The sequence below is a fragment of the Pelecanus crispus genome, chromosome 12 (assembly GCF_030463565.1).
Source record: "Pelecanus crispus isolate bPelCri1 chromosome 12, bPelCri1.pri, whole genome shotgun sequence".
Lineage (NCBI taxonomy): Eukaryota > Metazoa > Chordata > Aves > Pelecaniformes > Pelecanidae > Pelecanus > Pelecanus crispus.
The window spans coordinates 26,278,026-26,418,745 of record NC_134654.1 but is presented as its reverse complement, the minus strand read 5'-3'; the positions used below and the strand labels follow the sequence as shown (position 1 = coordinate 26,418,745).

Sequence of the window (140,720 nt, the reverse complement as noted above, 5' to 3'; positions counted from 1 at the left end):
CCATCATTCCCAGGAAACCATCATTCCCAGCAAGCCATTGCCCCCAGCAAACCATCATTCCCAGGAAACCATTGCTCCCAGCAAACCATCATTCCCAGGAAACCATCGTTCCCAGGAAACCATTGCTCCCAGCAAACCATCATTCGCAGGAAACCATCATTCCCAGGAAACCATTGCTCCATCATTCCCAGGAAACCATCATTCCCAGCAAGCCATTGCCCCCAGCAAACCATCATTCCCAGGAAACCATTGCTCCCAGCAAACCATCATTCCCAGGAAACCATCGTTCCCAGGAAACCATTGCTCCCAGCAAACCATCATTCGCAGGAAACCATCATTCCCAGGAAACCATTGCTCCATCATTCCCAGGAAACCATCATTCCCAGGAAACCATCATTCCCAGCAAGCCATCATTCCCAGCAAACCATCATTCCCAGGAAACCATTGCTCCCAGCAAACCATCATTCCCAGGAAACCATCGTTCCCAGGAAACCATTGCTCCCAGCAAACCATCATTCGCAGGAAACCATCATTCCCAGGAAACCATTGCTCCATCATTCCCAGGAAACCATCATTCCCAGGAAACCATCATTCCCAGCAAGCCATTGCCCCCTGCAAACCATCATTCCCAAGAAACCATTGCTCCCAGCAAACCATTGTTCCCAGCAAACCATGATTCCCAGGAAACCATTGCTCCCAGCAAACCATTGTTCCCAGCAAACCATCACTCCTAGCAAACCATCATTCCCAGCAAACCATCATTTCCAGGAAACCATTGCTCCGTGCAACCCATCATTCCCAGCAACCCATCATTCCCAGCAAACCACCGGTCCCCCCCGGTGCCATGTGTGCAGGAGAAGAGGGTTAATCCCGAGGAGCACAGCGGAGCGCGCTGGCCACATCCCATCCGCTTCCCTGCTTTATCTCACGGTTCAGCAGCGGGTTCCGTAAATACGAAGCAAATACCAAAACCCTGATGGACGCAGAAAGCAAATCCAAGATCCCCGCTGGGAGCTGGCTCGTGGTGCTCGCAGGAGGGTGGACTTGAAAAGCAAAATCAAGCTTTATCTGTGGGACTGCTATTAAAGCCACTTTTTTTTTTTTTTTTTTCTTTTGGTTCTGCAAAAATCTCGTGCAAATCTGAGAAAAACGCGTCGCCATACTGCTTGTCCTGCTAACCGCGTGCTTTGGGCTGAGAGGAGCTGTCAGCAGCTCCTTTTGTAGGGGCAGAGCCGCGGGGCACGCACGGGCTGCCCCGCTCCAACATCGCTAACAGGCACGTTCCCTGCCGAGGAGCTGGGAGAAGGAGCGCGTCGTTCCGCCTCCATCCAGCAAGATAAATAAAGTGGATACAGCGAGGTCCGGGCCCCCGGGATGGTTTGTTGCCCGCGCTGGCGTACCTTCTGCGACGGGAAGGCAGCGCGCCGTGCCGGGCACCGCGGGCTGCCGCGTGAGCGGGCAAGCCCCAGCATCGCCTCGACGGCACAGCCCTGCCAGCGCGCGGGAAGGCACGCCAGGCTGCCTGCACAGGCGTCGTCACCTGTAATCCCAGACTTACGAACAGAGCGTTTCTCCTAGCTAAGACGACTCTTGGCTAAGCCAAAAGCCCTTTTTACCCCAGCACCCCAAGCCCAGCCTTGGTGCGGCACCCAGCCGTCTCCGGCTGTCCTCCTCCGGGATGATGCTCCCATGGGTCCGCACGACGCCCGCTCTGAGCCTTTCCGCCCCCCACTTCCCTGTTTGAGCTCCGAGGTGGTGGGACCTGCTGGCAGGAGGGGACGTCCCCGGGGCGGGGCGGCTCTGCCTTACCTTGTGCCCCACGTCCGAGCGCCCAAAGAGAACCGGGGACACGTCCAAGCCGTCAAAGCGCCTGTTCGCGGGAAGCGCCGCCCCAGCCAGGGCCACCAGCGTAGGGAAGATGTCCAGCGTGCTGGGGAAAGAGGTGGCTTTTGTCAGAGCAAGGAGCGAAGACCCCCGGAGGGTCCCCCCAGCCCCATGTGCACCCCGCAGCCCCTCGCCTGGGTGCGCTGACAGCAGGGGAGCGCTTTGGTGGTGGTGGGGGGGGGGTTGGCCGCTTCCCAGCACCCATCCCAACAGCTCAGCTCTACAGAAAAGGTTAAAACCGGTTTCAAGCAGCGACTCGGCCCCAGCAAGCCCTCGCTCCGTACGCCTCCCACCCCCGGCACCGGCTGCTCGCCAGGCGCTGCGGGTTCAGCCAGGATCTGCCGCTCCCGCGCCCGGCAAACCCCGCAGCCCTGGGGCAGGGGCACGGCGGGGAGCGGGGCAGCCCCCTCCCGCCCTCCTGTCCCCCCCTGGGGACACACGGGAAGGCAGCAGGTCACCCTCCGGAGAAAGTGCTAGCACAGGGACTTTTTACGCCAATGACAGCAGATCCCGTCGCCCCAGGAAAATGTGGTCTCGCTTTTGCATGGCGCAGCAGGAGCCGGCGCAGCCAGAATGGAAAATGAGAGCGGTGCTATTTTGTGCACTCCCACCAAAACGCCCGTCAGCATTTCCACCGTAAACCTCTCGGGTTTTTCAGGGGCCTCAGCCGCAAAAGAGCGCTCGGGGCTCGTCCTTGGTTGCTTCCCGGTGTGGAGGGATGCAGGGAAGGAGCGGGTGACCCGGGGTCCCTGCGGGGACATCCCCCGTGGGGGTCCCGGGAGGGACGGTCTCTGCTTTCCCGTTGCTACCTGCAGCCCCAGGGCCAGAGCTGGGCCCCGGCGATTCCCCACCCGCCGGCACGTCCCCGCGGCGCGGCGGGGCCACGGGGCGAGCAAAGCCGTTGCTGGGGTGGGACGGGGATCCGCCGGCCCGGCTGCCAGCCCCTTGCAGAGCCTGGGCAGGGGCTTCCCCCGCCACCGGCCACGTTGCCCGGCGGGGTCCGGGCTGGACTCCAGCGGGACGGGGACAGCCCGCTCGCAGCCCCCGCGCCTCACCCTCACCCCCCACATCCCGCTCCCGCCAGGCACGAGCGTCCCGTCCCCCTCGCCACCGCCGAGAGCATCCCTCCCTCTCGCAGACGTGGTTGCGGGACGACCCCACACCTCTAAAAGGAGCCACCCTGCACCGGGGGTGTCCCACGGCCCCCGGGGGACAGCGGGACGTCAGTGCGGCCAAGTGACACATCCCAGCGCTGCCGTCCCCGGGGACGAGGCCGTGGCACGGGAGCTGATGAGCCAGCAGAGCCACCGGTGCCAGGCAGCCGGCGGGGACTCAGCTCGCATCCCTCCGGCTGCAAAGCTCTCGTGCCGGCAGCTCGGGGGGGTCAGCTGGGGCAAGGAAATTGCTGGGGGAGGCAAAAACACCAGGTCCCCAACTGGGGGGCACCCAGGGTGCCGCCGCGCTCCTGCCACCGCGGTCCTGCCACCGAGTTTCTCCTGCCCGGTGCGCGATGGCGGCTGCGTGAGCGGAGAGAGGAAAGAGCCCGGGGCTTAAGGGCCCCCGGTCCTCCCATTCAATGAGTTTTAATTTAGCTGCTAAGAGACGGAGAGAACAAATAAGAACAAACACTGCTGAGAGGCAGCCCCGGTACGGCGCGCTCGCGGAGACGGCCCCAGCGGCCAGGAGAGCCGGGAGGCGCCAAAAAAAATTCTGGCTCCCTGCTGCGCCCAAGGCAGGGCACATCCCTGCAAGCACCTCGCTGGGGTCAGCCGGGGTCCAGCCGAAATGGCAGCCCAGGGCAGGCCCCGGCCAGTGCTCCTGGTCCCGTGGGTGCTCAGCACCCTCAGGATCTGGGCCCCAGCACGGTGCATGCGGGTGCTTGCGGGACCGCACCAAGTGGTCCCGACCCAGCAGATGGGACCGGCGGAAACCGTCACCGGGGTGGGAGGACGACGTGACTGAGCGCAGAGGTGGTCAAAGATCCCCGTGCCCACCGGCAGATGTAACCCATGGAAAAAAGCATGAAAAAAATAGGATTTTGGTCAAAGTTGGCATCAAAGCAAAGGCCCCGCCAGCAGGCACGTCTCGGAAGCCAAGCTGGGGAAGCCGTGTTGGAGGGAAAGGGGAAGCCACGCTGCCAAGCCCAGCCCTGGCCAAGGGAGATTTAATAAATAAAGTCACTCCGGAGTCCTGCTGCCGCCCCGAACGCCGAGGGAAGGGGGCTGGCAGCGCCCAGGGACAGGCAGCTCCCTGCCTGCTGCCCGAGGGGCAGAGCTGCCCGGGGCTCTGCGCTGGCGGGGAGCATCCTGGGCACGACGGCAGCAAGGAGCGCTGCCCGGCCCCGGCGATGGCATGCTGCAGGCAGCTGCAGGCAGCTGCAGGCAGCTGAACCAGCTCTCCCCACACCCCAACCGGCTTGCCCAACCTGCCCAGCCCCACGCCGCCGGCGCAGCCAGGGTGTTGCAATTTGTTTCTTCACCACCTCACTGACCTATTTCTTCTGTGCCCTACTTTGGGTTGGGGCAAGGAAGGGCAGAAGCACGGCAGGTGGCTCTGACAAATATAATTAAGAAAAGCCGACAAGGCAGTTTTCTGCAGAAACCAGCATGCGGGTGCAGGTCTGCAGCGATGCATCAGCATTTCGCTGCTGGCTTCAGCTTCCTCGGCCCCCCGGCACGCTCACCCTCGCTCACCTCTCCACTCCCTGCGCCGGGGAGGATGCGAAGCTGAGCGATGCCGGGGAGAGGCGAGGCGCAGTCCTGGGCAGGAGCAGATGGCAAAGGCTGTCAGCGTTTTCATAACCTCGGGGGCAGAAGGCGGCTCATGCAGGCAGCTAACGCCTGCCCTTGCCCAGCCCCTGCCCTTCCCGGGGGATCCCACCAGCCAGCGGTCCCACCTCGCGCGCAGAGGTCTCCCAGCCGCATCTGCGCACAGATTTCATCCCCTCCCCAGCTTCTTGGTCTTCCCCATCGGCTGAAGGGACAAGCCTTCAAGCACCCTATTTCACATGCTCGTCCTTTGGGGGATGTCCCCAAGGGTGACTCTGGCTGCAGAGCAAAGCCACCTGCCCCGACACACTGCGAGCACCAAGCAGTCCCTGCCGCCCGCATCCCTCCACATCCCCTGACCGAGGGCTCAGGCTGTGGCCAGGATCACAGGTGACACCTTTCTGAGCACGAGCCATCGCTCGCGTCCCCCAGGCTGGCTCTGTGCTGCCTCCCAGACCGGGGGTTGCCTCTTCCCGACGCCAGGGCATCACCCTGCACAGCTGGGCATCACCCTGCGCCAGCCCAGCACGGCCCCGTGGCAATGCCAGGCTGCGCTGGGGAGGACGCTGAGTGCGCTGTGACTCCTGGGGAGCTACAGAGACGCTTTCCGAGCGTTCCATGTTCAGCACAGCCTGTGCTGCCGCCGGCTTTCCAGATCCAACCTGCTGGACTGGAGCTAGGAAATGCAGGAGATAAGGTCTTCGAGGAGATAAACGGAATGCCTGGGCTTGGCGGCAGGGCTGCAGCGTGCGCAGGGGGACGAGGAGGGCGGTGGGACAGGGGGATGGGGACGGGCGCTGAGCCTGCACCGCGCTGCCCCGGCCGCCGGAGCGGGCACGGGTCGGCAGCTCTGCCCCATGTCCCAGCGGTCGGTCCATCAGCCTACCATGGAGGGGAAGGGGTGGGAGGTGACACCCAAAGGGTGCTGCGTGCGCCCCATCCCCTCTGCCAAACTCAGTGACCCAGCTTATGTCTTGAATCTTCCCCCGCTTGCAAAAATCCAGCTCCCAGAGCTGCCCTCAAGCTATGTAAGGAGCAAGCAGTTCCAGCTTATCTCATGGACCTTAGAAACACCCAACCGCCTCCCCGGGTCCCACCCGTCAGGACCTGCTTCCAGCAGCTGGGACACCCTTTCCCAACACCCAGCAACTCCCTGCCCCCCGGCTCCACCACCCTCACCTCCACCATCTTGTGCTTCAAGGGACAAAAGGGGACGGGGCATCCCACCACGCTGCCCCCAGCGCAGGCCGTGCCCCCCGCGCTGCATTTGCTGCACAGGCGAGCTGCAAGGAGAGGTGCAATTGCTGCATGCAGAGGTGCAAGTGCTGCATGGCGAGGTGTAATGGCTGCAAGGAGAGGTGCAAGTGCTGCATGGCGAGGTGCAAGTGCTGCAAGGAGAGATGCAAGTGCTGCAAGGAGAGATGCAAGTGCTGCATGGCGAGGTGCAAGTGCTGCATGGCGAGGTGCAAGTGCTGCATGGCGAGGTGCAAGTGCTGCAAGGAGAGATGCAAGTGCTGCATGGCGAGGTGCAAGTGCTGCGCAGCGAGGTGCAAGTGCTGCACGGTGAGGTGCAATATTGCTGCAACAAGGACCCCTCCACGCCACCCTCCACAGCGCAGCGCTCCCCGGCGAGGCGAGGAGCAGGAGGCAGCAGCCCTTCCCCTGCGCTCTTGCCGGAAACGGCAAAAGTCGCTCGCTACCTCCCAGCCCGGCCGCATCCTGCGCTGATTGCAAGCGCCATCTCTCCGGCCAGCTTTTCCCACAACCGCACCCTCCTCCACATAAAGCCATTCACAAACCACAAAGCCTAAGCCTGCTTCTTGGTGGAGAGAGAGAACATCGTCATCTTTTAATTATCGGGAGGCACTCAGCCACCGCGGCCAGGAGGCACACGGAGCCCGGCGGCTGCTAACGCCAATCCACCAGCCTCACAAAAAGCCCTTTCAACTCCTCTCTGCTGAAGCATTAAGTCTTACAGGCTTGGGAGAGGACAAAAGTACAGAGGCTGGCACAAGGCAGGCAACAACCAGCACGGGCAGCTCCTGCTGCCAAAATCCAGATCATCACCTGGGTCCCAGCGCAGGGACAGCGGGTCCTTCCTAAACGGGGGCAAAGGGGCTGCCCTGCTCCCCAATGCAATCCGGCCGGGCTCCTACCTGAGCAGAGCGTGGCTCGTCCGCTTGGCAGGGATGCGGCCGGGCCAGTACGCCAGCGCCGGCACCCGGTGCCCTCCTTCCCAGGTTGTTTGCTTCGCCGAGCTCCCACCTGCAAGAGAAAAAGGGCAGCGCTCAGCATCCCGCTGCCCAGGAGCTTTGCATTGATAGGAAAAAATCCTGACGCCGGAGTTTCCCTGGGAAAGGAACTACTCAGAGGCAGAGATGGAGTAAATGACCCCACAGGAGGATGACTTTGCTGGACAGGGAGCTGGGTCAGGAAGTGAGAAGAGTTACAGGAGTTTTTAAAAGAAAGAGGGAAAGAGAAAAGAAAGGGGGCTCAGTTTGGCACTGCCCTGTGTTTCTCCTCTGCTTCAGCGAGCAATGAGAAACGCAGCCGGCCGCTGGAGCTGCCACATTTCCATCCACTTTTGATGTCGGGCGAGAATATGGAGCAGGCAGGAAATGCAGGAATTTATGCCAGGGGCTGCGAGTGGCCTCGTGCAGGCGGCTGCTGACCTCCACGTGGTAAAGCACCGACAGCCCCCCAGCCTGCTGGAAACCCGCTTCATTAAAAATGCCATCCTGCTGACAACCCTCGTGTCGGCTAATTAACCTGTTCGGTCGTTGCCCTGACCACCCAAAATGTCCACGCTCTGCCCTTGGGGTTGAGATGCACGGCGTGGGGAAGCTACCCGGTCCCTTCCTCCACCTGGGATGCTGAGCAACAAAATGGGGGTTCTGAGCAACAGAATGGGGGTGCTGAGCAGCAAAACAGGGGTCCTGAGCAACAAAATGGGGGTTCTGAGCAGCAAAACAGGGGTTCTGAGCAACAAAATGGGGGTGCTGAGCAACAAAACAGGGGTTCTGAGCAACAAAATGGGAGTGCTGAGCAACAAAACGGGGGTTCTGAGCAATAAAATGGGGGTTCTGAGCAATAAAATGGGGGTTCTGAGCAAGAAAACGGGGGTTCTGAGCGACAAAATGGGGGTTCTGAGTGACAAAATGGGGGTGCTGAGCAACAAAACGGGAGTTCTGAGCAACAAAATGGGGGTGCTGAGCAACAAAACGGGGGTTCTGAGCAACAAAATGGGAGTTCTGAGCAACAAAATGGGAGTTCTGAGCAACAAAACGGGGGTTCTGAGCAACAAAATGGGGGTTCTGAGCAAGAAAACAGGGGTGCTGAGCAACAAATTGGGCGTGCTGAGCCTTGAAACGGGTGGCAGGGCGTTAGACAGCCTCTGCTTTGGCTGTAGCCCAAAGGGCCGCAGGCAGCTGGGGGGGGAAGGGGCTGGGAATGGGGCAAAGAGAAATTCCCAACCCGATTCAGCGAGCAAACTTCCCAGGCGCAGCCTTTGTCCGCCCGCCTTTCAGCGTGCGCATGGCAACGGCGCTCGCCCAAAGCCATTTCCTCCGGGCAGAGCCAAGAGAGAGGCGAGGTCCCCGCCACGGCACAGCCGCCCCGCGCTCCTCTGCGTCCCCGCACCCGTCCCCATCCCAGCCTGGCCTCTCCGGGAGTCACCGCCCGACGCTACGGGCATCTGGGCTGATAGAATCATCCAATCGTTGAGGTTGGAAAAGCCCTTTAAGATGATCCAGTCCAACCATTAACCCAACACTACCAAGTCCACCACCAAACCAATGAAGGTCCTGCACTCCCAAGCGATGCTGCGGTACCCACGCCGCCGCAGCGGAGCAGGACACGTGGAACAGATGTCACGGCGCCGGCGGCACGAGGAATAGCCCAGGGAAAAGGTTTCTGACCCCGCTGCCCGTCCTGCCGGCACGGACCAGGCACATCCCTCATCTCTCCCGCTCCACACCCAAACTTTTGGTGTTTCCCCGCAAGGAACGTCTCTTTGGGGCCTGAAGCGGTGGGACACAGCCGGCACCGGTGTCTCTTGTGGCTGTTGGAAACGTAGCAGCGCTTCTGGCACGCTTCCCGTACGGCTTAAGCAGGGTGCCTCCCCTGCCTTCAGATGCCCTAGGAAACTATAGCAATTACAGCAATTAATATCAATCCCCATCTTGGCACGTATATTAAATAACTCGCCCTCCCGGTAAGGCAGCTGCGTTCCAAGGGCTCTTTCCACGCATGGTCGGGGGGTCTCCAGGAGGACATCGGGTGGATATTTCCCTCCAGCTACCCAAGTACCTCTGGCTGGATGCCGGAGCTGCCCGTGAATGAGCTCACGTTAACACTTCGGGCAGCAAACGGGGCTGAAACACCCCAAACCCGCCCAGGGATTTTTCTCCAGAGCAGGGATGACGCAGCCCTGCTGCTGTGGGGACCGTGGAGGCCGCGGCTTTCCAGGAAAACTGAACTGAGCGTTCCCGTGCCGGGATGAAACCCCCAGTCCCCCTCCTGCCACGCACAGCAGGTCCTCAGCATGGGGACGTGGGGTCCGGAGCCTCCCAAACCTGCCTCAAAACACGGCCAGCATCACATCCCCGAAACGCGCATCTCCATCCCGGCGCCCCTTGCCGGGCTCTCGGCCCCGAGGTGGGAGACGCGTTTTCGGGGCGGGCTGGGGGCTTCAGGAAGCTCCCCACCCGGAGAAGGGGGCAGCACGCAGGGATGCGCTGCTCTCTCCCAGCGAGGAGCAGCTCCAGGGACCACCGGAAATCAGTGGAAAACATCCCTGGAATTTGGGATGGATCCTAAGAGGAAACGCCAAGCTGTGTGAAACGTATAGAGCCCCGAGCCCTCCCGCCCCGCAAAGGGCTTTTCCCCGCCGGGGGATGATACCCCGGGGTGGGATGATACCCCAGGGTGGGATGATACCCCGGGGTGGGATGGCTGCGCATCCCACCCACCCAGCACCCACGCCGGCGGGCGTTTGCAGCGTTAGACCAGCCGACGGCGGACAGTAACACCGGGCTGGCTTTCAAAACATCCGCGCAACAACCAGCCAAGGGATTTCAGCAGCCATCCCTCCCAGCCGGTATTTACAGCCCGCTCCCAGAGCCCTGCCAGCCTGACCTCCTCCCCAGCCTCCCGCGATAGCCGGGGGCTCGGGGTGTTTTCGCAGGGCAGCGAGAGGCTGGAAAGGGGCCGTGTTTTCCTAGCTTTGTTCCCGAACGCCGGACTGCCTGTACCATCTGCTCCGGCTTGTGACCGTTGGTTGCTCAAGAGCAACCCAGGTCGTCAGCAGGGTTTGTTTACTAAAAAAAAAAAAAAAAAAAAAAAAAATAAATTAAGGTTACGATTTCATCCCGGGGCCAGCTGAAGGAAGGGCTTTGGGAACGGGAAAGCGAGCCAACCCGGCGGCAGCGTTTGCCCAGGGAAGCGGCCACGGTTGCATCGCCTGGGTGTCAGGAAGCGGAGGAGGAAAGAGGCGCTGCCGCCCGCGGCCCCTCCGCCGCCGCTCCCTCCCCGCTGACCCGAGCAAAGAGGGGAACCGAGCCCAGCGCGCGTTTACACTGCGTAATACAAGCAGAAGTGGGAAACGCCTGACTCATGCATGCTTCTGGCCGTTCCGGCTGAAATAAACCCACCGAGCAGATGGCTTGGCCGGAAAAGGAGGAAAGGCAGAAAAAAAGAAAAAAAAAAAAAAAAAAAAAACCACCCAAACAACAAAACGGTGGAGGGAAAGAAAAGCAAAGTCTCACGGCGATGGGAGGGCTGCTGGGTGCTCTTCTCCAGCGGGGCTTGGGTGGTGAGAGCATCCCGTCTCCAAAACCAGCAGCCACTCACCTCAAGCTCCAGGGTAACAGGGACTGGGGGGCCCCAGCCCCCCCAGCAGGGGTTTTAGGGGAGAACTTGACTGCTTGAAAGCAAAAAAATTATTCTGGGGTGTCTTCAAGGCAACTCAGCCCCGGGCAGCAGCCAGCAGAAAGGCTGGGGGGTGAAACGCTCCCCAGGTCCCCCTCGATGGGCAACGAAGGGCTTTGTGGAGCAGCCCCCCCTGCACCCCCGGGGACAGGGAACCCCCCGTTACCTCGCTGCCTCTGCCAGGCCCCCACGAAGGGCCCCAGGCGTCCGGCCAGCTCGCACTTCTGCGCCCAGGGACCGTTGTCACCTGCCAGAGAAAGAAACGTCCCCATGAGCGACGCCAGGACCAGGGGACCCCCCTGCAATGGGGGGCGAGCAAGGACAAGTGACCCCTCCACCCCTCCTTCCCACCCCTGTGATGCTTTCCCACACTAGCAAGAGCAGCGGGTTTATTTATTTTCATTTCTAAAAGTTTATCTTCAAGGGCCAGGGCTGCCCGAGTCCCCGGTGAGGGGCTGGAGCGGAGCTGGGGCGCGGGGCGGGGACGGCTGCCACCAGCTTTGGGCGTTAATGAGCGGCGGAGCGGTTCCTGTCGTCAGGAGTAAGACATCCTCATTAGGGAGGCTGCTCAGCGAGAGCGGATTTGGGCTTCTTAATGAATGAGGATTTGCGGTTTAATCAGGCACGGCCCTGCCGGTTCAGCACCGCGGCCGAAGGGGGGTGGTGGGGTGAGCACCCGGCTGAGCGGCCGCAGCAGCCCGGGACCCCCGTGATGTGACGACCCCAGGCAGCTCGGCCATGGCTGCCGATCGCTCCCCACACGCAGAGCAGCCGGGAGCATCGAGGGCAGGGGACAAAACCGGGTCCTGCCCCCCACCACCCACCCCCACCCCGGGCTGGTGCCGGTGCAGCCGCCGGCGTCGCCCCCAGCCACCGCAGCCGGTTTTCCTGCTGTACCTGCGAACCACAGGAGCGTGTTGCCCTTTCCGTGGCCGTCGGCGACCCGCTTTATCTGTCCTACCAGGGCATCCATCTCGCTCAGGGAGGCTCCGTAGATGCCCTTGCCCGAGGCGGGGGGCAGTGGCGGGGGGACCCCCAGCGGGACGTGCATATGGGCCAGCGCCAGGTAGAGGAAGAAGGGGCGTCCGCTGTCGCTGCGCAGGGAAGAGGGGGAGCGTTCAGCCGGGTCGGGGAAGGGGAAGGTGGCGGCAGGAGGTCACCGGGGTGGTGGCACTGCTGAGCTTGGGGACACAGACCGGCGGCCCTTCCTCCCGGGAGCCCTGCAGCCACCCCCGCTTCTGCCGCAGCTCCCAGGGGAAAAACCGCGCGGTGCGCATCGGCTGGCTGCAAGCCCCCCGCGCACCCGCTCCCCTTGCAGGGGGGATGCTTGGCCCAGCGCGAGCCGCTTCGCCCCTGCTCCCGCTTAAACCTCTCCCCGTTGTCCGCTGCCCTCCCGTTTGGGTCGGACTCGCCCCTTCCTCCATCTCCAGCAGCGTGCAGCCAAACACCCGGCGTCGGTGCACCCCGGGCACCCACCCGCCTCCATCCCCTCTCTCACGGGACCCATTTTGGCCCGTTCTCCCCCACCCCAGCAAGCGCTCGGCCCCCGCCGGTGATTTTAGCAGAGGATGAGCAGCGGAAGGACACCCACGCCGACCCTGAGCGCGGCCTCGGCGCTGCCGAGCAGCCCCGGACAGGGAGCGCGGCACGTTCGCTCGCCGCGCGTTGCCCCGCTGCCTGTTTGCTTTTAAATCATCAGAGGACACGTCCTGTTTTCTTGTTTATGGCTAAATTTATCTCCTCCAACGAGGCCCGCTCTTCCTCAGGGACCTCGGAGGGGAAGGGTGGGATGGCGAGCAGCGGGGAGGGGCCGGATCCCGGGGACGTGCCCCAGCCCGCACACGCGCCCGGCTCCGGCCACCCCATCACTGCTTCCAGAGAGCTTTCGGGGCCCCTCCGACGTGCGTTTCAGCACTTCCTTCCTCTACCCATCACCCACCTGGGGATGGAAAATGAGTAAATCCCATCCCGGAGCTGCCGCATCCTTCCCCAGCGGCGCTGGAGCCCCGTGAAGGGCTGCGTCCCCCCGGCACCCTGCCCGGCCCCCGCAAAAGGCTGGGGGCCAGGGGGTGCTGATGCACCCCTGGCAAATCGCCGCTGCAAAAGGCTACGCGGCACCATCGGCACCTTTCCCTGTGGGATACCAGAGACCCTGGCGCAGGGAAAGCTGCCTCCCCCTGCTCGCATCCCCCCCGGGAGCTCCAGGTGGACGCCAGCATCCAGACGGACTCATGACCGTAGCGTTCCCACTTGCTTTTCGCATCGACGTTTCAGAGTTCTCCCGAAAATTGAGCCAACGTTTAATCAATAACTTAAGACGAACGTCCCTGACTTTTGCTCCCATGTTCACCATGCTCTAAGTGTCCCGAACGGAGCCAAGTCTCACTGCCACGAATTGCTCAACCTTGACACGACTTGTTAAAAAAACACCGAGATGACAAATCCGGTATTCTTTTGTTGCCCCATAATGAATGAGTCAGGCAGAGGAAAACTGGAATAAGCCATCAAAGAGGAGAGAAAAGGCAGGCACCTGCTTAATCCTGTTCTCCGTGAACGCAGATAACCCCAAAATACTATTGGGAGTTTAAAGGTTTTTTCTATTAACCCGGAGCTCAGCTGCTTGGTTTCACAGCCCAACAGCATCCTCGCAGCCCAGAGGGGTGGGCGTTTGCACAGGAGGAGGGCCCGCTGCTGCCCTCCAGCCCCGTGCCCCGGTACCCTCCAGCCCCGTTACGGGCACGCATCCTGACCGCACGGCCGGGCCACGCTGCGGCCGGTGCTTGGTACCCAAAGGGGATAAACTCTAGGCATTGTGCGAGCAAAATGCTCCCCAGGCTCATAGGGAGCCATTTCCCCGCAGGCTGCTCCCTCGCTTGCCCCCGTTACACAAACCTTTCCCCAAGCACGCCTGCAGGACCCCCCCACCCGTGGCCCTTCTCCGGGTCTGTGTTATCCCTGGATGCAGGTGTGGGACGGGCTCCGGCACGGCTGCCCGGCAGCGCTTCCCCTCCTCACACTGCAGGGAGGCATTTTGCGAAGTCACAGCTCATAATCCGCCAATAATAGGGATTAAAATTACACAACCCGTCAGCAGGGCTCCGGGGCTGTCGTCTCGGAGGAGCCGCTTTGCTCCCTGGGGAAGAGCGTGCCCAGGCTCCTCGTGTCCCTGTGCAGCTGGGGAAGGCAGGCCCGGAAGCCCAGGGATCCTGGAGCGCTTTATCCTCAAAATGGATTAAACCCCACGGGCAGGGCGGGTTTGAACACCTCTGGGTGCTGTTCTGGTCCCGCCGCCGTGGGCACCCTTTCAGCGCCCGCTTCCACGCCTCCGCCAGCACCCCCACCCACCGAGGCAGCTCCGCCGCCCCGCAGAGCCGCCCCGCTGCCACCTCACCCCGTGCCACCGCAAAGACGGAGGGATGGGGCACAGGGGATGCCAACGTTTCCCTCCCTCCCTCCCATTCCTGCTAGCCGGGATCTCGCGGCACCTCACCCCCAGGAAGGAGGCGCAGCCCAGCTCCAAGGCTTTGACCTTCCTTGGAAATGGTGGCTTTAGACACACACGATGCCTTTGGAGGAGACGCACCAAAAGGCTGCCAGCGCGAGCCCTGCAGGACACCGGTGACAGCCTCGGTGGCTTCTCCCTCCACCAGCAGGCTGGGAAGCGGAGCCACAGAAACCCCAGATCTGCTCCCCAAGAACTGCGCGGCAACACCCGTCCCCCCGGGCATCGCACCAACGCCAACCTCCCCGGGCACGTGCAGGGCTCCCAGCCGGAGCTGCTCGGCTTTATCTGCCCTGCAGCACCCGCTGCGGGATGGGCACGGCCTGAGCCTTGCAGACCCAGATCCAGCAGCCAGCTCCTGCTCCCACACGTGGCAGAGCTCAAGGGAAAACCAGCTGTGGTGGGGAGCAGCCGCGAAACCCCTCGGGCTCTGCAGCCCAGGAGAAGCAGCCCTGAAGATACCGCGCAGCACGAGCAGAAGACGCTTGCGGTGACCCACGAGCTCTCCCGGCGAAGGGGACGGGGGACAGCAGGTGGCATCTCACCTCGCCCGCCGGATGAACCGTGCCGCCTCCTCCGCGTAGCGCGCTGCCAGGCTGCTGAGGTTGACGGGCTGTTGGACAATGGTGACGTTCTCGAAGAGAGGAAGGGCCACCTCCGTGTAACAGTCCTTTCTCGCCACCCTGCCGGGAAGAAGCCACCCCAATGCTCGTCACTGGAGCGGGGACCGGCGTGGCAGCAGGCACCGAGCCTGGCTGCTCTCCTGGCTTAGGAGAAAGGCGCAGCTGAGGAGGGGAGCGGAAAGGGGACGGTGCTCGGGGTCCAGCCCACCTCCCCCACCTGCACCCTGCTGTGGGGTGCACAAGGGTTAAAAACGGGCGCACAGAGCATAAGGGGAGGCGACCGCAGCAAAGGGCAGCGCTTGGGGCTGGGGACACCAGTGCAAATACCACAGAATCATAGAATCATTTAGGTTGGAAAAGCCCTTTAAGATCATCCAGTCCAACCATTAACCTAACACTACCAAGTTCACCACTAAACCAATTAAGGGTAGAGTAGCAATTTCATGTTTCCTGGCTTGGTGGCTGGATTATCTTTTAATGAAAGTAAAAACTAGGAATCACTAAGGTTGGAAATGATCTCTAAGATCATCAGCCCAACCATCAACCCAACACCACCATGCCCACTAAACCATGTCCCAAAGTGCCACCTCTGCCCATTTTTTGAACACTTCCAGGGATGGGGACTCAGCCACCTCTCTGGGCAGCCCGTTCCAATGCTTGACCACTCTTTCCATGAAGAAATTTTTCCTAATATCCAACCTAAACCTCCCCTGGCACAACTTGAGCCCATTTCCTCTCGTCCTATCACTTGTTACTTGGGAGAAGAGACCAACACCCCCCTCACTGCACCCTCCTGTCAGGCAGTTGTAGAAAGCGGTAAGGTCTCCCCTCAGCCTCCTCTTCTCCAGGCTAAACAACCCCAGCTCCCTCAGCCACTCCTCATAAGACCTGTGCTCAGCCTCCCAGTGCCAGCACTTGAACCCCCCACGTGCCCCCCCGTACCTGGCAGCCGTGCCGTGCCGCGGGCAGGGCGGGCAGGGCGGCAGGTTGTAGCCGGGGGTGTCTGTGCAGCCCATGTCGTGGCTGTAGGGGATCCCAAAGTAATAGTCGAAGCCTGGGGGGCAAGCGAGCATGTTGGCGGGGACAAGGCAGCCGCGGGGTGCTCGGCTCATCCCCACCGGCACAGCCCTTACCGCGGAAGCTGGGGTGATGGCGGCCGTGGTGTCCCAGGTGCCACTTGCCTGCGTGGAAGCCACAGAACATCATTTCAGAGGTTAACGCAACTACGGTCGCCGCCAGCCGTCACCCCCGAGGTGCCCACAGTGCTGGGGACTTTCATCTAGCAACTAAGAAAGGCTACTTGTTTGTGCTGGCTGCATTTCCAGAATGCCTTTTTTTTGCAGAAACTCAGAAAAAATGCATAGGGTATCTCATGCCTGTGCAAATCGACTGTCTCCAGCCTTAAAAGGCTCTTTCATGCGGTTGTGTTCGGAGGAGACAACTTTCTGACCCCTCCCAAACAAGCAGCATCACCCTCTGACCTCCGACACATGCTTGCTCCCACCAAATGCGCCGATCCGAGAGGGAGAACTGCAAAAACTAAGGGGGAAAGGAGAAACTGAGGGCTTTTCTGCCAGCAAGCAACAGGAGCTGCAGGTGCAAAGGGCTGGCTACCAGCAGGCGAGGGGACCCACGGTGACAGGAGGGTGCCCAAAGCCACAGGGCCAGCGGCACTGGCCATGCCGGCACAAAAAAAGCTGCAAAAAAAAAAGCAAAGCTGCCGTGCGCAGTCGTGTTTGCTAAGGAAAACCCGGTGCGTTCCTTGTGAGGTGAAGCAATTAGAGCTTAAAAGGAGAACTGGGGAGGGCCTGAATTCCAGGCAATGTCATATGTTTGAAAATGGAGATTTTAAGCTTGGGATTGCAAAATCCAAGGGGGAAGTGCAAAACCTGTCCCACATGATCCTTTCTTTTAATTGCCAGCGTTTCACCTAACTACCTGCGGTACCTCTTCCGCAAGGGACGGACACGGGCGTCTTCACCCCCCTCACCACCACCTCCCCGCCCCGGGTGCCCCCTCGGCACGGCGGGCGTTACCTATAGCCCCCGTGCTGTACCCAGCCTCCCGCAGGACCTCGGCAAGGGTGGTCTCGTTCAGGGGGAGGCCGCCGACCGACGTGACGGCGAAGTTGTGGGTCACCCCGTTGCGTGCGCCGAGACGCCCCGTGAGCAGAGAGGCGCGGGACGGCGAGCAAGTGGAGGCAGCCGAGTGGAAATCCACAAATCTAGAAAATGAAAGGACCCTTCGCTCGCAAGGGCGAAGACCCCACCCCTGCATGGTCTAATGCTGCCCCCATCCCTCCCTGCTCCCTTGGACGCGTCCTCTTCTGCCCCAGGGATGAGGGTCTGGAGCAGGGGATGAAGCTCACAGGTTCCAGCGGGGATGGATGGACCCGCACCCCGAGGTACCGGGCTCTGGCCGCCCTCCCCGTGCACCCAAAACCATGTCAGTGAAACCCCCCTTTGCCTGCCAGTCACCACGGTAGGGAAACCCCCTTTGCCGCGGGACAGAGCGACCAGGGATGCCCGGAGAGGGCCAGGGATGCCCGGAGAGGTCCAGGGAGCGGGGCCAGACGTTACCTCATCCCTTCGGCTGCCAACTCGTCCAAATGCGGGGTCTCCTTCGTCTCTGCCCAGTTGGCCCCAAGATCCCCCCAGCCCACATCATCTGCCAGGATGACGATGAAGTTGGGCTGCCCGTACGCTGCTCGGGCAGCCGAGAGCCCCGCCAGCGCCACGGCGAGCACCAGCACCGCCCGCGGGGAGGGGGTCCCCATGGTGCCACACGTCCCCTCCCACCCACGCCGGGGCACAGGCGGCTCCGTCCTCCCCGGACTCGCCCCGCTGCGTCCCCGCGGGTGCGGCTGAGCTCTCCACGGGCCCTTGCAGCGATGCAAACGTCCCCGCCTCGGCCGCTCCTGCGAGGCCGGGCTGGGGGCTGGGAGGTCTGGGTTTGCTCCCTTGGCTACCGACCGAGCTGCAGCGTCTCCTCCGTCTTTCACACCCAGGCACAGCTGATATTTCTGAAATCAGCGCCGGCAAAGGTGTTATTCTTACAAGTCAAATACACCCTTTGAAGTCACTGTCACCCTATTTTTAACTTTCCTTCCTTCCTGGTAAATATCTAATTAGACACCAAACCAAAGCGGTATTTTTCCCTCCAGAAGCGTGCTCGATCTGCGGCAGCGGCTCCTCTCCCCTCACCGCAGCCGGGGGTTCTTGGTGTCCGACAAACGGCTCTGTCCCTGCAGACCGCGCCCCTCGGCTCGCCCAAAGCTCTGGCCGGCCTTACTTGGGGCGGATAAACAACTGCCGTGGCTCTGCCGGTGACTGTCCGTCCGTCCTTCACCTCGCGTAGCTACAGCATCCCCTGCGCAAGAGAAACAAGACACGATCAGGACCCGCCGGAGCCCTCCCGCCCCCCGGCCCAGGGCAGAACGCCTTATCCAGACGCCGAGACTTTGCCTTTCAAGTTGTATTTTTTGCTGCCTGGCTCATGACGACTCAACTGGAAAGGGCTGGGAGCAGCGAGCGCCTTTCCCGCACCCATCGCTCCGGCTGGGATGGTTTCCCGCGGTGCTCTCATCCCCGGGGAGCCGTGTGCTCCTCCCGGCCCTCGCCCCCCGTCCTGCACGCTGCGGGGTGCACAGCACTCGTGGGGTGGGGGGAATGTGCAGGGCCTTGCCTTCCTTTGTAAAAACGGAGAAGTTTCTAAAGCTCGTTTTTTAAATTTAGTTCTGCTCACGCTGCCCCACTGCTGCTGGCGGGCTGGAGCAGGCGGTGCAGCCCCGCTGCCGGCCATCGGGCACCGGGAGGGAGCCGCTCCCGGAGGTAAGAATGCAGGAATTCAGGCAAACCCAGAAGGCAATAAACCCCGGAAATATCCGAGCTTACAGGATTAAGCACATACGGCTGCTTAGGGCAGGATTTGGCCTCCAGTGGTGGAGAGGTTCAAGGACAAACACCCAAAGACCGATGGCAGAGGTGGAGCTGTGAAACACATCTTCAGCACAAAGTTATGGCCAAAGGGAGATGAAGCGGCAGAGATTTGCCAAAACCCCACCGAGCCCTGCGTGAGGAGCTTGGCGCCGGCCGTGGGGATGGTGCGGGGACCTGCGCCCGGGTGGGCACGGCCAGGGGCCAGCAGGACGCAGCTGGGACCGGCGCTGTGGCAGATGTCCCCATTGGCATTGTCCATGTCCCCATCCCCATTGGCACCAGCAACCTTGGGGGAGCAACATGTCGTGGGGGATGCTGCTCCCGTGGGATGGTCAACACAGCCAAGCAGGACAACCATGCATGAAGACAAACCGGGAGGGCGAGGAGAGAAGGCAATACTGGAAAACAGAAGAGGAGAAGGCGACAGGAGGAGGCAGGAGAAGGAATACAATGAGCCCCTTCTGTAGGCCAAGAGGTTTGTAGCTGGCAAAGCAAATTATTCCCAGGTTTCACTGTTCACATCTTAAAAGCTTTGGGCTGTCGCTCAGATCAGCAGCTACAGGACCGTCGGCGTAGCACTGCGGCAATCAGGGATGTGACTCCATTCATAATTCATAGCCCAGAGCATCAATTTATAAACTTCCACCCAAGGGCCTCGACGCTCTCGGTACATTAGTTAATGCGGGCAGGATGCGGTGGGGCGGGGGGCTGAGCCGCGGGAGGGGGGCGAGCTGCGGGAGAGGCTGCGCAGCCCTGCCCGAACAAAGCGCAGGAGCCCAGCTCCCGTTCTGCACCCTACCTGCAAACCCACAGCTCGTCCCTCCTGCCCTGAACTGCCAAACAGCAAAAAGAACCGAGATCAGGCATGTGGACATGTTTGATGGCGGCTAAGTCGCCGTTATATTCCTATATTGCCCAGGGAGGCAGTGGAGGCCCCATCCCTGGAAACATTGCAGGTCCGGTTGGACGGGGCTCTGAGCACCCTGGTCTGGTTAAAGCTGTCCCTGTCATTGCAGGGGTTGGGCTGGATGGGCTCTGAAGGTCCCTTCCAACCCAAAGCTTTCCACGATTCTATAAAAAACTCCCTTTGCAATTTCTTTGGAAAGCCCTTGGGGTTTCTTCGGGGAGCAGCTCTGCTTTGGTCCAACACCCCTGCTCAGGGGCTGAGCCCAGTTGGACCATGGAAAGCACAGGATTGAGCCACCAGCTCTGAAGGAACAGCATGGATTCACCCGGGCATGGCCCAGGGTGACCTCAGCCCCATCTCAGCCCTCTGGCCGGGGCTCTCCGCAGGGCGATGGAGCAGGATATCACCCAGCACTGGAATTGGTTTTGATGGAAAAATAAAGCAGCAAAGTTCAGCTGAGCCCCATGTAACCATCCCAGCTGAGCCGTGCCTAAGGGCGGTGGTGCTCACCTTTCCAGGAAGCCATAATCACATACCCCTACCCTCCGGCACCTTCGCTGGCGGCCAGCAGCTCCCGGGCCCCTTTGCCAGGCTGAGCGTGGTCTCCGTGCCAAGCCCCAACCTCTCCGAGCATCCTGCGTGCAGCACCATGCCAGACCCCGGGGGGTGGCCCTGCACCATGCAACGTGCATTGGGGACCCCCCCGTCAGCACCTGCAGCCACCCAGAAAAACCAAGCAAAACCCAAGGGAGCGGAACCCAAGTTCACCCACAAACCGCTCTCCTTTCCATTTACTTTGGGACGCTGGGATGACACGGCTAACAAAAACAATCAAAACCATTTTCAAAGGACACTCTCTTCTCTCTAAATTACAGGGGAAAGTCATCCAGGGCTGAAATTTATGCGCTAGCATCAGATGAAACTTCTTGATCTCTGATGCTCAGAGGCCACTGCAAGGAGAGGTGGAACGCGGCCCGTGGAAGGTGGGACACGCCGGCGCGGCTCAGTGCCAGGCTCCTGCAGAACCATCCTCATCCACAGCTGGTCCAAACCCCAGCAGAGCATGAGGCTGCCCCTTGGCATCAACTCCAGCGTGCTCTCCTCCGAGCTCCTTGGCAGAGGCGTCTCTCTGACCCCTTTCATCTCCAATTCCTGGGCGAGTCCGGGCTCTGCCGGCTCTGCCCCGCGGCACGCTGCGCACATCCTCTGGCAGCGCCAGGGCGGTCGCGGGGAGCTTCCCTGGGACGAGCCCCGGTCACCACCGCACCAGGACCTGTGCTTCAGCAGCATCCCTGTTCTCCTACAGCTTTGCTAGAACTGGACGCATGCAGAGCTGAAGGACCAACTTTTAGCTATTTTTGCAAAAAAAAAAGACTGCCAAGAGCTTGCCCCAGACTTGGCTATGGTGGGAAGATGGTTGTTGCAGCACCTCGCTTTGCGCCAAGCAGGAAATACTGCACTGGGGATTACAGCCCGATGCGCTACCTGGGCAGAATCACACCCAGGAACCACCAAGGCCTCCAGATAACCGGCACTGGCACCGCGCTCCTCGCTGCGCGGCGCTGGGCTGAGAGCGCTGGCATCGCTTGGACTGGACACCGTGCACCCGGGCTTCACTGCACGCACCACGTCCCGAGGAAGAATTCAACAAAATAAAGTGCATTTTTGCAAGCCAGAGAAGGCAGTTCACAGAAAGACGAGGGATAAGTCGAAACCAGATAAACCAGTTTAGAAAAGCCCCAAAGCCTCTCCAACCAGGGCTGCTCAGGACACCCTGGGGCTGGCTGCAGGGCAGGGGAGGGGAGATGCCTCCTCGGCTTGGGGATGCCACCGCCAGCCGTCCCAGCACAGAGGCCACGGTCGCCTGCCCAGCGCTGGGAGTATCTGTCATGTATTTATTACACATTAACCAGAAGTTTACAAATCTTGGGGCCAACACGATCATTTTCACATTTTTCACATTCTTTCACATTTTCACGCCTGCCTGGAGAGCAAAGCAGCAGCCGGAGCCCAGAAAAACCTGCCGCTCTTTGAAGCGTGCCCGGCTGTGCCAAGCCGTCCCCCGCCAGCACCCAGGGCTCGCACCCCGCCCGGGGCGTCAGAGCTCCCATCTCCGGCCCAAGCCCGCGCCGGCGGCCCTGCTCTCCTGCCAAAATCCCCGGCAGGCATCCCCATCCCGGCTGCGAGGAGCGGGGAGATAAGGACACAGCAGGGAATGAGAAATTCAAACCGGGGCAGGCACCCGCTGTTACACCAGGACCACCCCGGGGGGCTCCCAGCGTCGCCCCTCATGCCAGCCGGGGGTCGGGGAAACTGAGGCAGGCAAGCAGAAGCGATGGCCCGAGCTGCGTGCTGGCCGAGCGCGCAGGATGGGGACGAGCCCCCACGGCGTGGCTCACGGCCCTGACCCCCACCCCACCGGGGATGCCCAGCCGCAGCCTGGAGGGGATGGACGGCAGCGCATCCCGGCAGGGACAGCCAGGCTTTCAAGAGGGAGAAAAAAAAGAAAATCCTTTGGTTTTGTTTCCGAACTAACCATGCACCGGTTTGATTTTTGATTCGAGCGCAGCAAAGGGCAGCAGGTGCCTTGTGAGGGGTTTGTCCGTGGGGCAGAGGGTGCACGAGCTCCGCGTCTGCCCCATTAGGCCTCCTCGGTCCCGGCGTGTTTACCAGCAGAGCTGCGTTCCTGGTACAACTGTCCTGACAATGCTCCGAACAGAGTCAAGACTTTATTCCAGGAAAAGGTTTTCTACTGAATAGTTTATGCTAGTTCCCCTAACAGAATAAGCAGCACCGACAAAAACATACTTCTGCAGATTTACTAGGATTTCTGCCAGCTCCTGAGACAGGAGAATGTTTTTCACCATCTAACTGCTGGGTCTTTCAGAGAAAACATTACACATGCCGAGCAGGGCTGGGCGAACCCTGAGCAGAATAAATGAACTGGAAGTCCCTGACCCATCCGGCGGCAGAAAGCAGGGGCCCGCGCTCCCTTTCTGTTTGCAGCCCGCCTGTTTTCCAGCTCCTGACTGATTTATGCCCACTGACGGGACGCTTGCTCTCCTTCGCTATGGTTTGCAGAGCCCTCAAACACCGGCCACGCACCCAGGCTGGGAGCGGCGCAGAAGTCTCCGGGAAGACGCAGAAGCACGTCCCGGTGCAAGCCGCTGCTTGGCACGCGATGAACACGCAATGGATGTGCCGGGGCAAAGCATTCCGGCGAGGCACGGGCAAGCCCTCTCCGAGGCCAGGCTGCGGCAGGGCAGATCCCCCCAAAGCGGGCGAACAACAACGGGGGGAAAAAGCATTTCACGGCAGAGCTGCGAAGCCCTGGGCCGGAGAGGCTGCGGCCCCCGGCGATCAGCCCCATCCCTCCCACGGGGCCCCTCCAGCCCCCCTCGCTCCCCAAAGCCTTATTGCACTTGGAAAGCCCAAGGAAAGGAATGAGAAGGTGAAGCAGAGACAGATGCAAAGCACTGACAAGAAATACCAAGGAGTAAATCGCCTTTGTTTTTTCATGCCAAAGATATTTGCATTCTTATTTCTCCCTGGAGGCACAAACCTCTTTTGTTGTCCCATAACCACTTGCACTGTGGCTGCCAGGAAGAATTACAGCTTGGGGAGGGCGACCCATTCTCAAGGAAAAGCTTGTGTAATGGGAGACGGGCTTTTTGAGGCCAGACGAGGTGGTCGCCCTTTATCGTCCCCCTGAAAGGCGCAGCCCCTCGGAGGAAGGGGTTTGCTGCAGGACAGGGCGAGCCGGGGCTCCCCAAGGACACGCGGGGCGCAGTCCCCAGCGCTCCCCATGGCCCAGCGCCTGCATTTCAGCTCGTTTAGGACGGGACCGCGAGGGGTGAAGCTGCCGAAACCTCCCGGCGAGGAGCAGAGCAGCAGCGGCTTTGCTGGAGGCGGCAGCCGTTGGACCAGCATTGCCATGAGAAGTTAGCGGCGGCTTTCTCGAAGCTACCGAGCGAAAGCAATAGCTAGGTTTGCCTGGATCTCTCAGAAGTTTTCAGAGTTTTGTCCCCGCTGCCCGCTACCCTTACCTACACCGCCCCACTAGCAACTCCCATTGGGACAAAAAAAGGGAAAAGCAAGGGAAGGGACTCCTGCCACGTCGGACAGCAGTCCTTGCGGACGGGTGAGGCTCTGAAGGAACACTTTAACCTGGGTCGTTTTTCCAGGGGTACGAACCAGAATCGCCAGGTTCCGCTTTAACCCAGCAAACTACAGTGGGGTCGCGGGTCAGCGCGGGAGGGCAGGCGAGGAGGGGTCCGGTCACCGCCCCACCCTGAGCCTTCTGCTATTACCTGCGGGGAAAAGTCACTCGCCCATGAGCCCAGAGGAACGGTGCGAGGCTCTGAAACCTCCCTGGAAGCATCCGTCCGTGCCCAGCATGTCGAGGCCAGCACCGGGATGGAGCGGTAGCAGTGGCTGTGGCACAGTGAGCCAGGAAACGCAGCGCTCTCAGTGTTTTTCCTCTTTTTTATTGGTTTCAGGGAAATTTAGGGGAAACCCTAAGCGCTCGTCATTTTAGTTCCATCCCCCTTTGCTGGGCACTGCTGGGCGTGGGAAAGACCCTTGTCCCATGCTGTCCGTGCCCGATGTCTCGCCCCCGCCTGCTCCCTTCCTCCTCCATCCATGCAGGCAGTGAGTCCGCCTCGCCTGCCTCCGGTTTGACTCACAAATGGCTACTTTATAAGCTCCCAAACTAAGGGAGATGTTTTCCCCTAAAAAAGCAACATGTGCTGCCCGCAGCGCCGGAGCGAGGAAGGGACGGACGCGCGCCGGCGTCCTCAGAAACGGCGCGCAGGGCTTCGGCGTTGTGCTCGGCCCCGTCCCAGCTGCTCCCGTCCTGTTCCCAGTGCCTCGCTTGGCAAACGGGACGGCGGCTCCTCGCTCCGCTGCGAGCCCAAGCCCGGGATGCTCCTGCTCCGGGATGCTCCGGGCCCCGGGATGCTCCGGCCCCGCATCCCGCCGCTGCGGGGCGAGGAGGGAGGCAGGCGGCCGGACCCCGGCCATGCTGCCCAAAGGGGCTAAAGCACGCGGGGATACCCTTCGCTTGCACCCCAACTTGCACCACCTCGTCCCTTTCCCGTAAGGGGGTCGAGGCCTTTTCTGCAAACAAAGGGCTTGAAAACTTCGGCACCAAAGCGGAGCGGGCTCCGAGAGCCCCCGCCATGGGGGGGGGGGGGGACACGGACACCCAAACCCGCTCGCGGTGCCGCTCACCGAGGGCAGCGCCGGCAGCACCCCCCGCTCGGCCCCTTGCACCGGCAGGGTCTTTGCTGCCGCCGCTCTGCCCCCCTCCTCCGCCCGCCGACCCCCGGGGCAGCGGCGCCCACCCCGCAGCGCGGCCCCGGCCCCGGCTCGGCCCCACCGGCGGGGACCCGGCGCCGCTCCAGCCCCAGCCCCAGCCCCAGCCCCAGCCCCGGCCCCCAGCCCCAGCCCCGGCTCGGCCCCACCGGCGGGGACCCGGCGCCGCTCCAGCCCCAGCCCCAGCCCCCGGCCCCAGCCCCGGCCCCACCGGCGGGGACCCGGCGCCGCTCCAGCCCCAGCCCCCGGCCCCGGCTCGGCCCCACCGGCGGGGACCCGGCGCCGCTCCAGCCCCAGCCCCAGCCCAGCCCCCGGCCCCAGCCCCGGCCCCACCGGCGGGGACCCGGCGCCGCTCCAGCCCCAGCCCCAGCCCCAGCCCCGGCTCCCCCCGCCGCGGGGCTGCGGCGCGGCCGGGGGCGGAGGGCGGAGCCGGGCGCGGCCCAGCCCGCTCCGGCAGGTGCCGGCCCGGGGCCGGGGGGCGGGGGGGAGCCGGGAGCGGGCCGGGGCCGGGGGCCGCGCTCCCCCGCCGCCAGCACCGCCCCTCCGCCGCACACGCGGGGCCGGCGCCGGCGCTGGGGCGAGCCGGGCCCGGCGCACATGGCGCTGCGGAGCCGCCGGCGGAGACCGGCTCCAGCCGGTATATAAGGGCTGGGAGCGAGCGCAGAGCAGCCGCCGGCGCGGGCAGCGGGAGCAGCAGCGGCCGCAGGCGCGGCGGGCAGCGGGGCCGCCTCCTCTCGCCGCCCCGCCGAGGCTCGCCCGCCCTGCCCCGGCCATGGGCAGCCCCTAGCCCCGCCGCAGCACCCAGCGCCGCCCGGTGAGTGGGCTCCCGCCCGGGGGAGGGGGGGGGGAGGAGTGTGTGGTTGTGTGTGTTTTGTTCGCCTTTTTTTAAAATGGTATTTTATTTTTCCTGCCTTTTTGCTTCCCCCCCCCCCCGCCTCCCCTCCTCTTTTCCGCATCCCTTTATTTTTAGCCGGCGGCCCCGGCGCCCGCCGAGGAGCCGGTGCGGCGGTGGCGATGCAGAAATCAGGTCTGAAATGTTCGGAAAGTGATGCAGGGAAGGGGGGGGCGGCCACGCCGGGCCCCTGAGCTCTGACATTTTAATTTTTAATTTTTTTTTCCCCCATCGTAATTTCTTTTCATTCTTAAATGTACATAATGTACACCAAGGTTTGTGGTTTTTTCTTCCTTTTTTTTTTTTTTTTTTTTTTTTTTTGCATCTAAATAGCACGCTTCCTTCTAATCGAATCTCCCCCATTCCTTGTGCAGTGACACAGGAATTCACTGCAGACCCGGTGCCCCTCTCTCGGGGGGGGGGCTCTCCAGGCACTTCCCACAAACTTTGGGCAGAGGCTCAACTCCCGCCTGGGCACACGGTGGTGGTCCTGCCAGCGTCCCCCCGCCGGCTGCGGCAGAGCCTGGGCGCAGGCACCAGCGGAGGGATGCTGGAGCCCGCACCTCGCTCCATCCCTCGGCAGAAAAGCCCCCAAGGGAGCCCAGCACCGGCCTTGACCCGCCGTGCAGCACCGCAGAGGGGTCAACGGGGTGCTGAGCACCCCCCTGCCCTGCTCAGGGGACCCATGGGGGGGGCCCTGCATCCCTCACCCCAGCCAGGCTCCCGTGGGGCTGCTCACGGGTGCCCGGTGGGTGCTGCTGCCGGTGCCCGCAGGAACGCGCGTTCACTCGCCTGGTCCTCTGTGAGAAGTTCCCCAGTGGGATGGGGAAGCGTTGCCGGAGCCGCTCGGGCTTCCTCTGCCGAGAAAGTCGTGCCGATGATCTGGAGTATAAAATGGAGGAGGGAAATGCCTGGTGGCTGCTGGGGACGGCGGCGCAGGGAGGGAAACGTGCTGCCCGCAAGAGCTGCAGGTTCACGCTGTGCCTGGGACACCGCAGGCGTGGGGGGCCGGAGGTAGCCCGCGGGGCGGGGGGCCAGCAGCGCCCGGGGCAGTAGCCCACGGCCACCTCGCGGTCCCCTCCCTGGGTGGCCACTGGGAGCCAGGGCTTGACCCTGGGTCTGTCCCCCGCTCAATGCAGGTGTGGCCGTGCTCGGGTTCGGCGAGGAGCCCCGTGCAGGACAAAAACTGCCCCTGCGCATCCACAGCCCCCGGGTGACACGGAGCAGGGCTGAAAAGACCCCCCCGTGCCTTACGGGGTGACCCCCTCCAGCCCCCCGGCAGCACTTAGGGCTTCAGCCTCCCCCCGCCCTGGGGGGTGGCGGGGACCCCGAGGGCTGCAGGGCACAGCACAGCACGGGGGGGCTGGTGGCAGCGGGGGTGTCCTCACCCGCTGTTGCATTGTGGACAGCCGGGGGGGGGGGGCTTGGCAGCCCTGAAGCAGCCATTTTGGGGAACGGGCAGGTTCCCGAGGAGTTGCTGTCACCCCAAGTGCCAGCGGCGCTCGGTGGGTTTAGGACGCGGGCAGGGTGCGATGGTGGGCTGTACCGTTGAGCGACTCCGCAGCAAACGGGTGGCACCGAGGTGTCACCGGCCACCCCGGGCCAGGCAGGAGTGTGCAGCGGGGAGGACAAGTGCTCCCGGGGAGTTCCTGCGGCTCCACCAGCCCGCGCTGGGTCCCGCGGTGGATCTCTCACGAACTGCATCCGTCCACCCCCGCGCACCGAAATACAGATGACAGCTCCCGGGTGCGGGGTGTTGCTGATGGGAACAGCTCACCCGGGTGCTGAGCGGAGAGTTTCTGGTGCTGGGCTCTAAGGGCACCGGCAGAAACGAGCCCGGTGGGGTGACCAAGGCAGAAACTTCAGCCCAACTCCTGCATTTAATCCCTCGGCAGCACAAGGACCGGCTAGTGGTGCCTTAGTGATGTTACAGCTGCTAGGCCGTGCCTCTTTCAGCAAAATTCATCTTAAACTGATGCCTGGCTCTTTCTCCCTTCTTTTCCAGATATAAAAAAAAAAAAAATGACTGTCAAAGCTGTAAAAATGCCGTGCACCGCTCCAAATGTGTATACTAAAGTGCCTGACGGAGGATGGGGTTGGACAGTTGCTTTTGCTTTCTTCTTTGTGGAAGCTCTAACGTACGGCATTATAAAATCGTTTGGCGTCTTCTTCAATGACCTGATGGAAAGCTTTGATGAAACCAACAGCAGGATATCCTGGATAATATCCATATGTGTGTTTGTGCAGACCTTCACAGGTAAGAGGAACACGTCTTCAGTGCGAGGGGCAGTCGTACTGCTGACTCAGCACACGAGGACCTGGTACTTGGGATTTCTTTGTCCCTAATGGCTCCATTATAAATAACAGCCATAAAGCCGAGAGGCTGCGTGCTCCTGAAATGCCAAGAAATGTCTGTCTCGGCCCGGCAGCCCCTTTGAGCCCCATCTTGTGTCCTCCTGCGTGGAACAGGGATGTGGTCCGTGTCGCTGATCCTGGCCCGGCCCTTTAGCTCTCATCAGCAAGGGGTGAAAACAAGAGTTTTGAAACCTAATTCGTAGTGAAAAGGATTAGAAATAACTTGGCCCTCACTGAAATCCACTGCTGTCTGTGGATGTTGCTGCAGGCTTGTCCCACGCTGCCATGTAACCATCTTAGTCTCTTCTGATGATTTTTTTTTTTTTTAGCACATCCTAAATGCCATGAGCTTTGTAGTGCTCCAGGGATGGCTCCGGCGCAATGCTCTGCTGCGTGAGGCCAACTGGCAGGGGAGGTGGCATGTCACAGGGACCTGGGGGGGGTTATAAGAAGCGCCTCCGAAGGAGATGGCAGCTGGGCAAGCTGTTGACTTGGGTGTTGACCACAGCTCTCTTCCTCTCCCACCCATCCAGCTCCTCTGTCAACGGTCCTCAGCAATCGCTTTGGCCACCGCTTCGTGGTGATGGCCGGAGGGGTGCTGATCAGCACTGGCATGGTCACTGCCCTCCTTCGCCCCGCACTGTTGTGGACATGTATGTCACAATCGGCATCGTTTCTGGTGAGTCATCCTGTTCCCTTACCCGCTAAAACGCTTTGCTCGCTCCTGCGGCTTCCCGCAAGCGCGGCTCTGGCCACGGGGGTTTTTACTCTCCACGATCCTGAGGGTGCTTGAGAAGCGCTGCTGCCCCTTCTGAGCTGAGCTCCCCGTCCTGGCAGAGGTGACGAGCTGGGCTGAAGGCTTGGCCTTCTGCCCCGTGTCACCCTGGGGACCACCCTGGGACTTGGTCCTGCAGACCGCTGCGCTGCTGCAGCTGTACTGATTGCTTCTGATTGCCTGGGATCGCTGGGGACGTGAAAGCTGTTCATGGGGTCAAATCCTCTGACCTCCTCCTCTATCTTTTTTTTTTTTTTTTTTTTTTTTTCTCCTGATACCTTTCTCCCTCTCCAATCTGGCCTGGGTGTCCTGCTCACATCCGTGGCCAGGAGCTTGCCTTGCTTAGGGGAGCAATTCCTACAGGCTCAAACTCTTTAAGCAGATGAGGTCCTCAAAGTGGACCTCGCTGGCTGTTGGGGAACAGAAGGCATTATCTAGCAGGTTTGGGAGGTTGGGTCTCTTGTTTTGGTTTTCCTTTTTTTTTTTTTTTTTTTTTCTTGTCCCCCCTCCAATCTAAAGAAAAATAACATTCTGGTTTCCCCAATGATTTTCTTCCAGGGTGACTTGCTGAGTTGGCCGAAATGATACTGTAATCTCGCCACCGGGAAAGCTGACTTAACGTGTTCTCGCATCGGTGTTTCCCCCTCCCTTACTTGTTGTTATGGCAATTTTTGGCATTTAATTCACAGGCCTTGGATACTGCCTCTCTTTCCTCCCGACTGTCACCATTTTATCACAGTATTTTGACAAAAGACGTTCGCTGGTCACAGCAGTAGCATCTACAGGGGAATGTTTTGCTGTTTTCTCCTTTGCACCAGGTACAGTGCCCGAACGCTGCGAGTTCATACGTGCATGCCTAAAGCACAACGCTGCTCCAGTCCTTTTTCCCAAGCAAATGGGAGCCAAAGGCCATCAATACCCGGGTGCTTGTGGACCCTGCCACGAGCTGCTAAAGCCCCCGGGTGGTTGCTCATGTGCCCGTGGCACTCGTGCCCTGCAGGCAGGGTTACAAGTAATGCTGGAGATTGGTCCAACGATGCCGAGCTCTCCCCAGCATCGCCTGCCAGAGCAGGACATGCCTCACTGATACGCAGCCCGCCGGGTTCCCTATATAGATCTAGCAGGCTAAAAATAAGACCGAGAAATTTCAGCTATTTAAAACGCATGCGGTGTACATAACTGCTCCTAAAGGTTAATGGGCTTGTGCTTAGCATGGGGTGCCGAACCGCTCCAGCCTTTTGGGGACCTGTCCCCAGGCAGCGTGTCCCCGTCGCTGCCTGTCCTCTGCAGTTCAGGTGGTCTTCTGCTGCGCGTGCTTGCTTTCAGGTAATACCCGTTGCAAAGCAGCTTTGATTGCAAGTGAAGGCTTGTAATTAAGCAGCGACATGCACCTTGGAGTAGAGCTAAGACACTTCCTCTAGTAGCTGGTTTCAGGGTGGGGTCAGCTGAGAAAGGAAACCCGAATGTTGAGTTTGCTGTCACTCACTAAAAATAACACCACCTTCGTCCTTGCGCATCCCTCACTCGCTGGGACCTCAAAAGTGGCTACCCGGAGCCACTAGCCAATGTTTAAATGCAACTTCTGGCTCCTGTCTGCTGCAGCTGATGGGAAGAAGGTGGGTGCCAGACCCCTGGGGTGGGAGGGACCCCTGCTCAGCCTCTGCAAGGGCTGAGGTGCTTGGGACTCGCCAGTGAGGCAGCTTCAGTCACTTCCCTAGCTGTCAATTCAAATAGCGCCTTGGTGTAACTACGGGCTCTTTTAGTTATCCTTTCTTCTTCTGCCCTCTCCCCTCAGCAATTACTGCTCTGAAGGGAGCAGATTGGCTGGAGATACAGCCTCCTCTCTGTCGGGGTGCTACAGCTAAGCATCGTCATCTGCGGATCGCTGCTGCGACCCATTGTCATCAAAGAGCAAGAAGTAGTGAAAGCGCAGCCTCCGGAAGAGCCCACGGAGACAAAGTACATGCTTGAAAACGAGCAAACACGCACCTCAATAGAGTCCATAGACTCAGGAGTAGAAATAACTACCTCACCCAGCAATGTGCCTGGAAACACCAAAGCAGAGCCGAAAAGTGAAGAACCAAAGGAACACGTACAGATACTTGTTGACAATAACAGCACCCCTCCAGAACCAAAAACCAAACTACTGGACTTTTCTGTGATGAGAGACTATAGCTTTATCTGTTATGCATTCTTTGGCCTGTTCGCTACCCTGGGCTTCTTTGCTCCCTCCCTCTACATCATTCCCCTGAGTCTCAGCCTTGGCATCAGCAAAGACCACTCTGCATACATACTGTCCGCCATGGCAATCGCAGAGGTCTTTGGAAGAATTTCAGCTGGCTGGGTTCTCAACAAAAAGCCTATCCGCAAGATCTACATCGAACTCATCTGCGTCGTTCTGCTGTCTGTAGCGTTGTTTGCCTTCCCTTTTGCCTCTGAGTTCTGGGCTTGATGACATGTAGCATATTTTTTGGGTTCATGCTCGGAACGGTAGCGGGCACGCATATTCCCCTCCTGGCAGAAGACGACGTGGTTGGCATCGCAAAGATGTCTTCTGCGGCTGGAGTCTACGTCTTCATTCAAAGCTTAGCTGGGTTGGCCGGACCACCCCTTGCAGGTAACTCTAAAACTTTGGGGTGGTGGTTTGTTTGGTGGTTTTTTTTTTTTTTGTATGTTTGACAGCCGTTGGTGTTGATCTCTGTCTAGAAAGTGTTCTGGCAGCGCTAATCCTAGTAGTATCCTAAAAGCCCTGCAACTAGTATTAGGAGGCTCTCGGAGCCAGAAGACTGCTGCAATGCAGCTCTGCAGAGTCCCACCGATGAGGCAGTCTCTACTGAGGAACCTCAGAGAGAAGGAAAATACTGCAGTGCTACCCTGATCCTGTTAGAAACCTAAAACTGGCATCACTTCAGGCTCTAGCGAACGGTAGAAACAAATCGCTTTCACTGTGCACGTGTTCCCACCATACGCTGCAGAAAGGTGAAGTTTCTATCATAATAAATACATGCCCGATGCATCTTGGGCTGAGCGTCCCTGCAGTGCCCGAAGGGTTCTGACCTGCCTGAAGACAACGCTACGTACCCCTGCACACGTTTTTACTTTTTTTAAGTTAGCATCTGTTTGCCATTGAGTTATCTTTTGATTGCAAATAAAATGATGCCGTGGTACCTGGATTAAAAATCCTATAGGAGGGATGGATGGGCAAGGGAGAGTCGGCTGTGGCTAACTGCTGTAAATGTGTTTTTTTCGTAGGTGTCTTAGTGGATACAACACAGAACTACAGCTCAGCCTTTTACTCCTGTGCTGCTGGCATGGTCCTGGGTGCTGTGTTTCTGTCCCTGGTGAGACCATGCAAGGCTGGGCTGTGCCACCGCCAGCAGCAGTGCGCAGAGGAGAGCGCGGCGGCGGTGGTCGCACCAGATCTACCAGATGACTTTATTGAAATGGATATTGGAAAAGCAGAAACTTCAGGAAAAGGTGGTGATGGCACGGCATAAAAAAAAAAAAAACCCTGTTCCATCTCCATCTAATGTACTTGGTGTAAGACTGGGGAAAACGTCGCTCTGCTCCACGTTTTAAGCATCCATTCTAAAGGGAATGTGAAATTTTAAATGTGAACAGTTGCTACCGACAACTCTCTCTCTTTTTTTTTTTTTTTTATTATTAGAAAGAACTTTTTTAACCAACAATGGAAAGCTCCATAGGAGATACGGATAGCCACACAGTAACTTCTGTCTAGCATGAAGATGTGATGCACACTCCTGCTTTCCTGATTACAAGCATAGGTAAAGGTTTGACTGATCCCAGAAAAAAAACCCAAGAACAGCAACAGCAGAAGCAGCTCAGCCTCTGACTGTCCTCACCCATCCCCTACCGCAAATTCCAGGCAGGCAAGACACCGATGATACGAACTGGAGATGAGCACTTTGTACACCACCAGTAGCCAACTGAATCTTCTTCGGGAAGAATATGGACTCGTGTTTTAGATTTGAGGAGGAGGCTAGGCTAGATAGCTGACTTAAACCATTGCTAATGTTCTTCTAATTAACTTGAACGTCACAAATGCTGGGAAATCGGAGGCTCCGTATATCTTTATGGCCAGTTATTACTGCACAGGTTTCATGAGATCATTTTTCTTCTCCTGAGTGCTATCTGTAGAACTGTTTTCTTTTGATAGCCAGATCTGATGTACTGTTTCTAATTTAACTAGTATTTATTAATTTATTCTGAGATTGTTAAAGGAGGTTAGCTTAAATAACAGGAGAGGAAAAATCATCTTTTGCATAACAAAAGCTGGTTTTACATCAATCTCTTCAATACCTATCTTGTATTGCTAGCTTGTGAAATTGTAGGGAAACTTACTCTTACAGCATAGAGCGTAGCTGTTTTTAATAGGTAGGTCTTGGGTAACCCAGTTCTTATTTAAAAAGGAAAAGAAAAAAAAAAATTAAAAACTACACATCCAGCATCTCTTTCCATCAGGCCTCAGCTGGTGTCACCAGCCCACCCCGCAGGGAGGATTTGGCCCAGTATGTCTTTATGTACCCGAAACCTTCGCTTACAGGTGCACAAGGAAATCTTTGCCGCCTCACCAAACGAATGCGGAAACCCCTACGTGCCGCAGCCCCTCGCAGCCTGCTCCCGCACCTGCCAAGCCCGTAGGCACGGGGCGGCTGGTCTGAGCCGTACCCCCTTCGCGGCTCCCCCCCGCTCCCCCAAAGTCAGCAAGAGGCTTTTTTTGGTTTTTTTTGCTGCTGACTTCAGTGAGAAGTGAACTGGAGCCTGTGCACATTGAAGGCGTGAAGGGAAATAAGAGAGAACGTACTAGCTGTTCATTTAGTCTTAATGGGAGAGATTCCTACTCACGGTGACACAAGCTTGCTTACCCCACCTATATGCATCTTAACGCCTCTAGGCAACTCAGGGGGACAAATAAACCAAGTCTGGTTTGGTTTGGAAAAGAACCGAACCAACATTTCTGTGTATTTAAGTGGAAGTGGCATCATGCATTAACTGCTACACTGACCTGTCTGTATTTTACCAGCCATAGAAACATGGGACAATCTGTAAAAAAAAAAAATACAAAAAAAAAAAACCCCACAATAAACCCAAACAAACAAAAAAAACCCCACCACAAAAAAAACCCACGCAGCTCTTTTTGGGAAGGTGCTTGACTTGTTTTTTCTGTCTTAGATGTCCAAAAAAAAAAAAGATAGATACAGGCACTCTTGCAACCAAGGGACCAGAGCAATTCATCCTCACTGCCTGAGACCTGCCGTCTTGTGTCCTTCCTCTGCCTCAGCACTTTAGCACGGCCAGCAGAACCTCGCTGCGTTGCCCCCAGGACTGGAAAACCCCTTACAGAGAACTAGAGTTTTGTGAATCAGTGAGGAAATGAACAAATAACCATGTTGCATTAAGATGTACTTTTTATTTATTGTTAATTTATGATACTTCAAGCATTTTTGGTAAATGTTCTGTAGACTATAATTGTAAGATTATTGAAGTCTTTGTGATACGAGACCTCACTACAGCACTTTGCTATTACAACTCTGCTTGGAAGTGGAATAAGGCCTCCAGGTTTTGCGTGTGTGTGGAAGCTCCCTGTTCTGCAGATTTGCGAGGTTCTACTGTAATTTAATTTTTTTTTTTTTTTTGAAACAACAGTTTCCAATACAGATCAAATAATACGTTTGTCACTGACCTCACCGTACGTTTCTGTTCCTGTCTGTGTCGCGGCACGAGCAGGGGAGCGAGTGAGTATGTGTGTGTGCGGGCGCAGAAGACCCAGAAGCAGGCTTTAACGCGTTCAAAGCAGGATTTACTGACTTGTTTGTATGTACCTAGTGGACTCTGGAAATACTCTAAAACACTGAGTTTTGCAATAAACTTTTTCTTTTTTTTCTTCTTCTTCTTTTTTTTTTTTTTTTTTTTTAAATTAAATTTTCCTCCTCTCCCTCCTCCATCCCTAGGACAAGGCTGGGGTCAGCCTTCGCCCCGCGGGGTGGTGGCAGGGTCCAAGCCACCGCGTCCCCTCCCAAAGGGCTCTTGGCAGCAGGGCTGTCACATGCCGCTTCCTCAGCCTGAAGTAGCGTGTTTACCCTGCAAATTGGGCAATCCTCCCTCCTTTTAAACGAGTTGCTTGGAAGCCGGTAGATTAGTGCTGACCTCAAGGGTACTCTTGTAAACCCTTACCCCGGGGAGGCCCGATGAGAAGGAGCCTTTTCTTCTGAGTGGTAACTGAATTGGTGGCACTTGGGAACATTATCCTCGTGTCTTCAAGAAGCGTGCAATCGTGTAATTATTTTATCATCTCCCTGAATTGCAGAATACTTTCTCCGTGCCAGGCTAGGCAGCTCATGTATCAGAAATCAAGCTACTAAATAGCAGGATGGTCGCACTAAAAGGCAATTTTCTCTCCCTCAAACCTTATTTCTTTTTACACCAGCTGAGATACACCCTTCCCCGCTTAGCCCTTAACTCCTAGCATCACCGAACCCTACAAGGAGTAACGCTGCCACGCTGCTTAATTCCAAATATCAATGCATGTGTTAGATTTGCAGATGTTGAAGGAGTCATCACGCCACTGATAATCTGTATTAAACGCAATTTGTTTTCATTCTGGTTGCAGAAGTCCTAGAACAGAGGGTATCACGCATGCGAGCGGAACAGACTTAACGCAAAATACCAAAGTCCCTGGAAGCTAATCTGTCTCCAAATTTGACTCTGGCTCAATTACAGCAGTTGAACAAACATTATTTGCAACAGCTTCCTCAAAACAATCCCCCCCCCCCCCCCCCCCCCAAAAAAAAAAAGAAAGCATTACAAAGGCTGCACGCTGTTCACATAAATAAAAGCACATAAAACTGTAACACTATCAGATGTCTCCCTGCACAGAAACAATTTTGAGTAATTTTTCCCACCTGGTTTAAATTAATTGCCCACAACCTCCTCTGTTATCCTGGTATGAAGGCATTAAGGCCAGAACAAAATAGGATAAGAATACTTATTTTTTATTCAGTAGCACTGTACATCTACTTTGTCCCAGTAAATAAGAGGACAACGCAGGGCAAAACTCACTTCTGCAAGCCTCAGTATTCCTCTCAAAAGTGGCTGCATAAACTCTTGTAGTCAATGAGGCCAGTGCCAGCCAAATGTAAATAAAGGAAATTACACAAGGTCAGCTTGCAGAAGGACAACAAGCCCTCAGACCATAGGTACCTATCCCTTCTGAAGCGGAAAGGAAGCCGTACAGTGGGTTTGTTTGTTGTTTTGAGATTTAAAAAAAAAAAAAAAAAAAAAAAGACAAAACCTGTTTTCCATTTGAAACTCAAAGGAAGGGCAACCTCTTATTCTTTTTCACTTATTTTAGATAAGCTGACATCAGGTACGTAACGGGACAAATGAAACTTTAAAAATAGCTAAACTGGTTTTGGAAAAAAGTAAAGTAGGTGCTTACAAAACAGCTTGAATGTTTTAATGCTTCCCTTCAGATGTTACTTGTTAGCATCCGAGATCATCATTTTCCAGCTGCCCGTAGTAAACATGACCTGAATTTTCACAGCCATGCAAGCCCAGCAGCAGCCTTCCTCCCTCCCTCCCTCCCTCTTTAAAGCTCATCTTAAAGGTGCTTCACAGGTCGGGTTTGGGAAAACATCCCCTGAACTTCTGGCTCGGTTTGAAGGATGAGAGAGAAAGCACTGCTGCCCAGAGGAATTATTTTATACTTGATGTCCACACCACAAGACAGGAGCCCCAGTTCCCACCAGCGCACCGCACCAGCGACGCGTGGGAAAGGCTCCCGGGCATCCCACGATGCCGTCAGCCGGAGCGGCCAGTTTGCAGCCGCGATGCGTGCGTGCCTCCCGCCGATCCAGGAGACCTCTGGGGATCCTGGCAGCAAAACAGAGAGTTTTCCCCTCCCCGGTTTCACTCACATGGACTTTTACTTGCAGGATTTGCAAATTCGTGGCTGTGCTAGCATAAAGCTCGTGCTTGCAAATTGCAGCAAGTCATCTAATAAATCAAAGGCAAACCCCCACCCTCCTTCCTACTGCAGTTGTCAAGCTCCAGTTACAACAATTTGTGGTAAAATATTACTCACCAGCACTTTGGCCCTTGTGAGCAGCTCTGCCTCTGTAAAGACAGCCCCCTAAATCACTGCTTTGTCACAGAAGCCACAAGCATAACCAAAAGACTTATTACACGCAGACATTATGAGAATAAGGCCGAGGAGACAATAGTTTCCCTCGCTTCCTTTTTGTCAAAGCTTTCATTAATGTTGTGAACGTCTTTTTCTATTTTATCCGCTGCCGGCTGCTTGCCGCAGTCAGCCTGGCAGAGGAACGGCCCAAACCAGCCCCAAGGAGCCCGAGCGGCAGCGAGACCGAATCGGGCGACGGCAAACCGGGGCGCCGAGCATCACCCCGCGCTCCCGCTCCAGCAACCTGCTCTCCCCAGCGACGCCGGTACCCACCGTCCTGCCTCTGCTCCGCTAATTCGCTTTAACCTCCACCAGCGTGCGCTTGTGCTATAGGAAAATAGCAAAATTAGGCATTTTGAGCACTTCAAGCACATCGAGGCTGTTGCATTTTGCTGTTGATGTGGCTGGTCTTTTTTTTTTTTAAACGTTGCAAAGTGAGACAAAGACCCAAAACCACCGGTGAGGAGCAAAGGCCGTTTGTGAAGGTCGCGCTGGGGTTCAAGGACTGCAGGAGGTGGGCACGGAGGGCACAGGGCAGCCGCGCACCGCTGCCCATGCACAGCAAGAGGGTGATGCTCCTGCCTCAGCCAAGCAGCCTCCTAACCCCTGCCGAGCGTGCCCCGAGCCCCAGCTCAGCAGCCGTACACGTGCGCCTCCGCGCCGGGCGCGATGGCAGCGAAGGCTTCCTGCAGAGGGTATAAACTGACTGTAAATGAATAACTCAGTAACGCAGCGAGGGATGCACGGGTCGCCTGAAGGATATGAAGGTACGTGACAAGGCCCGATTCTGACGCTGCCGCTCCGACAAACCTGCTGCTGAAGCCTTTCATCTGCTCCCAGGCACGGCACTTGACCAAAGTTACCCAAACCCTTCCCCTCGCAGGTCTGCGTCCCTGCTTTTCTCTGCCGGCGGTGACCACGCAGCGGCTGCGCGTCCCGGCCGGAGCCGGCCCTGGCAGCCGGAGCACGGCGGGGATTTGAGGACACCTCGACACGCACGGCCGCTTCTCCTCGAGATTCAGCATCCGCAGGCAGGAGCTGGCGCAGCAATTACTACACCTTGACTTTCCCACATTGCATTCTCCTAGAGCCCGTACCGGGTGTAAAAGCAGGTTCTGGTTTGCGCAGAGAGGAGGGATTCTCCCGGAGAGCCCGTACCGGGTGTAAAAGCAGGTTCTGGTTTGCGCAGAGAGGAGGGAAGAGCGGGGCAGGGTGCCCTCCGCATCCCAGCGCCAGAAGCCAGCCTCGCCGCGGGACGGGACGCATCCCTGCGGATGCAGGAGAGGATGCGCCTCCGCTGCTCCTCCGAAAGCAGCGCTGGGGGACAAGCCAGCCTTCGCTGAATATTGCGACGCGCACGCCGGGAAACTTGAAATTGGAAAACGCGCGTGGAGCAACAGCCCGGGCCCTGCTTGGAGCTGAACCCGCAGAAGATCCAGCTCCTTCCCACACAGCGCAGGGCTCCCTGCCCGCCGTGAAATCCCTCCCTTCCCCTCCTCCTGCTGCAGCCCCAGGCCTCGGGTGCGAGCTGCGAGTTCGCCCTCGCCGTCCCAAGCAGGGGCCACCGAACGGCCCGCGCGCCCGTATCTCGCTCCCATCACGCGCCCCGCGCTGCAGCACCGACGGCTTATCGGCCTCGGCCACGCGCAGCCTTGCCCCCGCGCCCCGCCGCAGGGCAGCCCCGGGCGCTATCGGGTGCCGCAGGCCTCCCGCGCCGCCGGGATGGGCTCCTGCCAACTGGTGCCGCCAAGCGAAGGACGCCAGGCGGCTCGGCGCTGCCAGGGAAAGCCGGCGCGAAGACGGGTCCCCCCCCGGCCAGGAAAGCGCGAAGCAAAAGCCTGCGCACTCACGGTGCGGAGCTGCCTGCCATGTTCTAGTCCTCCCCGCCGCGGCGTGACCGCGGGAGCCCCGCTCCTCCCCGTCCCCGTCCCCGCCGAGGGGAGGAGCGCGGGCTGGGGAGCCCGGGCGAGGCGGCCACGCCGCTGCCCCGCAGCAAAGGGTCCCCCGGAGATGCCCCGTGGGCCAGAGCGGGCACGAGATGGGGCACGTCCCACCCCCCTCTGCTCGGTACCACCGGAGGAACCTGCTCCCCGGCAAGCCCTCGCACGGCTGACACGCAGGCGTTCCCTCGCTGCTCGCAACACACGGCCCTGTTCTGCTCGAACGTCGGCCACACGTAACGCGGCGAGGGGCTTCGCCTCTGCCGTCGCTTGAAAACTCCGAACGGCACCTTCAGCGATGCTCGTGCCCACCCTCGCCTGCGCAGGAACCCCGCCGGCCTTGCAGGGCTTCCCCTCCTCCGGTAACTCAGGCAATTCCCCACGCTCTGCCAGAAGCAAAACACATTAAATAAACCGTACCTGGAAAGGGGTCTGCAGGCATGAAGGCAGTTTTTCTGTTTCTCCTCCCTTTTGCTGGCTGTTCTCCTCCTGCCTCCCCCGGTGAGGAGCCAGAGCCCTTCACAGCTGCTCCCAATACCACAATCAAGAGCGATCAGGAACGCGACGGTGGAAACCCGCTCCCCCAACAGCAGTCAGAGCAAATCCCGATGCAAACAGATCACCCAAATATTTAAACACAAAACCACCTTCAAGCTTTCATAAAATGTTTTCATTGAGATCAACCCCTGTCCTTCCCAGACCTACACTCGTACCTTCACGTCGCAAGGATTTTTTTATTCAATCTCTTTTGCACAGCTTTGAATGAGACAGGAATTTCCACCTCAGTATTTGTCTTAAAGGACTAGACACTGATGTTGCAGCCCGACCCACGTGCTGGATTTCTCCTTGGTAAAAAGCACCTTCAGCGCAGGAGAGGGGGCCAACCCGGTCAGCTAACAGTGTAAAGTGGTAACTGGGCACAAACTATATATTTACGTCAAATTCAATTTTCATAAGCAGGGAAACAACAGCAGTAAATATCGGAATGTGTAAGTGATTCTATTTCAAAAGGGTAATTTTTAAAATATATATAGATGCACACTGGTGTGTACTTTTTCACTGTCAGAATAGCAGACAATTCACACACTTTGGAGAAATTAATTGCTCACAGTGTGTAAGACCAGGAAGGGAGCCCAAAAGTAGATTAGTGAACCAGAGAGCAAAAAATAATCCTGAAAATTGTGCACAGTGGGAACTCTCCCCCAGCAGCCTGATTTGGGGCCCTGGTACGAGGGAGCCCATTTACCAGCACAGAGGAGGAAGCATCCTACCTGGGTGTTGTAAAGAAAAATGGAAGTCTAACCAAATCCTCATCACACTCATTAAAAATAACATCCTGACACAGGAAATTAAACCTCTTGCACAAAGCGCCAATTAGATCTGTGAACCTGGTTAAAAAAAAAAAAAAAAAAAAAAAAAGAGAGAAACTATGTAAATAACCTGAATTAAAGTTCAAGGCATCTCCTGATCTTCATGCAAACTCTTAGATGCAACCGGACTTTGCTCCTCTCCTTGCAACCCACGCTATGGACAGGTCCTGGTGCTTGGAGACTGTTTTGGGATCGTGTGCCGAGTAGTGCCAGGACCCCAAGAGCCAGCCGCTCATTCATAGCCGCCCCTTTCACCCGCAAACACCCTTTTACTTCCACACAGGGACTCTCATCCCCGCAATTTTATTACGAGTCTTATCAAATACAAAGAATCAAACCGCCCAAGTCGCCCACAGCTGCGTGGGACAGAGCACACCCCAGACCCTATTTAGAAAAGAAGCGTTCAAGAGCGATGAAGACAAACATTCCTGGATACATGTGGCATCAGCGGAGACCAAATACTGTAGCATCACGTTAGCAACCAGCATCAGCCAAGAGATGATACAAACATTAGCTTTCCAGTGAAGAATTTTTAGTGCCCTGGTAGTTTCTTGTCAGACAGTAAATTTTAAAATAGGCCATAGTAAATGACAGAAAGTAACCCTTTAAATACGCAAGCCTTTTCTGCATATACTATACGCTCTGCTTATGTGCGTTAGTCCTGCAGCACATGCAAGGCGTTTCAATAACTCGCGGCTCCCCTTGAACGCTTGTAGGCGTTTGGGTGAACACATTTGGGTTCCTGCCACTGTTTCGCTATCGTCCTCATGCATTTCTTGATAGTAAGGTCTGCAAGATGTAACACATTAAATGAAAATGAAATAAGGAAGTTAAAAGATTTTAATCTCGATGTTGAAAGACCAAAGCAAAATCATTCTCTCTCCCCACTGCATTCTGCTTCTCGTATTTAAAAACAATACGGTTAATAGCGGCTAGAAGGTTTTTGACCCCCAACCCGTGTGAGCAACGCAACCCTTCTGCCTCTTTCCCCAAATACCCTGACTTTTCTGTAACACCTGCTTCTACTTAGCAAAACAAATAAACAGTTACTAACCACAAGTATAACCCTCTACCACTGACATTTCTTTGCATGTCTCAGACCACAGTTTCCTTTGGAAACCCTGAACTTCTGCGCTCCTTCAGTTTTTACGTCTGTAAGACCGTAGAAAGATGAGAAAAACAAGAAAACACGCACAGGCAGAAGCTACAGTATCTACAGCAACAGCTGAAACACAAACTAACATCGGGGTTGTGAAATTCATCCTGCGAGGAAGTTAAAAAGACGCGGCTGACTGATGCACACCACTGATGTTGTAACCCAACCCGAAGCGTGAGGCGATGGTTCCCAGGCAGAGCTCCCGGCGGCAGCGCCCAGGTACCCGCTCCCACCACGGGACGGGCACGTGTCCAGCCAGGCACAGGCTTCCCAGGGAAAAGGGCGGCCAGAAATCCGCCCAGAGCATCCGGATGATAACACATTGCTCCTGGACACCCTTGTCTCCAGGAGGCCGTGGGAACGGGTGACGATACCGCTTTGAAAGATGCGCTCCTCACATTCGTCAGCACTGGTTTCTGCGGGGCGGGGGGTGACTTTACTGGGAAGTGGTGGGCCGGTGGTGCCGGCATACGTGCCGCAGGTCCGGGCTCTTCCAGCTCTCCCGTGCCACCAGAACCAGCTCTGCCGGGGTCTGCCCTGCCAGGCGGGGTGGGCAGCGGCGCCCTGCGGAGGGGCGAGCAGCGGGAGGGCTCTGCGGTGGGTGCCGCCAGCACAGCGCGGCGGGACGGGAGGAAAGAAAAGGTTGGGTGCCAGCTTGCGTGACTGCCCGGTCTCCGTACCCTACATCTGTCTGTAATGTCAGAGCCTATGGCAGCCTGCGGCTCGCACAAGGAAATTGGGCAGAGGGGACGTCTGTCGTAGGATAGAATCATCGAATCGTTTAGGTTGGAGAAGACCTTTAAGATCATCCAGTCCAACCATTAACCTAACACTACCAAGTCCACACTAAACCAGTTAAGGGGAGAGTAGCAACCCCACGCCTCCTGGCTTGGTGGCTGGATCATTTGTAATGAAAGTAAAAACTGGGAATCATTAACATTGGAAAGGACCTCTAAGATCATCAGTCCAACCATCAACCCAACACCCCCATGCCCACTAAACCATGTCCCAAAGTGCCACGTCTACCCGTTTTTTGAACCCCTCCAGGGATGGGGACTCCACCACCTCTCTGGCCAGCCTGTTCCAATGCTTGACCACTCTTTCCATGAAGAAATTTTTCCTAATATCCAATCTAAACCTCCCCTGGCGCAGCTTGAGCCCATTTCCTCTTGTCCTATCGCTAGCTACTTGGGAGAAGAGACCAACACCCACCTCACTGCACCTTCCAGTCAGGGAGTTGCAGAGAGCGATCAGGTCTCCCCTCAGCCTCCTCTTCTCCAGGCTGAACACCCCCAGCTCCCTCAGCCGCTCCCCACCAGCCCTGTGCTCCAGACCCTTCCCCAGCTCCGTTGCCCTGCTCTGGACACGCTCCAGCACCCCAATGTCCTTCTTGTACTGAGGGGCCCAAAACTGGACACACTGCCCGATGCCTCCAGGTATCTGGAGCTCTGCATCACACCCTGCAGCCACGGGCAGCGATGGAGACTAAAAACCTGCCTGATTTCATGAGTCGGGGGCTGATAAACAGCCTGCGTTGGGCAAGTTGTTCCCACCTACGCTTCCTCATCTCCTTCCAGGCTGACCGCGGCAGGACGGGCCGTGCTCTCAGCCGGCGGGACCTGAGAAGCAGCAACTGGGAGCCCGCCGGTGCCTAACAGCCACCAAACCGGAGCACCCGGTGTGTGCCTGGGGGGGTGGCCGCTGTCCCCCCGTGGGCCCCCGCCGCCCCCCAGGCACAGCCGCAGGTCCCGCTGCCCCGGGAGGGAGGCCCGGGCGCTCCCAAAACGCTTCCTGGAGGATAGAGCCGCGATCCCTGCCCCTACCCACCCCTTCCCCCGTGGGTCCCCCCTGCTCCTACCCACCCCTTCCCCCGTGGGTCTCCCCCACCCATGGGTCCCCCCAAGCCCGTGGGTGCCCCCCCACCCCTACCCACCACTTCCCCCGTGGGTCCCCTCTGCCGCTACCCACCCCTTCCCCCGGGGTCCTCTCCTTCCCCGTGGGTGTCCCCCCCCACCCCTACCCCCTCTTTCCCCCGGGGTCCCATCGCCCGTGGGACCCCCCCGCCCATATCCACCCCTTCCCCCGGGTTACCCCCCTTCTCCCTTGGGTCGCCCCCTACCCAGCCCTTCCCTGGGGTCCCCCCCTCCTCCGGGTCCCCCCCCTCCCCCCGGGCCCCCCCCCGTGGGTCCCCCCCCGTTCCCCCAGGTCCCCCCCCATGGGTCCCCCTCCTTCCCCCGTGGGTCCCACCCCGTTCCCCCAGATCCCCCCCCATGGGTCCCCCTCCTTCCCCCGTGGGTCCCCCCCCTTCCCCCAGATCCCCCCCCCATGGGTCCCCCTCCTTCCCCCGTGGGTCCCACCCCGTTCCCCCAGATCCCCCCCCCATGGGTCCCCCTCCTTCCCCCGTGGGTCCCCCCCCTTCCCCCAGGTCCCCCCCCATGGGTCCCCCTCCTTCCCCCGTGGGTCCCCCCCCTTCCCCCAGATCCCCCCCCCATGGGTCCCCCTCCTTCCCCCGTGGGTCCCACCCCGTTCCCCCAGATCCCCCCCCCATGGGTCCCCCTCCTTCCCCCGTGGGCCCCCCCCCTTCCCCCGTGGATCCCCCTCTCCCCCCGGGTCCCCCCCCCGTGGGTACCCCCCTCTTCCCCCAGGTCCCCCCCCCGTGGGTCCCCCCCTTCCCCCCGGGTCCCCCCCCCGTGGGTCCCCCCCCGTTTCCCCAGATCCCCCCCCATGGGTCCCCCTCCTTCCCCCGTGGGTCCCCCCCTTCCCCCGGGTCCCCCCCGTGGGTCCCCCCCCGTGGGTCCCCCCCACCTTCCCCTGGGTCCCCCCCCGGGTTCCCCCCTTCCCCCGGGTCCCCCCCCCGTGGGTCCCCCCCCTTCCCCCGGGTCCCCCCCCGGGTCCCCCCCCTTCCCCCAGGTCCCCCCCGTGGGTCCCCCCCTCCCCCCGGGTCCCTCCCCCGTGGGTCCCCCCCCCCCCCCGGGTCCCTCCCCCGTGGGTCCCCCCCTCCCCCCGGGTCCCCCCCCGTGGGTCCCCCCCCGTTTCCCCAGATCCCCCCCCATGGGTCCCCCTCCTTCCCCCGTGGGTCCCCCCCTTCCCCCAGGTCCCCCCCATGGGTCCCCCTCCTTCCCCCGTGGGTCCCCCCCCTTCCCCCGTGGATCCCCCTCTCCCCCCGGGTCCCCCCCCCGTGGGTACCCCCCTCTTCCCCCAGGTCTCCCCCCCCGTGGGTCCCCCTCCTTCCCCCGTGGGTCCCCCCCTTCCCCCAGGTCCCCCCCCCCCGTGGGTCCCCCCCTTCCCCCGGGGTCCCCCCCCCTTCCCCCGGGTCCCCCCCGTGGGTCCCCCCCCGTGGGTCCCCCCCCACCTTCCCCTGGGTCCCCCCCCGGGTCCCCCCCTTCCCCCAGGTCCCCCCCCCGTGGGTCCCCCCCTCCCCCCGGGTCCCTCCCCCGTGGGTTCCCCCCTCCCCCCGGGTCCCCCCCCGTGGGTCCCCCCCCGTTTCCCCAGATCCCCCCCCATGGGTCCCCCTCCTTCCCCCGTGGGTCCCCCCCTTCCCCCGGGTCCCCCCCCCGTGGGTCCCCCCCCTCCCCCCGGGTCCCTCCCCCGTGGGTCCCCCCCCCCCCGGGTCCCTCCCCCCGTGGGTCCCCCCCTCCCCCCGGGTCCCCCCCCCCGTGGGTCCCCCCCCCTTCCCCCGGGTCCCTCCCCCCGTGGGTCCCCCCCTTCCCCCGGGTCCCCCCCCCCCGGGTCCCCCCTCCCCCCGGTTCCCCCCCCGTGGGTCCCCCCCCGGCACCGCCCCGGCTGCGCGGCCCTTTGGCGCCCCCTGCCGGCCGGCCCGCGGCGCCGCGCCGCTGCCGCCCGGCCACTCGGGACCGGTGTCACGGGGGGAGGGGGGGGGGGGCACCCGCGCCTAATGAATCCAGGCCCCCTCCCGCGCAGCCCTGAGGGTAAGCGCCCAGCCGCGATGCTCCGCTCCGGTTACAGCAGCGGGAACGCCGGTGGGATGCGAGTTTCCCACCCGTGGGTGCCGCAGCCCCCGTGCACGCCTGCGCCGCTCCGTCCCCACGCGCCGCTCCCACCCGTGACATACGGCAGGCAGCTCCCGGGAGATGCCAGCTGCCTGCGAGAGCCGAGAGAGCCGCCGTGGGCTACCACCGCGCAGCACGCGAGGCCCTGAGCCTGCCGGAACGCGGGCGACGCGCTGGAGAGCAGAGACACGTTAGCCACGCGTGGAGAAGATGAGCTTCAAGCCAGGCTGCAGCTGGGATGCTAAAGCTCACCAGCGCGAACCCCAGCCTCCGCCGTCACCCTTGCTTTTCCGCTTTTTCAAGCTTTATTTCTCGCTGAAGTCACGGCGGGGTTGCTGCCGTCCGTGCCCACCTACCCTCCTAGCCGAGCCTGCGCTGTCACCCCCGCCGCTACGCAAATCTTTTTAAGCGCGATGTCTTCAGGGAAGTCTAATACGTGACAGTTTTAATGAACGCAGCCGCCGTTTTGTGAGGGAACGACCGAAGGGCGTATTTAGAATACAGAATCCTGCTGCGACCAGGAGGCAAACTCGCGCTCTGAACGTGGCATGAGGTCGCTTAGGGGCTGGCTCTCCTTCCCCCACTATCTTTTCACACTCTTTGCCTTCAATTTACAGCAAAATAGGATCTTGCATCCAGTCATCCACATGCAACGATGATCTTCAGTATGTAAAAACAAGCCAGTACCCTTTTTTTTCCCCCCCTACAACAGAAAAGTTCACTTGCAAGCGACAGGCAGCCGGCATTTTGTTAGGAATTCCCCCTCCTTCATTTTATCTGCTTGAGAAACTTGGCAAAGGAAAGGGTGCCTAAGCAGCGCAGTGAGTCAATACTACCCGTGTCCCTGCCTTTTCCAAATGATCTAGAACTTGAGTCGGAAATTCATCAGTCTTCTAAAAATTGCATAAAGCAAACCGCTCGCTGAGCATCCCTGCTCGCCTTCCACCACACTTCAACAGCAAGTGTGATTTGGCGCTTTTCCTATTATTGAGCTGATTGTTCATATTTTGAAAGTCATTTTAGTTTTCGACACTTAAAAGTTGTGCTGCTTTTGTCAAAGCAGCTTGTCCAGCGATAAATTTCCAAGACTCATCAGGGTTATTCCCACAATACCAAAAGCATCTCGGCTTTTTCTTCTTTTTCTTCTTTCTTCTTCATCTCTTCTTTTTCTTCTTTTTCTTTTTTCTTCTAGATATTTCAAGAGGTCCACTGGAAAAAAAAAAAAAAAAAACCAAACCAAACCAAACCCAAACCAGCAACAAAAAGGCTATTTTCAGGAAACAAGCAGCAATATACAGAAAAGCTGTGGACTGTTTTTACACATGTAAGTGCACATTACTAAGCTGGGCAGCCTGAGCATTCAGGCACACTCGTATTCCAAAGAGAGACTTTCAAGACCAAGCTCTCTTTGCAGACTTAGGCCTCAGGACAAACCAGCCCAGATGGTTTTTTTTTCTGTTTCACGGATCATTGAAATATTACTTTACAAAAGCAGAAAGAAGATTAACAAACGTAGAGGCTTAAATCTGTTGTTGACTGCTTGTGGGAAAAATCTTCCTAGCCCTATGGACATTAAGTGGGCTCAGCAAAATTCCTAGTAGACCACATCAGATAAAAATCACCATTAAGAATGCCTGAACAGTAGATTTTATTACGAGACCCAACGAAAATTCGTCTTAAACAGGCTTGACAAGAGTTTGGTCTTTACTTTTGAAGCTAGAACCTAAATTCTATGTAATTATGCCCAACAAAAGGCAAAACCTCCAGCTGGCCACTGCATCAGTGTGGGGAATTTATTCCGCAGCCCCGACGGCTGGCAGAGCTCGGACTTTGCAGCTGTAACAGAGTGATTCAACCAGCTCCCGAGGCAGTGGCCCGCGGCTCTTGGATCATCCTGCCGGCTGCAACTTGTGCGAATAAAAATGAGAGAATCCAACAGCCGCGGGAGCTGGGGTTGGGGCTGGCGAGACAGGGAGCGTTGAGCGGCGCTCACAGCCCCTCTCTGCAGCACAAGGCCCTGGGAACCGTCTTCTAGCGGACGTCTCCACTCCAGCGAGCGACGAAGAGCCTCGAGTCCCCTCTGTTCATCAGGTCAACCGACTCGCTTCACGGCCTCGGAGCTGTAATATTCCCACTTACTTCGTTTCTTAATGAATTTCAAATTTCTATCAATTTCTCAGGAGAAAAATACAGGTACTTGCTGCCAAATGGCATTTATAACATGCCCCCACTATCCTTGTAACCTTTTACAATCCCTTACAACGCCAAGAATTTGTTGCATTGATATTTGCCATCTTAACCAATAAATAAAGGAAAACAACCACACAGCAGTGGTCCGAAATAATGCATATCAGCAATACAGATGTTTGCAGTAACTGCTGTACTGCTGAGTATCTTCTATTGCCACAGAACAAGGGCTTTGCTTACTGCCATCACATCCAAGGAAGGCAATACATGAGGCTAAAACCACACAAACACAATGTTACCCGCAACCCACAGCACCAAAAAAAATCATCAGCGTGGGACAAAACCACGACACTGAGCTGTAACTCAGCTTTCGGTTCAGAAAGGAGGTCCGCATCCCCAAAACAGCTGATCACATACGAGGAAAATAGGTGCGCCAGGACTTGCACGCTGCATTTGTTGCCGGTTGGTTTTTTTCCCAGCGTGTATTTACAACAGGATTGCAATTATTAATTTCAAATGTGTGCATAAGAGAGGCAGAGGATATTTTATTAATACAGCTAATTTGAAAGTTTTAGAAGACCTGCGTGAAAGCAGCAGCAAGTGAAGGAGATCTTTGCGGTCTTTGTAATTAGAGCATCGCCCTTTCTGGAGGAGAATTTGTGTAGAAATTGCAAAAATGGGGGGGAAAAAACCTCCGTGAGTAACGAGGCACGGTGACCACGCTCTCGTCATGGAGCTGAAACCCTTCAGGGGATTGCCTTCCTCCATGCGTGCAACCAGGAGACATTTTTTCTATGAAACACTATAGCAAGAGGTATTCCTGGGCTTACTGGTTTGTATAGGTGTGTCCTCTCTATTCCCCTGCCAGGAGCAGCATTTCCCCAACACACCTAATAGTTCTCTGGTGTTCGTATAAAACAAGCAAATAAACAAAAGCTCTACTATTTTACACTCGTGTGATGCTTCTTGTGTTCAGAAGCTTTTACAAACACTAGTGAGGCTTGCTGGAAGATACTATGTTCAGACAGAGGAAGAGTTTAGCCCATGGTTCCAAAATACATATATTCAGGTTCTACTTTTTCCCCCTGATAATTTCATTATTCTCTCAAGCACTTCAAAGAGACATAAAGCAGCGAAAAGACAGGGATCCTGGGATTCCCAGGAAGCATCGCTGATGTGGGGCTAGGGATTGAATTTCACGCCTCCCCTTAGGGTGATACGATTTCTCCCATAGCCTCATCCCAAAGCAGGACCCGAAGCCGCTGAGCGAGCACGGCTGCTATATTTAGTGCTCAGACGTTCCCGGAATCCAGTCCCGCGCTCAGATCACGGCAGTTCTCCCTCCGCCTCGCAGCTCCTCCGCGATGCTTTGGTTTGAAGCAAACAGAGACAGCTCAGATGTTTCCGACACTTTTCGGGGCACATATGTGGTGTAACGCTGGCATCACGCTGCATGCTTGCTTCAAAATGTTCCGGGGCTCCAAGAGAATTGCGTGCAGTGAATAATCTTGCCATTTAAGTCAAACAAACTAGCTGTGCGTTGCCGGTCTGCTGTTTCTCTTACTAATATTTTCAGCTCTGGCCTATTTTTCATAAGCATCACATTAGGAACTCTTCCCGGGCTGTCTACCCGTGCCGGGTGAGACATAAAGATGGGGTGACATTCGTGCCTGCACAAGCAGAAATCCTGTCTGACTGGAAGATGGAGGAAAAAAATCAGCCCGTGCTATAGAAAATGTGTGATCCAAAGAGCTCCAGCTGCAGAAGTGGGAATTTAAATGAGGATTTAGTTATTCTTTTGCTTTTAAGGAACTGTAAAACATGTGGGGTTATTTCCTACACCATTGCCAAGATCTGGAGCCACTTATTTGCGATGGCTTGTGACTGTTACAAGAGGGAATGTAGAGATCGGACCAGTGAAATCCTGCCACGAAGAGGTACTGGAGGACCCTGCTTTGAAACTAATCCTCAGCAAGATAGACTAGACCTTTCCTCCAAGGATCTGAAGAGTGCTCCGCACCAACACGCTCACGCCATACAGCCTTTCTCCATCGGGGAAATACAGCACAAAGGCGCTGGGCAGAGGTGGTTTCCTTTCACTGGAGGTGTCTGAAAGTGCAGAGACCAAGTCTGGGCTCCTCACTTCTGGGGAGTGACTCAGCCAAGCTACCTGGGACACCCTTTCAGGCTGAGAATTGCTCTCTGGAGGGGCTTTTTTTCTCCCTACTGATTCTAGACGGCCCTTGAAGCTGCTAGCTCTGAGAAACGTTCCCTAAATGTGGGCAGCGACTCTCATCCAAGGGACAGCAGGCTCCCTGCCTGCCCGGGGAATCACTGACCTCCACCTCCACCTCCCAGGAGAGCCACAGCAGTAAGCAAAGGTGCCAGACTATGTTTTCCTCCCCTGCTCTCCTTACTTTGGCATCTTCACAGACATTTGTCTTGCTGCAAGCGAGACGGGCTATGGAGACGGGGTGGAAAGCCTGGCTCCAGCGAAAGGGCTGGGTATCGCCCATATGCTTTCATATTTGACCCCTGCTTCTGGAAAGAGGGAAAAACAAAACACTTCACCTTGCTAGCCTCTTAGAGAGAAGCTACTTTTGGCAATTAATTTGAATATTAAATGTCTAAATACTCTCCATGTATCTAACACACCAGTTCAGGCAATTGGGGTTGCCTTTCTAAAGGAAGAAATCTTGCAACAGTGTCCATTAGTGCTTTGGCACGACAAGGAAACAGCCACAGTGACTTGCTGCTGCTGTTTGTACATGTAAAAATGTTCCCTTACCCCGGTGGCATGCCCAGATAAAAGATAGCAGAGACGATTGCGCGCTGCTTTATTAGAGGTGCAATGAAAGGCAACATTTCACTGGAAACAAGAGGAGGATTTAGGGTTTGCTACATGCTGGAAATAAGTATTTAGCAACAGTTCTCCCCGAGTATTGCAGAGGTGAGAGAAGGAAGAGCAGAAAGGTTTCCTGCTGTGAGCAGAGATGTAACGCCATGGGCAGGGAGAGACATCGGGAGCAGAGGAGGAAGGAGACGGCGTGGCTCTGGCTGCGGAGCTGGCAGGGTCACGTCAGGCTGGCGTCCCCTTCCCAGGCAGCAGCCAGGCTTGTGGAGCACAGCAGATGACACAACGTGAAATTCTGAGGTTGGTTTGGTTGCGGTTTTATAAAGGGCACCAGAGATTTCCACCAGGCAGGAATTCCCCGAGCGGTTGGTACCCCGAGCTCTGCAGGCTGCCGGCACCAGCAGCGCCCGCAGCCAGCCCGAGCAGAGCTGCGCCGCACCGGGTCTGACGCCTGGCACTTTGCTGGGCATGGGCTGCGTCACATCCCCTTTTCCCCTAAAGTTTTGTAAGTGGGGATGGCAGAGTCTGCCTGGGTCATCTGCATGAATAAAAGAGGAAGTTTCCCCCTTAATTCGAGACAATTTTTAGCAAATGCCAGACATGATGTAAGAAGGCTGTTGCTGCTGAAGGCTTGCTCAACTTGCTCCCCTGCAAGTCCTAATGTTAATAATTCTTTGAAAATGCTGGTTTCGCTGAAGTTTTTTTTGTTTGCTTCCTTCTTTAGGGAAAATGGAGGCTACAGCAGGAAACGGTCATCAATTCACAGCTGCTCCCACCATTAGCCTTTGGATTAATAGAAGAGAATCCAGCTCATGGGGAAAAAGTGCAAAATATTACGCCTAGGCAACCACATAAAGATCTGTATCATTTATAGCTATTGCCTTTTCTTTTTCTATAAAAGCTGAAAACAAAGGACAACTCCTAGGCAAAGACTGTGGGTACGCAGAGCACTCAGAGTTGAACCTCACGTCAGGGCTGGTGATCATACCTACTAATTGTGGAAGTGCTTACTGCCGTAACAGCCTGATGTGGTGAGCTGCTGGAGATAAATTATTCACGGTTGGTGTCATCCCACAGACATCGTTTGCATGGTAGACGGTCAACATGGAAACACTCATTCATCCTCTCAGTCAGCGCAGAAGGCTATCTGGGGGAGTGTTAATGTTAAAATAGGTGTTCTTTTTTTTCCACCCCCATTAGTGCTTCCCCTTTGAATCTGATAAAAGGGTGGCTTTCTTCTATGTAAGAGAAGTTGACTGTCTTCCAGGCTGCGGGCAACATCAGGGAGAACACAGGACAGAGCCTGCAACGTGGCTAAAAGCCATCCAAGGTTTGGCCTGGAGCTGGATAGGAGAGAGAAATGGAAATCAGGCGGGGATTTTGGCTCTAAGCGTTGCTGCCTGTCAATGGGAAGAAGCCTGGGAAGGGAGTCAGCATCTTCTATACAGGCATGATCCACTATATTGAGTATCGGAATAGGGAGTGGGGAAAACTCCCTTTGCTGGATGCATAGAATCATAGAATCATAGAATCATAGAATCGTTTAGGTTGGAAAAGACCTTTAAGATCATCCAGTCCAACCATTAACCTACACTACCAAGTCTACTCTAAACCAATCAAGGGTAGACTAGACTAAACCATGTCCCAAAGTGCCACATCTGCCCGTTTTTTGAACACTTCCAGGGATGGTGACTCCACCACCTCTCTGGGCAGCCTGTTCCAATTCTTGACCACCCTTTCCGTAAAGAAATTTTTCCTAATTTCCAACCTAAACCTCCCCTGGCGCAACTTAAGCCCATTTCCTCTTGTCCTATCGCTAACTACATGGGAGAAGAGACCAACCCCCACCTCACTACACCCTCCTGTCAGGGAGTTGCAGAGAGCGATGAGGTCTCCCCTCAGCCTCCTCTTCTCCAGGCTGAACACCCCCAGTTCCCTCAGCCGCTCCCCACCAGCCCTGTGCTCCAGACCCTTCACCAGCTCCGTTGCCCTTCTCTGGACACGCTCCAGCACCTCAATGTCTCTCTTGTATTGAGGGGCCCAAAACTGGACACAGCATTCCAGGTGCGGCCTCACCAGTGCCGAGTACAGGGGGACAGTCACCTCCCTGCTCCTGCTGGCCACACCATTCCTGACACAAGCCAGGGTGCTGTTGGCCTTCTTGGCCACCTGGGCACACTGCTGGCTCATGTTCAGCCGGCTGTCTACCAACACCCCCAGGTCCTTTTCGGCCAGGCAGCATAGGGTCTTGTGCTTCCTCCTGCTCTAAGTCCTAAATTAATAATCATAGAATCATTTAGGTTGGAAAAGACCTTTAAGATCATGCAGTCCAACCATTAACCTAACATTACCAAGTCCATCACTAAACCAGTCTGATCAGCGTCATCGTACTGGGTCACCACGTTTCACACCATCCAGGCAGAGAAACGAGATTTGTTCACTTCCTGCGTCCGCTGACGGACACGTTCCTGCCTTATTCCGCAGCGCCTTACAGCCCTCATTGCCCGAGGAACAGCAAACGCACAACTTGCTGGGAGGACACAGGCTTTGAAAATTAACCTTCCTATGAAGTCGTAAGCACTGAAGCACACCTCTGCTCACAACAGCCTACCTCAAATCCAGGTTTGTCAGATCTAGCGCTCAACAATTAATCACACTCCCGGCTTCCTCCACGGAGCGAAGCAGAGGCAGTAGCTTGGCTGCATGCATGGGCGGGGACTGCATCTCCCAACTGAGCGCACATCTCATTTCTGCTGGATGTTTTGATTCCTTATCTTCGAGTTATCTGCAGCTTGTTTACTGAACTCCAGCGTAAGGACTGACTCCGCCACGGCGCGTTTGCACAGGCCACTGCAGGGCTCGCTCTGTGATACTGCAGAAGCTTCTCTTAGGAGCAATAGCGAGCAAGAATCCCAGAGCCCACAAAGCTGCTGATGGTAGAAGCCGCACTCCAGCAGGAGCAGACGTCTTGCCCCTCATTTTTCAGCGTGCATAGAAACACAAGGGAAGAAAGCGGAGAAAAGAAATTCAATACTATCTGACGTGAGGCACAAATAAAACACTATTGCAGAACCTCGTGGGACTTGATCTGGACCCTTCTTATTAATCTCGTAATTCACATTTCACACACAGTGAAAATATTTCAGCTTGTGTGGAAAACACCACCAAGCAGTGCATTAGGTGGGCTGGCCAGAAGTAACTTGATGCTATTACCTTTTTTTGTTGTTGTTTTAGAGAAAAACCCAGCAGGGTCTGCTCCAGCGCAGACCCTCATCCTATTCCCAGCCACGCTCCCCGAAGGGCCCTGCTCGCTTGGCAGCCGCTCCTCCAGCACTTTGCCCTTCAGCGGCCGCGGAGCTGAACAGCCAGGTCAGCTCCGCTGCAGGGACGGCGCTCCTGAGCTCAGCTCCGAAACCGGCTCCTGCTGCCGGCGGGGCAGCCAGGGAAGCTCTTTCGGCAGAGCTCCGCTCCGCTTTCATTCCCATCTGTCAGTTATTGTGTAATGACCGAGTTACTTTAACAGGAAGGAAGAGGCTCGAAAACCCAACCTACATTCAGCAGTACATGCAATGAGGCGTCTTTGTTAAATTAAGAGCTTTGTGAAAGTGAAGAAACTTCCACTCGCTCACACAAATCCTGCGACACGCTCCTTCCCCGCCCCTCCCTGGGCTCTGCCCACCGCTGTCAGCCACCGGGCACGTCAGTGCGGTGAGGCTATCGGAGTCCGCGAGTTACCGCTGAACGCTGCAACGCCGCTAACCTACTTCAAGTGAGAGCTTCAAGGACGTCACCAGAAGCCGAGGTGAACCTTGATGCAATGACACTTGTAATATTGGGCTTAAAAGAAAAAAAAAAACAAAACAAGATCTGTTGAGTTCTAGGTGTTGTTAGCTTTACTCCTGAGGTGGCTGACTGCATCTCAGGAAATAAGATGCAAGAAAAAAAAAAAAAAAGCTTTCAAAAAAACCTGAAGAGATCGGTTTTCAAAGTCAGAGTGACATCACAAATGGTGCTCATTTGATAGAACTGTTTCAGTGCAAAAAAGTGGTCAAGAGATGAAACTGTGATTCCTCAGAAACAACCTTCCTAGGAAGAGGCAGGACCTGGAATCAAAACTGCACTGCAGAGCTGGGTTAAATTTCAGGCCATCGGACAGGTTTTTAACTCCTCATTTCAGTGAGCGGCGGCTCCTTCCCACAGCGAACTCCGCTCTCCACAATGCAGAGGCTGGGCGAGAGCGCGCAGGTTCCTGTTAATCAACGGCGACATTCACATACAGTTTATGTATTCCGATTATCCGGACACATGCTAACGGCGAGCACTAACTCTATAAACAAGCATGACTTTGAGTATTTGCAGAGATGTAGTGTCCGCAGCATGCCAGCCAACTCTGAGGGCTATTGTGGAAAATGAAGTGGCTCAGGCCTATAAAAACTGACAAGGAGAAATCAGTGTTTTGCTGCAAAGCATTGCCTCATATTGCAGCCGGTTGCAAAACAGCCAGTGATCCATTTCTAGAGGAGATAGAGGCTGGCTTATTCAGAAAACAGATTAAAAAAAAAAAATCTTAACTCTGCAATATTGAGATACATAATTTATACAGAGGCTTGCCGCTTACGCCAGAACACACACGAGACATCAATATTTTAAATATCGAGTACCAAACTGGTTGTCAAATGCAAGTCAGCAATTTCCTTTTGCCTCTCTACTGGAGAGAAAGCAATCAGGCTGAACAAGAATCTGGACGAGCCCTTTTAGCAAAGAGCTTGCTTGAGACCAGCGACTAACTCTATTACATATTTTATTTGAAACACAAGATGTGGCAGGAGCAAACCAGCTGGCCTTAGCCCACCAACAAACAAACAAACAAAAAAAGTCAGAAAATAGTTTCATAATACCAACATGAGCTGTATATGTTTATTTGTCGTCAGTAACTTTTGTACAGAAGGCAAGTATTAACTGCTGAAAGGCAACACTTTCAGAGAGTTATGTACAGAGCAATGTACAAGTGAATGTAAGAGGTTTTAAACTATTAATCAATTTAACCGTTTTATAAAAAGGAAGTGATGCTTTTTCTCCTAAGACCTCCCTTAGAAATAATTTATTGCCAATCTTAAACTAAAGCAAGGAGAAAAAAAAAAATTTACAAAAAAAAGTAGTCCCTGGAAAGTTTATAAAAAGTTAAACATATAAAATTGTAAGCCACGAACATTTATATAAAGCTAATACAAATCTTGGTTTGTTAAAGATCTATGAGGTTGTTACAAAACATATGTTTACATAAAGGCTTCACGTAAGGTAAGCTCTCACTGCTACTGAAAGCGCAGGAAAGCAGTTTTAAATAGTCTGCAATTCAACTTATTTTCAAGTACAATGCAAAGAAATTGCAAAATGGCACTGTACTGCAATGCTGTGTAATTAAAAAAAGAAAATGTTAATGGTACCATCAACTAGACAAGACCTGTAAAGTTAACTTGTGAACAATTCAGTATGGCATGAAACTTCTGATCATTTTGAAACAGGAAATGTTATTGTTGGAAAATGAACCTTCTGCAACCGTCCTTAAAGAGAAATAACCAGAGAAGTCTTCCGATAGCAACGGACATGTTAAACACGCACGGTTCTCAGTCTTGAAGCAGTGAGTTGCTCTCAAACATGGTGAGCAGATGCAGTTTGACCAAGCTTTCTGGGACTGATCATAAATACTATTACTAGCCAAGTGTCATGAGGCTTGAAACATCCACATGATCCGAGTAATTTGCTAGGATAATTCTAATGGGCAAAATGTAAAAGCCACTTACTAGACAAATGAGTCCAATATACAGCTTTTGAGATCAATGAACCCACCTCACTTTTCTTTTTAAGAGCAGATATTCTAGAAGAAACCTTAAGTTTTACACAAACTGATGGCTTACGCTCCCACATACAATGTATTAAAAAAGTAAAATTTTTAAAGCCCTGATGAACAGCCACAGTTTTCAGGTATCAATCAACTCAGTTGAACACACTGCGGCAGGGAACAGTCTCTAAAATTTCACCTTCAAGTACAGGAAGGCTGTACAAGACAGTGGTATATCTCCATGTGGTCAGTGATCGGTGTTCTTTTTAATGGAGCTCATTCCATCAAAGAGAACTAAGAAAGTTTTGGGAAACTTGATTTTTCTACCTGCTTTCCCACCTTCAGCGGAAATATATCCTGACCTTGTACCACAGGCTGGTTTACATGAACAAGCTTCACTCTTACTAGCCAACTGTGACTCATTTGTTTGCTTCAGGATAAAAATCAGTCTGTCCAAAACATCAATCCTTCAGCTTTTGTACCAAAATTACATCCTGCTATACTTATATACAAGAAAGAATATTTCAAAACAAATGTAAAAAGAAATACAACAGCACATACTATTCTCCTTTTCACGTAGCTAATGAGGAGTAAGGTTGGAAACAGAAAAGCCAAACGCTGATTCGGTTTGCTTAGCCAGTATGTTAACATAGGAACCATGTAAACAGTTACAGCAAGGTTAGTTGCCTCACCCCCTCTAAAGAAGTGGGAGTGGGAAACATGAGTGATTTGACTGAGTCATTTCATTAAAATCATTCATTTCTGCCTGAGATTCATATAGTGCTTATCTACCAGGGCCTACTTTGTCAGAAGTGACCCAACATTGCGGGGTCCACCTTGCTATCTTACAGGCCCTGGTATTCACAGGGAAAGTGATCTGAAAGGATTAAAAACAGGTTTTTTGCGTTGATTCAGGGGAGAAGCTTGCAGAATATTTTTCCCACTTTAGCTAATGTCAGAAGTGCCCAGCGCTTTGGTGATACTGACTGTATCCTTGGACTGACATCAGTTTTGAGGATCTTCAGTAAATTAACAGGTCCCTTGACACAAAATTCATCAACATTTCACATAAATTTGTTTAGACAAATTTCTGGTAATCTTCGTATCATCCACTATCCAGTCTTTAGTCTTTTCTGCAGTCATCTGCTCTGACATCCTGCAAAACACATACTACAGACCCTCTCCAAATTAATGATTTTAATCAGAGCAGAGATAGGTCTCTTTTCAAAAAAGAAACTTGTTCAGACAACTGTCAGCAATGGAAAAAACCAAACCTACTGCTCAAACAAGGGCATGGATCTGTTCAGTTTCTGCTTTCCAACAGTGGACTTTGAGGCTACTAGACAGAGGTTTCTTGTCTGCTCATGTAGCATTTATAGCTCAACCAAATCAACCTGTCATTCTTCTCCAAAGAGGGAAATGGAGAACTTCTGGAATCCCATTACAGACATGTTGTCCAATCCTTTAAATAGCCTCACTAGCCTTTTTTGAGGTCTCTAGCTCATCAGCCTTCTTGAACTGCTCACATATGACCTGAAAACATCAAACCAGAAGTAATCATATCCACGTCCAATAAGGAGGCAAAATCTACATGAAATATCCCCATCTAAAGATTGTATTAATCCTCCTGACATCAGCGTTACACCCAGACTTTGTTTAGATTATGCACTGTGTGACTTCTCCCAAGCTCTTTTCAGAATTCCTTCCTCCCAAAATAGTGCCTTATCGCAGAAATCGCAGACTAATCTATGACTACACATTGGATGATATTAAAAAAAAAAAAAAAAGGTCTTTCAAAGCACCTAACTAAACAAAAATACACTATTCCCCTTCTACTGACAGGAGAATGAGGTACAGAGATGTTAATAAAACTTACAATCACAGTAAGTAAAAGGCTAAAGTTCAGAAGACGGGCAGCTTTCCTATGTTCTAGCAGGGACACTGCTCCAAGCAGTGAAAATATTATGTCACAATGCTTGTCACATGCGCGGTATGTTAAAATTCATTTAAGAAAGTATTGGCCAGCATCATGATCCACAGGAATTGGCCGGTTCCATAGGGCAAAGTGGCAAGCTGAACTGCCTACGTGACACTACAGTCTGGGGGAAACTTGCTAGCGGCATTTCATTTTTAACACACGAGCTCACAAGCTTACTCTCATTTTCTGGCATGCTGTGTGGTATATGAGGATTTCTGGGCAATAAGTAATTTTTATTATTTTTTTTTAAATCACATGGCAACAGTAACAACATCCCCCCCCCCCCCCCCCCAAAAAAAAAAAAAAGAAATTGCAATGGAACTTTTTGTAGAATATTCTTAGTCACAAGCAGCACTCTGGAGTATGCTGTGCAACATATTTGGCTCAAGTACACTTAGGATTGTTAGACCCAATTGGAAAGTCTCAGAAAGAACCTCATCAGCTGAGGCACGTTCTGCTGTGGCATGTTCTTTTTTCAGAAGAAAACATTCATCTTCACGGTGTCAGCTACACAAGGCCTCTGCTGGGAACACATATGCTCAAATAAGGCCACTGAAAATACCGTAGGAGGACAGAACACAAGGAGGCACTTAGGTTTGCAAGTACTTCTATATCCATCACCAAATGCTTACTGATTAAGATGAGGCACACTGTAAGAAGTCATGGAGAAAGTAAAAATAAACCAGTGCTATATTAAAGCGCTTCAAGAACAGTTAAGGTACCTACATATAACATCTGGTTAGTGAAGATAAGAAATACAAGTTTAGCTTGCTCCCCCCCTTCCCACATCAGAATTTCAAGAGGACCGTATCATAGTGCTCTGTGCTTTGCCATGGCTTTAAGACATACGTACAATGCAATAGAGTGAAACCATGTACTGTGCCGTTCACTAATTCCTCATCACTAGACTTCTGCCTGCGTTTGTACTTCCCGCCAGATAGGCCTGAAGCTCCCAATCTAAGTATTTTTAAAGCATCTCCTAGTCAAACCCCATGCAAAGATTTATACTTAACCAGGAAGTTCGTTACACCCAGGAATCCTAACTTCAAATAGGTGATTGCAGCAAGGGATTTACGGGATTTCTAACCAACAATAGACCTGAGAAATCGTTAAGTCAGCTATGGTATCACAGTCTTCATAATTAAGTTAGAAGCGAAAAGTTTCTCTCCCCCTTGAATTACTGCCACAGTCTGACAATTGCAACAATTTCACTGAAGTCTGGACTTGGAATTCTGAAGGTGGAATTCATTTTCTAGGATAACATACACGTTCTTAAAAGGTCAAATTTATGACTTTACAGGTAACTTAGACATAGGTCTGCTATAAAATTACAACTTGAGTCAACTTGAAGCTACACTGGAAGAGATTAAGCCTGAATTTCTGCAGAAATTGGCAATAATGTGTTCAGCAGCAGCTTTTAGCCACATATCAAGAAGTCTGACAGGATCTGCATTTCTCTACTCCTGCTGTAAACTTCTAGTTAAAAAAAACAACACACAAAAGTTACTCAAACAAAAATGTCTTTTTGCACATCACTGTAACATAAGCTGCTTGAGGTTGTCGTGAAGGATGGTATCCTTGACATCGCGGAAAACTAGCCGGATGTTTTCTGTGTTAATAGCAGTGGTGAAGTGGTGGTAGAGGGGCTTCTGCTGTTGGTCCCGGCGTTTAGTACGAAAACAATCCACCAGGAATTTTTGGACATCTGTTAAGCAGTGGGGATCCCCTTCAAACTCTGGAAAATAGTCTTTGATGCTCACTTTTTGTACTTTTTCCTCAAGCAAGTCCGTCTTATTTAAGAAGAGAATGATTGAGACGTTGCTGAAAACCCGGTTATTGACTATCGTTTCAAAAATGTTCAGGGATTCTGTAAGGCGATTCGTTTGCCGATCCTCCATAAGCACTTGGTCAAATTCACTCGAGGAAACAAGGAAGAGTATTGATGTCACACTGTCGAAGCACTCGAACCAACGTTTCCGTTCTGACCTCTGGCCACCTACATCAACCATTTTGAAAGGAACATTTTTTATTTCAAAGTCGTACTCATGAATCCCTTTTGTGGGTCTTCGTGCCAGCAGTATATCTTGTTGTGAGGGAAGATAATCCTAAAAAAAAAAAAAAATATAAAGGAGAGTTTGCCGATTAGGATACAAGTCACAGGCATGGTGATCACAGCTGACTTGCGATCGAAAGAAAAGCTTGCAGAGGAACAGCACAATGTTTTGAATAAACATACACACATATGTATATTTATATGCTAACACTGAAGCATTCTGGGAAGATCTAGAGTCCAAAGCAGGAAACACACCCAATATTAAATCAAAACACGTACCCCAGAGAACTGAAGCTCTGTTTGCCACATGACAAAGATCCATAAACAACCTGAGAGGTGTACCATCAATTCCTCATGCCAGTTTCCCTCATTCTGGATTACTTTATGCATCATTCATCCTCTTCCCGCAAAGCTGGGAAACGTGCTGGCTGCCAACACTACAATGCAGCAAATGGGGTCTAAACCAAGTTTCTCAAATCAAAAACCACGGTAGTATCCTGTTCATAGAATCGTTTAGGTTGGAGAAGACCTTTAAGATCATCCAGTCCACAGTTCTAACTGTGGGCACTCAGTTCCTCCCGTGTTCTCATGCATACTGCACGACTGCTTCTAGAAAAAAGAGCTGCTGCACTAAGTAATTTTTAAGGCAATCAATTATGCCAGAAAAGCAAAACCTAAGCAACTTCCTGTGTTTGTGCCATGGACCTTTGCATCAAGCTGTATCGGTCCAAAAAGTCACTTCTGTTAGCTGTGTGCCACACGGGTGAGCTCACACAGCCCCATTTTGTCCAAAATATACTGTGCAATTGGTACCACAGGAGAAGAAACGGGCGGCTGAGAACAGCAGCCCCTTCCCAGTAGTACAGCCTAGGAGGGCACCCGAGACAGCTGTACCCTGAAGTCCTCCAGCCTGCCTTTCCCCCCAGAATTAAATAGGCAGGATAAGTGGGTTTTTTACTATTTTTTTGACTGGTACATGAACAGTCATCATCAATGGATGCAGATGCTAACAGGAAGAGGCATTCTTATTAGTCAGCTTTTGACAGCATGAAATTCAAGACTCGTACTGGGGATTTCTTCATTCTTAGAATTACACTTTTGCATACGGTCCAAGTCTCTCTGCTATTTAAAAAGTGCATCTATAACAGCTGGCTGATGCTAAAGTTTAAAGCTTTGTTGCTCACTTGTTATGGAAACTCTTCCTTACATTTTTCCAGCATTTCTCACAACTTCAGAGGGAGTGATTTAGGTTTCCCAGTTGGAATTTTAGTCTCCTCTTAGTGAATGATCTATGATCTTCCTTTGACAGTGCCAGTTACCAGACTTGGAGCTTTTATAAAGATGTGTAAGACCGTGGTCCAGAAAGTCTGATTCAACTAATAAGCTGGGCTGGGGGGCACAAACACATGACTACATGGCAATTCAAATACTGGTATTCTGAGTTTAAGGCAGCTGGGCAAGTTTCATCCACAGCCTTTAAGAAAGCAATTTTTAAAATCATGAAGTGAGTGTAATGTTCCAAAAACTCAAGGATCACTTTGCTTTACTACGTAAACTCAAAAGTGAAACTAGCTGGAGAGAGACTGTTTTGTTTGAACTCTCCCAGGTTTCTTTATTCGAGCTGCCCGTGACTAAGGCACTGATTTTTATCATGGCACAAATTACAAAGCAGCTCTCTGAAGCACAGGCTCCCCACCCTGCACTTCTTGCTGTAGTACTCTTACACATCCCAAACCTGCACCACCTAAATCTGCAGGAGAGCTGAACTGCTAAAGCAGTACTATGTTCTCTCCAAACTGAGCAACAGAGATGGGCTGCCACCCCCTTGTCTGATTAAAAGAAGCAAATAAGATTTTTCTCTTTATTTGTTGCATTCATCTTGGGTCTTCTCTACCAAAAATTGTTAGAGAGAGAACAATCAGAGGAATAGAGCAATGACTGTATCAAATGTCACTGGGCACATGTGAAGGGATTTTGAGTAAAGCTGACAACATTTAGGCAAAAGAATGTCACAGGTTCAAGATCTACTCCATCTTTTAAACAGGAAGGTATAATCTTTTGTTATTCAGGAGGTTAGTCTCAGGTTCTCCAACAAAACCAGAAAGTCTTAGGAAAGCTCAGGAGTGACTGAAATTATTAAAGTAAGTAAATAAATAAAATCAAGTAACATAATAGGCAAAGCCATATATACCTTCAATATTGAAACAAGAGCACAAAGCAAACTCTTCTGGAAGTTGGCCTGTACTGTTTATTCAGTAAAGCTTTTAAGAACAAGGAGCTTATGCCTAGAATTCCTGACAAATTCCCTCTCAAGTATTATTACTCATTTAAAATTCCTTCCACACTTGCAACCACAAATAAAATCCTTTCAAGTGCTTTCAAGTTCTACATGCACAGAAGACCTACCGTGTTTTATACCAGATAATGGCTACCCTGATGCAAGTCTGCAAATGAATGTACTGGAAGTCAAGTGCTTGGTATACAGCAATCATTTGGCTACAGGAAACTAAATACAGGAACTCCTAAGAAATCTCCCAGTATTTTAGTTATCTTTTTGAAGGATGATTATGTTTTCCTCCCTCATGCCCAGATCCTTGGGATACCAGCAGCTTGCCATTGCAGCAATTCTGAACCAGCCCATTTCTTGCTGTTGATCCCATTCTCCGTATCTGAAGACCGCAGCATCAGGTGAATATTTTCCTTGGACGGCACTGAGGATTATTTCCGAAGTCCTTTCAATGTTTCACCACTGACAATCGGCACTTTTCTGGCAAGCATCCCCAAGCACACTCTCCTTTTCTACACTTCGCCCAATTTTCCATGTTGACTGTTTTCTTTTTCACCTTCTTCCTTTTTAATCTTTTTTTTGGTGGGGGGGTGGTGGTGGGGGTGGTGGTGGTGTTTTTTTGTTTTATTTTCTGTGCAGCTCTTCCCAAGGATACATATGGATACTGACTTGGAACCTGTACTTTCTTCCTGAATTACCTCCTTCCTCAGATTTACTAGTCTGGTTTCTTCTAAAGGACTTTTGGTTATCAGGTAGCTCTTTTGGCTATCACATCACTGTTTGCCTAGTTAAAATTAGAATTTAAGGCATGAATAAGATCCAATCACAACATGGAAAGCAATGTCTCTCTATGAGATATTTTGAATACATACAGTCTGCACTGGCAGTTGAAATAACAACAAACAGTTGCAAGGAATCCAGCCGATCCCACGGCCAGCTATATGTCAGCCAGCTACTCTTATTTTGCTGATCTGATTAAATCTGAACATTAAGTTCTTTTCCCTATGTGCTGTTCTCATGAGCTGCCTTTCGGCAAGAGGCCTATGAATCGTGGGTCTATCTGTTTATAAGCAATTTAGTTGCAGGCCAGCCCAGTTGTATCAGATAACAGATAAGAACAGTAAAATACTTATATCAATACAGTTTGGGGAAATAAACATTAGACAAATCTTGCATATAGATAAGAATAAACCAGAAGAACCTATTAAATCTTTCACTCAGTAACAAAACTTAGCTAGCGCTTTTTCCACAAAGACCTAACATTTTCTATGACAGCAGATCTTGAAGAGTTCCCCTGTACCTCAGCACCACTTGGTCTAACTTTAAACCAGAAAAGCTGCAATTCAGAGCTCAGCATTCCCACAGCAACATCAGACCTACAATAAGCGTAGATAAAACATAAAAAACCCTAGTGACTTCAAGTTTCACGCTTTAATCAAAGAATGGACCAAGGTTTCTAAATAAAGAACTTTGAAAAGAAGCTGCAAAAATCTTTATCCAAACGGGTGTAAATGAGGTGGGGGGAAACCCCTTTGAAACTAAAGTGGCATTGGATTCAAAGACCATGAGAAATCCTCCATTAGCGGAAAGTTTAGCAGTTTGTTAAAGTGAGTGCAGTTCTCATATTGCCTTATAGCTCAAGACCAAATCGAAGTTCAGAGAGCGAGTGCTGTTCTCAAGCAAGGTATCTGGGAAGTGTATGCGTTCTGCAAGATGATCACCAGCGCCCTAGTTAGCAAAATGACAGTTCAAAGCAGAAAAATAGTCTGGCCTAAAATTAAGTTTTTATCTGTCAAAGAGAAAAAGGAAAATGAAATTAAGCATGATGTAACAGGATTCAATTGAAGTGGTTTGGATTCCTTCATCATTTGTTAGCCATCAGCTGGAAATAACCATGGAGAAACTGCCTCCCCATGGAGTTCAAGCTAGCATCCCATTTTAAAGGCAGTTTTTCCACATGCCATTTCTGCAATGCACGACAAATGAGTATCAGCATACAACTTCATTATTCAACCAGTAACCAACGTTTCTATCAAAAAGTATTCTACAGAAGTTTCAGCTTTTTCCCCAGAGAAAACAGATTTTATTCTGCACCAAGTTTGTTTATTTTAAAGTAGATACTACAGAAAGGTACCACTGACCTGTGCACTGATTTCACTTTTGTGTTCCTAAGTGGATACATAAACCCAAAAGCAGTCATTTTTGGATATCAATTAGTGCTGAAGTGCTACTTTAACAGTCTTCCAACTCGACAGGCATTTGTAACTTGTTTTTTGTTCAATTTCTACAGAAGTTTTATTTCCAGAAAGTCTCTTGGCCCTTGCATTGCCCTGTGTTTTTGACATGTCAGTGATGAACTGCTGAGATAATGGGACAATCAAAGTTAACTAAAGATAAAGTTATTTGAGTAGACACTAATTACATTTCATCTGTTTAAAACCCAGAGGTCACAAAGACTACTTAAAACTCAAGACTGAAAAAAAGAAAAACTAACTTACTTGTTCTCCAAGTTTATCCAAGTTGTCCAAGAAATACTTTACAGATTCCCCCTAAAAACAAAGCAAACAGTTATTTAAATAAGCAGCACACTTGATCCCAATAGTTTACATTCTGAAGTCCAGTTAATTTACCGAAATCTAGATATAAGTGTCATAAGCTTTAATCGCTACCATTTTTTTAAGCAGCTATCCGAAGAACACAACTGACATTTTATTTTTAGGCCAGTTAATATTTACGCTTAAAAGTATAGGAAGGCACATTTATAATAGTTAAATTCTTTCCCAGTTTAGAATTGCTAAATAAATTCTACAGCGTTATCCACAGGGAACATCAACGAAGCAACCACACCTTTGTTATGAAAAGATACATTCAATTTTTCTAATCCTTTGAAGAGTTTGCCCATACAGGCGCTCAGGTACAGCGATTAATCACTGGAGATAAGTTAATTTATAACTGCATTACCATACGATCCCATTCATACAGGTACTTCCCCTGAGCACAGCAAACAACTAGAAAGAATAGAGGATGAGAAACCGCAACAGATGAAGCATTTTACTAAACTTTCCTATCAGAGACCAAGTTGGACAAGAACTCCTTACTCTGGGAGTAATGAACAGAGCTCCGCGCTGCCATACTCCACGATATTGCATCTACTACACAGGTTATCTTCTGAATTCAAGCCATCACTGTCCTTGAAAATAGCAACTGCAGTTTTTAATCCCTCCAGTAATGCAGAACTAAAGGCTTTTTATTGTAAGCCTGAAGTACAGACAACTCTCCAGAACTCCATTAGTGTGCTGGGATTAAGGAACTCCTCTTACAAGGATGCTGCTGAACCCGAGTTCATTTGCAATAGGTAACATACTGATTGAATTTATTGCAAAGGAAAGTAGTACCTTTTTTGGATTCTCAGCATCATCACAGAAGCAGAAACATGCTTCCTTTTGAAAGCTCTTGATTAGCAAGCTGTAACTTATTTACTTTATAGTAAATACAGAAAAGAAACCATCTGTGTTTTCACTCTGCGGATGGAAGAGCAAGAATTCTGACTGAATTTTCTTGATGTGAAATTCAAGAAGCAATGAAGGCTGGGGTGACTACATCTAAGCCAGACAAGTGAATTAGGACAGGAGTTACACCCTGATAATGGCTTCCCCTCACTTGAATTTGAACTCTGCAAACTTATCTAGGAAGAATATCAAACCTCAATATTAAACTGTGTCATCTAAGCAGCAGTAAAGTAGGGCAGGGTAAATAACAGTCCAAAAAGGGTTCTGGCAGACGCATAAGCCAGGTACCTTTGCAAGTTTTCCAGGTACTAAAAAAAGTTACATAATACAAGTAGACACCGCACCTTTAAGTGTGCAATTTGAACATCAACTTTTAATTAGGCAAGACTGGGACTCTGGTTGAAACATGCCTTGTGCTCAACAAGCCTGCAGGGAAAGAGTCCAACACAGTTCTTCCACCTTATTTTACCTTCTGTGTGGCTTAATTACCGATTTTCTCTAGGGTGACAAACTGCAGCAGTAACACTAACCATTTTAAAGCCCAGCAGCACACAGCAACAAGTGCTTGCAATGACAGCAGTATTTTACATCTACATCTTTTTCAGCACCTTAGAAATCCTCAATCCTGTAAGGAAAGCGTACAGGGAAGAGTATTCCTATTTCACAGAAAATAAAAACACACAAAACCTTGATGCACAAATCCATCAAGCTTCCCGAGCAGGAGTAAAAGGATCAGAATTCAGGCCTTCCAAGTACTAAGACCACTGTCTGTAGCTGAATGTTAAGACAAAATAAAGTTTAAGGTCAGACTTAATTTCTTTTTTAGGTCCTAGTAGGAGCTGGCAACCCTCCCTCCCCCACAGGACTACATACAAATCAGCCGCATTTCGGACTCATTAAGTAGAAGTATTTTTTCTAGAATACCTGGGCCTCAGCAGCTCTAAGTATGCATGTGTGTGTGTATGCATGCATACATATATTTTAATCTTAGACAGCTCTTTTTTATACTACTTACGGCAATGCCTACTCCCTAAAGAAGCATTAACTCCACAGTACTGGAATGCATGAGTTACTGCCCCTCCTTTAAGTCCCAAGGCTTACTGCTACTCCAATGGATTGAGCAGTTGGAGCAGACAAGTAAGCCATAGGTGGTAAAGGTCACAAAACATCCCCAGAAGCAGCTTCCCAAAAGAGGGGATTTCCTGAAAACACAAATGCAAAAATACATCGGCCTGCAGCAACAGCAACGCTCTAGAGCCACACATCCAACAGTAAAGTAGCTGCCAGAAAGCACACGGAGAAGACTGCTTCGCTTTTTAGGCTGTCACGTATCAAAGTCACTGGCAGACAAGTATGAAGGTGGCCATTCTCAAACTCAAGAGATTAAACTATAAAAGCAATCAGTTACAAGCATAATACAGTTTAATAAAGCAGTGGCATACCAGTTTCCCTCCTCCACATCTTCGGCTCAGTCACTGGGTTCTTCCCTTATGAAAATCTATGCAGACAACTAATAAGACACACCAAGCAAGTGCCATCAACATGACTCAACTCTGTATTTAGGGATAAAAGTTGTTCAATCGCTGGCTTTTATCAATTTGCATGGCATCAAGAACTTGCAACAGCTTCAAATTCATCATCTGTTCTTCCATCACATGCCAGACACCCCTCCATATCATACAGCTACAAGCCAGAGCCTTGATTAGTGGTAATTTTCTATCTGACCTGGACATCTTCATATTAGCAGGCTAAGCTCTGCTAACTACAGATACTCTGGAACAGCAAACTACCACAACTAACAGATTGTTATCAGAATGCACTACCATAGAACTGAGGAGTTTTGACCCATTTTAAACAAGCTTCAGAAAGGCGGCATTACAAATCAACCAAGCAAGACTTTCAATCCTTTTCCCAAGAGGGTGAGCCTATGTATTTTATGCACTAAAGAAGAGAAACACACTGAAAAACCCACCATACAACCACCAAGGAAAGCCTTAATGCCAGCAATTGTTAAAAGTCAGTAAGAAAATGCTCTATTCACAATCCTGTATGACAACAGCTCCAAAGACAGCTTCTGTGTTAGGCTACTTTTTCTTGACATTAGATACAGAACTAGATCTCACTCTGTAAATCGATGACAGTGGTTATATTTAAATGGCTGTATTCAACAGGCAGTTGTTGCATTCTAAAATTTCCCTTTAGACAAACTGTAAACTCTCTGGTTTGCCCTAGATGACTAGAAGAAAGAAACTGGGTTTCCCCACTCTGCCCCACTAACTCCAGTGTGGCTCACCGCGTCCAGCCCCCACCACGTGCCTGTTGCAGCAGTCTGCTGCAGCCATGCCACAAAGGAGCCACGCCAATGACAAAATCAACAGGAGACTGAGAAACTGCAGGATCTACCCCCATTAAAAAACTCTCATCGTTCTCCATTACATGACCATTGTCTTCACACCCATGTTCTGTGAGCACATACGACGGAAATTTAAAGATCCAGTTAAAAAAAAAATAGTGATGTGAAGGTCTTAAATTAGTCACAAGTGAACTTTTGGGTTTTTTTAAAATGCAGGCAATCCCTTTAAAGTCATTTTTACAGTTGAGCAGTTCTGAACTGCAAACTTCTGAAATGTGGTTGAAGGTTACCAATGACCTGTTACACTGCAGGAACCATACCACTGAGCCTTACTCATCCACTGTCCGCTTCCTTCTACTTAAAGCACGGGCCCAAAGATGCCAATAGAAGTGACAAAGTCAAACGCAGGCTTGAGCGTATTTCTCATATGCGTGTTGACATACTGCAACAAAGCAAGCTTCTTGAACACATGCCAGTACAACAGAATGAATGGCCTACACGTTAGCTTCAAAGATCTTTCAGTGTTAGGCAACTGCGCTTTTGCTCTTTTAATACAGTATTAAAATAAATCATAGCCGAATATCAGATTTTAAGCAATCACTTTGATTGCTTGTAGAAGATGCCCTTTCTTGTTCAGATAGAGTATACACATCTCAGCTGCAGCCCTTCAGCCTCCTCCTGATTCAGAAATGCATGTAAACCACAGGAAGTTGACTGTTAAATAACTTTATTCATAACTGTCAAGTATTCCATTTTCAGAAAGGTTTGATTCAAAACAGCTTGTGTGCCTCCTGGAGTCTTGGCAATCCTTACTGAAGAAAGCCAAGCCAAGTCATTTCATTGCGAACATACAAGTGATTTACAAGAAAACACAACTAAATCATATTCTTATCAAGGTACTTGATGTTACAACAGCTTCCCTTACAACGCTACATTTATTTTAACTGGTCTTGCTCAAGCCTGGTCAATGAAATATCTTGAGTCTTATGTAATGCACTCTTTCTACAAAGACAGGATTACAGCACATCCTAGTCATTTACCTGTAAGACAATAATGTATTAGAGCTGCTCATTTGGTGTTCTGAAGTAAACCCGATTAGTTATCTTTTATAAATAAAACACAGCACAGACAAAGATTACTGTCTAAAATGTTGCTAGTTAGTGCCTAAAGCAAAGTAACCACAAAAATATTTTGGGGGAGGGAAAAAAAAAAAGGCTACATGAAATACACAACAGATGAACACATCTCTTAAACCCAGGAAGTGGCACTAATTTATTTGGTTTCCATGAAAACAATGTCAGCAATCTAAATATGATTTGTTGAAACCTTAGCATAGCCAAATGGCTTTTTAGCTGTTCTAGGGGAACACAGACACTACATTTTTTCCAACAGCAATCACTCAAAAAAAAAGAGAGAGAAAAAGCATCAAGATTTATTTAGTCATCACAAGGTTTAAAGAAAGAAATGTACAATTTATCAAACCATCTACATTTGGCTGCAAGTTCAGTGGAACATACTGAACTGACATGACTTACTAAGCATCTGAAAGAATAAATCAGATATTTAAAGAAATAGGGGATACAACTTCGTAACTGTAGATTAGAATTACAGGAACCACCAAACATTTTCTCTTCCTGACCTTACTTGAATTTCTGGCAAAAGAGAAACAAAGATTTCCTATTTTATTTAATAAAAAACCCACAGAAACACAAACAAACAAAAACAACAAAAAAAATCCCCTTTTTTAAAAGCCTAGTTTAGAATAAGAACAGGTAACTACAATGTTTTTAGGCTGGCATGTACATGCCTGAATTGACACACAAACCAAACCATACATAACATGGGAAAAGCAGCTTGAAGGAAGAAAGATGATGGAGAAATAACCAGAGCCTTAAAATTCTGCATCTTACAACACCCTAGTAATCCTTTAGCATATACTTCATTATATATAGGTTTGGTTTTTTTTTTTCTCGTTAGAGGCTTAATCCAGATAAATCCATATCTGAGGATTTTGGCAAAGAATCCAGAAAAAAGAATCTCTAACCTTTATTTTCTTGACACCCCACCCCAAGCTGATTCAAAAGAAGACTGCAAATCAATACTGCTGCTACTGAAGGTTCACCAGATGTCTTCTGAAATTGCAGTAATAAGCACAAAGATCATTAATGGAGAAATGTTTTAGTCAAATCAATGCAGATTTCCTAGTGGGAGAGGTATTAGAGAGCACTACAGCCTCCTCCCCCTCCACCCAAACGAGGGATGTCCATAAGATTAGACAAAAGAGGCAGATGATCTAGATGATACATTTATGCCCTGATTGCACCTAGCCCTAATTATATTATTGAGCTCAAATCCACAATTGTCTTGATTGTTAGGCCAGTAGAAGTTTATCCAGGTCTTCTGTCGAGACACTGAATTGGCTTGGTTTCTTTTACTGGCCTCAGGCTTGGAGTTAAATAAAATAATCTTGGTTCCTTCACAGCTTTCCAGTTTCTACAAATTAACTTCTCTCACCGGTAACTCCTCCCAGTGCTTTCTAATGAGGGTGCCTCTTTCAAACATGCCCCAGTCAACAGAACAGGACAAAACTTCTACACATTCATACCTATAACTTGTTTATTCAAGGAACTAAGTTTAAAAACCAGGTATTTTCCCTGTTTTATAGCAGCAAGTCAGCAACTTGCTTGGTATCTCCTAAGGTGAGGGGAAACGATTTGTTTCCCAATTGCCACTCCTATGCTCTAATGCTTGACACAGCCCTGTCTAAGCAGTAACTTTATTAGCAGCGTTTCGGAAGCTTACAATAAGCATATACAATAACTAATTTTTAATGAGGGTGCTAAAGGTATTTAGGGAAAAGGGTCGAGGTAAGCAACAGTATATTTACTTACCAAACTGCAGGTCTGGGTCAAAATATTTGAGAGTGTGCTAACACAAAACACATTTCCTGGAGAGAGGTACACTTCCTTTCTCTAAGTGCTAATTATGACCAAAGTCATGTTAAAACCAGCATAACTGGCACTCCCACCAAAATAAAGCAGTCCCTATTTATGCCCACACAAGCATTATTGCAGCCATGTGCAGGCCAGCCAACTGCTCCATGTTAAACTAATCCCTCCCTCCCTAAGAAGGAAGGGCAAACTGCTTTAAAACGGCATTGCTGCCAGTGGAAGCATTAATGGACAGGCCTTAAAAGGGCTAAAGCACAGATACCATATATCAACATCAGATATTTCAGGATCTCCTAGCTTCTCTCATTCCAGCTCAACCATTTGAACAGCCATTAAAATCTGGTCTGCCCATTTTCAAAGATAGAATTTAAGTACATTGGGATTAATCGCTGCTTCTTTGTAAGACTGGAGAGTTTCAGACACGGGCTACATTTGCATATACAGGAGTACAAAATAATCCTGTTCTCCGCCAATACACATCACAGATGCGTCACAGCTCATCCTACCTCTGAGCACTATCCTATTTCCTCTTTTCAGCACTTCCTCTGTGCAGCTCAAGTTGTATTTGACTTTTTTCAAAGCAATCAGAACTGCATCATGCAGTGTAGAAGCGAAACCTGTCCTGCGTTTGGTCACAGAAACTTGAGTATCTGTCCTAAAAAAAAGGAAAGTTTGAAATCCTGACTCATAGAAGTAATCTTTAGTAAAACCTTTTGGTAGCAGAGCAGAATTTGTATTCAGAACAGCTGGATCACATTGGGTGGAGGGTGCTCAACAGCATGAAGCTGCAAAAGCACCGAGAAAGGAGGAGTCACACTAAGTTTATTTCATGACTGACATTTTTATCTTGCATAATGGCGTTAACAAAGAAAGGTGAAGGGGTTTAGGAAGGGTTTTAACCCAATAATATCCCTTTAATCTACTATCCCCTATTTACCGTGTAATCCAATTAATCCATAATTCTCAAAATGTGGATAACAAATGGAGGAAGACAGAGCACGCCAACCTGAGCTCTTGCGCTACAACTACCCGGCAGCATCTGCAAGCTGCTGGGTACCCAGGAATATCTGCTATACGGCTGTCATACCCAAATAGCTGCGAGTGAAAGGGGGGAGGTCAGCCAAGGCACGCACAAGGCTGTCTAGAACTAAATACTCCAAATAAGGCTCCAGTATCAGCTGTTTCTCCTTCTCGCACTGAATTCAGTTTTGCACTACCCTTCAAAGTGCCTCATTCGCTTACACAATTCAGACTTAGATTTTCTCCAATCGGTAGAGCGCTTCCACTGTTTCAGATACAACATGCTATCCCAATTAACCAAATGAAGACATGATCAAGCACTAAGCAGAACTTAATCCACATACAAGTATACCACAGAGCAAACTGGTCCAGTTTTCAATTACTTTCCTAAGAAGGAAGAAATCCAATTTCATTCTTCTTTGCTAGGTAGCCCTCCCCTCTCCTGAAGAAGGGATGTAATTGCCAGATTCTTAACAAAACTTGCTTAAAAATATGAAAATTCACTACAGTTTTTAGGCATGAAACAGCATTCTATTAAAGGCTAAACAACTACAATTTCTTCCACACAAGGCACTGTTAGTGTATTTCCAACTAATTCTGAAAGACTATTTGGAAACCAGGATGTGCCATATTCTATAAACAGCTAAGAATGTTAAGAAACTGCATACCTTTGAGTTGTATGACATGATATGCCATTTCTACAACTCAAGAGCAAAACCCAAAAGTCTGCTGAGACTCTTTCCCACAATTAAGAACCCTAGGAATACACAGCATTTATCCTGGCATGTCAGCTTCCTTAGGATCACCAACGCTTCCAAAGAGGAAGCCAACTCAAGTCTACTGCAGCCCCTTCTGGAGATCAGAGCCAGGTTAAGAAATGCAATAAATGGCATATGGGACACAACACATGCAGAACCAGAGCATCTAATGAAGATGCTTCTGTTTGCCAGAACCTGAACAGAAATTAATCCATGAAAGCAAATTAGCATATGCTGTCCACAAGATCAGGTGCACTTTCTTTCTCCAAAGATCTTTTTACTCTCTCCCTCAGTAAGTATTTACAATCCAAACTCCTCTTCCAGAAAGTTTACTTTAGGAAGGACACCGATACTTTGCAAAAGACTTCCAAATTTCATTGATGAAACAAATCTTCCAAGTCACGGCACACACGCAGACCTAGAAGTCATATGAAAACACACACTGACCAAGGCGAAACAGCCACCTCCCAATTACTATTTACACTCTGAGAAGCATCTATATAAACTTCAGATGGTTTGCACACAAAACAGACTGGAAACAGACTGTAAACATTTGCTCTTCTTTTAGTGCACTGACCCGCTGGCTCCATGACTTCATGTGTTTGCAACTCAAACTGCATTTAATCTAACACTGAAGCAGTAGTGAGTCTGCAAATCTGCCATCCATCATTTAGAGCTTTACTTGCTTCCAAGTTGTACAAGCCCGGCAAAGGCTCCGAAAAACATGACAAATATTTGGCATGTGGAAACATATCAGTACTAAAACTGGCCATATTGAACTTTAAGATGCTTGAAAAGCGCATTATTGAATACTCCGTAAACTAAATCACATTTCCAAAGCAGAACCCTAAACTAGATACTTCAGTGCGTGCATTGGTATCCCTAAGATTCCGTTTTAAAGTACATTTGGTTCCTATTTCAGCCTCATGAGAAATCCAGACAACCAAACGCTTCTTAGTTCCTTCCTCTGCCTCAATTAGCAGAATCCATTTCAATGAAGTTCTGGTATTTCTGTTTGCAAATAGTGACACACTCTTGTCACAAGCTATCTGACAAGATTCAGTGATAATTTACTAGGTGTTGTGAAAGATCTGTATGTATCATTAGACAAATACTACCAGTTTTAAAAATTAATAAGAGCTGTGCCTAAAGCACTAAAGTAACAGTAAAGTACAGACTCCCTGAACAGCAACACCCAAGAGGCTGCAAACATTTCACATCACTTGTAGAATTTCATACTAGAAATTAACTACAAATAGAAAAAACAGAAATTAATTACTAGACCAACTATATAACTGTTTGCTAGTGAAAACAGTTAAAGAACCCAATACCATCCACATGTAAAATTTCAGATCAGCCGCACCAAGGCTTGTTGTTTTGGGTTGGTTTGGTTTGGGGGGGGGGGGGGGGGGGGGTTTGTTGTTGGTTTGTTTGTCTGGGTTTTTTCGGTTGGTTTTGGTTGTTTTTTTTTTTTTAAACACACTAATTTGTGTAGATATTTTGAATTACAGATGGTGTCAGTGCACTGTGTTTCCTCGCCTGGAAATTCTGCATCCTCTTTATTTGATCACCAGCGGGTGATCAAATACCATCATGTGCCCAGTGAGAAGCGCTTCCAGGCAGTCTGACGAGACTCCTGTCGGTTTGTTTAAAATTATTTCTCCGGCATCATTAAACAAAGGAAAAAGATACAGAAACTCATGTGTGATTATGCATTCCTGTACCTCTCATCCACAAAAAGAATTTGGGGTCTTTTCCGTTCCTTGGTTAAGTCACTGAAGAGGAGCATGATATTCCAGTTATTTCAACTGAGACTATAAAGTACTGGGAAAACATTTAAGGCACGAAAGACCATGACAGAGAAGTGTGCAGCATGGTACAGTGAATTAAGGGCTGCAGAAGTCAGCTCACTTCCTATTATAGTCCAGAAATTTTCTTCTCTGAAATAGCTGAAGTTGTCAGTTACTGTGATGACAAAGAATTCACGGTGTTTTCTACACTTAAAATTCCTCAACCCTTCCACCTGTATTACCTGACGTGTATTGCTAATGCAGACATGCAAGTGGAGAAGATACTGGAAATAATTTAGGACCTTCTTTAGCTGCTGACAGAGTTTTAAACATTTTCTTTATTCACCATTTAAATACAACCTGTCAAACTACTTTGGTTGTAGAGTATAAGGGTTAGTCTCAAGGATTATTCAGAGAATTTTATTTGGAATAAATACATTTAGTGTTCAAGGCTGCTGAGTTAACTAATGTTGTGGTCTGCGACCCATTTACTCACCTGTAAGATATAAACAAAGCAATACACAATTCCAGAGCAATACACGATACCACTTGGGATCAGCTAGACTCCACGAGCACTGCCAGTGACACAGCTCGCTGTTCTGCAGAAGGGCAGCCTCTGCACCTTCTGAACTTCTCAACTGATTTGTGGTAAATTTAGACACTTAAAAAAAAGTGCCAGTAGACACAATGCTGGTATGGAGATTACCTTGCTTTCTGTGTGAAACACCAGTACAGTTACTCTATTGCTTTTCTTATGTAGTAAGGTCAGCTGCACTTACATTTTCTCACATTCGCTTAGGCAACTTCCTCAGCTACCACAACCTGAAGTTTCCTACTGCTTTGCTAGTTCTGCATAAGAGGTACAGCATGAACTCGGAACATATAAATAGCACTTATCATGACCTGAAGTGTAGGTCAATAAAGACAGCCAAAACAGTCATCCAAATACAACCCGAGTGTAATATGTGCTCAATGAGAGCAGACTTAACTAGCCTCTAAGGCTGAAGTCTTGTTACATGAAGCTCAAATTAGGGAACAACAGCACAAATCAACACTGCCCCTGGCATCGCACCTTAATCCTAAAGGATCCCATATTTACATATGAAAAAGGTCACTCCGCATTTTTTGCCTCAGGTGCAAAATTAATTTCACCTATATAGATGGAAGATCACAGCTGCATTCATACCACATGTTTTGTCAGCATGGAGATTTGCTGACAGCTATGAATACCGGGACTTTGTAGTGTAGATTGGGCTTATATTTAGTAAGTCATTTCTAAATGGACAGAGAACGGTGCAGCCATTGCTACATTTAAATTCTGTGAAGTAATGTAATGAGACAGTTCTTCTGGTACTAACATGTAGTATCTTGCAGGTTAGTAGCCAGCAAGGAAATGGGCTCTGAATGAATGTTTGTACCAAGGTCTCACGTTACACTGTAAGCTGCAGAAGCAGCAAAAGCTCCTCTAGCATGTTTGCGCCAATTTGAAAGAATCTGCTGAGAACAGGTTCACACCTTCAAGACCTGAAAGGCTGAGAAAGCCTCTTCCTCTGAACTCTTTAGAGGTTGGTGGCATGCATACATATTCAGAAGGGCACTTATATTTCACCTTGAATCAAGGCTCAGTTAGAGAAATCCCAATTTTTGCAAACAGTAGGTTACCTTTCAGCCTTCTGCAACAAAATATTTAGGAAACTAAGGCACATGATGATCAATACGACATAGCTTGTTCATGACAAGAGTATGTATAAGAACACATCGCTCTACTCCCACAGTGTATGGTGAAAATCTGCATTTTAAAAGCAGCGGTTCCCCATAAACAGATATCTGGATCGAGTTTGAATGAAGAACTCCATCCTCAGAGGCTGCACTGAAACCACACAGAAAAGATACACTTGTGCAAGCTAAGTGTAGTGCACAGGCCTCCAGAAAGTTGCTAGCATTCTTGGTGGGAAGACAACTCTGCATGCTTCTGTCTGGCACGGGTGTGCTGGGACAACATGTCCACATCAAGACAGCTCCCACTGAAAGCCCTCTCAATCCAGAGCCACGCCTGTGATTAAAAATAACAGTAACAAAAAAGAAAAATAGTAACGTTCAGAAAAAATTACGGCAAAGATGTTCTTCAGTAAAACCAGACCAGCTTGCACTACAGCATCAATTGGCAATACAAGACTACTGCTCTCCAAACTTTCCAATATTCTATTGCTAACAAGAAAAGTCAGCTGGTGGGAAAGGAAGAATGGTGGAAAGGGAAGAAGGCAGTCCCAGAAACAGCCTTTCAAAGCGCAGTAACTCACAGAGGCCACAACGGAAGTCCTAAACCCAATTTGGAAAATGATAAAAAATGGCACGTTGTGTTAAATTGGTATAAAAGTTCACCTGAAGATCATTCAGTTCAACTAAAATATTACGGTCAGTCCCCATTACCAAAGCACTAGTATACACATTGAAGGGGTTTTGGCCACAAACCAAGAATAAGGAAACTCAAGCCTCCTTATTGTTTGACTCCAGTGTTAATCCCTATATGGAGCCTTAGTAATACAAACTCAAAGCCAGCCTTATCTTGTCACTGGGACAGGAAAACCAGCAAAGCCTCAAGAACCTTGAGACTTTTCTGAGGATTTGAATGACTCATTTGTAAGTATAAATTTGTAAAGCACTTTTCTCTCCATAGTTAAAGCAACAAGCTTTGATAAATCCTTTTCGCGTAAAGACCAAAAGATGGCAAGTAGCTCTAAAATTTCCAAGGTCTTTAAGGAGTCATGCTCACTATACACATGCCATCCTGTCATTTCACATTTGGCAGACCTATCGATTGGGGAAAGAGGGGAAAACAGTTCATATTTCAACACAGACAAAGCAGCAGCTTTTTGGTTTTCCCCACAAAAATTTAATCAATATTCAGTGTAATTACAACATTGTATTTAAATAAAGTAACTCTGAATTATATGATTAGGTGCCCAAATAGTCAATGCACGTGTTTACAGAAACGCTGGGTGATTGGATCTCATATCCGTAATGGAAGAAGATTCTTCTATCAGTCTGAGAAAGGTTCTACCTACAGTTTATGCATTCAGGCGTGTCACAATAGAATCACCACCCACATACTTCAAGCAGAAACAGAGCAGGAGAACCAAACACCCAATCCCAGAACCAAGAGGAGATCTGGGAAAGGCGGGGGGAAAGATATCTCTACCCTCCAACTTAGGGGTGTGGGGAGGTTGCAGAGGATGAATACTGAGGACTATCAACGCGTTACAGAGGGCACAAGCTGTTGAAAGGCTTCTGAAATTCAGTGTCACAAATACGGTGTAGACGCTTTTAACGAACAACAGATCAGATACTCTTTTTGCGGGTTCTACGCTTGTGACTTCAGAGAGACGCCGAAGTACTGACCTCACAACTGTTTCATAAGATGGGCACGCACACTTGAGAAAGAGGAAGACCTCAACATCTGGCAGCCGAGTCTGGCTTCAAGCACCACCGACCTCCGCAGGATCACTACTCTATAATCAAGCACATTTCAAGGGCACGTTGCTTACGCACCTGAAAGAATGGTAAATGTTGCTAATACTTTGCAGTGGCCATTTGAGGACTCATTATTTCCAGTAGAGCTAATTTAACATTCTCATGTGTACAACAGCCCCACCAATATTCAGAGACAGAACCCAGAAAAGCCCAACCAGAATAAGATAAAACACAACCTTCTAGTAAACTGAATACCACTCTCCAAAAATACTTCTCTGCATAGAAAAATGCTACAGAAAAGCTGCAGCAAAACTAGCAGTAGAACTTCAAGCTGAACACGCCTTTTCCTGTCTTCTATAATCTGATCTAGCACTTGCAGACGTGTCACAGAAGTAAACAGGATCCAGAGGTAAATGCATATCCTATCATCCTTACTGTATCATCTATGTCTGCAGTTCTATGCAAATGCAGACAGAATAAAGTGTCATCGCTGCTCCTGCATGCTGCAGGTTCACGGCATAAAAAACCCAACCACCACTCAGTGTAATTTGCAAGTGAGGCAAAATACCTATCCGAACATCACCAATTGCTGGTAGTAAACATTCAAACCCACCCAAAAGTTATCTTTAACAAGAAGAAACCTTTAACACCTTTGAAGCTTATCATGCATCTGAGCAACTCAGCTCTCATGCCACTTTTCCATTCTCAGAGGATTAGAAGACTCCTGGAGACTACTTCAAAACACTTCTCTGGTAACAACTCTTGCAGCAAATTCAAGAAATGCAAGTTCACAGCAAACACTCTGAAGTGAGAGGCAGTGTTCAACAGTACTCTTACACAGAAGTGCTTTCCTCGGCGTTACTAGATATGCAGCACCAGCACTACACGCTCCTCAGCTGCCAGTGCCTCAAAGCAAATCTCAGTGAGAACAGCAAACCTTTATAACCACATAATTGAACAGCTCACGAGTATAAATATAAAAGCTAGGAAATGTCTAGTTAAATCGGTTTGCATGTTGTAGAATTAAGATAATGGGTGTGTTTATCCAAGTAATTTCAGGAGATTTTTACCAGAAATCAACTTGCAATGAGAAATCCGAAATGTTAATTACATGTCAGAAAGCATTAGGCTAACACAGACTAACTCCGTAACTAATCCATGTTAGCCACCTGACTAGAGGCCATAGGAAAAATAAGCTCGGTAGATGGGAGAGAAAGCTTGAGGCTGACCAGAATCCTAAGTGTAAGTTACAAGAACTGACTAGGCTACACAGCCAAAATAGCCTTTACTTAACCGTGTAAGTGGACCTATCACCTGAGTGACTTTGGTTTGTAATAAAATGTGAGGGATTATAATATTAACCACCTAAGAAGTATTGAAGTGGCATATACTGTACTAAGCTGTAATTAGCTCTTTCCAGTTTTAAAGCACTACACAAGCGTGAACTAATGAATTTTCATAAATGCTGCTGTTAGTGGCCAGAAGGCCCCTATTTTTATACCAAGGAAAATAAATGATATTGACTATCCCCATGACCACTTAAGTTAACAAAATGAGGAAGGACACTCCAGTGAACTAGGCATGGAAACGCTGATTTCTAATTCCATTAGAATATAACCAAGTTCTGTTTTTTCCCCCTCTCACGCTGCTATAAAAAAGACCACATTGTTTCTTTAGGCTCCTAGCATCATCTCTCGCATTGTAAGTGAAAGATGATGGAGAAAAATGAAAAAAGCAAGAACAGCTCAATGATCCCTCACAAATGTACGTACACCTTTACGTCTTAACCATATACATGCACAAACTTTAATCTTAAACCCTATTTCTGTGTACTTCCTATCTGTCCAAGCTACAAATGGCTTCTAGGACGACACACTCTTGCTTCCTTTCCTCCAGAATTTCTGTGTAAATTTTGACATTTTCACTCCTTATCCATCACTGCTCTGTTCCTCATTTGCTCACTTCTACTTTTGCCCCAAAGTGTCCTATTCCCATGATAAACAATACTTTCCCAGCATTCCTGCCTGTGCTCTCTTAATATGAACCATGTTTTTTCAGTGCAGTGTCAAACTCGGTCCAGTGAAAAAAGTTAAATTCACTCAACAGTCTGAAAAGAAGTTAGAGTATACACAGTCACATAATACTCTTCTACCATGCTCAGTCCCAGCATTTTACACTTTTTTTAATGCCACTTTTCCCTCTCTCTTACTCATCTAACAATTGCTGGTATCTCTCATGACATTTTTTGCCACAAGCAGTTGAACTGGAAGTAGAACAGTATTTTTTCTCTTATTCCCCATTCTACAATGCCAACAATTTTCAGTCTTGAATCCGTACTTCAAGAGTCAGTACTCGACACAACTGAACTGTCTGCGTCTCTTCCAACTTCCCCCTGCTCTACCTCCTGACTCGGGTACGCCTGTCACTCCCTCCTTAACCATTCGTGTCTTCATTCCATATTACAATACATATCTAAACTCTCTGAACACTCTTCTACAAAGCCTGTCAGCAGGTATGGCAAACATACGTACTACTTTCAGGAGTTTTCCACCATTCTGCTGCCCACATGGAGCTCTGTCATAACTTCAAGCTGGAAGCTTACTGGGGGAAAACTGAGACTTCACGCTTGGCCAGCGCTGATCACACTGCTTGCACTCAATACAATGACATCATTCAGCTTTTTTTTTTTTTTTTCATGTTTATAACTTGGCATAAGTATCTCTGGCTGAGATTTTGAAAGGATTTAGGAAATAAAGCAATGTAGCATAAATAAAGCATTCACCTTATCTTCGAAACTTAGTATTAGGACAGTTCTCAACTATTAAGAGGACTTAAAAGTAAATTCTTGAGTTCTGCCTAAAACACAACATGAGCTATACATATTTTTGCAGAGAACATTATACAGATTTAGAGATTTCCAAAAGAAAGCAATAGGGGGTTTTTTTTCTGTCGGATTCAGAAGAACACATTCTTCAAATCCTACTCAAAGTGAAACTCTGCACATGCTTCAATTATGGAAAGAACCTACTTCTCAGGGACTCTAGGCAACAGAATAGCACTAGCTCCCTTCTCCTTTGCTACTTAGCCTGAAGTCACTAAACATGCCTAATCAAAGACAAAACAATTTTGTTTAACGAATTTTAAAACAGATCAGCACAGCAATTACGTCACTAGAAGTCACATCTGCACCAGAAGAGGATCTTGACTATAGCAGAGCAATCACCTTTTTATGATTACTGTGAAGGCAAAATGCAAGGAGCAACAGGTCTCATTAGAAACTTATTTACACAGCTCAGAACTAGCTGGGCAGGCGATAGGCTACTCGAGCACCTGCCCATTCTGCAATCTCCAGAAGACATTCCGTGATCAGGGCAATACATATTTATAGAGTATTTACACAACCTATTTAAGTCAGAGTATGATTACACAATCGTTCATAATAGCTCAACAGGAGACATTATCGGCTATTGTTCAGATTCTCACTAACGCAAAGGTTCTTTTTAAGACATAAAAAACACAAAGCCACTTAGGTTTAAGAGACCTACAAGAACAGATTTAATCTATTTTAAGGTTCTCAACCCCCATCCCCATAAAACCCTATGCCACTGGCATTTACTACACAAGCCTATGAACCAATAAACAGCAAATTTAACTTAAATTCTTCATTCCCTTTTGCAGCATTTGCACGGAAACGGAGCAAAGGGACTTCAGCTGCCATGGACAGTTAAAAGCTCCAGCTCAAGAATCAAGACTTGTTTCTTTTTCCTTTCCAACCCCACTATTGAATTGTATACTCCACCTCAACCCCAGTATTAAACTGTATACTCCATCTTCAGCTGAGAACTTCAATATAACAAAAATCTCATTACATGAGTATTAACATAGACATTTAAAGTTAAACAGGAAATATACAGAGGGAATGTTTGCTAGATTGCTTAAATTGGAATAGAGAAGGGAGTGGTTTTTAAATTCTTCCCATTAACCCATGCATATCTTCTCTTAAAAATCACATTACTATTAAGATTTCCTTTACTGCAAACCATTTTTTTTTTTAAATCACTGCACTAGTTAACACAGGGTAAAAATAATCATATGGTAAAAACACTACACAGGTACTAGCTTTGCTACAAAACATAAAAGCCCTCTATACCTCAGCTTTCTCACATATGAAATGAGGACAATTATGTCTGAAGCTCTTTACTACTCTTGTTTTTATAAAAAAAAAAAGGGGGGGGCGGGAAAGGAACTAAATGCATCTGTTCGCAATACCGCAGTGTTAACAGTCTACCGTTCAAAAATGCTTAAGATCCGTAAGGAGGCCGCTTGATCAGCATTTTACAGAAAAGCAACACGGGAACAAGAATCTCACACACTCAATTAAAAACACTGAAACTCAAGTCTTACCAGCTGGAATTCTCTGCGCCTGTCGTACGCGTGCTGGATACCGCTATCCGCCCATAGAGCTCTTATGGCTGGAAGGTACTGCAAAAAAACCGCCGTCTCCACCATGCCTTGCACCACCGTGACTGACCGAGTATCAAAAGCCATCATCGTATCTCCGTTACTCTGGTTAGCAGGATCTCCCCAAGGGATATGAAGTTTCTCTCTGGCATCTACGAGGACTCTCACACCTTTAACAACATGAAAGAGCACTGCAATTAGAGTTTCTCAGCATCTACTGTTTCACTAGCCTACAGATCTGCAAAGATTCAAACAATGCACTTACTCTGTACAGTCAAAGCTCAATAGGACTATCCACCCAGTAGGAAAGCAGAAAGCTGCTGAAAAATCGGCTCAAAGCACTGTATTTTCAGGTAACATCAAGACTCAGATATTTGGTATCAGAAAAACATGGCCATGATCAACAGCGTAATATCCATAGCACAAGTTTAACTCTTGAAAAAGTGCTATTTTTAATTACTAAATCCCCAATCTGTGTTACCAAGCAAACTCTTTTACAGATATTTATACTTCCCTCTGATCTCCAGAGGCATTCTACAGCTGTTAAATTTACCTGGCACAAATACAAGACAAATGAAGTATGTTTGAAAGCTTATTTCAGAATATGTTAAACCATCTGACAGCTTATTTTAAGATTCCCTAGTCTTTGTATTTTTATGAGCTTGGTATCTAGTTTAACTGTAGGGAGTTCTCACTGCCTCTAACGTTTTCAGAGATGAAGACAACATTCACTAAAATCACAGCACTTTCTAAAAAGTATGGTTTTACTGCTTAAGTGCAGAAGGCGCTGTATCACCTAAAGACTTCCCCACACATCTGTTGTTGTTGTTTTGGTAAACATTCTCTAGGAGAAAGAGCTTTTTTAAACTTCTCTTATACAGGACTTTAAAAAAAAAACAACCAAAATATCGTGATCACACTGATAAGGGAAATGCAGGGAAATGAATTCTAGTACTAATTTTACGTATGAAAAAATAAAAAATCCAGTAAGAATAAGCAACTGTAAAGGCATGGGGAAAGATGTAAAGAAATTAAGACGTTGTAACAAATGACTGTATAACAACATACTTGTTCAATGCCAAAGTGGCTTTTTTTCAAGGTTCATTCTTCTTCTGTAATTTTTTCTATCTGTCAAAAGGAATGACTGCAGGAAAGCAGCCTCCAAAAAAAGACGTGCAGGTCCTACGTGTATACCTTCACAGAGTAGAAAGTACCTTTATTGATAAACTATAACCTGGTCAACATCCATGCTCGTGATTACTACTGCCTTGCTATTTATGGTTTTTCCAGGCTTGATATGTAAACAGTTTTGTAAAACAATTCTCTTCCAGAATCACTGGACTTTGGCCCTCTTCAAGAGCAGGGCTGAAGTCTGACAACGCTTTGCTGTTTCAAGAAACTTAGTTAAGACTTTGTCCAACTATCACGCAGTCCAAACCGAAAATCCGATGAGCAATTCAGATGAGAGAGAGAAAATAAGCGAGGATGACCAATTAAGTAAGGATGACAGCAGTGAAATCGAGAGCCCGTTCCTAAACCATGTGCGGAGGTTTTGGCAACGCATCTATGAAAAGCGGCTCTGCGTGCGCGTTTGTTAATTGATGTGTCAGCCTAGTTTCCAACACGATGGCAATGTTTCTTCCACTGAAGCGAAATGCAGAGAGCGCTTCCTCCTCGGGCACGGGGCCCGCCTCATCCTCACGCACTTTCAGGTGCATCCTTCCCCCCGTCCATTATTGCTCATTGCTGCCATCGCATTACCAGGAAACGGCAAGGCTGGGGATCTTACGGTCCCGAAGCCGCTGCTCCCACGGCGGGAGCCGAAGCCGCCCTCCCCAGCACGGCGGGCCGCACCCGGGCCAGCGCCCGCCGCGGCCGGGGTGACATCCCACGGGCCCGGAGCGGGGCTGCTCCCCGGCCGCCGGCAGCGCCGGGCCGGGCGGAAGGGTGAGGCGCCCGAAACGAAACCGCCGACCGTGTGGGAGGAGGCGGCGACCCCGCGGCTCTCAGCGGCCCGAGGGACCCCCCCGCCCCTCCCCGGCCCCGGCCCGGCCGTGCCCCCCCCGGCCACCGGCCCCGCTCACCCACCCTTGATCACGTTGCTGTAGATGGTGGCGCGGAACTCCTCGCGGGCCGCCCGGTCCCAGTCCTGCCCGTGGATGATCCGCATCTGCTTGAGGAAGGTGGACTTGCCGCTCTCGCCCGCGCCCAGCAGCAGGATCTTGACGAGGCGCTTCACGTACGTCTTCTCGCGGTTGAGGCACTTGTCGATCTCCTTGGACTTGCGCTGCTGCTCGGCCTCGCCGCTGGTGAGCAGGCAGCCGGGGAAGCAGCCCGACAGCACGGAGCGGGACGGCAGGAAGTCCGCCATCTTAGCGAGCACTGCCAGCGAGGGGAGCGGCCGCCCGGCCCGGCCCGCACCAGCCCGCTCTCTGCCCGCGCACGCGCGCCCGGCGCCCCGCCCTCCCGCCTCACGTGACCGCGGGGCGCCGCGGCCCGCCGGCAGCCGCGGCCCGCGTCACGTGACCCCGCCCGGCACCGCCTCCCGCTGCCCGCCCGGCGGGGGGCGGGGGGGGAGCGTCACGTGGCAGGGGCGCGCGGCCGCCCTTGGCGGGAGCCCCGCCCACGCGCGGCGCCTCACAGGAAATGGCGGGAGGGGGCGGCTGCGCCCGCCTCCGCTACCGGCGCGGCCGCGATCGCGGCCCCGGCGACGTCTGCGCTAGCCTGAGGGAAAAAGCGGCCCGGGCTCGGCCGGTCCCGCCGGCACCTCTGCCGCGGCCCCGCGGGGAAGCTGACAGGCGAGCGGCCGGGGGAGGTCAGCCCTCGGTCAGGGGTGGGGGCAGGATGAAGCTTGCCAGCTAAGCAGTTTTTGTTCTCCGTGCAGAAAGAAAATACAGTTTCGTTAAAACGCTTTGAACGGTTTGGCACGTACTTCCTCTTTGCTCCAATGAGAAGAGCTCTCCGGCGCTGCTGGGGTATGGCACCAGGCTGAACAAACACCGCCGCTGGGCCTCACGGGGGCCTGGGCGCAGGCACAGCAATAGAAGGAGTGGAACTTTCTATCCGCTACTAAGTTAAAAGAAACAAAGACTATTTTCAAGTGCTTAATAGTAAAATTTTCCTCCAAGTCGGCAACCCTTCACATGAGGGGCAGAGCAAGTAATAAGCACGGACTGAAAAATCCCACTCTTCCTGTGACCCATGCATGAGGACGGGCGTTCTGTTCGTCATTTGTGCAAAAAATTAACTTACCGTCAATTACACCAGCGTAGTGCAAGGCGATAACAACTGCTGCCTACACAGAAACATGCTGACTGAAGATGCGCTCCGTAAGATGGAACGGTAACCTTTTGTCTCGCATTGATAATTGATGCAATTTTCCAAAACTACTCAGAGAAGTCTTAAGGTACAACGTGTTGGTCAGATCAGCAAGTCTGTGGCCTCACATACCTGCTCGCTGACACACTGGTTATGTTCTGTAGGCATAAGGGCAGAGGGAAAGCGCGACTGAAAAGCAAGCACACGTGCATGTGTGGTGCAGCTCAGCTGCAAGCACGTATGTTCATGTCACACTTTCCTGACACGGCTGTTTATAGTGCGGAAATCACAGACATGGAATTACATATGCCAAGATTATGTTAAACACTTGTCTCTCCTTATATCTCCTTAACTTTGATACCCACTGACTTTTAATGTTTTTTCTGCTTTTTTTTCTAACAATAATCGTAAGTTAGAAAAAAGAGGAAGTGACCGAGGAAACTGTGAGATGAGCTTAGCACAAGGAAATGTCACCTTGCCTCAACTGGAACGACCTTCTTCAAAATCTGCGATGAGTATCAGCGTTCACACCTTAGAGCATGGCCCCACATGGATATAAATTCCACATGAATTATTCCATATAGACTTACCAGAAAAAAAAAAAAAAAGCATTTCTCATAGGAGAGCAGGATGTGGTATAACATTAATACAGTCATCCAACAAGCACATCCTTGGTGGTCTTGGTACAGATGTGGAATCCAGTCACTCCTGAGCTCTAGTCCAAGTTTTAAAACTAAGTGATCTTTGCTGGCTTGTCACAGCTCTCATCTCACCTTCCAAAATGCAGAGGACTCCTGAGTTTCTACAATTCCTCTTGGAGTTAAGTAGTTTTCAGTGAACGAAAATCCTACCAATGTTTTCCCATTTGTGCTTCTTGCCTGCAAAGGGAAACTGGTAACAGTGCTTGTGCTTTTCTTCAAAAAGTTTAATGTCCTTGCTAAAGGAAAATGAACGTTTATTGCCTCTTAGTGAAAGAGAGAGTTAAAAGCAAAGAAGCCAAGAACAAAACATAGAAACAATATTGGTTGCCTACTTTTTGAGAAGCAAATTAACACCTACCAGTGAAGTACAACCAAAAAAACATATGCCATAAGCAGTAGAAGCAGATTAAGAAAATCATAGTCATGCAGCAGAGGAGATAACAAACAGCCAAGCTTGCGCAAGGGTGGCTTAATGAGTCCTTGCCTTCCAGGCCAGCAGCAAGATGCACCTAAAACCTGGGTTACAACAATAAAGGATGAATGAACGAAGAGTAAAAGCTGTTTTCTGGTGTCTGCCAACAGCAGCATCGCCTTCCTAACCCAGGGCATCCCTCACCAGAGGCCAGAACTGCTTCAGGACAGACAGGCGTCTCCTACAGCTACCTGTGCTTCCCTTCAAGGCAGCTTCCATCTCTCGTTGGTCTCCCTGGTAGTCTCAGTGTTGCCCTTTTTCTTCCTCTTTTTCCTCCTTTCACTTCACTTTCCCCCATGAACTCGCCTACCCGGTGACTTTGCTAAAGCCTCCCTTCACCCCGGCCTGTCCCTCCAGCTGCCCCGCGTAACCATCACGCTCCGGGCGGCTGCTTCCTGCTGTCCCTCTTGGCGCAGGTCCCTGCCACGCCTGCCTGCTGCCACCCCGCTCTCTCAAATTTGTCACCTCATTCTCAAATACTCTCATTCCACGTATCCAGCTGCCCAAGTCACCTAAGTCTTGGGTAGTCCCTCTCCTCCTCCCAGTGCTGCCCTACCTCCTCTACCTTTCACATTCCCAGCAGCTGGCGAGCCTCTAAAACCTCCTACTACGCCGTTCCCAATCTGCTGGCACAGGAGCATGGCTCTCAGCGTGCTGCGGAGCGGGGAGGGCTGTTCCTGTGCTGAGGATGACGGTGTTCCCTGGGGAGGACACTGAGGTGGGCTCAGCGTCATCCAGCTCAGCAGGGGAAGCCAAATAGCTCAGTCCTGGCTCAGGTGTTAACCCAGCTGCATCCTCTCACCCCAGCAGCCAGGCTTCATCTCTAAGGCAGGGTGCGTAAGGTCTTTCTCCGTTTTGCTTTTTTCCTTCCTCTCTGCCACTTCTTTCCTTAGCTTTCCTGTCCCTGGAAAGTCCAGGAGTGACGGGAAGCAAATGCTGCCCGTTCGTGCTCACAGCTCTTCCCATGTGGCTGCTAAGGAAGCTTCTCATTTTGCGTGCTCATGCCCTACCAGACAGGACAATGGACTCTGGAGATAACTGCTTTAACTGTTGCCTTGCTGGGAGACCTGAGATTAGACCTGAGATTAAGTCATGTCTCTCTCTATACCGCAGTTTGCACTTTTTTTTTTTCCCCCAGTAAACCGCTTTGAAATCTCCTTGGAAGGAACTGCGTACTGAAATTCAGCCTGCGCTCGCCACGCTCGCAGTACCATTCTCGTTGCTTCACTTACGTTACCCCTTCCTTCCCCTCAGGGCCGTCCCCAGTTTCCTTAGATAGAAAGGTAGTTTACTCACCACATGCCTTTTGTGTTGCATGATTCAACTTGTGATGTGTGAAGAAGGGGCAACCACGTAGGAAATGTGATCTTTAAAAAAAGGGGGGATTCCCTCTGCAGTGCTTTCCACAAGAGAAACTGTCGAGAATTATGAACGGGTCTGCTGAGAATGATCACAGGTTATACAGGGGGCTTCACAAGGAGAACAGAGGGACAAAATTCAACTCTCACCAGACTTTTCCCCGGCTGGGACACACTCTGTGGCCTCGGGTGCAGGCCGAGGGGGATCTGTGGGCTCGAGAGTGCGCGGGCTTGCACCGTTGCCCTGTGACGCATTGACCACGGGTGTGATCACTATAGCGTCATGTACCTCCTGCGTGGGGTATGAACATGCACCTAAACTCGCAGTTACATAAATAGCACTGCATTTACTGTAGAAAGCAGGCACTGGGAGGTAAAGCGGACTCCCCACGAAATGTCTTTTGTCATTATTTGGGGTGCAAAAAAGGTCAGGACTAACTTGTGGAGCCAGAAATCAGCAGGGAGTCTGCACAGCTGCTGCTGGTGCTCTCTGCTGCTCTCACCCGCCGTCCGAGTCCCTTGCTTTCTTGACTGACAAATTCACACATAAAACGGCCAGACTCTGTCAGTGACTGCGGAATTGTTTGCTCTCCACAAGCGCAGGTTTCGTGATTAGAGGCCCAGGAGTGTCTGCCTTTTACAAGCTTGTATAATCTGATTGAAATGCTTTGTGCCTCACGTGGCAGATCTGCCTTAGTGCATTAACTGCCGGGGTAGTTCACCTGGGCAGCAGGTGAAATGCGGTTCATCTCTGATCTTGCGTTTGGCGGTTTGGGTCATTTACAGACCTTATTAGAGCTGAATTTACATTGGACGTCTATGGCAAAGACACAAAGTAGCTTTATGATGGAGAGAGAAATACCCATAGGCTTTATTTTAGCTTGTCAGAGAAGAAACAGAAAAAAAATTCCACATCTGATCTATGAGGGGGTGTCTGGGGTGGATCAGCAGGGTTTAAAATTACCAGGAGCTTTGGAGCTCAGTGAGGTTGAAGAGCTCACACCTCAGCTTGAGCTCTTCAGAGCTATTTCTCCTCGGTCTCCTGCAAGGAAATGCTGTTCTTTCTGAATTCATTTGTAGACCCAGTTTTCAAATGTTTCTCATTAGTAACACACTGATATCCCTCTGTGGAACTGTTAAAGTCAGTATTTTGGGGTGAAATGGCCATTTTTGCTCCTCTAAGTATGTGGGGCACACGCAGTTGGTGGTGATTGATCCTTTACTTAGGCCAGTGTTTGCCCTCACCTAGAGTACTTCTGAGTCCTTCCACCACCCAGGAGGGGGAAGGAAAAGGACCGTTCAGAGGAACCATTTGTAGTTTGTAACAAATTTTCCCAGTTTGCCTACCAAACCAAGAAATGGAGCTACATCTTTTTGTCTGCTATTTACCCTGATAGTATATCCAAAAGAATCACTTACATGTGTAGACATCCCATTGTCCTGCCAGTATCTGTCTCTCTCAAACAGAGATGGAATTGCTTTTGTTAGCTAGCACCGCCAAAATGCCTGCCTGCCTTCACTGTCCTTTCTCTTGCTTCCTCTGACTCCACTCTGAATTCCCTCTCTCCCGCTGTTTGCCTCCAGGACTCTCCATGCTACCGGAGTTTCTGTCACCTTGGCGGTTTCAGAGGGCCACCGGGATCTGAGCTGTGTTTTGAAGAACCGAACAGCACCTCAACACTTGAATTACAGAGACTGCAAACGTGTGAAGAACTCTCCTCCCGCTCCTTTTGGCCACCGGCTGATGCCTTGAAGCATGAGGTACGATAACTTTGATACTAGCATGTGGAATGACAGAGGTTACTCACAATCGTTGTCACCTAGAAGCACAGAGCAGAGAAGGGTGGAAAAGCCGTCTGGAAAGTAAGGAGTGTGTGTTACCCGGCGGCTGCTGTGACTCATGGTGGGGTTTTCACATGGGAATGACTGAGCAGACAGAGGAGAGAGGCCTTCCAAAGCACTAGCTTGCACAGATACTGTGCAAGAGCAGAGATAAAGATAAAACACTTCCATGAGGGCAGCAAAGCCCGTGCCTTCAGGGTATTACTATGAATGGAAAAAGCGCTCTGCTTCGAGCTCGGAGCCACCGTGCTTTCCTCAAGTGTGCGAACCACAGATCCGAATGTCAGAACGGTCATAAACACCGCAGTGGGGAAGGCGCTGCCCCGAGAAACAGCTGTGCGCCTGTGTGGGAAGCGTGGGCGCTCCCTCCGTGACTTGGAAACACAGATGTGTAGCGTGCGATGTGCACGCGGATGGAGGGGGGATAAATGTGCCCGTGTGACCCGTGCCCCTGGGACGCATGGGAGCACGCCGGCAGCGTTGGGTGGGATCTGCTGCCCACGGAGAGCGTGGTCCGAGTGCCCGCACTCCGTGCACGCCGAGGTGCGAGCGAACGCTCCCGTGGGTACTTATTCTGTGCGTGGCGTGCGGGGAGGTAGGCACACGGCACGCGTAGGTGCGCGATGTGCAAAAGGCAACATGCCCACGTGGCTTAGAGGAATTCCTGGGAATGCCTCATAGGAGCCTTGGCAATTGGACTCTGCGTGAGGGAGGACGCAGCCCTCTCCCCCTGCCCGGCTGTGCTGGCATGCCGAGCCCTGGGCAGCAGGAGGAAATTCCACTGTTTTCTGAAGAAACCAGAGAAATGGAGTTCTTGGTTTCCAGTGCTGCCAGTTGGGTACTGTTCCCCTAGCCGCTGGCCTGAGGCAGCTCAATCGTGAGGAAGCACTCTGTAACCCCGCGGTCTTCCTCTGGTCGCCGTTAGTCGCAATTTCGTAGAATCATAGAATAGAATCATCGAATCGTTGAGGTTGGAAAAGCCCTTTCAGATCATCCAGTCCAACCATTAACCTAGCACTACCAAGTCCACCACTAAACCGATTAAGGGTAGAGGAATAATTTCATGTTTCCTGGCTTGGTGGCTGGATTATTTTTTAATGAAAGTAAAAACTAGGAATCATTAAGGTTGGACAGGACCTCTAAGATCTCCCCACATGGCAAAGCCACCAACTGCCCCAAACCCACCCGTCTGGCTCCTGCATCCACAGCTGAGCTGAGCTGGGCTGAGCTGAGCAAGGCTGGGGCCATTCCAGGAGCAGCTCCCTGAAGCACCGCGTCCCTCCCGCGCACGCACCGCGCTCGCTCACGACAGCTTGGGTTTAGGTGCCCTTGTGTTACCCTGGCTCCAGACTAGGAATGTTTTGGGGAGGGATTCTCCATTTCCAGTGTGACTTCGAAGCTCGGTTCACACGGACAGCCACAGGCACCCTGCACCTTCCAGAACCGGGCTGCACCTTCCAGAACAGGGCTGCACCTCCACCCCCCCGTGCCCTCCCCTGCTGCCAGCCCTAGCCACCTCCTTCCCGCCTGCCCAGGCCACGCCCCCGGCCACGCCCCCGCGCCCCTAGCGGCCTCCCACTAGCGCCCCGAGGCGGCAGCCGCGCTGCCCCACGCCTTCATGTAAATGAGCGTAGGGCGGCGGGTGCTGATTGGCTGCGGCGCGCAGCGTTGGCGCCGCCCCCGGCAGGGAGGGGAAGCGGCGGCGGGTGGCTGCAGCCAGGTGCGCCCGGTCGGGGCCGCCGCTCCGCTCCGCTCCGCTCCTCCCGGCCCGGCCCGGCACCATGACCGTCACACGGCTCGACCAGGGGCAGCGCCACCGGCCGCGGATGGCCTTTCTGAAAAAGGTGAGGGCTGAGCAGCGCCGGCGGACAGCCGCACCGCTCTGGCCATCAGCACCGGTGGGGCGGCGTCCGGGCGGGGCGATGCGGTGCCCGGGGCAGCGCTCACCGGTGCTCCGGGCGGGGGGGGCCGTGCTCATCCTGCCCGGCCGCGGCTCTCTGGGGCTGTGGGGTCCGAGGGGCGATAGCCCCGTCCCGGCGGGTTTGAGGCCGCGACCTGTTGTGGAGCCCCGTGCGCCCCAGCTGGCTCCGATGTTCAGGCTGAGGGGCAACGTGAGCTGAAGTCGCGGAGGAAATAAATCTGTAATTTTGTTTATTTTTGTAGCTTAGTCTCAGCTGAATTATTCTCCTGACACGTTTTCTCCTTCTCCCACCTTTTTCCCTCAAAGCTGTGTCATTTCCCAGGGGGAAAACCATCATCTGCGGGGCCAGGCCACTCGGTTCAGCCCTGGGCCACAGCCGGTCCAGCCCGCGCGTTCCCCGTGCTTCCACCTGATGTCCGCTTTCCGAGCATGTATCATGGGCAACTGCTCTCTGCCTCTTTCCACTTTTTCAGAAACGAGCGTATTTGTGACCAGAAACAGTTGAAAGAGTGGGAAGATGCATGCCTACGCTTTTGGATGTGATGCGTAATTTTGTAAAGCATTCAGTGTTTTTTTTTTTTTTTCCTGTAGCATTCATTCAAAAGTGTAGCCAGTTTTAGTATAACCGGTATCTGCAGATTTTAAAAAGCAGAGCGTTAAACTAGCTTTTCTTCCACCCACCTCTCCTGCCTGTGGCTTATCCCGTTGAGTGGAATTAGCTGAATTTCCAGTGACAAGTACAGCCAGCCAGTTGCTGTTCGAGTCGTAGTTAGCTCTCCTGCAACGCCCACGACCTGAGGAGGATTCCAGGGGGGAGAAGGGGGGAGATCTGGGGCTGTTCAGTGCTAAGGGATGAGCCTGGCAAGCACCGTACTTTTTATGCTAGAGGAAATAAAGAAGGTATTTTCTTTGGTGCTGTGTCTTTCAAGGTAAATTTGGCTGGGGAACCCTGCCAAAGGAAACACTCTAGGCCAAATTCTGCGCCGAGTAATACTGCGTGGAGTTGCGTGCGGGGGTGCAGAGGAGAAGCTGTGTGCTTTGAGAAAACAACCTGCAGCAGCTGTGCTGTAGCTGCTCCGTAGGAGCGTAGCAGCGTTTGCAAAGCGAAGCGCTCCGAGTTCCTCAGGTGGGAAGATGTGTTAAAACACAGCGAGCCGCTGTTACAGAGTGTGCGCCGCTCGCACGGTGAGCCACAAGAGGGTTTGAGTAGTTCTGGTGCTTTGCAAGTCTAAGACCTGTTAGCATGAGGAAAGGAAGCTCCCGGATGGTCAGCAGAAAGTCTTTGGCTCTCACCTGTGCTTTCATTCCTCCTCTAGTTTGGTTTTTTTTTTTCCAGACCTCAGGGAAGCCGTGGATGGAGCCTTGGCTGTTCCATGGCAGTGTGGGCTGTGCGCGGACAGCTGCATCCTCAGAGCTCCCCTGAAATACCGAGCACCTTCACGGGTCGCCTGCGGTGGGAGCTGAGGGTGCTTGGCACGCACCCAGCGAGTGCCTTGCGGGCTTAGGTCTGTGAGGAGCTAAAATCCTAGAGAGAAGCTTTGTTAATTGCTTAAATCTGTGCTCAAGCTGGCACGTATGCTGTAACCGTGGGTTTGTGCCAGCCGCGCAGAGGGATCCCTGCCGCGCTGTCGGGCTGCTGGCCCTGTTGCGCCTTTGCAGCTGCGACGCATCTCTGTGTGCTGCTTCTCCAGCAGGCAGCTTGTGACCGCAGCAATCCTGTCATGGGACGGGGGGAGAGGAAAGGGGTTTGCTTTGGGGGCAGCGGGCAGTGCCGTGTCCTTGCTGTGGGGCTGCTCTGTGTGACTTGGGCTGGGTGTAGAGCTTGGTCTTCATGGCCAAACCACGGGGGAATCGGGGAGCCCCCTCCAAGGCCCTGCAACACCTGATAGTCCATGAAATACCCAGGACTAATGCTGAGGTTGTTTTATTCTATTTTTTTGCCCCTCCTAAACTATCTTGGTAGGAAGAATATTAACACAAAAGTCTGTTGGGACAGGAGGAAGCCTCCGAAATGCATTTGGGCTACATGTGCTTGGCCGGATGCTGGGAGAACTTAAATCGGCCCAAGCTCTTGGTGGCTGTGCCTGCCCCAGCAGCCAGGATCTGGCCTCGGCTGGGCATCAGCTGGCAAAGCAGGAGCCAGCGCTGGGCAGGGTTGTGTTCCCCAGCGGCTGCGGGGCTGTGTATTTTTCCTTGCTGTGCTACATGAGCTGCATCGTGACTCATACCTCGTGGGTAGGGCTGATGGATGCCACTCGCCTTTTTCCTCTGCCTCCTCCTTACTCTGGTCCCTGATGGTTCCTCCCAAGGCAGCTCTGCAGCTGGGGAGGGACTGGCCCAGGATCTGCAGCTTCTCCAGCCCGGCTTCGATTCTCTGGGCTTAGACTGTCCAGCAGCTGCTGGCCCTCATCCACCTGGCTATTTCTCGAGGTGTGTGAGCATCTGAATCGTGTTTTTGCTGGAAGGAGCTATCCATCAGACTCCTGCTCTCTGTTTAAGCGAGGCCCTGGATATGGCTGGAGCTGAGCCTTAAGCCAAGCTCAGCCTTATCCCATCCTCCCTTTCCCTATTCCGGACGGGGAGATGCTGGCGCTATGCATTTCTGCAGAGCATCGTGCCAAGCGTGACGTGCTCCGAGCAGCCCTGGTGAGAGGCGGTGTGCTCGGCCAGGTGGGACTGTGCTTGGGTTTGGTTTTGCTGCTGTGTGGGTTTAAGTAGGAGGCTCAGCCGGAGAGGTGACAGCAGCACAGCGAGGGAGGACAGAGCACGTGGAAAGAGCCAGCTACAGCCCTGCCCTCCCCATGCACAGATTTACTTCCTTTGGGTGTGGGATCGTTGTGCACTGTGTGGGAACAGGCCTCCTCCTCCTAGCTTTAATTAAGAAAAAGTAGCAAGTTTTAGGTGATTAAAAACTGATTTTTTTTTTTTATTTCTTCTTTTTTCTGATCATCCATGAATGTGCAAAGCAGGATTGTTAGTTGTAGACCTAGAAAACAATTGAATTAGCCTTCTGAGGCCAGAGTTGTGATGAAGGACTGTATTGCTACCTTGGAAAGCAGAGCAGGGAGGGATGAGCTTTGCAAACAGTACCAGGCAGTGAGGGGGGCTAGAACTGGGCTAGAACTCACAACGGAGAAAGCAGATGTTTAATTATAGCATCAGGAGTGGGCACTCGGCTGTGAGCTGGACCCTTCTGGGAAAATTTGTCTTTCTTACATCTGAAGCAAAGATGCCTCTGTCTGGGTTGATGCTGAGAGGGGCTGAACTCCTCGCCTCGGAAGTGTTTTGCTGTTGCGTGTCAGAGTCTCAGGACCCGGAGCCTGACACTTCTGCGGAGCGGATGCCCTGACCCTGGGGTGCTGGTGGGTGCCCAAAGCGTAAAGCTTGGAGAAACAAGGATGGGAAATGCACCCGCAGTAACTCACCCAAGCAATCCATCAGCGTTCATCTGCCCTCACTGCTCCCTCCCGTGGGAGAGCATCCGTGCTGGATCCATCCTCGTTCTTCAGAACCATGGGGACCCCATCAATCGCTGATCATTGGCAGAGAGGACCCTCACCTTCCCCAGGGCTCTCCATGTGCTCCTGAAATGCAGGGATGCTTTTTCTTATCATTTGCGAGTTCGAGTTTTGCTTTGCACTCAGGGAACCCAGTGACTTCTTGCAATCAGATTGGGGGCAGACAGTTTTCCTGTTGTCTCCTCTGTGGCTTTCGGGGCAGGGTCACCACCGTGCAGAGGTTCCGGTTGATCTGAAGGGAGACCTCCGTGGGGCTCACGCCTCGTGGTGGCTCTGCGCTTGAGGTGAGCTCACCTCAGAGCCTGGCTCCTTTGGCAGTCCTCCCGCTGATACTTACCTGGGCGCATGTCTCCACCCAGCAGCCAGCGTCAGGAAGTGGCTTCTGGCTCTACAAAATTCAAACCAGACAGTGCTTCCCTGGCTGAAAGCGTGACAAAATGTGCTAGAGCCCTTAGCAAAGCAAGCAAATGTTCCTACTGTATTTTAGTCAGGCCTCCTGCCAGCAGACTGGTGCTGATAGCAACTCCTAATTGCCAGCAACCCGTAATCATCAGATAGTTCCCTTAGGAGAAGAGGAAGAGGCAGGCTGAGTTTTGATCAGCGAAGTGCATGGTTTGCAGCCGGAGCAGCTGGCACCCCCCGACAGCAGCTCCCTGGCTCATCTCACTTCTTTCTTTTTAATATACGTTATTTCTCCAGTGATGAGAGGGAGCCCGGTGGGGTACGAAAGCAACAAGAGTTTGGAGTGCTTTGCTCGTTGAAGAAAGGGAACATGCTGTGCCGGGAGGCTGTGTGGGTTCCTGAGCCAATTTCCTCGCTCTCGGCTGGTAAAGACCCATCTCTCGAGCCCCCCGGGGAGCGAACGGCAGCCCCGTGCTGGGGCAGGGTGTGCTGTACGGCTTGTAGGGAACAAGTCCTGCTCGAGCCTGGTGGGACCGGCCCAGCGGTCACGGTGCTGCGGTACAGCGGTGATGAGCAGCACCGTGTTTACCCCTGGCATCCCTGTGTGCTGGCAAGGTGCTGTCTGTGGAGCGGACGTGCGGTTATTGAGAGAGTAGGTGACTTTTCCAAGATCACCCACATTTGCTTAGGAGGAACTAAATCTGAGTTTCCTAAATTAGTGCCCTGCCTGCTGGACCATCCTGCCTCGCCTCATCTCACACAGCTACACAGGCATCTCACTATGCCCAGCCTTGAACTTGCTGAGGCCGATAGTGGGGGTTCGGTTAAAAGGTCTAAAAAAAAAGTCTTCATATGCCATTGCTTTGTGTCTGGTTTTGCTATTTTAAAATATTTTATGTAAGTATTAATACAAATATTTGCGTGAAATTTTACCAGGCTTCTCCGTTTTAGTATTAATTTGACACTGGCTTTAAAAACAGTTGAAAATCCATTTTTACTGTCAAGCCCAGAGTGCGTCCTGTCACTACAGGCTTAAATCCTCACTGAACTTGGCAAGACTTAGGACCAAAGTCACTGTGGTGCCTGTGAAGACAATACCCTTCATTATGCGTGAGTGTCATCAAGTCACGCTCATTAAATCCTCTAATCCTAGTTAAAAAGCTGCAGCCTAGCCTGAAATGAATGTGCAGAGAGACCAAATTGGTCCTGTTGGACCAGTTTTGTTTTAATATCTCTGGAAGCAGAAGACAAAAAGATGAGCATCTTCCACAAAGCCAATGCTCTCACGGCATCCAGATAATCTAAAACGAGGAGATGAGGAGTGTGCCCAACCCCACCCGTCTGAGCGGAGGGTCCCGAGTGCAAGCAGGAGGCTCTTGCACTTTTAGGATGGTGCGAGCACGAAGTCAAATATAAGAGGAGGAAAATACCTTTGAAAATCTTCATCTTTTACCAAAAAAAAAAAAAAAAAAAAGATAATTGGGAACCAGAAATAAAAGAAGTCTAGCCCTGAGGGTGAGACTCATCTTCTGTAGCATGATCTGTTAAAAACTTAGGCAGTGAGTCTATAAACGAGTCATCAGCATCCCTCAGGGATCAAGGGCAGGAGATGCTGCCAGACAGGAGGGTGCGTTGCTCCGGATGGTGCGTCTCTGCCCCCGCCCCGGCGGGACTGGGATTTGCTGCTCGCAGATGGGGCTAAGACCCCGGGTGGGTGGGTGCAGCCGTCCACAGGAATGGCTGGGGAGTCCCTTGGAGACCTCCTTCCTACGAGCTGGGCTCTATTTCTATATTTGCAGACTGCTTTCCCACACGTAGATTCTGGTCCCCACTGTAATCGGTCCTTGGCCAGCTTTTCAAAGCCTTGGCTCGGGTGGTGGCTGTGCTTTCTCAAAGGACGGGCTGTTCTCATCTCCCCTGAGTTTGAGCTTCTTGTGCAGCTCCGGAGCAAAGCGGTGTGCTTTTCCTGTTGCTCTTCTGAAGTCTTGTCTGGTTATTATCTGCAGACCAGAAACAGAACCTTTGCTGTTTAGTCTTCATCCAAAATATTGCTTATTTTCTTGGTGCATGGTGCAATATCTAGAAGTCTGTGCACCGCTGGGGTATTTGTGCAATAGAAGCACAGATTTTATTTCCTCCCCCTTCTTTCTTTCTTATTGCCCCATCAAATAACCCACTGAGCCAGAGAAGAAGATTTATGGGTAGCAAAGATTTTTTTTTTATTTTTTTTTTTTAGCTCAGCTCTCATGGAGTCATTATGTCCTGTCCCTTGTCTGCTAACCCTGTCTGTGTCTGTGTCCTCTGTAAGAGGGAGTGATACTGTGAGTCAGTGAGAAAGCTGACATGGTTTGGAGGTGGCATCTCTGATGGAAAGGGGAGGTTTGGAGGTGACTCTGGTCATTGCATCCGTTCCTGTGACACTCCGCTGCACACCCCTCTGGATGCTGCCCAGAGCTGCGGCGTCCTGGGGCTCCCTCCTGTCCACTCCCATAATACGTCCCGTCCCTGCCGTGCTTTGCAGATCGAAGCGCTGATGATGGAGATGCAGAATCCAGATACCGGCATCAAGACGCAGACGCAGAGGGTGATGATCACAAACATCCCACACGCTGTGGCAGGTAAGAGCTTTGCCGGGGCAAGGGATCAGGCCAAGGAAGTTCATCACAGAAAAGCTGTGTGTGGACCCCATGGCCAGCCCAGGGTCACCACTGCTTGGGTGCATTCTGGAGCCCGTGTTCCCCAAAATATTTGCCGTACGTCCTTTGAGACATCCGCCCTCCCTTTATCTCATTATCACTCGTGTCTCGTTTCAGTCCTAGCTCTTTGAAGCAGAGACACAAAGATTGATAGTCGTGCGCTTTTAGCTGTCTCATGTGAGTTTAACTGGAGTGACCTTGCTTTCTCTTAGCATACAGGCGGATAGGTGCCTCAGCCTCCAGACCTGTCATGTTCCTGGTGGGGCTGGATCACAAATAAGGATAAATATTAAAATCCGATTAAAATCAGCAGACTGGAGTCAGACTGAAATTGAGAAATGAGCAACAAACAATTAGTCTCCCTTTTAACGTTTTTGTGCTAATAATAATTTTTCTTCAGTACGCAGGAAAAGAACAAAATATTCAACCCACTTCTCTGCCTCTAAATGACAGCTTTTCCTCCTTCAAGCAGGCTGAAGAAGAAACAGGGAGCTGTGCTGTGCCGTGTAACGTATGGCGTTACCGGCAGCTCTTAATCACAGTCTCCTTTGTGCCTGCTAGCTCCTTTCACAGGGCACTATCAGGACCTCTGCTTCCCTGTTCTCCAAGCCTCCACAAAAGCTCTTGCAAGGCATCCTCCACTCTAAATATTCACACATACTGTACAAAAGTTTCCTCCTCCTGCTTTGGTCTTTCTGCAGCACTTTGAAATCCAGAACAAAAACTCCCACTGAAACCAGTGAGCTTGCTCCAGGCAACTCAGGAGACAACTTAGCCAAATAGATTAATTTTTCCCCACTGTTTTTGCAAAACCCGGCAGGCCCTGTGTGTTGTTTGCCCCAATTTTTTTTTTAAAAATGAGGAAGCAGAGGCACCGAGATTAAGTCACTTGCCCATGGGTGCAGTCAGTCAGTGAAAGGGTGAGGAGAACTTGGACGGCATCTGAAGCTTCTCAGCAGCACCCTCCATGCATTACAGTACGAACCATAGCCTGGCCTGCATAGCTGTTATGCAGCTGAATTTGGTGGAGTGCTTTGCATCTGCAAAGGATCTGGCCTTGCCTCCCCTAGCTGTTAGTGAATACTTAAGGCAGCATGGCAGAAAAGTTCCCCCTGTAGTGAAGATGACATGCCAACCAGATTAAGTTCAGAGGGAACAAGTACTTCTCTTGATGTCTGACCGATGTAAAATACCACTTCCTAAAAGTCCATGGGTAGATGATGAGGAGGGAAGGTGCCCGTTGGTGCTCATCCTCTTTGCGTGCTGTCTGCTTTATTCTGGTTCCTTAATCAGAATTGCTACAAGTTCCCTCTTGCATAAGTCAGAAATTCTAGTCAGCTCCTCATAGGCAAGGGTGTTACAGTCTCCTTGCATGGCAGTCATCGCTCTCTAAACTATGATATTTTTAGTGCTGCGCAAGTTGCGTATATACTGATTGGCTTCTGGGTGTTGCAGAAGAGACCGATTCGTGTTTAATGAGGGAATGGTGAAGACATTAGAGCAGTGGACACAGATCCACTGAAGGAGCTTGGCTCTTCACGTGCAGGAAGCTAACTAGTTAAATTCAGTGTCAGTAAAATGGCTCACAACAGAAAAGGCAAATAAACCTCCATGTTAAATGCACACCTTTGGGGGAAAGTGCTTACAGAGAGAGCTGTCTAGAAATGAGTGATGAGATAATCCTTTAATTTCATCTATTTCAGGAAGCAGGCGGTAGGATAAGAGCTCTGAGCCCCTATTAGAAAGTTAAGTCATCACTGCAATGTCAAGAAAGGTCAACACCTCAATCTGCAATCCTAGGGGACGTTTGGAGGAAAAGACCAATAATTGATCAGGGAATGAGTGCATTTTTGCCCTATTTAAATGGAAGGAGGTTCATGATGTTTGCCCCCCAGAACATAAAACTAAAACTGCCGGAGGTTTATGCTGACTGTGGGTATGAGTGGCCACACCCCACCAAAAGAACGGGGAGAGATGAAGTGTTTGTGAATGCAGAAGTCTTTGTTTCCCTTTGATACATCCTGTGGCCACTACAACTTGGATCTGAGACTCAGACATCCCTTCTGCACTGAAAGTCACGTCTCTTAGAGGACTGGAGAGGACCCGTCACTGGTCTTTTACTAAAACTGAGACAGGACCATGCTCTGAATCTGGAGATACTTTTCAGTGAATCTTTCAAGACAAGACAGTGCAAAACAAGGGGCACTTCACCTTCGCTGGGTGTGGAAGCTGTGGCATTAAGTCCTTTCTAAGCTAATGATGGGCGTTTAAGTGTTGCTCAGGCCACGTGTGCTTCTGCACACTCATGCTGTGCCATCCTAGGGTCACTGCCTGCCTCGGGCTCCCTCTCACAGGGACTGGTGTCTGCTTGGTCAGGAGAAAGCCTGAATGACAGCATGGCCAGTGAGAGACCAGAGATGCATTTTATCTCTGCTTCTCTTGCGTGGTGCGTTGGAAAACATGGGTGCCAGAGGGGGTCTGTGCACTTGGTGGGATCCAGGGCATGGTGAGGGGTGAGGACTGGAGAGGTCTCGTTTGGCCCACGCATTTTGGCACGCTCCTGTTTTCAAGCACCTTTTCTTTGCTTTACAGGTAATGATATATTGCAGTGGATTCTCCAACGCTTGCAGATCACTGAGGAAGGTGGGTAGAAATGTAAAAATGAAGGCTTTTCAGCTTTGATATAGACGAAACCTCTTAGATGAATTCTTCTCTCCTGAGTAGCAGCTCGCTTTTAAATTCCAGTGCAGTGTTTCTGTGCAATCAAAACATCTGCCTTCTCCATTTGCAGAGGCACTCCACCTGGGGGACCTGTTTGTCAAATACGGATACATCTACCCTCTCCAGGAGCCAAAGAATCTCACCCTTAAGACAGACGGCAGCCTGTACAGGTTTCAAGTGAGTTGCACCTTGTCTAAAGACATTGAGAGGGAGTTCAGCACTAGTTTTCAAAACAGGCAGCTGGGGCAATTCCCTAGGAGCTGTAGTCATGAGGCCATGCTGTGTAGCCATGCTAATTGTTGAGTGTGCAGGAGGAAGGGATCCACAGAGAAGCCTCAGGCCAGTTCCCCCAGTTCTGTGTGTCAGATTACAGGCAAACTGTGATACTTCCTTCAACGAAATTAACATACTTGTTCAACTTCAAAATAGCTGTGTGTGTTCCCTTCCAGGTCTTAAAAGTAGCAAATGGAATCACTGTTTGAAAATAGAATGATCTGGGGAGACTGAATAATGAATATACAAAAAGTGCAGTAATAATGGGATGTTATCAAGGTTCACGGCTGGACTGTTTCCACTACAATGGGAAATTAGGGTACCTTTGTTCGTACTTTGAATGAGGAGTCTGGTTCCCACATGGTGGCAAATCAGGCTCCAGCATCCCAGTCTGAATGCTCAGGTGGCAGCGAGAGGTTGGCCATATTAACCGGCTGCAGAGCAGGTGTGGATTTGACACTGGCAGTCTGCTGACCTCGATTCTTCTGCTGTATCTGGCCTGCACCGCCATGCGAGCTGGCGTGCAGCTGAGGCACTGAGGCTCCGAGTATAGCAGAGGAGAACTTTCCTCTCCCTCCAGTGTGCTGCGCACCTCTTGGCATGAGTTCAAGGCTACTGTGCGCTAACGAAAGGCTTGTTTTTCTGCAGACCCCTTATTTCTGGCCCGCGCAGAGCTGGCCTGCTGATGACACAGACTATGGTAAGTGATAGAGTTGTACATGTTTAGGAGGTGTAGTGCAAGCCTGTGTGTTTGTGCACGCAGTCCTGCACTGTGTTTGCTGTTCATCTGTTTGTGCTGTGTGTCCACATGTGGTGACCAGCCCTTGCATTTTCTTTCATACTGTTTTGTGAATAATTTTCAGTAATGCTGAATTGAGGGAACACTTTGGGTGTGACTGCTTTGATGAGAGAAAGTGCTAAAGCTTCTCTTATGTTCCACTAAGATCCATTAGACTGGAACACATCTGAAATGCTCTGCTGGGTAGGGAAGTCTTTAAGCACAAGGTTAGATTTCCCTGAGTAGTTAAGTGTATTCCTGGATCTGAGCCCAAGACTGTCTTTGTGTAGATTTGGATCAAGCCCTGCATTCAGAGATAGTTCTTTCTTTATATAATGCACAGTGGCTCCCAGTATCTCCTGATGGGTCTTTCCGTATCAATCTTTTGTTGCCTTTATAATGCTTTTTATTATAGGGCTGGCCATGAAACTTGGGCTGATCAACTTGGTTTGCTCCTGTGGGCTGTGCAGTTCACAGACTGATTTGTTTATACCAGGATTGTCCTCTGTGGCTTTTATCTACATTATGCTGTAGATCTTCTGGGGAAATAAAAAAGCCCATTTTAGATTGGAATGTTTTTAATAGAACTTGGAACAAAACATTGGCCTGTATTTGGAAAACTTGGAGGTCAGACTCTGAAGAACCTCAACACCTTAAAGATTTGGTCCAGTACCCTTTGACCGGTGAAACCCTGGCTGAGTTCCCAAAGGAGGAGCGGCTGCTGGCAGAGGGCATGTGCTGCGTGGCTGCTCCCAGCCTGGGCACTGGTTTGTGAAGCATCAGCGACAAAGTGGATGCACCAAGTGCATTCTTCTTCAGTGAGCTTTTGTGAACTTGGAGCTCGTGCCTGGGAAGATATTGTAGCAGACAAAGTTTCCCGTGTTTGTCATGTGGGTAAATTTTTAATTCTTCTTGGATTTGTTGGTCTAAGTATAACTGACTGCTTATTTCTTTCTCCCTCCGCAGCAATTTACCTAGCAAAGAAGAACATTAAGAGGAAAGGGATTTTAGAAGAATATGAAAAGGTAAGGCAATATTGTACTTGTTCCACTGCAGGCGCCTTGTTTGCTATAGCTTTAGCCCTCTGTTGTTAATGAATGGAGCGTGGCAAAAAATCACCTCTTCAATTGCATGAGGTGTTACTCCAGCAGTGTTAAAAGCCAAAATTTTGGAAGTGAAAAAGTGGCCAGTATGGGGAAATACTCTGAAGTCAATGATAATTTTAGCAGGGATAATTGCTCTCCTTGCAGTGGTATTTTTGAACTGTTGCCATTCATGTAATTATGTTCAGAACAATCCAGATTTCTTGGCTTGTTTGCCAGTCTGCCCTAGTTGAGCTATGGAGAGTCAAGAAAACCCTAGTATGGGAGCGCCTTGTCCAGAATTTTCACACTAACTGCTTTTTTATTTTTATTCCAGGAACATTACAACATGCTCAATCAAAAAATAAACTACAAGTGGGATTTTGTTATTATGCAGGCCAAAGAGCAGTATAAGTGAGTTGACTCGCGTTCCCTTATTTGCATCATCGGGGAGGGTGTGAGGAGGCAGAGCTTCACCGTCTTGGTACACAGTTCAATTACAGTTTAAAAACATAAACTGCAGCTTTGAAATAACTTGGAAGTGCCCCTCAAGATTGTGAAACAAACCTGCCTTTCGTATCAGCTTGGAGTTCCTCCATTTAACAAGTAAACTTTGTTCACTTTGCACTTCATGAGTGAAGGATTTCAGACGTTTTTAAATGAGTGGACGCCCGCTTGCAAAGCCTCACCCTCGCCCACTGCACCTGCGTTTCTCTCCCTGCCTGGCATTTGTCCCCAAAGACGTGGAATTGGTGTGGTTTGTGAGAGCGCAGGCGGGGGTGGGTGCCTTTCCTGCCGACACATACGCATGCCTCTTTGCAAACAGTTTTTGCACATGCGTAAGTGTGCAAGGGGAGGTTTAGATTTTGCACCTGATGTGACTCCCTGAAGAAGCCGAGGTCTGATGCTGCAGTGTGTAAGCCCTCATCAGAGACAACTTCTTGGAGCTCAGGGTTGTCCGTGAGCATTTGTGGATCAGGCCACTGCACTTAGGACCTGTTATTGGCCTGGTTCAAGTCCTGCTTGCACAAGTCTCGCAGCTGAACTGAATGGCCTGAATCAAGAAGCAGTAAATGTTCCCAGCGGGGACTTCTGGAGAAAACTCGGAAGTGCATACTTAGGCAGCCAGCGAAAATGACTTGACTTTAGGAGCTGAATCCTTCAGATTCCCAGGAAAGTTAGTGAACGTGAGATGGGATTACTCCTTTGGAGATAGGATCTTTCCTGCTTCTGTGGATTGCTTTTACTTTTCTTTACCTCCCAGCATGGCAGGCACTGCCTCTTCTGTTCAGCAGCGGTTCTGTCTTCACCAGGATGGTAGCCAAGTTGTCAGAACACAGCTCATCAGATAACTGTCTCATTAAACACAAGACTGTTGTTCTTGTAAATTGAGGTCAGACTTGGGCTAAGAGATGCCAAATGCAGTTTTAAAGTTAGATACCGAGACTCTGTCTGAACTAGTGGATTAAACATGTCTGAGGCTGTTTGGTGATGATGCTGGGGCAGACTGGTGCAGAACAGCCCGCATCCACCCTGTTAACCACAGCAGGGTGGCCACATGCAAACAGCCTTTTGGGAATGCTCCCCTGCCCATGCTAAGTCCCAAACTGTGCCCAGGGCTTGTCTGGGAAAGAATTAGTTGGTCCAAGCCCAAACCATGCTGGTGCTTCTTCTATTTAATAGTAGAGGTGATTTGGGTTTTAGTGCCTGGGAACACTGCTTGGCCCCATTTCCAAATCATTTCTGTGAGAAATGCCCCCCTTTACTGTGAGATGGGGACGAGATGTGTCCAGGATGTATCTCTGCACGGCAGCCCTCAGATACTGCCCAGGGACATTGGAGATGGATAAACATGGGGCAGCGGGACTGACCGCAAGTAGCGGGTTGTAAAGCTCTACCAAAGGGCTGTCTGTCTAATCAAAAGAGGATGTGCCTGCTCCCAGCTGAGCTCAGGGAGACAGTGATTTCTCAAAAGCTACAGTCATGTGTGGCCATGTGAACAGCATGATCTACAGTCCAGAATTAGCCAGGGTAAGATGTGGTCAGGAGGCTGCACCAGAGCATCGCACAGTCAGGCTGGGACCCACGGGGCAGGGGAGACTGGAGGTGTACCCCCTTTGTCATCCTGCTGGTTTTAGGAGAGCAAGATTCATGATTTCCCCTGGTAGAGTTAAATCCTGTTCTTGGCTTTGCAGGGCAGGGAAGGAGCGGAAGAAGGCAGACAGATACGCTCTGGACTGCCAGGAGAGAGCCTACTGGCTTGTGAACCGAACTCCTGTAAGTAGGGAATGCCGGCGTGTGGCTTTAGTGCCTCGGTGGTGCCCTCCCGGCAGCCACCTGCGACAAACACCCGCACGTCAGGGCACGGCCATGGGCACGGCCTCGGGGCTGTGCACCCTGTCACTTCTCCTCGGGGAAGGGGTGGCCCAGGCCTGCCCTGAGCCCAGACTTTTCTCCTTGGTTGCTCTCAAAGGTGCAAGGGAGGGAGGTCTGGCTGTAGCACACATGCCCGGAGGGGAGCGTTGCGAGATTTGGGGGGCAGACCTCCCCTGGGGCACTGCTGGCTGGGAGCTGCTGGCAGCGGAGCCCTTCGGGGCTCGGGGGTCTCCTCGTGCATTTGTGTGAACCACAAACTTTAAAACAAATGAGTTACAAAGCTATTGCTGTTTCTTGTTCATAACAGCCCGGCATGCTAGACGTCCTAGAGTACGGATTAGACCGCGTAACGGATCCCAATGAAAATAAGGTAAACCAGGTGAGACAGGTTTTCTTTTCATGCCTACTGAATTTGTTTGGGAGGATCCAGACAATGTCCCTGGGACTGTGGTTTTTTGGGCACCGCAGGCTGAGCGAGTCAGCTCAGCTGTGACCGCCAAATGGGCCAGAAGTTGAAGCCGTCTCATTGTCCAGGGGGTGGGGCCCTCAAAATAGGCTTTGGCAGCATCTTTTGGCTTGAAAATACTTTGTCAGCTTTCTTGCTGCGCCAGTTAGTGCGAGTGTTTAGCTATGGGACATGTTTTCTCTGCTGGTGAAGCTGAGTTAAGGAATCTTCTACCTCCAGATGCTTGTTTCTGCCTTTTTATTAGTGGTGAACGGACTGTGGGGGGTTTTGGGGTATAGAGGATCAGAGGAAAGATCCAGGTTTAAGATAAAATGACAGAATGCCTCCAAAAGGCTAATGTGTGGCCAGAAGATGAAGAAGTTGGTGTGGTGGATAGGAGACCCAAAATACTGCCTAAAAATGCATATTGTATAGCTAGACCATAAAGAAACAGAATTCATGAACTGCGACTGGGGTGGCTGTACCTCGGTGGGGCTGGTTCGGAGTCTGCTGTAAGACAAATGCAGTCAGTGGGTGAGGAGCTGGAGCCGTTCTTCTCTTTCTCTGTCAGCGCTTTTAAGCGATTCTGCATTTGTGCACTTAATGGTGTTCATTTGGAAGTGAAGTCCAAGTGTCTTTCAGCAATTAAATGCAAAATGTTACTGCGATCACATTCACTGTATTCCCACAACTTCTCATTTTTGTAACAGCCTTTAAACATTTCAACAGCCAGAGGCAGGATAATTGCTTTGGCCAACTGTGTTCTGTTGCTATAGAGACTGAAAATGAGCAAAATGTAGGGTTGGGGTGTATTTTATTTTTTCTTGCTGTTAAGTAGCAGCTGTTGAAAACCTTTTTTCCTTCCCCCCCCCCCCCTCTTTCCCCCCCTCCTTTTCCCCCCCCTTCCCCCCCCCCTTCCCCCCCCCCTTTTTTTTCCCTCTCCCCCCCCCTTTTTTCTCCCCCCCCCCCCCCCCCCCCCTTTTTACTCTCACCACCACCACCTTTTTTTTAAGAGAAAATGGAGGAAAGGGAGAGGGATGGAAAAGAGGCATAAGTCAGCTTCTCACCCACAGTTTTACAGCTGACATGGAAGGAGACTTTAGGTTTGCAAACAGTCTGAAAGCCCGTAGCCATCTGCCAGCTGCTCGGTAGCACAGAGGAAGTGAGCCGAGGGATCTCCGTTCAATTCCCACCCTGGACGTGAGAGAGGCGGTCGATTCCTCCCATCAGCAGAGACTCCAAGGAGGGCATGAGCCAAAGGACACCAGCTTTGGGGTGACTTCGCTGCCTTTCTCCTTTAAGCTGATCTCTGAGCTATGCCTCCTCTTTGGAGGCTGAGCCGAAGAGGGAAGGTTCTTCTTGCTTCTCTTTTTGCTTTTGAAAGAGCGATTGGCAATACACCAGACAGCCAAAGGCCCACATAGAGCCACCTTTGGACTAGCAGCTTTTTTTTATTTCTGCAGGCTGCTCTCACAAACACCTGTGGCTCAACAACAGCCTTTGGTGAGCAGAAAGGATGGCCCGAGCTCTGCCCATAAATGCTGAGCTGGACTGTGCTCTGTTGGCCGTATTTTACCCCTGCTGAAGGCAATGCGGAGTTTTATTGATGTTTTCTGTGGGCCCAGCCTCTGGCTCTGACATAAGTGAAACAATGAGAGCAGAAAATGAGTGCCTGAATCCAGTGCCCATTTATTTGATTTCTGTCTCTGTTCCCGCTCAATCTAGCTTCGCTTTGTTGGCCAATTAGTTTTCTTTTATCTTGAAAGCTGAGAAGGAAAATATTCCTGGTGATAATTAATTTCTGACATCAGAATGACTTCTTTGAAGCTGATATTGGCATGAACATCTTTCACTTGCCTCAGACCCTTTGGTGGGCTGCTCCCTCCCTAATTGATAGAGTCCTCTGGGGATAAACGGATGCTCAGCCAAACATCGCACTCCTTTAAAAGGGACTTTTATTACTGACCCATGAGCATCCCTCGAGGTTGTAATGAGTTAGGAGTTGTAGCTGGGCAGGAGGAATAAGGCAGAAGGAGCCATCTATTGAACAGCTAATTAAGGGATGCTTTAGCTTTTTGTTAGCCAGGTCTCAGGCTCAGGATGGAGCCTGCTTAGAGAGTTACCAGGCAACTGCCAGAGCCCGCTGACTCGCCTGCAGGTACACACTCAGCTTTTGCCTTTTTCTTTAACCAGAGAGTCTTTCTGAAAGGTGCTTTAGCTGAGCCAGAAATTACTGCCCTAGATTCAGGGGCTACAGAATGAAATGCCCTGGCTTGTTGTACGCAGCACATCGGCCACAGAGCATCGTAGTCATTGCTGGCCTTTAATTTCATGAGTCTCTGTCAGTTTGGCTGCCTGGTAAATGCATAACTTCTGCTGCATCCATCACATCTTTCGAAATAACAGGGTCAGAAGCAATACACAAGATAGGGGAAAACCAGCAATTTGAACGAAACTGGACGTATGGACTGTTACAGATTTGATTCCCAGCTGTCGGGCTGGAAGCACCAGCACAGTGGAGGTGCACATTGAGATGATCTTAAGCGAGACTTAGAATTTGCCTCTGGCTTGCCGGGCTCCCAGCTGGCTGCGCGCAGGGAAAGTCCCACATCTGCACCCAAGAAGAGGTGTTTGTGTGGGCAGAAACAGAGCTGTGTGCATGCCGGAGTGCTGTTTGCCACAGCAGTGTCAGAGAGGCAGGGCCTGCAGGTTTTTTGCAATGAAGTGAGCTGCGGAGGGAGGCCGAGCCATGCTTGGTGGCTGGCACGCTGCGTGGGATTCCCGTGGTCATCCTCGCACCTTGCCGAGCTGTGTGCATGGAGGGAGAGAGCACTGCGGCATTCGGGGCAGAGTGCGGGTGTGATTTGCAGTGCCCTGCTCCAAAATGAGCTCTGGATAACAGTGGCCTGTGCTTGTTCTTCACTCCAAGCTCCATCTGGGCATACACACAAAAGCCGTTGTCCAGCTGTTTATGGCCTCTGTAAACACTGAATGGTGGCCAGACAGGCAAAAACACAATGACCATTATCTCCACAATGTGGTCAGGAAGAGGTCTGAGAGCAGAGGAGGTCCATGTGGATGGTTGGGTGGAAATTAGCAGATGTCCCAGCTCTTGTAGGAGCTCGTGGCTTCAGCTGTGGATCGGCTCCAGGCGCAGGGCTCTTGAGCAGGTCCTGGCTGGCTCCCAGCTGAGCTTTGCAGCCGCTGCCTGCGTGCACGGGGAGCGCTCGGCTGGTGGCAGCGGGGTGTGAGGAGGCCGTGCAGGGTGTCCGAGTGCTGCTGCGTGTCTCGGGGAGGAGGGTTAGGGTGTGTAACAGCATGCAGCACTTGCCTGAGACAGACCGAGGCCTTTCACTAATTGCTGTTTTGATTTGAAGCCTGCAGGGCTGGGGAGCTTATCTGCGGTAATTGCGATAAGTCACTCGTTAAGGGCATTGCAAAATTAATCTCATTAGAAGAAATGACTCTTTTGTTCCAAATATTATTTCCTTCCAAATGAGGGAGGGTGGGTGGGTGATACAGGGCACTTTGGCATTGCTGCTGTCAGTAGCAGGGGTGAGGATGGGTAGGATGGTGGGAACAACTGGCAGTGCTCAGTAGGACATGGAGAGTATTCAGGGTCCCTTGTACCAGCCAGCAAAGTTGGAAACTGGTCATGGGAGCACTGTGGGAGAAAGGGAGATGAAATGACGTGCAGCTCTGGGGTGAAATAGCTGAGATCCTTCCCAGTTACTGTGGATTTGAGAACTGGAAAGGGCTGAGTGCAGCCAGCACCTGCAGCCTTCAAAAGGGTGTTCGGCACTGGGCTCTTCTTTGATTCCTCTCCAGTTCAGCGTGTGCCACTACTCAGTGATGCTCAGCCCCCTCGTGCCATAGCCCCCTTTTCTGTGCGAGCTTTGGCAAATCCCCTCCTCACCCTGGAGCACCCCACCAAAGCCCCCCTGCTTTTTCCAGACCAGGAGGGCTGACCTACATGCTCAGGCTGTGGCAGGAGGGGATCCTTGGGGTAGGATGGGATGCACTTTAAAAAAAAACTTTCCTTGTTTGCAGACATGGCATTAGCTTTGATTTTTTACTCACCCACATATAATTTTTCTGTTGTAATGGTGTTTTAATTCATGCCTTGCTTGCTTTATATAACATTTAACTTACTGTGTTCTTTTTCTCTTTCCCACCAGCTGTTTGTCTCGTGTATGTGGTGTGCTGCCTGCCTCTAAGACCCCTGTAGAAGATAATACTACTTTACTACCGCATGAGCTGCCTTCAAGCCACTCCTCTCTCCTCGCCCCGCTGCACCAGGCCTGTCCGAGGCACCCACTTGACGAAACAGAGGAAGAAATGAGGGGCCTTTTAAAACCATCTAATGATTTTAATGTGTTGATTTTTCCTAAAGTAAATGCCCTAGCCACCCTTAAGTTCCATCAAATGGAACAATTCAGCTGGCACTTGTAAATCTGATGGGGCCTGGTTTGTATCAGGTTCCCCAAGGAGATAGTGAACTCCTATTGTGCAAGAAATAGCTGGCCTGAAACAGAAACAAAGTTCTCTAAAGAGGACACTTCTAGGACAGCACATGCAGCGAATTTCTCTGCGTAAGCAGGTGGTGGGTTTGGGTTTTTTTTTTCTCCCTTCCATTTCTACAGTCTGTCTGAAACAATGGTGACACTGTAGAAATGGGGGGAAGAGATGGTGTCTACATGGAAGCTGGCCTGGCATTAGGGGTGCAGCTAAGAGCAGGAAAGAGTGAAAAGCTGTTCCTTAGGCCATGTGTCCTCCATCATTTATAAGATGTCCCAGGAGCCTTTGAATCAGCAAGGGAGGCTGTACAGCCCTGTGACCAACGATGCTGTTGTCCAAGAGCTTTTTCCTCCCCGTGATGTGTCAGCCCTCACCCCTTCGCACGCAGTTCCTCGTGTGTGGCCAGCAGAGCATCGCTGCTGGTGCAGCTACTGTTTGCTTTTCTGTTTGTCCCTGCTGAGATGATGTGCGCTGCAGTCATTCAGAGCTGGTCATGGTATTTCCAGCAGAAAAAGCTTCCTCCCCTTGCAATGGCACAGTGAGGATTTTTGTTAATACTACGCTGGCCAGGCTAGATTTGTGTTAGGATAAGATGGGCTGGCTTCATGGTAGTGCTGTACAGGTTGGCCGGTCTGCTGCATATATCTGGCTCCTGCTGCTGAAATGGTGAGTGTGCCCTCTCAAACCCAACCAAGTTTCAGCAAAATATGCATATTTTTCTTGCGTATAGAGAACAGTTTCCCCCTCCTGAGCAGGACTAGTGATGATGGTCACAATGCAAAAGCAGACCTGTGCCAGTGTCCCCATGGTGGTCCCCTCACAAAGCAGCACTGGGAGAGCATCTTGCCTTTCCCAAAATAGGGGCAGCTCAGGGTGCAGGTTCTCTGGTGAGAAGATGGGAAAAGCAGGCTGCCTGGGGCATTTGATGCCACATGTGCCATCCATCATCACTCACAAACTGCACTTCACCAAGGCACTCTGCAGCCCCGTGTCTGCCACAGGGTTAGTTTGATAGAACGATTCTGGGATGCAGATCTTGTTGGCTAAAATGGGAGATGAAGAATTGAAACACTGCATAAGCCTTTAAAGGCTTGCTGCATCTGTGACTTAGCCTGTCTTTCCTTCTCCTTCCTCAAGTTTACTTCACACAAAATAACTGTGCTTCAAAGGAAGCTGTGTGAATAAACACCCTGCAGTTAATTTCTTGCCTTCAATTGCTTGCTCATTTGTGGATGACATGTAACATAGTCTGAGTTATTCAAATCACAACGTAAGCACCCTTTGCACAGCAGATACTGCTTCTGAGGCTTTTAATTGTGGTGTTTATATTTTGCAATATGTTGGTTCCTGTCTCCTTTAGCTAATATTGAATGATCTAATCTGTGTCTTGTAAACGAATCTATTTTAGCTCCATTAGAATAACCCCTTAATTGAAGGCATACAGGCAGCCTGTGATGGAAGAAGCAATGCTAAACAGTAAATACAGCTAATGGAACGATTTACGGTGTGTGGATGCTCTTAGCTTTGATGATACCCTGATTAGCTGAGCTGCTGTGTTTGATTTTTAATTGTAATGAGAATTAATTGAAGAGCGCTGCACAATGGCAGCCCTGCAACGGTGTTTTCATGTCTTAAAAAAGGTGAGTGAAAGCACCCATTCCAATTTAATGATTTTTGTTTCTTTATTTTACAGAAAAAAACTATGGACGTTTATAGGAGAGAGGTAAATGGTCCTTCCCTCGCTTCTAGGTGTTCCTCCTGTATGTATTGCTTACATCAGTGTTGCGTGGGGGCTCAGAGCCCCCGTTGCAGGGGATGAGCTGTTTTAAAAACGCCTGGGTTTGGCTAGCAGAGTCTCTGCCCCATGGAGCTTTTGGTCAGTGTGCTTTCAGGACATTTCCTGCCTCTGCACCTCCCACTGCAGGCAGCCAGCAGCTCTCCCAGTGACGGGAATGCTCAAGCAAGGACAGACACCAGGGCTGAAATCCAATCGATCAAAACTAGCGGTGGGGAAATCATAGGAGATCCATCCACTGGCGCCAGTGTAGAGACAGCCAAGGATCAATGATAATTACATGCTAAATCATCCAGAGCATTTGTAGGTGCCTAGAATGGTAACTATTATCCAATTTTTATATAGCGCGGGGAGTGCTTTTTAATTACTTGCACATTGCAAAATGCTCTTCTGACATTTGCAATAAGCTCAGTGAAAACAGCCATTTTACTAAGACAGTTTAGGGATTCTCTGATTCCTTGGACATCCAATAATTAGGGAAGAAGCAGTTTCTGTTGTAGTTAGCCTCACTACCTGGGAGAGGGCATGTTTGAGGTTCAGAGAGAGACGGCCTTGTCTTCACATCTCCATGCTCCTAACCATGGATGTGTCTGATCCCTCTCAGATCATGTACTATCAGCAGGCCATCATGAAGTCCAGAGTGAAATCTTCTGTCTCTCTTGGAGGGTAAGTCCTGATTTCCTTCTGTCCACACATTAATTAGTCTTCAGCACTCGTCTCCTAATGAGATGATTAAGCTATCTGCTCTGGCAGCTGGTGACTCAGTCAGGGGAATCGATGTGGTGGCCACACGCAGTGTTGTTTGTGTTGCCTGGGCCGTGTGTTGCCTGGGCCGTGTGTTGCCTGGGCCGTGTGTTGCCTGGGCCGTGTGTTGCCTGGGCCGTGTGTTGCCTGGGCCGTGTGTTGCCTGGGCCGTGTGTTGCCTGGGCCGTGTGTTGCCTGGGCCAGGAGGCGTACGGCAGAGGAGGGCTCAGTGTCCCAGTCATGATGAAGAGTCTCCCTCAGAGCTAAGCGGAGCTTCACTGTGGATGTCTGTAGAGCAGCGCCAGCCTCTCGGTTGAGATTCCCTCTGAAATCAAGAGATGTTCAGACTGGGCAGGACTGGGCTGTGGCGCTTGGAACCCAGCACAGCTCTGCAATCTGGACAAGCGGCTGTGTGGAGGCTGCCTTGCGAGGATGCAGCAGTGTGTCCGTCCTGTGCCTGTTCCTGTGCGGGATGAGTAAGCAGCGGAGACAGACTGACCCTCCTGTCCCCGGTCCCCAGCCTGCTGGCCTGGATTCAGCCCCGGTGAGTGTTCTTGCTTGTATGGTGATGCTCACGAGAAGGCAGCAGAGCTGGGGAAGCTTCTGGTTATTCTGTATCATGAAGGAACACATGCCTTTCCATGAACGTCCAAGCAATTAATTAGCAATTCCTCTTCTCAGTGGGAGTGTTTCCTGATCAGATTCTTGATGAAGCCAATTAAGAGCAAAGCTCCCAGTCCTAGCATCAGCCATTAGTGCATTTGCCACAGGCATTTCTTACCTGGAATCTTATGTGCTGGCCAGTTGCCTAGAGGTGCAGTCCACACCACTGGTCTGTTTTACATAGTCATTGCCACCCAGCGATTCATATCAAATCTGAGATAAACAAGGTGCTCAGGCCTGTTCCCTGGGAGAAGGCAGTCATGGATGAGTGAAATGGGAGGAAGAGTCTGGGAAGCAGTGCTGTCTTCTGAGAACCACAACTTGCAAGGCACCAGCAGTTCTGCTCATTTCATCTGTCGCTGACTCCCAGGTCACTTAAAACTCTCCTGCCTCAATTTTCCAAACTGTGAGCTGGAGCTACGAGCACCTGACTACCTTCCAGGAATTTTGTGGCGCTTAACTGTTTGGCAATGGATCTTTCCACACATTAGTCCTAGTCTTCTGATGGATAATGCCTATCACCTAGATCAAAAAATCCTCAGGAAATTTGGATCTCCATCTCAGCTGCAGGATTGGGTCCAAATCAAATTATTATTGATGAGGATAAGAGCAGCAACTAGATAGTGTGCATGCATCAGAGCATTGCATTGATTTAGGAGGAGCTGCAAAGCGCTAATCGTTAAAAGGACAGAGCAATGTTACCTGAGTTGACAGGTTTAGATTTGTAGCTCGATTAGAATATATGGATTGGAGTGAATTAATGCAGGTGCTAAATGCCTTGGCATTTCCAGTGAGAAGATAGGATCGAGCACTTCTGTGCCAAACCTGTGGTATGCTTTGTGCAGTAGCATTGTAAAATTGCAGGATCTATGCCAAGGTGCCTGTTAGCAACGGGCCCTTGGACAGTGCAATCCCATCTTTGAGCACATGAAAGCAGTTTGGCCTGGGAGGAATTTTAAATGCAGAAACCAGATGATTTTTTTCAAGAATGAAAAAGGGAGGAGAAAACTAAAATTCCAGGACATTAGTGAAATCGGTTGTAATTACAAGTCTGGCCAACTTAGAAGGTAGGAGAAGTGTTTGTCTGGTTCCTGCTAGGATAGAGACATTTTTGCTTTGTGCCGAGCCCTCAAACTCATTTGCAGAGGAATGAGCCATGCGGTAGGTGAGCAGAGGAAAGGAGAAGCCGGGATGTGCCCTCAGCACTCCCTCACCTCTCCCGGAGCTCCCTGTGCTCTCCCACGCCCCATGGAAGGCTGCGGAGAATGCGCCCTGAGCGAATGCAGCACTTGCTTTCCTCTTCTCTGGCGCTTTCCTCTCTGTAATGTGTGGCACAAAACAGCGCAGGATCAGGCCTTTGCCAGCTGGCTGAAGAAGGAGACAGAGATCATTTGGGAGCTTCGTCCCACTTCCTTGAAATGATGAGGCAAAAGGACGTGATGGAAGAGAGTCTTGTTGTATCTCCTGGCACTTGAGCTGGCAAAATCACTGCTTTGAAAGATGACCGGGAGATTACTGTTTGGGAAATGGAAAAGATTAACTGTTCTAATGGATCAGTTTTTCTAGTAAGGCAGGGGCCATGTTCCAGATCCCCGTGCTGATAGGGTTGCACCTCTGAAGATACTCATAGTCTGTGCAACCATTTGTTTGGTTGTAATAGGGCTGGCTGCAATTCTGCTTGCGAGTTAATATTTTGATTTTGTTGGATTGACTTGCAGGCTTGTGAAGTACTCTGAGCAGTTCCTCTCCAATGATCCTGTCCTGTCTGGATGTCTCCCCAGCAACCCCTGGATAACAGATGACCCTGAGTTCTGGGATCTCAATGCAAAATTGTATGTATTTGTATTCTCTTGCCAGCTTGTGGTTTACGCTGACCTTTATGCTGATAGAAATCAGAAACGGGAACCGTTGATTTCATCATGATATCTGGTCTCTGATCACAAGCAGGGAAGCATTCCCTTTCTGACATAGCTTGGTCATGCTAAAGAAGCTGTCTCTTGGGAATATTCCTGCTGAACTTCCAGCATTACCTTCTTCAAGTGGAGCTTTCCTTAACATTACAGAAATTCCTAAACTGATGATGGGAGTATGCACTCAGCCCCTGCTGAGTGGGTCTAATCCTCCCCTTGGATGAGTGAAGTCCACTTTTACTAGCACAGGAATGGAATATGACCAGTCATGCTCAGGTATAGCACTTGGTTCAGCATTAACCTTGTTAAATTAGGTGCTGCCAATGGTGTAGCAATTCAGGGTTCAACTACTAGCCCTTGGTCTTTGTGCACACCTCAGGCTGCTTTCTTAGGAGAGGGTTTGGGTTGGAGACACATACTGGTGGTCCATCCCTTCTCTGAGGTCTCCCTTGGTTTTCAATTCAGATAGTATTTGCTAATTATACGGTGACATCTCTGGGCTTGAAGCATACAACATATTACTGGTTCTCATTTGAGACCAGCAATCCTGTTAGAGTGATAATATCCCATTAGACAGCCCCAAAGGATACCTTCACAGAATGCCTTTGAGAAGCAAAGCTTTGGGCAACAACCAGTGCCTCCTGCAGAACGGGACTGAGTCAAACCTCTGGCAAAGCAGGGCCATCATTGTGAGAGCAGCATAAATTCGAGATAAATCCTCATCCCACTGTGTACCAAGTTGTTTAATTATGGCTTACTCAGTGGCCTGACTTCAGGAGCTCATTACAGCATTCTGGAAAACAGTGCTGAGAAGTCTCTTGGCATTCCAGCAAAGGGCATTTTGGTTTTAATTAATCTGCCAATTAGATGGGCCACATGAAACTGGCCGAGCTGTTTGTTTTCAACCTGTGCAGAGTGGAAATCCCCACCAGAATGCGTGTGGAGCGATGGGCCTTCAATTTCAGTGAGCTGATACGAGACCCGAAAGGTCGGCAGAACTTCCAGCTCTTCCTGAAGAAGGAGTTCAGCGGTGGGTCTGCTGCGTCTCTGTCTTTGTCCCTGCCTAGGCCACACAGCAGGACGCTGCACAGCTGCGACAGAGCAGTGGTGGAAATCCATGCCTTTGCAGTAGGTGCTCTGAGTGGAGTCCATGACAAAGTCACAAATTAAAGGCAGTAGAAGTGACTTTGGAGGCAGTGGCTGCGCAGCCAGTGCATGCAATACCATCTAGTGGCACAGGACACAAAATACAGCCCAGGGTACTCCCAGTGCAGGGGGACTGCTCCCAGGCAAGCTGGAACTGGCTGAATTCACAAGCTCTTACAGGTGTCATTCATCCCTGAGCAGAGAGCAGGGGAAAGCTGTTTTCCTCCTTCAGTCCCAAGGGGATTGTCAAGGTGGCTGTAAGAACTGGAGAGACTGAACTGGGGCCAACACATGTTGAGTCAGACAGATTCAGTTTAGGAGTTCATGAATGGGATTGTGTTTTCCTCAGTCTAGCTCTCTGCTGACTGCGTCCTTGTTACACAGGAGAGAATCTGAGTTTCTGGGAAGCCTGTGAGGACCTCAAGTATGGAGACCAATCCAAGGTCAAAGAAAAAGCAGAAGAAATTTACAAGTGAGTGTGATAATTTTACATTCTTAAACTCTCGGTACATGAGTCCCATCACCTTCTTCCACACGTTGTCATTCTCCAAATGATTTATTCCTGAGACTTTTCTTTGTAAGCTGTCATGAAATGCGGCTGCCCTATGTCCCCATGTAGGAAAGGAGCTTTAGAAGATGAAAGCATAAATATTGTTTTGTTATATAGTTACTTTTCCTCTCTGTTCTTCACTATTACATTTAGGTCTTAGCATGTACTTTACAGATGTGGAGTAGCAAAGATCTTGGGGCTGCCATGAGGAGAGTGGAGAGACCCTTTTTTGCTTCCAGTGGGCTAAAATTTGGTTTATATTGTGTGTTAACAGTGCAAGAGGAAGTGGCTGCATGTCGTGCTGTTGAAGAGGAGATTGACTGATTGACTGCCTAAGATCAGGACAGCAAATTGCAGCGGGGAGCTGAAGGGACTTTTCCTTTCATGCATAGACAGAGGAATCTCCAGGAATTCTCCAGTTGTTAATAGCACTGTTGATTCCTCCTCCTTGCAGGCTCTTCCTGGCTCCAGGAGCGAGGCGCTGGATTAACATCGATGGCACAACAATGGGCATCACGGTCAAAGGCCTCCAGCATCCTCATCGTTACGTTTTAGATGCTGCTCAGACCCACATTTACATGCTGATGAAAAAGGTTTGTTATTTGTTTCCAAACCCTTAGGGGGATTCCAGTTCTCTGGGCCTTTCCATGCCTTTGTGTGCTGTCAGCTGTCACTTTCAAGTGGCCTTTGTTTGAAAATCCCTCAAATTTGCTGACTTAAGCAAGCACTGGTTCAGGCCTTTGTATGTTACTGCTTCTTCTTCCCTCTAAGGCAGCATGTCCCCGAGGTGGTGGAGCTCAGGTGTCTGCTGGAAGTCCTACTTTCTAATACCAGCTTTGTCACCAGCTCATTCAAAGCTTAAACAAATCTTTTAACTTCACTCAGAACCACTTTGTGTCCCACATCAGGTTATCCCTATGGTGGGATGCTTGTATCCAACTAGATTTCAGCGGTGGATGGGAAAAGCGGTAGCAATTGTGGTATAACTGCCCGAGTTTTGTACCAAGAGCATAACCAGACATGGCCCATCTCAAATTTTACTAGTTTTTTTTCACACATTTTTCTGCGGTTATGTTGATGGACACCCTTTTTTAGGTCTGACTGATACAGTAGACTGCGGGCTGATGTCAGCATCGGGTATGTCATGGCTTTCATTAGATCATGGTGACCAAAAATAACCCATAACTCCTCCATATGAACAATACAAAGCACACTTAGCAGGAAGGAGCATTGTGGGCCAGAGCAGCAGCTAATGCACATTGACACTGAAAGCAGCAGAACTATACTCATTTTCACCAGTTGCTGAAAAGTTCGGCTCCTGAAACATGAACACCTCACCCTGCAATGACTGTGAGACACCGCTGGCCTGGGCTAAGCTCAGTTCAGACCTTTTGGTCTGGATCGTACCTGGGAAGCTTTATTGTGAGATGGAAAATCCTGGGAATTTTACACCAAGATGAAAGGGTATTGGTTTAAATAGCTACATTTGCCTGAAAGATGCAAAGTCCCTTGGGCTGCTGGGGGAGATTATCCAGTTCCCAGCCTCCGTGGCTCCTGAACAGCTGTGTGTGGTGGTGATTTTAATAAGGGTGTTTGCAGCCCATAACTACCAATTTCTCTTTTTTTTTTCTGCTAGTAGGACTCCTATGGCCGCTATTTAAAGTCTCCAATATACAAGGAAATGCTGGCCAAGGCTGTTGTGCCACAAGAGACTGTCAAAAAAAGGCAAGTGAAAGTGGATGTAATTGTGGGTTTTGTTTTTCTTGTAGCAAGGGTAGAAAAAGCCTGAGTTGCAGCAAAATTACTGTGATTTAGATGTTCGCTTAATTAAATAAAATCTTTCACTAAGAAGATGCCTTGCTCTGAGACTGATATTGCTGTTTATTTGTGAGCCCTTTGGAAGTGGCTTGCGTGCAGTCAAAATTGACGATTGCTCGGCTGCCTTGTCTGTTGGGTCTGTTTAGAAAGGCTGTGCTTGTTGAATTAATCATGGCTCCTTTGCTGGAAGGAGAGAGTGGACTGGGCATGGGAAAACTCCCGCCCACAAAACATTGGCTGCCAGAGATGACACAGAGCTACTGCAGTGAAGGTGACAGGCAGCCACGTGGGAGCAAACAGCATCTTACCTGCGCGTGACTGCTGGCACAAGGTAGATGACCTTAGAAGGGGTAGGCTTGAAATGGCTTTTTCTAGACCAAGATGAAGGTTGCATAGCAGATTTGGGCCATTTGAACTGCAGTTGCTTCTTAAGGCTGAGCGTGCAGTGTCAGAGCCAGACTGGGTGGTGTGCTTCTTTCTCTGTTCCTCTTCCACTCATCAACCTAGCAAGCAAGAAAGAGGAATCATGGACTTTCACGCTATTGTTTCATCTAAAGCCCATTTCAAGTCAGTGGAAAACACCCTCCTGCTGACTTGCCTGGAATTTGGTTAGATTTTCCCTGAGCCACACATCACAAGGTCGCTGGCAGATGCTGATTGACCCCGGGTGACTACCTTCATGTTTGTTAGAGCCTGTTCTGGAGACACAATACTCAGCACCCTGGGTAAGTGTCGTGGTTTAGCCCCAGCCAGCAACTAAGCACCACGCAGCCGCTCGCTCACTCCCCCTACCCCGATGGGATGGGGGAGAGAATCAGAGGAGTAAGAGTGAGAAACACTCCTGGGTTGAGATAAGAACAGTTTAATAATTGAAATAAAGTAAAATAGTAATGCTAATAGTAACAGTATAATAATGATAATAATAATAATGATACACGAAGCAAGTGATGCACAATGCAATTGCTCACCACCTGCCGACCGATACCCAGACAGTTCCCGAGCAGCGATTGCTGCTCCCTGGCCACCCCCCCCCCCCAGTTTATATACTGAGCATGACGTCATATGGTATGGAATGGCCCGTTGGTCAGTTTGGATCAACTATTCTGGCTGTGCCCCCTCCCAGTTTCTTGTGCGCCTGGCAGAGCATGGGAAGCTGAAAAAGTCCTTGACTAGCATAAGCAGTACTCAGCAACAACTAAAAACATCAGCCTGTTATCAACATTCTTCTCCTACTAAATCCAAAACACAGCACTATGCCTGCTGCTAGGAAGAAAATTAACTCTATCCCAGCCGAAACCAGGACAGTAAGCTAAAGAGCTGGTACCTCATCCAGCCATGGCTTAACGCTTGTTTCCACTGCTGCTGGTAATGGCTTTGCTGAAGCAGGTAGTGGGTGGTTTTTGGGGTGTCACAGACACCAGAAACACCCATACTGGTCCCTATCTTGATCTTACTGAGGATGCTAGAAAAAAGATGGCAGTTGTTTGGGTTCACACTGAGCAGTAGTTACGTGCAAATGCTTACAAGAAAAAGAGTAACATACTGGTCATCTCCTGGCCCTGGAGTCCCTCATGAGGACCAGGAACAGGGCTTCCTTTACGCTTTTAGCAGTTCTGTAGCTGATGTGTGACACTGAGTCACCGAGTCCTGCTTTAATCCACCTCATCCACATTCGTGCTTCCTTCTTGTTGTGTGGGTGACAGTGGCACATCTGTCTCTGTGTCTGACACTGCCCTCCTGGCAAGTTTGCTTACCAGAAGTGAGTTTTTCGTGCCCTTCTACTCTTCAGTAACTCCCTGCTTCTTTCTCTCGCTCTCTGCCCAGCTCCACTTTTCCATTTGGACGCCGTCACCTCCGCTCCAGCCCCAGCCCCGTCATCCTGAGGCAGCAGGAGGAAGAGGCCAAAGCCAAAGAAGCCGCCACGACCGTGGACATCACGCAGGTCATGAGCAAGCTGGATCGCAGGAGCCAGCTCAAGAAGGAACCTCCCAAGTAGGCTCTGAGCCCTGCAGGGCACAGCTGCAGGGAAAAGACAAGCCGAGGCTGGTGTTGAGCTTCGTCTCCCCTTCCTGAAGGTGTCAGTGCTGCTTTAGGTTTCCCAGGCCGGCTCTGCCAGCAGCCTGCTTCCTGCAGGTTGCCATGGCTTCTGGAGCAGCAGATGTCACTTCCCAGGCATGTCAGGCTTGGGAACGCTGCCGGAGCCAGGCCGCTGGCTGTGCCGGATTTGGGGTGCAGGGCCCCGGCTCCCTCCCCGCACAGCTTGGAGAGGGGATGCCTTCTGCTCAGGAAGGTTGGGCAGCCCGGCCGCCTCCCCCTGCCTCCTGCTCCTCCAGGAGGTGGGATGGCACAAGGCAGAGGAAAGCTCTGTCATCCCAATCCTTTGCGTTCCAATCAGCCTTCCTGGGAGCAGAGGTGGACAGCCCCGCAGGGAGCACAGCCAGGTGGCCCACCTCAGAGCGTGTCCACGCTGGTGTCCATCCTCTCCGGGGGATGCGCACCTTCCCAAGGGGTGCACCCTGGGCACCCCTGAGAGGAGCGCACCCCTCACTTCAAGTATCCTGCACCTCCTAGCCAGTGCGACGGAGCCACAGACAGAAGAGCGGGGTAGACTTCTTGTGAGAACAGTAGGATGAGCGTTGCTGAAGGCTTGGGTGACCCTTTGGATTCTAATGACACTCCCAAGGACCCCCGGCACGCTGGCGGTGATCAGTGGAAAGCTCTGCTCTCCCCTGTGACTCCCCTGCACGATGAGCTAGGTCTGCAGGCTCAGAGAGCCGCCTCTTGCAAGAGTCTGCAGGAGGGCTTGAGAGATGCAGCCGCGGCTTTGTGTTTCTGTTATCAAATCCTTCCTACCTATTGCCTTGTCTTTTTCCTGCTCTTATATTTTCTGTTGTTAAAAAAAAAAACCTGACAAGAGGCAGTTCCAGTTGTTGCTGGCTTGTAGCCCAGAGGCAAGGAAGAACCGGGGCAGAGGTGTTACAAGCTGATTTCAACTTTAAGTAGTTTTTCATTCGCTCTGTCTCTTTTTGCTCTTTAGAATGAGGCAACCTAAACAACTACATTAGTGCTAAAGAGCTTGGGGAGATTCCAGGCTTTGCTGGGAAATTCCAGCACGTCTGGACTAGACCGATGATTACCAGAAGTGGGAAGATTCTCGCAAAGCCCAGTGAAGGGAATTGGGGGGGGCAGAAAAGCTTCCTTGTTCGTTAGAATTCAGGGGAAGCAGAGGGACTGGGTGGGAAGGCCTGAGGTCCGGGAACCTTCTTTGCTCCAGTTCATATTGTTCATCTGTTTTTACTACCGGTATGATTTTACAGGGAGTGGGAGATGGAGAAAGCTGTGAGCGGGAGCCCTCAGGGTGGATGCAGACCAACCCCTCGCGAAGAGGGAGGTAGTTAGGCGATAGCTGTGTCCCGAACAGCTTTGAACAGCAATTCTTGCCCTCCCCGTGTGTGTTATCAGAGGCAGAATCAGGGCTACACGGTCTGATCTGGTATCGCTGCAGAACTAGGCTCCTTTACTCTGCAGCTGAGCTAGGGAGATTTTCATGACCTCCGTTAACCTAACGGTGATAAACCCTCTTAGAGGAATTGAAACCAAGTCGCATGAGTCTTTTGCTCTGATGGCAAGGTCTGCTTGCAAAGTCTCTGCTCTTATTCCTAGTGGAAGCAATGGCAAATTTTGCAATGCTGTAAGGGTTAGCAGGCTCAGACCATAATTGTTTTTTTTTTAATTCTGCTTAAAATCACAAGGCTTTTTTACTGAGCACAGTCAACCTACCTTGACATGAGAGCACTGAAAGATACTCAAGAACTTGGCAGGGTTGGTCCAAAGCGACTTGGATGTGTTGAGCTCTACAGTCTCTTCAGAGTTTGTATAACATGGAGCACTGAGCATGTTGGGATTGCCAGTATGTAGTAACATGTGGAAGATCAAGTCAGGGTATAAATAATAAATAACAAATCTGTGTGTTCCAGTCAGTCCCTCTGATTCTACTTCTGTTTTGTCTGCAGCTTTGCTTTTTATGTTCTCTCCATCCATTCCTTTCTCTGATTTTTCATCATCTCAGCTTTGCATCGCTGTCCCCCTGACATGGGTTAATGCTGCGTGCTCTGGAGTCGCTGTCCTTGTGAAACGCCAGGCCTACGCTTGCAGGCAGAAGCTGGCTCTGCTCTGCTTAGAGGCTGAACAAGCTGGCGTGACCCAGCGTACAGCTCCTTGGTCCCTGGCCGTTCAGTCCCTGAAGAGGAAGGTCTCCTGTACAAAGTGTGACCATGGTACAAACTGAACTTCGCTTTGTGCCAGCCAAGAAATTGTTTGTTTCCATTGGAAATCAGAGCAATATGTTGTTTCATTTCTTGGCCATCGCTTTCATGCATTTGTCTGTCTAATAAAAATAAATGTAGAAAATGAAAAAAGAACTGAGTTCATCCTTCTCTGTCTTGTCTCAGTGTGTTCGTCCTTCACTCTCTCATCTCTCTGCCACGCATGCATGCATTTTCTGTATATGTGCCTCTGCTCTCAGCACTTCTCTTTGGACACTTGAGCTGCATTTCATTTCTGCTGGGAGCGAGTCCTTAGGAAACAGCGGGGGGGCCCCGGCATGCAGCATGTCCTCTGCTGATGGATCTGCACTCGGGCTTGTCCTGAGGGCTGAATTAGCTGAGCTGGAGACTTCACAGCACCAGCCAGGGACAGTGGGGGCTTCAGTACAAGACGTGGCTTCTCGTATTATCACTCATCAGGGTTTGGAGCTCAGTGTCCTATTTCTTGGCGACCACAGCAGCCAGCACATTGGTACTTTGGGTGTGACATGGTTATGCCGTTTATAACCAAGATCACATTCTCAGGATAGCAGACTCCTCTGTGCCTGGAGCTAATCTTTGTCGGGAATGAGACAAGCTGGTGTCTCCTATAGCATCCCAGCGGGTGTGGGGCTGGATCCGTCAGCACCCGCTGAGGCCGGTAGCAATGACCCCGTTGCTTTCCATGGGCAAATCGCCATGCCGGCGCTCTCCCGCTGTGGGAGGGCAGGGAGGGGCTGGAGCTGCAGGAGAGGGGGGCACCGGCCCAGGCTTGGCTGGGGTGGCTGCCGGCTGCCTCCTGGCTGAGCCCTGTCTCTCCCGGCAGCGCAGGCGGCACCCGGCCCTTCTCCTCCGGAGCAGGAGAAGGCTTCCCCTCCAGCCCCCCGCATGCCGCCCCCCGGGCCTGACTGAGCCTCTCTCCTTTTCCTCCCCACAGCCCTGCCACCTCGCCTCCCCAGCCCCTCGCCCGGCTGTCTACGTCGGCACCGGCACCCCACCATCGCCGCCTGCCTGCCTGCCTCCCGCCTCCCCCGGCCCCCCGGCCCTGCCCCACGGCACCGTCTGCCCCTCGCCCATCAGCGTGGCCCTAGACAGCACCGCGGGCGCCGGGAGGGAGCAGGAGCGCCGGGGGGCCAGCCCCGGCCCCTTCCCCTCCAGCGGCGGGAGGTCCCGTGCGGCCGCCCTGTCCTTTGGCCGGTTCCTGAAGAGGGGCTGCTGGACCTCGCCCGTCTTCGCCACGCTCTCGCCCAAGTGCCCGGCCGTGCCCCACGGGAAGGTGCAGCCGCTGGGCGAGCGGGAGCGGCGGCTCCGGCCAGACACCAAGGCGGTGAGCAGGTAAGCACCGCGCGGGCATGCCCTCATGAAGGGCTCGCCTCCGGCACCATTTTGGTTTGCAATTACCCAGAGGTTGAAATAGCATCAGCTGAGCCCATTAAAGCGGGCCTGGTGCTTCATATTCCAGTCAGCCGTCGCCATCTTCCCCCGCCATGTCTGCCTGCTGTGGGGCCGCGTGTGATGGCGGCTGCCAGGAGCGGGCACCGGCTTTGCTCCTCCCTGGGGTCAGGCAAGAAAATGGAGGCACTGCACCTTCCCACTGGCCCCGGGGAGCAGGGGGCCGTGAGGCTGCTGGGGTACGGCGTGGCGCAGCCGGGGATGTGGCCTCTCCCCTGCCCTGGGGACACCAGGCCCCTGCAGTGCCCGTCCCCCGGCAGCCATGTCACCTCCTGCCCGTGTCCCTGCGCCTCCGCACGCCGGGGCAGGCTGGAGGAGGTGGCGGCCCCCTTGCACGCGGCAGCCCCAGCTCAGCATGAAGATATTAGGAAAAATTTTTTCATGGAAAGTGTGGTCAAGCATTGGAATGGGCTGCCCAGAGAGGTGGTGGAGTCACCATCCCTGGAAGTGTTCAAAAAAAGGGGAAGACGTGGCACTTTGGGACATGGTTTAGTGGGCATGGGGGTGTTGGGTTGATGGTTGGGCTGATGATCTTAGAGATCCTTTCCAACCTTAATGATTCCTAGTTTTTACTTTCATTAAACAGTAATCCAGCCACCAAGCCAGGAAACATGAAATTAATTATGATTCTCCCCTTAACTGGTTTAGTGGTGGACTTGGTAGTGTTAGGTTAATGGTTGGACTGGATGATCTTAAAGGTCTTTTCCAACCTAAATGATTCTATGATTTGCCCCCACATCAAGAGGCTTCAGGGGCCGTGGGGCCTTGCTGCCCCATGTATGTTAGCAGGAGCTGTTGTTTGTCTGATTTTGGTGGCTTTGGAGAGGAGCTCGAGGTCTTGGCACCAGCAAAGATGGCGAGGCATTCAGGTACTCTGGGGTAGGGACCCCGTACATCCCTGAGGATCCTCCCCGCGAGGCTGAGCAGCGCTGCGAGCCCGGCTGACAGTTGCCTTTCCTCCAATTGCATCTAAAAACCACTGCTGGTATTTGTGCTGCCTGCCCCAAATCATGGCCAGGCCCCTAAAAACATCTCTTTCCCTCGGCTCCTTCGCTTGCTTTCTGTACTGGATGTGTTTTCTGATGAGAAACAGGCCAGAGGCCTCGCCGGTGGTTCCTCTCTGCTGCGCTTACACCTCCTGTTCGTGGTGTAAAGCCCCCAGGTTTTACTTTTGATCCCTGAATTTTCCAAACCACTCGTATATTTGTGTTTGTTCTCGAGCACTGGTTCAGGTTTGGTTTAATGATTTGAAAGTCAGAGGAGACCCAGACGTAACAAGGGAGGAGAAATCTTGAGGGAGAGTTGTGAAACGTTTGTCATTCCGGAGCAGGATGTGTAAGATTGGGGGATTTTTTGCCTGGAGAGGCTGTCACTGTTGAAACCAAATCCTGGCCACATCCCTCACTGAGAGTAACGTGTCCTCAACCGCTTTTAATCCACCTCTGCTGCTGACCGAGTGGATGAGTCCACATTATAAATTCAAAAGCACAAATCTGAGGGCTCCTTCTCCACCTGGCTCTGCGCTCTGGCTGTGCCGGAGCTGTGTCACACAGCAGTTTTGCTTCAAAGGGGTGGGAGTGCACATTTCCTTCGTTTTCCATCTCTGTGGGCTTGTGCCCAGGAGTTTTGCTTTGGGATTTGGGGTTTGAAAAGTGGAAAACTCAAAGCCAGGCTCCGTGCTGCGTGTTCGCTGTCTCGGAGAGCACATCAAAAAGTGCCGTATGCGTGATGAGTTTTTATTTCCCAACACAGCTTCTTCCAAATAAAAATGGATGCTCCGTTGGAGAGCCGAATCTACCCCATAGACTCTGAGGAGGGAGAGGACAAATGCCACCGCGCCTGTAAGGACTCTGCGAAGGAGGTCATCTGCCCTTGGGAGAAGCCCACCGAAGGGGGGAGAGCTGGGTAACGAGCAGCCCGGACATGGACCCTCTCTTTCCAGGCCTGAGACCACGAGGTTTGCCACGTATGGTTGAGTATACGGGCCGTGCTGTTGCAGAAGTGCGTTAGAGCCACCCTTCACCATCAAGGAGGCTCAGACTACCACAGCTACGAATAACGGACCCCGGTGTACCCATCTGTTTGTAATTCAAGAATTTGAAGCATTTCTGGACCGGTTTTCTTTCCTGTCTCTGGTATATTCAGATCTATTCATTACAAACTCCTGATAAATGAACCTTGTTTCTTGCCTTACAGCAGATGGAGAATTTATGTGTGTGTATATATATATGTATATATCCTGGGAAATGGTGTCTTATCTGAATTACTTGCTTGGCCATGAGGTGTCAGCACCCTGAACACAACACAGCTGGAGCAGAGCTTGCGGGCATTTTTCAGAGTAGGACTCAGACTTCAATGCCAAGATTGGGGCATGTTTGTGTCCCCAGCTTGGGTCCACCTCTTATTATTAATAACAGTTTTTGAATTTTAAAGCAAGTTCATTAAGACACAGCTGATTGCTGGGGAAAATAAAGTAAACCCCTCATGAGAAGCTGTGTACCGTGTGGCATAGCATCATTCCTTAATCCAAACCAGAAATGATCCCAAGCAGTGCAGGAGGAGAGCAAAGGCTCCAGAGCACTGCTGCATTAGCTCCAGTTTGCCGGTTGTGGCCTCTCTGTGCTGGGTTTTGAAACCATGACTTGAACTGTGCCCTGGCAACACCTGGGAAGATCCACACCAAATCCGTGTTGGTGTTTCGGGTCTCTCCAAACTTAGATCGATGCATTGCCACAGTCTTTACCTGTGTCGTTATCGAGTGTTAGAACGTTGCTTTCCTTATGTCATGTCAGCGTTTGAAGATGGTTTTTTTGCTCAAGTGTGGAGGGGATTCCTAGAAGTGCATGATGTGGGTTGTTCTTCTGTAATTTGGCCGTGTGGCCTGTGACTTTTGATGTTGGTATTTTGTACTTTCTAATTGTAAATGGAGCTTTGCCCATCCGGCTGATGTGGTTCATCATGCTGACTTCTACTGCGGGATTTGAAGTCTCTCCTCACACATGCTCAGTGGTCCCCATTTCCCCCAGGTCTGGGACGACACTTCTAATCACAGGGCAGTTTGCGAAAATCAAGAGGCTGTTTCTGTTTCCAAAGACTCTTTCCCAGGGGAGCAGAAAGATGCACCGCCCCAAAGCAAAGGTCGAGCAGGAGGGTACTGCCCCACACTGCCCTTAATGCTCCTCTAGTACGAACGCATGTTTGCTCTTGCTGGCTTTGCTTTGTCGGAAGGATCTGGTTCTGCTCTGGCAGTCACTAGCGGTGGCCACCTATTACTCATGAGAGACAAACGTGGTGTCTTTTGTGGTTGTTTTTGTTAATATTGTTACTCAGCTGCTCCTGACGAGACACTGATAATGTATAATCCAGGAAACACGACAGGAAGTCATTGTGACATGCAAGAGTTAATAATATTATATTTAATATTATGTACATATTATAAGAGCTAGTCTGCAATTCCTATTTTTCTCATCAGTTTGGGGTTCCTCTTGTGCACATCCCTGCCTCCTACTCTGGAAGGTGACAGCAGCTGCGGATCAGCAGTGTGTGTCTGGGGCTGGGATGTGTGTCACGCTCCAAGGAGACAGTAAATACCATCACGTGGAACCCACTCATCTGTGGTTTCCTCTTCTTCAGCACTGCCGGCGTGCACGGAGCTGGGCTGGGCACTGAGCACCGGATCCCCAGGCTGGCTTCCTCAGCACCTCGGCTCCTCTACAACTACCTGAAAGGAGGCTGTAGTGAGGTGGGTGTTGGTCTCTTCTCCCAAATAGCTAGTGATAGGACAAGAGGAAATGGGCTTAAGCTGCGTCAGGGGAGGTTTAGATTGGATATTAGGAAAAATTTCTTCATGGAAAGGGTAGTCAAGCATTGGAACAGGCTGCCCAGAGAGGTGGTGGAGTCACCATCCCTGGAAGTGTTCAAAAAACGGGTAGACGTGGCACTTTGGGACATAGTTTAGTGGGCATGGTGGTGTTGGGTTGATGGTTGGGCTGATGATCTTAGAGGTCCTTTCCAACCTTAATGATTCCTAGTTTCTACTTTCATTAAAAATAATCCAGCCATCAAGCCAGGAAACATGGAATTGCTACTCTGCGCTTAATTGGTTTAGTGGTGAACTTGGTAGTGTTAGGTTAATGGTTGGACTGGATGATCTTAAAGGGCTTTTCCAACCTAAACAATTCAATGATTCTATGATTCTATGATTCCTCATGTCATCAGCTTGCTGAAGAAGATGCATGTCTTGTCCCAGTTTCACAAGCTGATGAACGCATGCGTTCTGCATGATGAACTTGGGCACTACTCGTATTTGTTATGTACTTAGCAAGAGTAATGTAACTGGTGCTGTATACTACCCAGCTACCATGAATATACAGTTTGCTAGCCACAGGGAAGAGGGGACCCAACAAGAAACTCTTGTCAAAGAGATGGGTGGTCACCCCCGCTGGCCTCAGTGAGGGGTGGCACTTCCTTCACTGCAAAGAGGCGCAAAGGGAAATATTCATAGAAATATCCCTGGGTTTATTTCCAGTGACCTGGGGCAATCAGCGTTTCATCTCCACACCCAGCTTTGCAGTTGCTGAGCGCAGACCAGGCTGCGGCGTACATGCGGGTGATGGAAAGCTCATGCTCTCCAGTGACCTGTTCTGCTCCTGAGGGGATGGACGGTGAAGATCTCCCCATCTTTCAAGGAATTAAATAGTGCCTTGGCCTCACGCTCATCTTCTAAACCAGAATAAGGACTTCAAGATCCAAAACTGGCTGTTCTCTCAGGGCTTGGACACCCTGATGCAATTACATCCAGACAGTCAGATACGTATGTGTCCCAGAGGTCAGCACTGGGGATCCTCAACATTTATCCTGTCAGGGCACTGCTTTTTTTCCCCAATATCTTTCAACTAGAGGACTCCTACAATTTTTTCCCCTGGGGTGGACAGGCCCCCGTGTCGTCCATCTGAAGCCTGTGCCTTGCTTTCCTTCCTTCCTCCCTTCATCCACAGACCCCCCAGGTGCCTGCCGACTGCAGGTTGAAAACCGCTGCTCCGGAGGCCCCGGATCCCTCCTGCCACCATGCTGTGCTTGCATGGTGACATCTGACGATCTCACCCCCGCTGGAGGCCTGGCGTGCTGGAGTCAGGAGCGCTTTCAGCTCTCGCAGTTCAAATCCCCTCGCTGTGCAGGAGCCCATTTAATGCTGCCTGGAGTCACCTGGAAGAATTAGCTCACTGCAGCAACTTAGACATCCAAGGTATTCTGATAATGTGAGGGATGTGTAAGGTTAATGACTGGAAAAAGTGATCGCTCCCTGTGGGCAGTTTCTCAGAAAACTCCCTGCTGCTTGGCTGACAGAAGAAAGGAGACTCCAGCAGCAGCGAGGAAGCCCTCGCCGCAGTGGCCCCGCTCTCCTGCCTCCCACGGCTGCAGGGGCTCATGGCTGGCACAGACCCACGGAGCAGCCATGGCCCCGCTCCGGCTTCTCGGTGCTGGAAGAGCTCCCTGTGCTCCAGGTCTGACCTGACGTGCTGCAGGAGGGGCTGCAATGGTTGGACTTCAGATATTATGTGAATGAACCTGGAAGGAAGATGCTTAATTAGCTGTGTGGCTCTACAACTTGCTCCACTGCCACCCGTGGAGGTCCCACGCCCCACGTTAGGGTGGGCTCCTCCAGCATCCTTCGCTCCGGCTCAGGCTGACCCATGGCTGCTGGGATTTGTTTGCGTGCTTGCTCTGTGGCGGTGGGCCAGCCTGAAAAGCAAGAGCAGCTTCTGGGGTTCCCCCAAATCTCCATGAGGGCTCTTCCCAGGCTGCCTCAGCCATCAACCTCAAGGGGACACTGTTGGGATAGGATGGGAGCGAGTCCCATGCTCGCGAACCTCAGCTTCTTGCTGGGGCGATGGGCAGGAGGTGGATCCTGCGGCGCGGGGTGCCAGCTTTGGGGCAAGCCCTGCTCCGGCTGCGCTGCTGAACTGCGGCTGGGGCTGCTCTGCGGCCGTGCCGTGGTGCCGGGTACATGCCACGCTGCACCTGGCCTGCAGGGTGAACCTGATTAAAATGTCCAAATTAGAGATCCGTTTTCTGAGCGATTGGCATCTCTCAAATCTCCCTTCAAGTTGGACATTTCACTCTCTCCTCTCCAGCTGGAACGTAAGGCCAAAGTGCCAAAAACACTGAGGGCCTGTTTTTTTCACTGAAGTTTTGGACTGTGCATCGCTCAAGTCTTGTTAATTTAAAAATGGAACAAAGAATGCTCAGCATCCATCAGCATCAGGCCTCAGGAGCAGGAAGTACCAGCTGGCTCAGGAGAGGGCTCGTTCCCATGAGATTCCCAGTGTAGTTTTGGCAGGCGGCGTGGTTGGGATAGCTCTGCGAACAGGCTCTTCCTGCCTGAAATGCCAGCCGTGGCAGAACAGCTGACTCAGAGCATGACAGCTCTTCACAGCATCCCCTTGTGAAAGGAGCCGTCAGAAACGTTCCTGACACCGCTGCCTTTGCATTTTGTGAGGCTGACTTGAAAGCCGAGATGTAAGCCGAGCCCATGTCATGATGCTCTTGGAAACGGTGCTCTGAGGGTGGAATTCACCTCTGTGCTGGGGCTGCATCGCATTACATCCTACTCGGGTCCCGGAATAGGATGTCAGTCAAACTGAAGTGGTTCATGGTCTATTCACCCCAACATCTGAATATCTGAATTATGATAAATATATTATGAAAGACTCATCGTGACTTGGCTTTTTGGGGTGCAGGAGCCTCAGGGATGCAGGAAGAAACACAGTCACCAGGGGAAATTTCCCCTTGCCACGAGGGATATGTTTTATGCATTTCGCAATATGCCTGGCTAAGAAGCAGAGGTGAGCACCTCGCAGGATCCCTTTTAGGGTAGAGGTTCCCAGATCTGTTCGGCACCACACTGAAGAGGAAAAGATAAGCTCTTGCAAGTCAGTTTACTTTTTAAAATTCATGTTGCCATAGCAGCTTAGCACACCGTCTCAAGTCCTCCTTCCTGCAAAACTTTGATCAGCATGAAAACAGAATTATGTTGTTCCCCAACATGTTCTACATATACATATATCGAAGTTCCCATAGTTCAAGCTTCAACATCTCTGCAAAGCCCTCTTTTGTTTCTCGCTCACAAAAAATTTCTCTGGCCAAAGGACAGTATTTTAAATCCTCGAGATGCATTGGGCTCAGTCTTGGTGTAAAGCCAGCTCCTCAGCATCTCCCTGGTCCTGCTGCTCATGTTCCCAGCTGAGGTTCTGGTTCCAGTGGTTTCTAAACACACTCTGGTACACCATAGCACTGAAGCCCAGCCACCAACCTCTGCCCCCAAAATTTCAGAAATACCCTCCTCCCTTGGCTCTGCTCTCTGGCCATCAACCTAGTCTCTTCCATGGAGTATTAGAAGAGCGCAAATTCCCCTGAAATATCTATCCATTTGTTATCCAGCAGAAGCACTGGGCTGTATCATCCCTGCTCACCTCTAGTCCTGTCATGCTGGGTTCCCTCTGTCCCCAGGGAAGGAGTTGGTCACCCCGCTTAGGATGGGATGCATCAACTTTGGAAATGGCGTATTCCCTCCATTGCCTAGAGGAGACTAACTCAAGACTGGACACAACTTCTGTATGGGTAGGAGTTGGTGATAATTTATATATGGGTGGGACGACCTGACAGCAGTGGCTTTAACGAGACTTAGTGCAGCCAACGTGTTGTGTGTAGGCACCTGCTGCAGCTCCAGGTACAGTGGTTTGGCTCTTTGCAAGCTCTGCTGTAAGCCTTAGGAGACCTGCATTTATTCTCGTCGTTACCCAAGATGGGGCTGCCTTGTTCTTGCTCCTGAACTTTCCCTCTGTTGCACTGTGCTGGGAGCAATGGAAGGAACTTTAGTAGCACTTTAAATCCTGCTTAGAGCAATCCTTTTGTTTCCATCAGGTGTCCCGTTTTTCCGGTTGCATTTATGCTAGCAATATTGGAAAAGACCAAAAAAAAAAAAGAAATGAGGCTAGACATAGACAAATTTGCAATAATAACCTACATGGTCATTTGGTTAAATAGCGCATTACCCCAAGCTACCTTTTTGCTGTTGTTGTTCACATGAATCCGTCTCCTCACCCCAGAGGAGACCCTTCCAGACCAGGACAGGGAAAGGTCAGTGGGATTTTTATTAATGTTCACAGCCAGACTTCTTCCAGTCAGCTTTTTTTTTTTTCCCCGATCAACTGAAGGGAAAAAAAAAAAAAGAAGAAGAAAAAATTGGGGTAAAAGTTGAAGAACACTTTAATTTATAAGAAAAAGAACTAAATAATTGATGTAGTCATGGTGCCAAAGGTAATTTCTGCTGCTCCCTCTATCTCACAAAGACATTTAGCATTGATTGAGATCAAAGTATCAAAAACCCCTGCTGCTGAGCTGAAAGGCAAAACTTTCGGCTGCCTTTCTCCGCTCTAATAATATCGTCTTTATGTAGTTAATAAACTGCACACTTCAGTCAAACTATATCATTACAGAAGACTTAGGGAGCTAATAATTTAAAAGCAAAGAATTGCCTCTGTTCTTCGCTTTGAACTAAACAACATTCTGTTGAATGAGGGGGACATCAAAGCTTTGTTACTATTACCAATGTGGCTGGAGCATAGGGCCGCACAGAGTGTGTACTTCAGTCATGAAGAGAAAAAAAAAAAGATTAAAGATATTGGCTTATCAACCCACAGGCAGAACCAGGTGTTTTCTTTTCTGCTGTGCAAGCATCAGGTGGTTTGCTTATCAATGAGTTTTCTTGTTAAATAGATGTACATGACTTAGGTTGATCCCTCCAGTCCTGTGGCCCTTTTATTTTCTGAGCAATCTTTGAAAAAGTTGGGATGAGGCGCTGTTTGTTTGCGGGAGGACGGCTAATTGGGCCTTTTGCCGAGGGCCAGCTCCCTTTTTCGCTCCGCTGACGCTCTCCTGTTGTGTTGTCCTCCGCTGCAGCAGGTCTCCTCCCTGCTCCCCACCTTCCTTCTGCATGTGTGCTGTGGGGCAGCCCCCTAACACGTGGGGCAGCCTCATCCTCTACTGGATGTGCCTTTGCCCCTCTCCTGCCATCTCACCCCTGCCGCTCCAGTTCCTCCGTGCTCTCAGTGGAGCAGGCTCTGCTCTCCCAGGTCAGGAGAGGCATGTCCCTGCAACCAAAGACAACCCTCTGGGTCTTCTGGCACAGCTGGGAGTGAAGGAGGCACCACACCACTCCACTTCTCTCTGCGTGGGGAAGAACGAGAGGACCTGCTGTCCTGCTGCTGCCTTCTCCGGCTGGACCATAGCTGAGAACGGCTTCTTTCCCCTCTCACCCACCACACAAAGGTTTGCAAAGATCTGGCTGGTGCCAGGAGGGGGTGTCCATGGAGGGTCTCAAGCATGAAGATCCTAAACTTGTTCAAGGGTGTGTGAATCACTCACGTTCATGCCAGCGACGCTTCCTTGCCAGATGTTTTTTCACCAAGTATGGCACTGTGGGAGAGAAAGGCTTGCTTTCATAAATTCCAGTAAAACACAAAGGTTTTTCCTGGGACATTGGACAGGGGCAGGATCAGCGAAAACACTGCAAGGGGACTTCAGGAGCTCTCCTCCCATCCCTTCCCTGCCATGGCAACATCTGCCTGTGTTGTGTGCCTGGGTCTGACTCCAGGTTAGACCTTCTGCACTCGTTGGCTGGAGACGTTCGAATACGGGGTTGTGGTGTGAGCCCCAGGGTCTCGCCAGGAGAAACAAGGTGAATCATGAGGTCAGCACCTGAGAGGACGGGGCCTCTCAACCCTCCTGCTCTGATCTCCTGGGCTGGATGGACCTCTGGATGTTCCAGGCAGGTCTGGGAGCTGGCAACTTGGTGTAGGCTCTCTTATGGGATACTTGCATTTCTTAAATGCTGCTTTTCATTTGCATCAAAAACTCTCCTTGGTTATTGGCGGTCTGGATCTCATCCGCTATTAAAGACTGGAATTTGAAAAAGCAGAAAATAATGGCTTATTTCAAAGTAACAATTCGACTGCTTTTTGAAATGCTGTCCTTATTCAAAACCACTTACATTTATACATATTTCTAAGTCTTTATTATCCTCAGAGGCTGAACCAATTTGGATCTTGATTTCCGCAAGCGTTTTCCTTGATTTCTGTGTCAGAAAGCTGAGATGTAATGTGAACAGATTGGATGTTAACCATAGGTAACAAACGGTTTCCCGGGAATTATTGCTCAAGTTATTCTTTAAAATACTTTGCGAAGCCTATTACTACAGGGAGAAAATCAGTAGCAAAAAGACTTTCAGAAAGGGGTGATCTTCTGCTTTTCATCCTGTTGAGCTGCAAGCTGGAGCGTGTGCCTGAGCACATGTGTAGACATATGTGCATGTGTGGGCTTTTGTGGGCTTCGTTCTTTTTTCAGTGGAATTGGCTTTATCATGCACCAAGAGTGATATTCTAGCCCTGCTGAAGTATTCTTTTTGCCTTTCATTTCGGTAAGACTAAAAGTTTCATTTCTGAAATGGAAGAGGATCTCCTAGCACACGGCTGACACATACTTTATGACCAGAATAATGTCAACTGTCCTGTAAATGGAGAGGAACGTGTCCATCACTCTTTCTGCAGATTAATGGATGACCTGAAGATACCACATGCTGGTGCTCCATGTTGTCTGAGGACCGTAATAATCAAATGAGGAGGTGGGAAAAGGTCTTCTATGTACTCTCACATGCAGATATAGTGCCAAAGTTTTAAGAAATGTTTTCTGAAATGTTGGCCTCATCTACCAGGAAGGTTTTGAGTTTGTCTGAACTCATCAGACAGCCGCCATCCCGGGAAGGTGAAGTGTGTCACAGTTAAGTCAACCTGATGGCTTGTCTCTCAGAGACAACCATCAAGCCAAAGGAGACCCTGATGTATTCTGCTTCACTTGTTTGGACTTTCACTGATGGGATCTATTATATACAAATACCCAAGATTTGCACCCAGAAATCAGAACGCAGTGGGTAATATTTAGTACAACCTCTAGAGCAAAGTACCTAATGCAAATTATAGAGCACAGTATCTGCCTGTCCATCTGTCTGTCTGTCTATCTACCTACCATGGACAGACTCATTCATGGAATGACTATTTCTGCAGCATTTAGAAATGCTCCCATGTTTAAAACAGTGCTGCGAGCCAGCGCGATGCTAAGAGAGGCTTTCTGGCTGGACAGAGATGCAGAGCTAAAGGCTCTTGAGCCACCCTTTGCAAGATCTGGTAATACAAAGATAATAAAGTGACTCTGATGGGAGTGCAAGGCAGAGTGAAGCTGTCTTTAGCCTTTACCAAAACCACTGTCAGTGCCTTTGCCTTTTCACAGCACAGCTCTTCGCAAAGCTAATTGGGTTAGTGCCTTGCAGGGGGTTTTCAATGTCTGCAGGAGCTGGGCTGCTGCAAACACCTTCCCCTTCAAGGCACACAGCGTTGCCTTTTTCACACCACAGCTCTCTCCCTGGCTTCTGTTCTCGAAAAGCAAAAGTCCCAGGCTGTTCTTCAGTATCAGCCATTACAGTGTTTCAGTTCTTTCCTCCCAGCCATTTTCAAATGTTCAACTTAAAAGGCAAATGTTTCATTTTAGGCCAAATTCCCCCCTCCTCTCCCTTTCCCTTCTCTTCTCCTTCGTCCCCCCCCTCCTTTCTCTGGAAGAAGAACAAAGTCATTCAAATCAGGAAGCTGAGGAACTCCATGTATACTTTCCACTGGGACCTCGATCCTTACTGGTTTGGCTTGATTTGATTGAAGTGTAATTTAATCCTTCATCATTTGTCATAATGTCATTTATATATAAAAACAACACTGCATCCAAACTTCAGATCAGCACCGAGGAGCTCTCCAGGAGGCATGAAAACAGAGCCGAGGAGCAGGCTTTGCTGATTGCAAGGAGGGTGTGAAGCTGGCAGGCAGCGTGACTGCCTTCCTACTCGCTGGGAAGGCACTAGGATGAAGCGTGTCATAGTTAAGTCAAGTTGCATTATGTTAGTGAAGATGGGTCTGGATTCACAGCGAAATGAAGGGGTGATTGTGAGCACATCTATGCAAAATAATTCAGGTTGTGTGGGTGAAATACCTGGGAGGAGGTGAACAACCTGGATTTCAGCGTGGGCTAGGAAATGGAGTATATTTGCAGGTGCACCGGTAAATGCAGTGATGATAATGTCACTGCCCTCTGTTACCAGCTGGAGCGAGGTAGGGCTGGAGTCGGTACGCCTCAAACCACGTCTTTATTTGTAGTAGAGGAAGGGGAGGAAAGAGAAGGGCCTTTCATGGTAGGAGATGTCTTCCTAGCTCTGCTCCACCATCGTGTGCAGGTTTCTTCCATCCCCTCTTCTTCAGAGTGACCTCTACGTTGTCGGTGCTCACCTTCAGGTGTTGGGGTTGGGGCTGCAGTACTTCTTTGACACCGAGTGCCTCTCATGGAGCCTGTAGGCGAGGTAGCAGAAGTCACCGGACACTCATCTCAAGGCTGTAGGAAGCTGAATCTTCATCCTTTGCCTCAAGTATCTCATGTTTAGCTACGCACAGCTAAAATACTGAACATCTGAACTCTGGCATCTCTCTGCTCCTTCATTCGGGAAGTGGAACGTGGGAGAGGACAGGCAGGGAGGGGAGGTCAGCAGCCCTGCTGTGACTCCAGGAGGCTTGAAAGGGCCGGTGGCTCTCGGTGGGTTTGGACTCGGCTGCACTCAGGCGGCGAGAGCGCACGTGGTCCAAACCCGTCTGGAATCCCCTGTGAAACCTTTTCTGGACTCCAGCTCTCAGTGTGCCCATCTGTGAAATGGGAGCTCGTCAGTCTGTGGTGAGGCTTGTGAAGAGGCAGTTACGAACATACCCCCACGCTACTGCTCTTGTTCTTCATGCTCTCTGCTCTCAAACAAGAGGAGCCTCATCAGAAAAAAAGCAGCTTCTGAAGCTTTGGTGCAATACGGTAGAGACCTAAAACCAGCCCTGAGAGGTATTGGGAAGACTCTGCACTCAAAAGCCCTGAGGCTTTTGTTTTCACCTCTGTGCTCTGCTCAGGCAGGGTTTGTTCCCCGCGCTGCAATCCAACACGTAATCAGAGGCACAGACCTGGCTCGGCACCCGGGCAAGGTTGCTTCTCGTGCTCTTTCAAGCTTGCTGGCTCACCGCTCCTTGCCTGAGCATTTCTGGCACCATCTGGCCTCGCAGCTAGGCATGTCCTGGGACGCACCGCGGCGCGTCCTGCAGAGAGCCACCGCAGGACAGGAAGGATACGGCTAATCTGCAAATGTCGTGCGAGGTAGTTTTACTTGAGGATTTTTTTGAGAGAGATGCTGAACATCTTTACTTTCCCCTTCCTATCTGTTCGCTGAACACCCTAAAAGGAAGTATGAACGAGGGGAACAGATAAGCCTTATCCCTCAGAAAGAAAACATTCCTGCAGTCAGAGTATATAACCCAGATACCGCCTGCCTTTCCTCAGCCCGCGCCGTGCGGGTATCAGAGCAGCCGGAGCCTGGCTCTCTGCTCAGGCTTAGGACATGAGCCAGAGGTCACAGGGCTGGTGGGTGACAGCACCCAGCGCAGCCCTCCCCGAGGGACCAGGCTGCCAGGTCGCCTGCGATCTGCTCTGGGGAGCCGGAGAACCTGCTGTAAAACACCGACCAGAAACACAGCATGGCGGGTTGGGTGAGGGCCCCCGCTCGCCCTCCCCGGGCTCCCCGGCTCCCTGTTGCACTGCGGTCGGGGCTCTGCTCCGTCCCTTCCCTCTAACAGCAGAGCAGAGTATCTATTCACAGCACTTGTCAAAAATTAAAGCAAACCTTCTTTCAAATGCTCCGTCTGTACTTGACTGCCAGAAAAGCGATTCTTCCTCCAAAAAAATTTGCATTTAAAATTCCAAATATGCGCTTTTGCTCAGACGAAAGAATGTGTGTTCCCGCTTTCAAGTCGGGTTGTCTGTGACCTCTAGGTTTTAACAATTTCAGCAAAGTGTCATTTGACAATTCAAATACAGTCAGTAAGCACAGGAAAGTAAATGTCCTTTAAGATAAGCGCATATTATATTGAGAGTTGATGATGAGAAGATTTCTCCTACAGCTAGAAACTTCAGAGTAATATGTACGACACTTCTGCATATTAAAAACCTGCTTTGGTGAAATATTGGTATTTCCAGATTTCAGCTTTGCCAGCGCTAAAATATTTCCACTATTTAATTCATAAGAAAGTGTGATGGCCTTGCATGTAGCGTTTTCACTGTTTAGCTTTTGCTTCCCGGTTAAAAATAAATCAGTCTTCAAATCCTGCTTGCTGCTGATCTGAGGGGGCGAAGGACCACAATCTGGATGGCCAAGATCTGCTCTGCCAACCCACCCCCTTGCCACGGCGCCGTGCTGCCCGCGGTGCCGCAGCCAGGAGATGCTGCGGTGGGGCCAGGGCTACCACTCCTGGTCCAGGGACGCACGGGAGGCTGGGGCTGACCCCACCGGCTCCCAACCTTCAGCCCCAGGTGGACGTGCTCGTTCAGCTTCGGGTTCCCCCCTCGTGCTCTGGTTTCCTCAGATCCTCTCGACTTTATTGTGCTCTGCCGAAACCCTCACACAGAGAGGGCTGTTAGCGCACATCCACCCGCCCCTCCGCATGCAACTCAAGCCACCAGTCAGCAAGCAGATCAGCCTGTCACAATAATTAATAGGCCTCCCTGTGGTCCCTGGTAATCCATCCCAGCACTGCACAGCACCGGCTCTGTTTTACTTAGGTATATGTAAGCCTTAGAACTGCCCCAAACAGAGCCTTTTTCATGAAACTGCTTCATTCAACACCTTATAAGGGCTGCGGGCTCAGGGAGGGGGCAAGTT

The 140,720-nt window shown here is 50.9% G+C and overlaps 4 protein-coding genes and 1 long non-coding RNA gene across 5 annotated transcripts in view; 2 read left to right on the top strand and 3 right to left on the bottom strand.

The window, feature by feature from the left end:
* Positions 1-17,481, bottom strand: part of ARSG (arylsulfatase G) — a 21,241-nt gene extending 3,760 nt beyond the window's left edge. Inside the window, exons 1-9 of the mRNA XM_075719750.1 lie at positions 17,285-17,481; positions 16,742-16,929; positions 15,839-15,886; positions 15,648-15,759; positions 14,628-14,765; positions 11,478-11,674; positions 10,747-10,827; positions 6,809-6,917; positions 1,810-1,930 (exon numbers count right to left, since the gene is read on the bottom strand). Coding sequence (XP_075575865.1) covers positions 1,810-1,930; positions 6,809-6,917; positions 10,747-10,827; positions 11,478-11,674; positions 14,628-14,765; positions 15,648-15,759; positions 15,839-15,886; positions 16,742-16,929; positions 17,285-17,481 — 1,191 coding nt within the window. The remainder of the gene's footprint in view (positions 1-1,809; positions 1,931-6,808; positions 6,918-10,746; positions 10,828-11,477; positions 11,675-14,627; positions 14,766-15,647; positions 15,760-15,838; positions 15,887-16,741; positions 16,930-17,284) is intronic.
* A 10,279-nt stretch (positions 17,482-27,760) lies between these two features.
* Positions 27,761-32,604, top strand: SLC16A6 (solute carrier family 16 member 6). Its single transcript, XM_075719875.1, is given in 7 exon segments — positions 27,761-28,015; positions 28,647-28,744; positions 28,747-28,792; positions 29,578-29,711; positions 30,684-31,332; positions 31,335-31,505; positions 32,141-32,604. Coding segments are annotated over 7 exon segments (1,578 nt in total). The 5' UTR covers positions 27,761-27,780; the 3' UTR covers positions 32,386-32,604.
* Positions 32,605-50,574: 17,970 nt separating this feature from the next.
* On the bottom strand, positions 50,575-53,393 carry LOC142594671 (uncharacterized). The gene is made up of 2 exons (XR_012831538.1): positions 53,220-53,393; positions 50,575-51,951 (listed from the first exon to the last, which is right to left on the bottom strand). It is a non-coding gene; the product is annotated as an uncharacterized LOC142594671 (long non-coding RNA).
* A 5,336-nt stretch (positions 53,394-58,729) lies between these two features.
* GNA13 (G protein subunit alpha 13) lies at positions 58,730-85,449 on the bottom strand. The gene is made up of 4 exons (XM_075719411.1): positions 85,167-85,449; positions 83,022-83,248; positions 65,264-65,314; positions 58,730-60,530 (listed from the first exon to the last, which is right to left on the bottom strand). The coding sequence occupies exons 1-4, from the start codon at positions 85,447-85,449 to the stop codon at positions 59,958-59,960; spliced, it is 1,134 nt and encodes a 377-aa protein (XP_075575526.1). The 3' UTR covers positions 58,730-59,957.
* Positions 85,450-92,550: 7,101 nt separating this feature from the next.
* On the top strand, positions 92,551-127,790 carry RGS9 (regulator of G protein signaling 9). The gene is made up of 19 exons (XM_075719749.1): positions 92,551-92,613; positions 99,132-99,228; positions 101,899-101,949; positions 102,098-102,204; positions 102,949-103,000; positions 104,045-104,103; positions 104,498-104,574; positions 106,356-106,437; positions 106,844-106,906; positions 113,193-113,222; positions 113,899-113,960; positions 116,420-116,533; positions 117,526-117,641; positions 118,142-118,229; positions 118,762-118,900; positions 119,947-120,032; positions 121,950-122,067; positions 125,367-125,764; positions 127,634-127,790. The coding sequence occupies exons 1-19, from the start codon at positions 92,551-92,553 to the stop codon at positions 127,788-127,790; spliced, it is 1,959 nt and encodes a 652-aa protein (XP_075575864.1).
* The last annotated feature ends 12,930 nt before the right edge of the window (positions 127,791-140,720 follow it).

What these genes read in the sequence shown, in the direction of transcription:
- GNA13 (XM_075719411.1), bottom strand. Translation starts at nt 85,449, where the DNA reads ATGGCGGACTTCCTGCCGTCCCGCTCCGTGCTGTCGGGCTGCTTCCCC. An exon ending in CTACAGCAACGTGATCAAGG is followed by an intron (nt 83,249 to 85,166) that starts GTGGGTGAGCGG and finishes ATGTTGTTAAAG; the next exon opens with GTGTGAGAGTCCTCGTAGAT. An exon ending in GGCGCAGAGAATTCCAGCTG is followed by an intron (nt 65,315 to 83,021) that starts GTAAGACTTGAG and finishes CTTTGTTTTTAG; the next exon opens with GGGGAATCTGTAAAGTATTT.
- RGS9 (XM_075719749.1), top strand. Translation starts at nt 92,551, where the DNA reads ATGACCGTCACACGGCTCGACCAGGGGCAGCGCCACCGGCCGCGGATG. An exon ending in GCAGCCTGTACAGGTTTCAA is followed by an intron (nt 102,205 to 102,948) that starts GTGAGTTGCACC and finishes GTTTTTCTGCAG; the next exon opens with ACCCCTTATTTCTGGCCCGC. An exon ending in TCTTCTGTCTCTCTTGGAGG is followed by an intron (nt 113,961 to 116,419) that starts GTAAGTCCTGAT and finishes ATTGACTTGCAG; the next exon opens with GCTTGTGAAGTACTCTGAGC.